Raw genomic sequence first — 113,958 nt, forward strand, 5'->3', positions numbered from 1 at the left:
CACTTGAGTCCTGACATTCCAGTACTTTCTGTGCTGTGCCACATTAAGAGATGAGGGATGATTAATTATTTTGGTTCTCTCCACTGACAAGTATGGCCTCTTAAACTCCTTTTAAACACCTCAGTGCCTGATGCAACTCGCCCTTAATCAGCAAGCTTTGTTTAGCTACTTTAAATCCAACTCATAGGCTGTAATTTCACTTAATCTCCACAGGAGATGAACAGATCCCCCTTATTGTTTCCAGTTAGGTAAACTGGTAAAATAGATTACATTGAATCCTGTGAGGCTTCCCTTGCCTTTCAGTGCAGCATTCAAATTGCCTGTCCATGTGCAGTGTGCGAGAGCTTGTTCTGCAGTGCGTCCTTTGTCACCTGCCTCCTCCCTGCTGCTGTCTCTGCAGTGCTGTCATTTGCTGATGCCAGAGCTGGCCTGCGCATCCTCTGCCATCAGGAAGAGAACTTCTGTATTGCAGAGCTCCATTGCAAGCTGTGCTGTCTGTGCAGAAGTGCTTTAACCATCACATTCCACATTTGCTGCTGCATCAGGAACAGCAGTGAGAGCAAAAACGGGCAGCTATTCTCCCACTATTTGAATCTCTCTTCTTGCTCTATCTGCAGGTGCAACTTCCATGGGCTGCAAGTGGCCCTTGTCCACATGTGATATGTGCTGCTGCAACAGGGTCAGCAGCAGTGTGGCTGAAATGAGGTCTGAAACCTGGCTGACAGAACAGCATCATGTTCCTGCATATGAGCTCGGAGCTGCAGATTATTTTGAATGAGATTTGGTCCATTAATGTGTTCTTTGGTATCTTTGATTTCCATATGTATATATATACATTTTTTATGCTGTTCTTGTGGTGGGATTTGCAATGAACACGAGTCTCATTATGGCTGTGGAAATAAAGGCACAGGGGCACTTGATAAACAAAACAACTTCTTTGGAATGGAAGCAGGTGATGAGATTTGACCTGTTCAGGGCAGCCCATCAGAGATAATATCAGTGCCACCACTTGTGCCACTCAGTGATGTTGAAGAGATGTGTCCTGGACATGCTGAAATCCTCAGTGCAATTTCCTGTGATTTCAAGAAGGTCAACGTTTCACTTCAGTACTGATGGAAGTTCCTACAATTATCAGGCATGTAGTCTGTGAATCATCTTTCAACACTGAAGATCTGATCTTAACATTCTGTCACATTCTCTGCTTTTGCTGTGGTTGCAAAGGGTGACTGGAGCAGAACAAGTTCTGTACGCTCAGATAATTGCTATGTTCCAGTTTATTCACCTTGTTGACAGAGTAAAAAAGTCTCTTTTGTTTAGGCCGAAAGGAAGAATGACATATCTGTCAATGCAGAATTGCTCAGTGGTAGGTATTTAATGGCACATTTTTCTAAGTGATGCTACAGAGTACATCCCTGTAAAAAGTGAATGCATTTTAAATGTTTGGCCTCTGTTGACGTGGGCTTTGGGTTTCTTTCAGCAGTAGCCATCCAGCTTCTGCTAGGGTTGCAGATCTACCTGCTGCTTAAGCCAGGGATATATTTGCAGGATGCATTTGGGAGAGTGATACTAGAAAGAGCCTTGTTCACGTCAGCAGGGGAGGTGCTATGTGCTGTATTGGTTTGTAGGCAGATGCACAGCTTTTGTGAGTGCTTAAAAGTGGTTTAAAAGACCTTCACTGTGGGGGAAGAGCAGGGCAACTTGAGAGCGTCCTCTCAAATGCAAAGAGCTGCTTAGGTTGTAAGATCTTCCTGGGGTGTGTGGTGGAGCAAGGACAGTGGCAGCAGCAAACCCCATGCTTGCCTTACATGATGTTCTTTTAGCCCAACATGTTGAAATCAAGCATACCAAAACTCTTATGTTCCACTGTAAGATCCTAATAGGGAAGGTTTTGCACAGAAAACCAGAAATGTTTGTTCAAAGGTGAGCATACACTATGAGATAAATTAGGAGAAAAGCAAGTGGATCAGACTGTGTCCCTGCTCATGCAAATCTGTTGCACTGTGTCTTCTGGGGGAGCGTGACTGCTGCTGGTTTTGGACGTAAAGCCTTTCATTTGCAGGGGATTCTGGGCAAAATTCAGTTTTTAGAGTCACTCAGATGCTTGAGGGTTTGGATGTTTTTTCTGGAGCTTCAAAATACTTCAATACTGCCAAATCTCTGAATTTTGCTGTGTTTTCAGCGTATTTGTGCTCTGCTTTAAACCTAAGAGAGGGAGACTGTTCTCTTGGCTTCTGCTGTATAGCAGTCATTTTGGTATCAGAGGCTTGGGCGTTGCTGTGCTGTGTGTGTGTACCTGACTTCCTAAGGCTCTGAGTATTTTCATCTCCAGCTGTGGATTTTAGTTTTAGTAAGGACATATGTGGGCTAAGGTGTGTGGCTCTTACTTTCTGAATGTAAAAATCTTATTTCAACTGTTTTTGCTGATTTGCATAAAACAAAATATAAAATTTAATTTCTCCGCAGAGTTTTAATATTCTGTGCAATGGAGTACTTAGTATGTCAATTGTTCTTTCTCCAGCAGCAAAGTGATATATTTGTGGTCTGTACCGTGGTGTATCTTGTTAACTGAAAAATTTTTTTGTTCCTTCCTATTTCTAAATGGATGGGTTAAGAGATTAATCTGTCAAAAGTTCATGTGAATGAGCACGGCAGAACAGCCCCTTTCTTCTTTGTTTTGCCAGAGGGCCACTTTGTTCCTCCCCTGCTGTTGCTGTGTGTTGTAGGTGCCCATTGGTCATGCCCTAATACCTGCCAGCAGGCTGGTTGCTCCGTGTGCCCTGGGAGGTGCCTGGTGCACAGACCCTGAGCTGCACAGCCCTTGTGTTCTTGTCTGCATCCCCAGCCCTGCATTTGTCTGCCTTCTGGGCAGCTTTTGCTTACAACCGTTTCCCTATGTTTTGTAGTAAACATTTGGCTTGTTTCATAAGAACTCCTATCATGCATCCATCAGCCTCCCAGGATGCTCGTGCAGATGCAAGCTAGAAAAAAAGGCTGTGTGAAATGAGTGACATCTAGCTAATCAACACCTCTGTGCAAGCTTTTACACAGAGCACGTTTCCTTGCAAGTGATAAAATTCTTGGAAAGAAATCCCAATGAGGGAGAGCAGCAGCTGCCTACCCAGGTGGGAGCGCCGGAGGCCAGGATGCTTCCTAAGCAAAACGCAGTAGGACCAGCTCCATCCTGCAGCGGGAGGAACAGAGAGAGCCAGCTGAGCGCCCCAGGGCACTGTTCTGTTCTTTTCTGGGTCCTCAGAAGGTTTGGCATGGGGGTGTGCTGATTTGCATAGGAGAGGATAATGTGATCCGAAGCAGAAATCCCTTGAATCCTTATTTTCCATGAGATATGGACTAAAGGCCAGAGGTTCTGGGAAGAAATGTCCAGTGTTTTGACTAGTGGCTGAAATACGATTTATTTGTAGGCTTTAGTTTCATTTCCTGTTTGTGAGATTACGATGCGATTTGCAGTTAGGAGATGGATGTTCCAGCTCACTTCATGACTTTGGACCTGTAGGTAAACTGTGCTTACAGAACTGCAGTTGACCCTTCTGTATAAACTAATGGCACTGGCAGTGTGTTTTGGCTTGCAGAGTTCCATGTGAGCGCCTCTACCTTGCAGTCACTTGAGTAACACAGCAGTGACAGTCCTTCAGTTTGCAGCAGACAGGCTCTTTGGATAAGAGGAGAAAATTGGATCTACGTAACTTATCACCTAAAAACACACCAACCCAACAAACTTGCAAAGTTTATGACTCAAACCTGAGTGGGCAGTTGTGAGTTTTACATCTTCCTCTACCCTCATGCGGGTAGTTTGAACCTGCAGCTCTCTGCCTTGTGTCAGGATGACCAATCTTCTCACGAGGCTGTGGTGACCTTTTCCATGAAAAGACAAAGGGCAGGCAGTCAGCCTGGGTGTGCTATATCTGGCTGCAGTGCAGTGTGAGTGCTGCAACCGTGCTCATTCATTGTCTTTGTGGTGCTGGCCCTGGCTTCTGCAGTGAAAGCCTGCTTCAGATTTGGTAGGAGTTTGCCCTGTTGCAGATGATCAGGAAATGGATGCATAGCTGGCTGAGCAATTTATTCAGTGCCTCTTCCTTTAAGTGCTTCTAGATGAAAAAATAAATTCTTATAAGATTTAAAAAATATATATTAGTAAATCATCTGTCAGGAATCAGTTGTTAGAAGAAACGTGTGGCTTTTATTTTGCTCACAGCAAAGCAAGTGATTCTTCAGAGTTTTGACTGTAATGGGCTTTTTGATGTTGCTGAAGCGTCTTATTCTTATATTAGAACTCACAAGTAAGGGATTTCCATGGTAGTTAGGTACGTGAAGAATTGCTCTCCCCTAAACTTTCAATTAAAAGACTTGAAATATTTTTAACATTTTTATTTTTTTCTGCACTTAAAAGTATTTTTATTATATGCTGATCTATTGAAATGAGCAGAGTGGTGAAGATCTTAGCCAACTTAGAGGCAGCATTTTCTCAATAGGTTTTTAATTGCAAGCTCTTCAAAGTATATATATAGGTGAAAAGGAGCTTCTTATTTCAAAGTGTATGCTAAGACTTTAGACAAGTCAAATGATCTAAAGCCACCTGGAATTCCTTTTTCTAGTGATGTTTTACTTAACTGCATTTTAGAGAAAAATTGTCTGTTGCCTGCAGATGTACAGTCTGCTTCCATTGCCATTAAATTCTGTGTGGAGGTGTGAGTATATATAATTAGAGACTTGGGGACAGGCTGTGAAACAGAATGAGAGGAAGTCTTCTCCATTTCCAAGACTATCTCTGTCACACACTAATTAAAGAAACCTTCCCTACCCTGGGTGCTCTTTGGTCCGTGGGAGCAGTGCAGCAGCTCCAGATAAACACAGAGTGGAGGCAGCTTAGGGGAAAATCTCTGCTTCTGGCTCTCGTAGGAATTGAGTGCTGGAAGAGGAAAGATTCAGGAGTTGTTGTGGCTGGATTCTGGAAGTTTGAAGCATATTGAGGATAACAAGGATAATAATAATAATCATACCGTAGCTTTTTGCAAAAGGGGCAGCTGAAGGTGAAGTACATGGCAGAAGATGACCATGTTAGGCAAAGGTTAGCATTGAACAGCCTGCTGATATTGCGTGAGCCCAAATCAACAGTCACAACTTTACAGTTCACCAGAAGTTACTTTTTGGTTTAAAAAGCAAAAAGATAATCATTGGCAAACTGTGCTTGTCTTAATTTCAAGCTGCAAACCAGAAGCAATGTGCTTAATAGTCTTAAATAACGTGAACTGCCTCTTTACAGCTGAGAAAGGCTTCACTGTTGTCTTTTTAATCGTTCACATGGGCTCCTGCTGTGAGCTGATGCTTTCTGTTATGCATGATCTTGAAATAAGTTTTTATAATCTGACCTCAGGGCTCAGTTGTTGTACTTAGCCATCATAGCATGGAAGATGGTCAGGTTGAAAGACAAAAGTTTCACTACAGGAAGTAGTTGAGAATTATGATCTGCAAAGAATTTAAAATAAATGTAAAAGTGCAAATATATTGAGGTGCTGCACAGGTGTATAGTAGGCAGCAAAGATGCTGTAGATCAGAGATATAAATTTCTTTATTTTGTTCTTGTGATTGCTGGTGCAGGAATGGAAATCTCAGACTGTGCTGAAGGGAGTAGGTGCTTGGGGGGACTCTGCAGCAAATGTTTTCAGTGCATTAGAGATGCTAAGTTATCAGCTATTCAGCTTGGAAAAACAAACAATGTTTCTGAAGAAAATCATTGACATAGGTTGCTCCAAAAGTAGTCTTTCCTATTTATCTGTGTGGTAACTACAAAAGATACTATTTGGTAGAGCAAATTCCCAGCTACAAAACACTGTTTTTCAACATAGTCAGCACTGTTAGCTGTGCATTCTTTTCTAGTGATGAACAAGAGCTTGCATGTTGTAGTCATAAAAATCTGCACCAGTGGAGATGATCCACTGTTTCTTAGCTGCTGTGATGGCAGTGTTGCTGAAACGCACCGCTCACCACCTCACTGTTCTTGCATTCACCGTTAGGTTTCCATAAATGTTCAGCAAGCATCTATGAATGTCAATGGGTGCTATTTTTTCCATGCTGACATGAAAGATGACTATCTGTAGAGCTGGGGTAGGTCATGAGTGTCCTTGGAGGAAAGGATGCACTTGGAGGAAAGATAGCGCAGGAGTGTCATCTTGGCAGTATCTCCTCCTGCTGTTCTCGCATCTCAGCTGACTCTTCTGGCTGCTGTATTGCATTACTGACCAAGTTTAATGAAGCATGCTGCTAATGCTTGTCTCGTGCTCCCTCGCCAATCAAAGGCACATTTGCAAGGAGCAAAGAAAATCCCCCAGTCAGATGGACCTCCACGATCAATGTGGATGGACTCGGAAAACACAACAAAAATGATCGTTCAACTACTTGCCTCCTTTTTTTTTTTAATTATTTGCATCACAGCTCTGGTAATCAGTGCCTGGTAATGCTGGTTGTGGATATAGAGGGAGTGCTCCCATCCTGTCGGCTGCCCTCCTCCACAGGTTGAGCACAAGAAGGGACTGTGGGGTTGCCCGGCTGTGGTGTGTTTTTAGGCGATATGTCTGTTCTGACTGCAGCTCTCCCCTTTTTCATGCCCAGATACCCCAGTGCCTCCTGACTGAGACCATTTTTCAGCTTCTTCCAATAAGTGAAGAAAGGCAGAAATTAATCTGGAGGATAAATAGTTCCACCTGAGCAGTCAAATAGAAGGAAGCTGTCTCACTGATTGCATTGCTTTAATCTCTACTTATGAGCTACCTGGAGTGCAGGGCTCTTTATCTGACCCACCATCAGAGCCGAAAGGGCCCAGCAGGATCTCTGCTAGTTCAAGCTGAAGGGTTTACTGGCTTTTGCCGGCTGCCTTGCCCTTGGCAAATCTCCCTGTGAGCAGACTTGGAGCAAGGTGTCTCGGTGCGAGCAGCTGGATGCAGCCCCAGGAAGCAAGGAGCAGCTGTTACCCGAGTGCTGCACAGTGGCAGGGCTGGGCTCCTGCTTTGCCTGCTAGTCCTAAAAAACCCCGTGTACTCCACAGCAGATGAGTTGGAGCCATGCCCACATCTCCCAAAGGTGCAATCCTGTGGGCTGGCATCAGTGCCTGGTGAAGCTCTGGCTTGCATGCGGGCTGCATTTAATCGTGTGTGAAGGGAAACCAGACGTCCTTGTCTTTGCTCTCCTTGGAGCAGGGAGGCCAGGCTGCCTTGGTCTTGCAGGAGCGCTGCTGCTGGGTGAGAGCTGCTTGTTCTCCCGAGATGCTGGCTGTGGGCACACTGGTTTTGCTGAAGGGACCAGGTTGCTGCTTGATGCAGTCAAAGTGGAGGCATGGAAAATTGTTTATAGGTTAGTCATCATAGCCCAATCCAATGCCAAACCTCTATTTTTGTTTCTTATAAACAATTATAAAAATGTAGCAAATGGTTTAAAAGATCTAGTGCAGATGCTAACTGCAGTACAAATGCCACGCCATGTGTCAGGAAGGCTGCTCTGATGGGTGACATGAGCCATGGGCCTCAGGCTGGGCTGCCCCTGCTGTGATGCAACAGCTGGGGGTGAGGCCAAGCACTCGGCTCCCACAGCTGCAGCACTGCGAGTGGGGAAGGGCTCGTGGGAACAGTGAGGAGACATCGCTCTGTGTGAAGTCCTCCTGGGTTTGTTGCTCTTTGCACAGAAACCTTGAACCTTTTGTTTAGAGTACATCAGTGGGAAGCTGAAAGGCGCTTGAAGCCGCTTCCCACCCGCTTTCCTTTTAGGGTCCCAGTGAGAATTACAGATGAATGAAGCCTGATAAAATTAGTTTATTTAATGCCCATCTTGAGTCTTATTTACAATTAAATATACTTTGATTTTTTTTTCATGAGCTCTTTCCCTCCTTGACTTAAAAGTGATTTTTGCCTAGTGTGGGAAATGGCTTAAACACCCATTCACCAAAAATGCATACAGTGATATGGACAAGAAAATCTCTGCTACTATGAGGTTTTGCTTCAAACTGTGTAATTTACTGTTCTCTATAATTTGTGTTTAGCTGAAAAGTTATTTTATGTGAGTAACCTAACTGATGAGCCAGTATATATATTCAGAGTGTTTGGTTTTATCAGAAATGGGAATAATGCAGTATTAATAGTAAGGCCCTTAGGCCAGCTTTTGCCTCTCCATTCATGCTGTACCAATGTGGTGCTGTGCAACTCCAGCTGTAAAACCTGGATGCTGCCATCAGGCAAGTATTTACTAGCCATTTTCTATGGTGGTAATACCAGTAACAACAAAAGGAAGAGTTTTAAATTGTTTCTTCTTTATTTTTTTTCTTCAGATCCTATAGCTGCAAGTTCCCTAGCTTACATCCCAGTGTATTTTGCCAGATGTGCCTTATTTCTGGTACGCCCCTCTTGTTACTCTGTAGTTAACATCACCTTTCTGGGATGGGGCTATGAATTCATTTTGAGCTGGCAGCTCTGGAGGACAAAAAAGAAAACCTGTGTTTGAATGGGGGGGGGCCCACAGTGGGTTGAAGATTTGATTTTAAACACTGATTGTTCTATGTTTTTGTTGTTTTCATACTTATCTTTAATTAAATAAAATCAAACGAGAATTGAGCATCATGCTTTTCCCAGGGATTCACATTTAGGTGCAGTTGCATGGAGCACTGGAAGCTCATGACCCAAGGGGAGCAAAATATCTCAGCTTTGTGCTGAAACACATCCAGCTGCCAATGTGTCTTGAGTGTTCATCTGTGATAACCTTTTTGTTGTATTTGGTCGTGTTAATGAATTTGACAGTGAATCTTCCTGATGACGCGTGGAACTGCCTGCTCAAGGTAAGGACCTTGATGGTTTTGTTGGCTTTGGCACCAAGACCATGCAGGTAGGTTAGCACGCTTTGGTAGGGATTTGTCCCAGGCATGAGATTCCTGCCCTGCTTCCCTTTTCCCCATACAGTGGCCACACGAGTTGGTATGTTGAAATCAATGTAAGGTTTAGCAGTTAACTTCTGTTGGTGTAGTTTTTTGTAGGAGCCAAAGGCTCATCAAAAGCTCACCCCCTACAGTTTCTTGAGACACATAAAGAAGAAAGTCACATTTGACTGCTCTACATCAGTGACTTACAAAACAGGAAGAGGATGTTCACGTGCTGTCACTGCTGAGTTGTGGGGTTTTTTTTTGGTAGGTGGGTTTTACCTATTGCCATATATAAACAACCAAAGTGACATGTATCAGGCGGCTTATAGGGGAGTAGTGCAGCTGCCCATGCAGGTTCAGGGTTCAGATGTGAGTGCTGCCTTGCAATGCTGATCTACTGCTGGCCACCCTCCCCTCACTGTGATGACACATGCCAGTTGGACAGCAGCAGTCCAGCTGTGGCTCACAGAGGGATCACAGGTCAGTTGTGGTTTCTAGCAATTGCAGCTGCAGTTATATTTCTGGTGGTTTATCCTGTACTGGCAAGGAGCTTGAACAAATCTTCATGTGGAAGCTGAATGATCCCATCCTGCGCCAATGCCCCACACTGCTGTGTCTGTCTCCTCACTGTTTCTAATGTTTTTATAGAAGAAAGGGCTTGCCTACAAGGAAGACTTGTGAGAAACATTATGTGCTTTCAAATAAGGTATAAATTTTACTGCTGATCAATTTTCTGCTCTCATTAAGTCTCTCAGAAGTGAGTTCAGGGGAAAAAATAAAGACAGGGAGAGCTTGGAAATGAAGTCTATTTACAATGGAAAAAAGATAAAGAACAAAAAAATATGGAAAAAGGCTGAAACTCGGTGGCTTGAAGTGCAGGTCAGACTCAATTATCATAATGTTCTGCAGCTGCATCAACATGTATTATTTTCTCCTTACTCTCATATGTTTAATGTATGTGGGTAGCCAGTGTTTTTCTTTTGTTTGCTCTAAATATTTTGCGTGTAATGCGGCATATTTATAAGATGTGATTCCTAGTTGTTGGAACAGAGAAGAGATTAATATAGCAAAACAAAACCAACAACCGTCAATGTTTGCACACACCACAAATGTAATGTCAGATACAGGCTAATAATAGAATACTTATTCCTAGAGCAAAGGAAGGGGAGGAAAAAAGCAACTGAACTCACACTTTGAAGCTAGAATTACAGTTAAAGAAAAAAATAAATGATAGTAACTATTGAGTAATTAGTTCTATGGACTTTTAGACCAAATTTGCGCAAGATGTGCAATGTGAATCATTCTCTCATGTTCCTAAATACATCCATGATATTTTCTTTGCTTTGTGTCCATGGAGTGTATCGGCATGTGCACAAGACCACTGATCTTGATGAGGTGTACGTAGCCAGCAAGCCCCTGGCATCTCCTGCATCATGGAGCTTCAGAAAGGTGTTTTTTTTTTTCATCATATAGAATGCTGTAATGCAGGGCTCCAGAAGGCTGCTTGATTTTGGGTCTTGAGGGGAGATTAAGCTGCATCATCAGTGTTTGGGGTGAGGCTTCTTTTTTAGATTTGAGCTGTCATGGTGAGGCAGGCAGGAATAGGGTTAATGCACAGCAGTATATTGCCTGAATGTGTTTCCATTTACCTGACAGATGAAGCTACGCTGGTGAAGTTTAATGAACAAATGAATGAATCATGCATTATCCTAGGATGTAGTCCTTGTGCAAAAGAGAAGTACATAAATCTTCAAACTGCATAGAAGAAAGACAGTGGGGGAAAGCGCTCAGATAATTCTGTTTCTCAGTGATGCACTGCTTGCTATTGTGGTTTTTCCTAGTAATATTTAATGTAAAGATGCAACCTTTATTAAAGAAATTGTTCCATCAGCAATATTTTTATTTTTGCTGATGTTTCAGAGAACATTAAGATGGCAATAAAGACCAATCCACTATTCCCCCAGTTTACTTTCTGTATTTTGACAAAACAGTGTATCTTCATTTCATTCTTCCTCATTTGAAGATTTTCACAGAGCAGGAGGGGGGGAAAAGGATAAAAATCTGGGCTGAGAGGGGGATAGGAGCCAGTGTGATAAAAGATCCTTTTTAATGCTTAATTTCAGTTAAATTATCATAAACTCAGGTACTTGGTTCCCAGGGAAGCAAGATACAAGGAGTGTGCTTTACTCTCCTTCCATCTGCTGCGCATACGTGGATATTTGTGAGTGTAGGTGGCAGTTGTCCCAGAGATCATCTCGGCCATGGCAAGGAGCAGAACAAACACCATCTACCTCCAGGACACACAAGAGCATTTGAGAAGATGCACAGCCATCTTTCTTTGTATTTTTGCCTTTCACCTCAGGTTTGTCTCCATAATCTAGGCAATGACACTCCCAAATGCAGGTTGCAGATTGGCCTGCTTGGTGGTTGATGTGTTCTTGATGTTGATCAGGGAGGTAAGGGGTAGGCGACCCAAGCCTTGAGCTCTTCCTCTGTAAGAGGTCTGCACTTTTAAGTGAGAGAAGAGAGGGGAGCTCATACTGCCTAAGAGCTGGCTCCCTGCTGCGTGGTGTTCTCTGGGAATTACCAGTTAGGTGTGCAAAGTGCTCGCATGCTGCTTCTCCATCAGAAGGTGTGCACCATGTGTGTGGAGAAGCTGATAGCAGGCTGCACGTATTTAATTTTCGGTGCACTTCATTGTGAGCATGCACAGTAACAGTTAATGATTCATGTAAGCTGCTTTTTAATTAAAATAAGTGTTTCAATATTTACTGGAGCACAGAGCTCAGTGATTTCAAACAGTGGCTGAAATCCCAGGTAGCTGAAGCAATTTAATGTGCGATTGTGATGTGGTTCTCTGTGCTCCGCGTCTCTGCAGTGGGTTTTACCCACTTGGCAGTGAAGCCAAGAGAGAGCTGCTGGTGCATCCCATGGGCTTTGTCTCCACCCTGAAGGAAGATGCTGACTTCCTCCCTGTTATTTCAGGAGGTCATTAGTGATGATGAGATTAGAGGTTTACATCTTTAGGTCCAAGTCATTATTCCTAATCTAATCAATGCATTTGAAAATGCTTCCTCTAATAATGCTGTAATGACTCTTTGTGATTTGTCATGCTTATCAAAAACATGGTTTTAAACATTTTCATATTTAGAAGCTTCGGGGGGGGGGGGGGGGGTGCGTACATTACTATATCATTGCTGCACCAATTTCCTGCCTCTCAGTCTCCCCAGTAAATCAGAACAGCCCAGGCAGTGCCGTCACGATGATGTACAGCCTGCCTTTGGAGCCAGGCCCTCACAAACAGAACCGAATCCTGTGAGAGGGCCCTTCATTGCTTGCGTTGGGTTGGTTTGCCACCACCTCTTTCATAACTCAGCTGCGTGCTTTGCCTTGATATGAGATAGTCTATTAGCAGGCTCATGATAAAGGAGGAAATCACCATCTGTAATGTAGAGTTTGACTGCAGAAAATGGCTTTTATGTTGCACAGGGAATGAGATAAACAGCACCCTGCAGTGGGAATGGAATTACTAAGGCAATGCTGGAGCTCTGGTGTCACGACAGCTTACTCACAGGCTTTTGAATACAACGAATCTGAGTCCCTGATTCTGTTTGTGGGATTGTTCCGGGAAGGTATTTTTTTAATTCAAAATATCTGTGTTTTTCAACAAACTGTGGCACACCTTTGGGTCCAGGCAGGTGACGAAGGTGACGAAGGAGCGAGAGGCATTAGCTGTGCTGGGTCCATCAAGGCTCAATTGGAATGCATAGCTGCTGCTGCTTTGTGTGCTGCTTCCACAGCTCGGCTAATCTGTGAGAAGTTCAGCCCCCACCCTTAGCCATGCTCCTTTAGGGCATGGTTTGTATGGATAAACTTTGGGGGCTTACTTAGTTTGAAGGTCTGCTGAGGGCCCCAGATGAGAATGAACCCATTGTGAAAAGCTCAGCACCTCAGAAAAATGTAGCACTTTGAATATTGTCCTTCACTGTCGATATCCTTGGGGGCCCTGGCTGGTGTCTCAGAAGCAGGGAGGAGATGCAGGGCTGGAGGTGCTGGTGCTGGGCAGCATCTCGCAGCTGGCTCAGGGGGATGCCCCACTTGCACTTTGGGGTGCTGGTGCTCTTTGCCGTTCTTGAGTGCCGTTACTTGGGAGATAAATGGTGAAGTCGTCCTCCCCCTGCCTCACTGCTCATCAGGCAGCAGTCTAAATACAGTGTGTAGAAATTCAAGGGGGTTTTGCCTGCAGTGTGGCAGCGGCATTGTAACTGGGGAGATGGCAGCAGAACTGGCAAGTGGCAGTAGGCAGATGGCAGGTCTCGCACTGAAAAAGAGGATATATAAACGACCCAAGATAGGTTTTAACAGTCTTGTTCAGAGCCAGAAGTATGTTACTGTGCAAGTTTGCAGTCTAAACATCCCTGCAAAATTTCAAGTCTGAAGTCTACTCGCAATTTATTAACTAGTTCTGGCAGCTGAAGTGGATGCTGTGAAGCAGAGCATACAGCCCAGGCACGAGGTGACCTGGCTGTGGCAGCCCTTGGTGCATGGTGAGGCTGCTCCTGCTGTCCCGAAGCACATGGTCTCACCACCATTTCAATGCAGGACTGTCCCTGGTGAGCTCGTGGCTCTGTGCTGTTTCAGCTCCCTCCTGTTTTCCCTTGGCTGATCTGTTTTAACAGCAAAACTTGGTGAAGTGAGAGGAGTGTTTCCTGTAAAGAGCAAATAGCCATGTGCAAATATGTAATGTAGTGCAACTCTGTGGAGCTGCTGTATCCTGCATGAATAGAAGCATGGGGGCTCTCCTTAGTAATACTCAATTTCATTTTTCAACCTTTCTGTTCCCAGCACGTGATGTGCTGGGTGATGTCAGATAGCTCAGGAATGAGGAAAAGGTGATAAATGCAGTCACTGAAAACACAGAAAAGAATTATCAGGAAATTAGTTCCAAACCATTAGCAGCTTGAGCAGCAGACGCTCATCAAAAATCCAAAACTTGTTCCAGTGAATCAACTGCCTTCTTTTTATTGACTTCAATAGTGCGATTTGTGGTAACATTATTCAAGAAGTAAATGTGCTTGCTGAGGAAAGAAAGCTTTCTTTTCAGGTACTGTTTAATGAGGAGGGATTTAGAGTGAGCAAGATATCTAAAGCTGTTTAGCTTGTCCACTTCTGCATGGATCTAATGACATTTCCTTTGTGTTTATAATTTCTTTACCTCCTTCATGTGTCAATCTTTTTAATTTTTTTACTTACTTTGTATAACTCTTGGCCTGATTTATATTTGCCCGCTCTGTTTAAGGGCTCCCCATTTGCGGTAAGGGAACATAGCAATATGCAATGTTTTATTGTCACTCTCATTTAGTTTATAGCCAGAAAATAAAGTTAAGCTATGGAATGGGCATCATTTGGAATGATAGAATCGTGGAATGGAAAGAAGTGTCTCCACAGATGGCCACAGATAAGGCTTGGTTGTTGCTTATGATGGCAGGCTTGGCCAAACCACTGTGAACTTAGAAATTCAGACTGAAGCTGGTGGCTAGCTCAGGGCAAATGAGCTCCTTTAGAGATGGACCTGGAAAATGTTCTCAGTAAGTCACAGAGGGAAATGTCACACGTGCTTAGTAGCGGCCTACTCTTCTGGATTTCCTGGATTAGTAGCAGAAACTTCCCTGGGAGCCTAATGGTGGTGGTGGTGAGAGCAAAAGAGCATGGAAGCAATGGCAAGGAGAGGAAGGCACGTGCAGCTGCTGGCATATGAGCTCTGAGTTCAGGAGCCTGAGGGACTCCCATGTTGCTGCTATTTCAGGATCCTCGCAAGACATGGTGAGAGAAATACTGCAGTCAGAGACATCAGGAGAGCCAGCTGAGCACGTCAAAACAAAGGAGTTGAAGGCTTCAGTTTTGCTGTGTGACAGTCTTTTGCCTCAAGAGCAAAGAAGCTGTTTGGAGCATCCTAAGGCATGCATCAGACGCACAGTGGTAATATTCTCCATCTAGGAACGTTTCTCTTTTACATCTCTCTCCTATTTGAATAATGGAGTTTAGCTGGGCAGTCCCTGATCCTGCAAGCATGTAGGTGGTAGCAAGCAAAATGCTTAGAAAGAAAATAGAACCCTAGGACATGGTTCAGTGGTGATCAGTCCCTGATGCTGGCTGACCAGAGGACTGCTTGAAACTTCTGCTCTTTTATTTATGTTTGTGACAAAATAAATCTGTTCAGCAGCATCTGTGCATCACTACTGACATTTTAATTTACAGTTAAAAGATTTCAATTAAAATCTGACATGATTTGCTGTGAAAAATGAGTGAATTGAAATTACACACGCAGTCTGAACTAATGTCAATTTACATATCAGTTTCAAGAACAGATGTATCGATAGCAGCACGTGCTGGCAGGAACTTGTAGCTGTTCCTTTTGTCTAATTCTGCTGTTAGTCTATAGATTTAATTACGAGAGTTCTGTGCTGCTTTTCCCAGCTTCTCTCTGTTGGAGTTCTCTTGTTCTCTTCTTCTCCCTCCCTCCTTCTGGATGCTTCCTCATCATCTGTGCAAGTCATGACTGCTCTCTGAGTTTCACAGAGATGGTCGTGGGTAAATAAAGCATTTGCTTTTGGAGTGACTCAGGATGTACCTCAGGTGGGATGGTTGTTACAAATAATGCTACAGATTGCAGGGAAGGAGGTAGTGAGTTTTCTCCATCTTAGGTGTGTGCTGCTGTATGGACTGTGCTGGTACAGCTGCATGTGTGTGCTCATGCCCGTCTTCTACTACCTATGTGGTCCCTTTTTGGGTCCTAGGACTGAAAGTGGCTTTGTTCCCTACTCTCTATGTTATTCATAAATGGAGTATAAACATGTCCAGGATGTGTACTTAAAATATATTTATTTAGCCAAACATTGTCTGTCTCTTCAGTTAAGAAACTGCACACAAGCTTACACAAGGAAACAATTGAAAAGATTTTCCAGGCTTTTTCGTTCTATTCTCTTAAACACAGGCATCTCACAAACTGAGATGTTTTCTGTGTTTGGAAATTCTAGTTGGATTATAGCAGTGTGTCATTTTATGAAGCTGTGTTTATGGACTGCATGTGTGAGAGTGAGCTTTGTTTCAGGATTGCACATGCTCTGCACAAAACCAGGGAATAAATCTGTGTCGTTGAAATATATGGCAAGGAAATGATAGGGGTAACATGGCACTCCTGTGCTTTTTACCTGTGATTATGTAAAAAAAAGACATAAATAAAAAAAAAGAAAAAGAAACAAGCAAACAAACAACAACAAAAAAAAGCAAACAGAAAAATCAACTACATTGAAAATTTTAAGTATAAAACCAGTATTTGGTATTACTTAAATGGAACCATTTTTTTAAATTATCTTGTTTGTTATGAAATTTGTGGTCAAATATGTGGTTTATATTAAGAGATTAAGTCCATTTCTCCTACCTTCCCCCAACTCCTCCTTGTAGTCAGGAATGAGCAAGATATTCTTCAGATAGGTGCTGTCTTATTCTGAAGATATCTGAAGCAGTCAAGTTCAGGAATGCTGTGCAGCTTCTCTTCTGTATTTGCAGAAAAAAAGCCTGATCTTACTAAGACAACCATTTGGCTTATTTTTACTGCATGCCAATGCATGAAGATGTAATTCATGGAACGTGGGTTTGATGCTGTAGGGAAAGGCAGTGGTAGATGACCAGTTGTAAATTACTCAAAAAAAGGTAATGGTAACAATCCAGTCAAAGAAAAAAAAGAAAGATGTGCTTACCTTTCCTGAGGATCAGCGATTTTCAAATGCTCTCCAGCTAGAGGTCTTTTCCTTGTGGCAGCCAGCCCTTAAATGAGGCTTAGGGAGGGATGGAACATGGTTCAACATTGCTTTTACCTGTGCTCCCAAGGCTGCCTGTGTTCCTTCACCAGGTGCTCAATCATTGGTTCAGGCTGTGATTTAGCAATTCCCATACAGATACTCTGTGAACAGGGGTGGTTTTGTGGTCACTGTAACAGTGTCTGTAGCACACACTGCTGTTTCGCCCAGGGTTACTGCCGTGTGACATCTGTACTTGTATTTTTTAGAAAGGTGATAAAAGGGGAATGTGCTTCATACCCAGGCTTGTATGTTCTCCTGTTTGGAGTTCAGAGTTTGATTTCAACCCTGTGTTTCCAGGCAGGCAGAGAGCAAGACAGCTCTGTGTTCAGCATTACTCTGAGAACCTTATGCAACCAAAAGAGAGCTATGAAGCCGGGGATGTGACAGCCCAGCTCAGTCAGTCCTTGAGAAGTGCTCTGCCCTTCAGTTCTTCACAGGCCTAGCTTCTTCCCTTTTGCCACTAAAGAGAGATCCATATGGACCTCAATATCAAAAAGTGTTTTTTGGCTACTCTCAAGCGTATCTCTTAAAATTTAATACAGTGATTAATTTCTGGATAGCGTGATTTGTAGTTCCCTTCCCCTTTGTTCATCGTGTTTGAGTTTCTTGTGGATGGTGTGATTATTGATGGATAAAATGAGGTTTTCTCAGGACGTAGGAAGGAACCAGTGACTGAGGTTGTGCTGTGCCAGCCCTTTAACACAGAGGCAACATGACTGAAATCAGTGTGCTGGTTGACCATGCGTGACTCAGGCACTTCACTGTTGTTTGTGTCTTAGGATGCTGACATGTTGAAATATCAAATGGTTGCTGATGAAGCATTCATTTTGCATGAGCGTGGTAATGCCATTTCAATTTGCTGAGATGCAACAGTGTGCTTTGATCAGTAGTAAATATTTAGTGTATGCAGAGTAGCCCACGTACCTCAGTATCCCTGGTAGCTGAAAAACTCCATGACAGATAATTGAGTTGGCTTTAGAAGATGAGCTAGAAATGCATTCTTTTACAAAGTACATAGTTAAAAACTGTTTTCCTCTTCATTGCATGCAGAAAGTTGATTATGTTTCTTCTCTTGATAAATAATGGTTCTGTGGTGTGGACTCGCTTTCACTAATGTCCAGGTAAGGCTGTGTGAAATAAGGCAGCTTATTCTGGTTCACAGACAGTGTTAGGGCATTCATACTTTCTGCTGATCCCCCTAGTAAAACACAGGAATGAAGCATACATGTGCCATTCAATATACACAAAGACATGCTGTGCAAATTCTGATGTCTGTATTTTTGCTATAAGAAGTGTGATGGAATGTGCTAGAAACTGCACCAAAAAGCAGTGTATGCCATATGCAATAAGGAGAGCTGTTGTGCAACTAGGTAAAGTAATTCACATAAAAGAGTTGCTATGTTCTGCATCTGAGAGATGAGACTTAATAAACACAGACAAATTCTCCTGGGTACAACAAAGCAGTTCTCTGGATACAGCCGTGGCTATACTGTAGTTCTTTTAGATGTATTACTGAAGTCTTTGCTATTATAATTAAACAGATATAAAGTATGTCTGTCCTTCATTGCATAAGGCTTTGTTTTAGGATTAAGACTGGAAATTTCACGAAGATCTGACAGGCAAAGCAAGTAATTTCTATAATCTTCATTTTTAAATTATTGTCCTTTTTCTATCTGCCACTAAGAGACAGAAGCATTAACATATTTACAGTAATATCATTTTCCTTTAACTACAAACTGGAAGAAATACAGTATCATCTGTGAAAACTGAGCTTTAAATTCGGCTTCTCCAAGTACGTTGTGTTTGATACACTTTGTCTGTCACAAGCGGTGTGTCAGTGTTCATTCCTCACGCACCCACATGAAGGAATAAACAAAAAATAACAGGAAGAAGCAAATAGGGAGTTGATATTTTAGAACAGCAGCAAAAAATATTTTCTTAAAATATTGCTTTTTCCTGCATTTGTTTATATTTTAAAAAAGTAACCAAGTTGTAAATGGATATTCTAATTGTTTCCCCTAGTTGAGGATGTTGGCTCTGAAAGCCTTGAAAAGCCAGGACATTGCTGTTTTAAAAGGATTTGAGGAGGTACTGTTTGAACAAATGCACAGGCACACTTCTTTCACGCTGAAAGACATGTTAACACACAAACTGGGTAACTGTGGGGACTAAATGTGTGTGTGCATAATTAAAGCTTTACATGAGCAACTGCTAAATGACACAGCTTCTGCAAATTGTAAGCTGTTTTCAAGGACCCATTGAGCCAGCATTGCTTTCTCTGCTCATTTGTGTCCATGGAAAAATGATCTGTGGTGGTGAACGGCAATTTATTGTGAATGTTTTATTTGTGCCCCCTGTAAGCAGCTTCCATCCTTGTCAAAACTGTGTACTAATGTAGAAAATGCAGTGTCTGCTTGGCATGTGTGACTTTTGCTCAGTTCTCTGCAGCATAATCGTAAGTTGCTCATTTTGTCCCAGTTCTCAAGGCACAGTGCATTCGTGCCACGTTCCTGCTACTGTTGGTGAAGTTAAACATTGCTAGTACATAACAGATACCATTTTGGTCCTATTTGGATTGGTTTAGGGAATGTGCTTGCTGGTGCTGATGGCAGCTGAGCAGGAGGATGAGGGAAGCTTGTGGCTTTGCTTGGAGGAGGTGAGCTGTGGTGGCAGGGCTGGGAGAAAAGAGACTGTGTGCTCAGGGAGAATGGTGACTGCTGTGGAAGGGGCCCATCCTCACCCTTACTGTGCCCCACTCCTGCTCTGGATGTCCAGACAAGTGGCATATCACTGGGAAAGAATTTGAGAGCTGTCCTTATAAAGTATGTCAAGGATCATCAATCAAGCTTTGCTTTCAACAGCTTACATGCTTTTGGTTAGAAATAAGCCTTCTCTGCAGCCTGGGTGCCAACCACTGTGTCCGAGGGGGGGAAAAAAATAAAATAGGTTTGCTCTTACCTCAGTTGTGCCATAAAGGACCCTTTGCTTGTCTGCTACAGAAATGTGTAGATATCAAGTTAGACTCTAAGTGAAGGAAAAATTATTCTCATATTTAGAATAATGGAGCAAATGTCTGAAGACAGGTGGGATTTGATTCCTATCCCAGTATCTTTAAAACTCCCAACGCCTCCACTTGTGGTTCCCCATCAAATGCACTCCGCAGTGGATATCCTCCAGTTTAATTAAATACCTAACTTCAGCAGTATTGAGTTCGGAGTGCATTAAGCACAGTAGTGCAGCTGTTCTGTAACTGTGCTGCTTGGCTGAAAGCACTGAAGCATTTCTACATGAAACCAGGGACGAGAGACCTGTGCTTTGTGGTGGCAGTGGTGAGCTGGTGGATCGGGACAGGAGGACAGGCGTGTGCCCTCACAGTGCATCATGGCGTGGTGCTGAGGGGGATGGAGACCTGGCAAGGGTAGCATTAGATCTGGAGGTACCCACCTATGTGCTTCAGAAACATTTTTGAATCCTGTGAGCAGGATGAGTCCAAATCCTGCACAGTGTTTTCCAAGTGGTCTCCCAGGGGTCGCTGGGCACAACTGGAAGGTAATGGTACCCATTTTCTGGTAGATTTTGCAACGTTTTTTTCTTACTGAATATTTTGTAAGTATGTTAGGTGTACATAACTATTGGGGGGTTCATTTAAGCGTTACTTTCACTCATGAAGTACTAAGCACAGTGCTACACAGCAGTTAGATTGTAATTGCACCATGGTTAGATTGTTTTTTTTTTCTAATACCCTTTTGGCCACTAATTTATAATGTTTAAATGTTAGCTGTATGGAAGTAATTATGCCAGGTAGGTGATAAACTTCAAGCATATAATGCATGTGCTGTGTGAAGCCCAAGGGACTGTAATATTCAGGCATGCAGCTAATTTACTTGTGAGAAAAAGGAATGATAATTGCCAAAGTACATGACCAGAGTGAAATTACATTGTTGAATTACTACACCGCTGTATTCATTTAAGCAAAGCAAACAAAAACCTGAGCTCCTGGAAGTAGGGGCGCTCTGCCCTTGAAGGTACATCGTTTTGAAGAAATGTGGTAAAAAAAAAAAAAATGTCTCACTGGAGGAAATCCTTAATTCTTTAAATAAACTGGACATCTATGGTGCTGCAGGTTGCTTAACAGAGCACTTCTAACCTGTATCTTGTACTCCTGATTTTGATGAGTAATGCAAACATTCAGATTCTCTGTTGTTAGGAATTTGCTGTATGCCCACTTATTAAATTCATGTACTTTGATTTAATGAGGCTACCACAGCTGTCCCTTGAGTACTTGTTTCCTTTGCAGTATTGGGTAAATCGTTGCTTTTAAGGCAGACATTTAACTTGTTATGCTGACGCTGTTAATCACTCTAGTCCCTGTTTCATTTCTGTATTGGTTTTAGCCACGCCAACTCCCTGTTTCCCTACTGGAGTGCAGCAGCAGGGCTCACGGCTTGGCACGGGCTGCTCTTTGCACTGGGATTACATCCGTGGGTGTAACTTAAACCTACTGTTTAGCTTTTCAGCCTGGGGATGCTGAAGGTGAGTACAGTGCCTATAGCACGATGTACATAGTTACTAAGGAAAGACACAACGCTACAAGTGGAAGCAAAGTACTGAACGTGCTGCCATTTGTACCCGACTGCACCAACTCCTGCATTTCAAGGACACTTTCCTAAATTAATCACAATTCCCTTGGAGGAACCTAATGCCTTTCTCAGGTGTGCTCAAGTTGCTTTTTCCTCTTACAGAAAGCCAGGACCTTTAGGCTGCACCCTTGAAGCAAAATTTCACCCCAGCTACATTACAGATTGATAAAACAATACTTACCCACGTAGGTCATATTCATTTTTGTCATCTGTCTCAACCTGCTGAATAATTCAGTTATGAGTGGCAATTAAAAAAACAGTCCCATTAAAAGAGTTTATCTACCTTATTCTATTGATATATATTTTTTTAAACTTTGTTATTGAATGTAGGGGTTGCAGTTGTTCTGAATCAGCATAAATGTGATTAATGAACCAATAATTTAAGTTGATTATAAAGGGCTTAAAATAATATGATTAGACTGTGGAGATTTGGGTTGCTTATTGGATTACACAGGTTATTCCTGGAGGATTGTTACAAGATTCAGACTCAAATTAAATTGGCCATCCTATTTTGGGTCCCTGGTGCCAAGTAATCTACAACACCATGATACCAGACCAGAAGGCATAGTAATGTTCAACAGTTCACTCTGGAAAAATACAGGATAGAATTTTTGAACAATACCTTGCTAATGAAATCACATTTGATCTCGTGAGACATTGTTTTGGAAGGAGTGATGATGAAGGTCTTTCTGATGGTGGAGACTTAGCTGTGGTCACTGGGAGGTTATGACCATGGCCAGCTGTCCACTTTTTCTTTCTTTTTTTTACTTTGCATATGTCAACTTCCAGCAGTTGAAGAGATGTATGGTAGGACAGTACTGACCGCTCTGTAATCATCCATGATCTGTAATAATGTCAGTCTACATTCTGAATTTCTACAAGGTCGATAAGGAAACTTAATTTGAAGATCATCTTAAAGTAGATTGATTCACTATTTAATTCAACTACTGATTGAAACTGTTAAATCCTGAAAGTGTCCAAATATGGCTTTATCATGGCTTAACAATTGCCCCTTCATTAAATTTGGCCTTTCTTCCTGAGTTACTATTGGAATTCTAATTATTTTTTTTGTGAACGAATGCTTTCCTGTAATCATATTACTAGCAATACCAGTGTTCCTGCGCTGTGATGGACCACTGTTAGGAGTCTGCCTGCTCCTGGTATTTCCAAGAGCAAAGCAACTGAAGCATTTGTATCTTCTCTGCTTTAGTTGCTACTGAGTACCAAAACCTTCTACTTGTATCAGCTCCTCTGGTTACTGTTGTTCCTTGTCTGTTTTCTTCCTTTACTACTGTCCTGCTTTTTCTCCCTTCATAACCCACAACAACATCTCCTATTTTCAGTTTGTAACGTATTCCTTTCTTGTAGCTGACTTTCCTTCCTGCTCAAAAGACAATGTTTTAAAATAGCATCGCCTTTCTGGCTTGTCTGGCAACAGTAGTGTTTTCTGTGGGTGGACTGAAGATCACAGAGGGCTTAGATGATTGAGTTACATCCTATAGGTCACTATCTTGTGTCAGATTTTAAGGGCTTGATGTAGACAGTGGAGGTCTCTCTCTTTTTATCTTCTTTTCTCTCTCTTTTTTTTTTTTTTTAATTTTAAAAGCCTTAAGAGTTCAACTAGGTCAAATCCTCAGTGAGACCCTCCTTAATTTTAGTTCAGGATTGTTTTTTTTATCTGAAGAAGGGATACAGAGAATCCCTTAGCACGTAGCACAAGCATACAGGGCAGCTGCTGAATATTTTTTTACCTGGTGACAGTGGGAAGGTGCCCTAGTCTTCATGTTTTGGAAGGACAGTGTAGTGATGTCCTTTGTACTTGCTGTGAAGCCAACCGATCTCTGAGTAGCAAAAGAGATGAATGTTAATGCTGTGCTGAGATGTGTAGATATTGCAGCGCTTATTTTCCTACTCCTCAGAGCCATGGCAGCCCTTATGTTAAGGTAAAGCCAGAGCTGTTTTTGTCAGTGGAATTTTCAGGTCTTCCTGGTCAGTGTGCACAGTTCTGTAAGGAACACACTAAGGCGTTGGTGTTTCCTAGCTTTGCAGCCTGGATCTTTGTGGTTGTTTTCTTCTTTTTTTTCTTGCTTATTATGCCAAAAGAATAACACGGTTGCTTGCTTAAATTGTACAGGTACACTAATGAATGGGATTTATGTTCCTTGCAACATGATCCCATGGATCTGTCACCAGAATGGAGCTCACTTATCTTTAAGTATTGCCCCTCGCTCAATTTTACAAATACACCTCAAAGCGGGGCTCTCTCTTCACTGTGTGTCATTGAACAGCATCGCAGCAGCCAGGAAGCAGAGCTTCCCATCCCAACCTTTAGCTGTAGCCCTTTCTGCCATGATCCATGCTTTGATCGATATGAAGCAGTCACCTCTGTAAACCTTTAAACCAATTTTCAAGTCTTATATAAGCATAAATGGGAAAAGCTCATATTGTCTGAACTCCACCAGTTATTCTTGGCACTGGCTTGTCTCCAGATTGCATTTAAGGCATGAATCTGATCAATTACATCTAAGTAACTTGGGACCTTGCAGCCTGAGACAGACTTGTGCTGCGCCGCCTAGTACTTAATGAAGACCCCTGGTTTTTAACTCACTTCTCCATGGCCTGAAGTAACTCAGATTCTCATGCTTCTGCAGACGTTCTACTTGTCTGCAGATGAGAGGCTAATAGGAGCTGTGCTTTGCTTTGCAGGGAGGGAGAAGCTCTGTAAGGCAGCTCTGAGGCTGCTGTAGGGTTAGCTGCTTTAAGAAGACAGCGCTCTTAATTTTTGCTACTAACTGCATTGAAAAGAGACTCTGTAGAAGACTGAGGAAGGCATGGAGATCTCCTGGGAATGCTGCAGCTGAGGACTCATTTTCCCTGGGCTTGCTGTTACTGCTTCTGCTTGAAGACAAAGTGTCTCTCTGTCTTTCTCAGGTTTATATTTCCTTAGTGCATGAAGATAAATCCAATCTACGTCCAAGGTGCTCTTGGAGACTCAGAAGCATTACAGTTTGCAAGCAAGCAAAATGTATGGAAATAAAGGAGCAGTGTTTGGAGACATAAAGTCAAGTGGAGTCTGTGAGTCCCTTCCAAACTAAAGCTATGTGGTTAAATACAGCTAGGAATAGATTGGGCATTGGGGAAGTCAAAAAGGTTTATGTTTCAGAGGGAGAACGAAGATCTATGGAAAATTTACATCAGGTAGGGTCTTCCACAGCATTATTCAAAGGTGTTGTGCGTATGTATTGAACTGGTATGCAGGAATTTATTTCTGGATAGAAGGGAGTTACATAATTCTATGAGGAATGCCTTTGTGGAAACTAGCTGGGTGATGAGGTGTAAAGAGAGAACACGAGAAACGACCATGGCAGAAGGAGCTGGGAAGTGGTAGGATCATTACGGGCATTGAACACTTCCTTGACTTCATGCTGCATGGCCCTAATCATTTGGGGAAAAAAAAGTTGGAATAGTAATTACAGTGTCATACTGTGCCAGAAAATAAACCTTTCTTGTGTTATATGGACTGTATTTCTGGAAAGTGCTTCCAGATGGTGTCTTCACGTTCTGCCACTTTTTTCCTTTGCTCTCTTTTGTCATTTAAGCTGCAAAGGTATATTTTCTCTAACTATTAATTGAATGAATTTGGCAATGCTAGTGATTTAAACAACATAAGTACACGCAACAGAACATTCTTTGAATAGCAAATCATTTTGGTTCCAGTGTTTTTCTCGGATCTCCTCCAGCCATTCTTTTCTCTCCCACTCCAGGTCATTCCTCTGCAGCATTCACTCCAGTATTTGAAAAGATTTTTTAGTACTGGAGAGAAAGAGGAAAGCAGACGAGCTGTTGTAATCCTGCCCTCTGAATTTCTCCAGAGGGGACCATCCAGGATCTCAGCATAGTTGAGCTATTTTCTTTACTGCTTTTTCCTGCCCTCACAGTGCCCATTCTGCAGGGTGACATTTCTTCCCTTTTTGATGAGAAGCTCAAATAATGGTGAAGTTATTATCACCAGTCTTGGTGACAGTCCTTCCGTAACCATTCCCAGCAGCTGGCTGATCCTGGGGTGCTCAAAGGAGCCTGCTAAAAATGTTGATATTATGGTTTTCTGTGATGCTTTTCTTCTCACTGTGTCTGAGATCCCTCAGTCACTGCTATCCCATGAATGAAAGTTGTGCTTAGTATTTTGTGTGGAACTGGAGATCAAGTTAAACTGCTAACTAGTGACACCTAATTCGATTTTCAGATGTGCTGTTGTTGTGACTGTTTCAGTACCTGGAAAATTGTTGGATCCTGCCATCTGAAGCTATTTCTCATATGATCTGTCTGCGTTGTATTCTTGGTCTGCTTTAAATTTTTTGTTTATTCCATTACAGATCTCAGTTTTTAAGAGTGGGTGCGTTAAACCTGGGATACAGTTCTTATTCCACATACGCTCAAATCCCTGACATAGTAGAAATTGTGCTACGAAAAGACTGCTTTTCAGCGTTATCATCTGCTCTACTAATCTGTTGAGCGGTGTGTTTTGAGCTGTTGGAGTCCAGAGGAGGACCATAAAAGTGATCAGAAGACCGGAGCACCTCCCTTATGAGGACAGGCTGAGAGCTGGGGAATCTCCAGCCTGAAGAAGAGGAAGCTTTGGGGGGACCTTGTAGCAGCCTTCTAGTACCTGAAAGGAGCCCATGGGAAAGCTGGGGAGGGACTTACTATAAGGGCAGCAGTAACAGGATGGGGGGAAATGGTTTTAAACTGGAAGAGGGTAGATTTAGACTAGATATTAGGAAGAAATTCTGTACTATGAGGGCGGTGAGACACTGGAACAGGCTGCCCAGTGAGGTTGTGGATGCCCACTCCCTGGAAGCATGCAAGGCTGGGCTGCACGGGGCTGTGAGCAACCTGGTCTAGAAGGAGGTGTCCCTGCTTATAGCAGGGGCTGGGAACCACATGATCTTAAAGGTCCCTTCCAACCCAAATCATTCTGTGATTCCCAAGTGAGAGGCAGAATCCCTGTGACTGCCTCAAGAATTTGTCTGGTTGTTGAGTGCCTGTGCAGTGTTGGCTGTGTTGTGCTGCGAATGCCAGCATGGATGAAATATTTAACCTTTTCTTTACTGTCCCATGAATGTTGCAGTGAATGTCTGGCACTTGCATCATACAGGCCTTGCCAGGGAAGATTACAGGGAGTTCAGCTCATTGATTCATTCTGATAGCAGAGGCTGTAATGAGAACAGGTAAAATCTGTGAAGTGGACTTTTCTTGGGTACTCTATGCTGATGGCCAGAATATGGCTGAGATCCACAGAAATCTTTGAGTGTGAATAATAAATGTGTTTTTGAAAAAGAGCAGCTACCTGTAATAGTAGCCTGCCAGTGCAGTGGGTTCATGCTTTGAGTTGCCTCGTGTGTGAGGTCTGATTGCAGACCTAACACCAACACTGACTGGATGTTTTTTCTGCTCTTGATGTACTTGATTATAGAAAAATTACACTATCATATGTCAACCAGCTGCAAGGTGTTTGGAGTGGCATTAGTGACACACTGATTTCTTTAACATAAAGATACATTTTTCCTACTGCACTTTTGGTATGCCTTTAAAACTTGGGGGATTGGGATTCTCTCTGTGTATGACAAATGCTAGAAGCATCTTAAAAGATCAAAATGACTATCCTTACTCTGAGAGATTTTGATTAAAAAATAAAAATAAAAAAACAATCCGCCCCTGTGTAGAGCTAATTCATTTCTCCTGGGGAAAAAAAAAATAAATCAGGTAATCAGCTGGCCAATTAAGTGGATCGTCTGGTGTTTCCAGATAGTTTTTAGGATGCACCATTTATCACAATCTATTTGTGAGGACAGGCTAAGCTGTCTGTTATTGATTTCTTAGCGCTAAGTTCACAGTAAATGGCAAAGATCAGAATTAAGCTTTTCTTTTAGGTGTGATGATACCGCTGAAAATGTGAATTGTTTTTTGGGGAAATGGCTCTTAACTGCACTTAACAAGTCTAGCTCTCAACATCAATACTGAATTTAACAGCCTTTCACAGAAGCCCTGCAGCTCTTGGTGTTTTCAGTTAGAGACGCTTTTCGCCTTCCTTGTGCTTCTTAGAATCTTGGAATGCTGTTGATGTGTAAGAGGTCCTTCAGGTAATGTGATTTCGGATAAATTATGCATGAGCTTGAAGTCCGTGTGCGGGGTTGGTGTTTTACAGCCGTTATTACCGCCCTGTTTCTTAACTTCAGACTCAACAATTTACGTCCTGTCCTTTTGCTAAAAGCAGTGGAATGAGATGGAAAGTGTTTATTCATATGTTTTTTTAAATCTCACATTTATTTCTGTTAGTTCTTTGATTTAAACAGCAGAAGATTGAGTGGTCAAAGGTTAGGGTGGATAGGGTGGAGTTTTCCCACAACTGCTGATGGCTTCCTGATCCCACTGTTTACATAGCCAGTGCCTCTGACGAGGATGATGTGTGCAGCAGAAGAGCTTCTACTATTTTGGGCCTGGAGCTCTGCATCTCTCCTTCAGCAATCTTTAGAAAACAGTCATTTGCAGTTTTCGGATGTAAGGCAGGCCAGCACTCGGATATGTCAGACTGGGGACAAGAGGCTGGAGAGCTGCTCTATGGAAAAGGATATGGGGGTGCTGGCTGATGGCAGGTGAATCTGAGCCAGCTGTGTGCCCTGGGGCCAAATGGGCCAATTGAACCCTGGGGGCACCAGGCCCTGCACTGCCATCCAACAGGAGGAAGGTGCCACAGGGGAAGTAAAACTATTTGAGTGTGGAGAGGGGCAAAAAGGTGTTGAAGGGTGAAGCTGAAAGCCGGTTTGTTCAACTGAATGTGTTTGTGAAGGTTTTATTTGTTTGTTTTAAACCACAGGATGCCAGCTATTCTTAAACAAAACGTAGCTTGTGCTTGCTATTTTATTAAGCTTATATGTGTTAAGTGAAAGGAGTCTTTGAAGGGTATTTCTTATTCAAAATGCACCGGGGGGAAAAAAAAAAGGATGCATAGGACTGTGAACCTAATGTCTGGACCTGTTTTTCTGGATGCTGTGCAAGCTAATAAATATTGAATTTAATTGCTTCTGGGGTTCCTGGCAACTGTTGTCAGCATATTTCTGGAGAAAGTGCTCTGTGGATTGAAGTCAAGCTTGGAGGTGCTATGGAGACAAACAAGAAGAAATAAGCATCAAATTGAAAAGGAAACAACGCATTCCAACATGATCCAATGTTTCACCGAGTTTTATTCAGGGTACCCTGTTGTGTATGGCTTTCTAAGAGCTGGTCTTTCTCTTAGTGGGAGGACAAGGAGGAATGGTTTTAAAGGAGGAAAGGTTTAGATTAGATGTCGGGGGAAGTTCTTCACAGAAAGGGTAGTGAAGTGCTGGCACAGGCTGCCTGGAGAGGCTGTGGATGCCTCATCACTGACGATGTTCGAGGCCAGATTGGATGGGCCCTGGGCAACATGGTCTAGTATTTGAAACACTGTCTGTGACAGAGGGTTGGAACTTGATGATCCTTGAGGTCCCTTCGAACCCAAGCCATTCCATGTACCATCAAATCCTCTGTTGCTAACCAATACTGGATGCCTCAGAGGCAGAGATGCATGCTTTTGTCCTTTCTAAAATTCTCAATTGAGTAATAGTCTAACTGTTGGTGTGTACATCAACTGTTACCTAAATGTGAATAAATAAGAGGGGGGGAAAAAAAACCAAACCCTTGAATGTGAGCAGTTTATGTTCATCAACATATATTGCTCCAGTATTTTCATGGCCACAGATGTGTGCTAATGCAGCCACACAATGTTTTAGCGGAAAACTAATTTGAAAAGTAGCTGGCCCAAGGCACTCACTTCATTGACTTTCATCTTTTTATTTTCCCTTAAAAGACCTATTCTTATTATAAGTACTGCAATAAATGGCTAAAGTAATTCTTCCTGTCAAGAGAAGTCCCTTTAGCAGTTCAATGAGAAATCTTTAATCTAAGAAGTTTAGTGGTTTTGAGTTTGTTCCCAATATATCCCATGCCTTTAAGTCCACTTGTGTGTCCAAAGTTTTGGTAATATGTCAGATGTTTTTGAATGGAGTGAGTGGATGACAACAGCAGTTTTGTAGTAATGTTTCTGCTGACTAATTTGCTGGAACTATCTATACAAAAATGCCAATTACAAGTGAAGACATTCTTTACCAAGACTTTTGGTCTGGCTGGCAAAACTATGTGAGATCCTGTTTGAGTGCAGACAGGGAGGAGCAGCAAGAAGGTAGCAATGGGAGAGGATGGTTGGCATGACTAGTACTAGGGTTTAATTTAGGATTTGCAGGGCAGCTTGACTTGAGGAAGGCTGAATAATACAGCAGGTACATGGGAGCCGCAGGAAACTAGCTTATGGTGCAGTCCAAGATGCAAAGGTTTGGGGAGCTTAGTGATTCTGGTGTCTCAGACTGGGTCCCCAGGGCTGTTGGGAAGCTGGTTTGTGGCGTGCCTCTCAGGACTGAGCCTGAGGGCAGTGGGGTAGAAGGCTGTGTGCCAGCACCCAGCAAGATTTCCTCACCTGGGAACTGCCCTTGCACCTGAGATCCAGGCAGGCTGCAAAAGTCCCTTCAGAGGCAGAAGGCAGGGAACTGGAGAAGTATCTCTGGGAAACTGGCAGGAAAGCAGTTGTCAGAAGTGTATAACTATATGAATTATAGCCTTGAACAATGTTTTAAAAATGGTGTTTTGTAGCTGGTGGATTGTTTGAATACTAACGGATTAGATGTAAATTATGCAGAGAAAAAGAATGGTTTGCAATTTGTAATTACTGTGAAATGTTTTGAACTGATAATATGTTGAGAAAGACTTAAATTTAGTTGCTGAGCTAAAATTACAAAAAGCTTTGCAGGCAGCTCGGTTTACATCCAGCAGTAAGTAGGCACTTGATACTGAAATGATGGTCACATGTGTCTCCTCAAAAGGAGCTAGAAAATATACCATAAAGAAAAGGCTTTGGATTTTTTGCTTGGTTGTCCTTCATTTTCTCATGGTGTTTTGTGGTCTGGGCATTCAGAAAGTTCCCGAAGAGTTGCTTTCTAAAGCACATAGAGAGATGAGCAAGTGTGAGGAAGGTTGGGGCTGAGCAGGGGAGTAAATGGGGCTGTCACACAAGCATGCATGAGAGCCACACTGCTGGATGGTCTTCTCTGCATGGTGAGAGCATCCCTTGGCAAAAGATAGTAAAACATACAAATAAGAAAGCCCAGATTCCTCCTGAGTGTATATCTCAAGGGGCTGACTCACATCTGTTTGGTTTTGTTTTCATTTCATATGAGGTATCTAAGATGACAGAAAAGAGGCAGAGGCATGTCAGGAACTCATCTGCTGAGTACCAAGTGTTCAAGGGCACAGGCTTGGTGGTCTGCCCCAGACTTGCCTCCCAGCCTTGCTTTGTTGACTTCTTTCCCTTCTCCTCCTATGCACTCTGAGACTTTTTCTAATGCCTTTTTATCCCAAAGTTTCCCTTTTACATCTTTTAAATCCTGTTTGTAAATGCAGTCCCACTCAACTTTTAAGCAAATCATAGATCAGGTTCTGGAGCTTTGCACAAAGCCCTCTTCCCGTATCTTTTCTGAAGACATGACACGACTGAATGCTATCTCATCACACCTCTAGCAAGTTGCTGAGATCTGGAGAAGAGTTAAATAGCTGCAAATGTCACTCGTGGAAAGTTGGTGTCTGAAATGCTGTGATCAGTCAAGTCACTGTATGATTGTTTTATAGCTCAGCAGGGAACTGAATGGTGGGAAGGGATAACGTGTGGTGTTTTGAGGTTCAGAAGATCGTGAATTATCTTTACATAAACATATCTTCTCTATTATTTATATACTTGTGGAATGGCCAAAGAAAAATTAATCATTCTTTTTTTTCTTTTTTTTTTTTTTTTCTTTAAACACAATCATTCACAGGATCCTTCAAACCAGAAATGTGGAAGAAAGAAAACAGTGTCTTTCAGCAGCATGCCATCAGAGAAGAAAATAAGCAGCGCTAGTGACTGTATCAGCTTTATGCAGGCTGGGTGTGAACTGAAGAAAGTTCGTCCAAATTCCCGGATCTATAACCGTTTTTTTACTTTGGATCCTGATCTGCAGGCTCTTCGCTGGGAGCCTTCCAAAAAGGACCTTGAGAAAGCTAAGCTCGATATTTCTGCTATAAAAGAAATCAGGCTAGGGAAGAACACAGAAACGTTCAGGAATAACGGACTTGCAGATCAGATTTCTGAGGACTGCGCACTGTCGGTAATTCACGGTGAGAACTATGAGTCCCTCGACCTGGTTGCCAATTCAGCTGACGTGGCCAATATTTGGGTATCGGGATTAAGGTACTTGGTTTCTCGTAGCAAACAACCCCTGGATTTGATGGAAAGCAGCCATAATACTCCACGGTTTGCCTGGCTGAAAACTGTCTTTGAAGCAGCAGACGTTGATGGTAATGGCATAATGTTAGAAGATACATCTGTGGAACTAATAAAGAAGCTTAACCCCACCTTAAAGGAATCAAAAATTAGATTAAAATTCAAGGAAATCCAGAAGAGCAAAGAGAAACTGACAACACGAGTAACAGAAGAGGAATTCTACGAAGCGTTCTGCGAACTTTGCACCAGACCTGAAGTTTATTTCTTACTTGTGCAGATATCTAAAAACAAAGAGTATCTAGATGCCAATGACCTCATGCTGTTTTTAGAGGCTGAGCAAGGAGTGACCCACATAACAGAAGAAATGTGTCTAGATATTATACGCAGATATGAGCTTTCTCAAGAAGGACGTTTGAAAGGTTTTCTTGCAATTGATGGATTTACTCAATACTTGCTGTCCCCAGAATGTGATATTTTTGATCCCGAGCACAAAAAGATTGTCCAAGACATGACACAGCCCTTGTCGCATTACTACATCAATGCATCCCACAACACATATCTCATTGAAGACCAGCTCAGAGGGCCAGCTGACATCAATGGTTACGTCAGAGCTTTAAAAATGAGTTGTCGGAGTATTGAACTAGATGTCTGTGATGGCCCAGATAACGAGCCCATTATTTGTAACCGTAACAACATGACATCGCCACTTTCATTTCAAAATGTTATCGAAGTGATAAACAAATTGGCATTCTTTGCATCAGAATACCCCCTTATTCTATGCTTGGGGAACCACTGCTCCGTACAACAGCAGAAGGTTGTGGTACAACACATGAAAAGGATCTTTGGAAACAAACTCTACACAGAGACACCTTTATCTTCAGAAGCCTACCTCCCGTCACCTGAGAAACTGAAAATGAAGATCATTGTAAAGGGGAAGAAGCTGCCCTGCGACCAGGATATACTAGAAGGGGAAGTCACAGATGAAGATGAAGAGGCTGAAATATCCCGGAGACTGTCAGAAGACTTCTCAAGGGAACCAAAGCTGATCTGGCTGTGCAGGGAGTTATCTGACTTGGTGTCGCTATGCAAATCTGTCCAATACAAAGACTTTGAGACGTCCATGAAAGCTCAAAATTATTGGGAAATCTGCTCCTTTAGTGAAGCAGAAGCCAGTCGAATTGCAAATGAATACCCTGAGGATTTTGTCAACTACAACAAAAAGTTTCTTTCCAGGGTGTACCCGAGTGCTATGAGGATAGACTCCAGTAATTTAAATCCTCAAGATTTTTGGAATTGTGGTTGTCAGATAGTGGCAATGAACTATCAGACTCCAGGGCCCATGATGGACCTGCACACTGGCTGGTTTCTACAGAATGGTGGATGCGGGTATGTTCTCAGGCCTTCAGTGATGCGTGAAGAAGTGTCTTATTTCAGTGCAAATACAAAGGGCATTGTTCCGGGAGTCTCTCCCCAAGTTCTCCATGTCAAAATAATCAGTGGACAGAACTTTCCAAAACCCAAAGGTGCGTGTGCAAAAGGGGATGTCATTGATCCCTACGTTTGTATAGAAATACATGGGATTCCTGCAGATTGCACTGAACAAAGAACTAAAACCGTTCAGCAAAACAGTGATAACCCAATTTTTGATGAGAGCTTTGAGTTCCAGATCAATCTACCAGAGTTGGCCATGATCCGTTTTGTTGTTTTGGACGATGACTACATCGGGGATGAGTTCATAGGCCAGTACACCATCCCACTGGAGTGCCTGCAGCCTGGATACAGGCACATACCGCTGCGGTCTTTTGTTGGCGATATCATGGAGCACGTTACGCTGTTTGTTCATATTGCAATAACCAATCGAAGTGGAGGTGGAAAGGCCCAAAAGCGCAGCCTCTCAGTGAGGATAGGAAAGAAAGCAAGGGAGTACACCATGCTGAGGAACACTGGGCTCAAGACTATCGATGACATTTTTAAGTTGGCTGTGCATCCACTACGAGAGGCCACCGACATGAGAGAGAACATGCAGGTATGGCTGTTGTCTGCATTGGTGTATACTGAACGCAGAAGCAGAGGTCCTGGTGAGCCTTGCCAGTAGGGAAAGCTTGGTGGAAAACTGGAGAAGCGTGAGGCCCGCAGCCATCTCACCTTGTAACTGGGTGTCAAAAGGCTGACAGTTATAGGTGTTACCTAATAAGCAGATATGGGGCTAGGCAAAATTGTTTAAAAATCAGTATGTTCTCTCTGAACATACACGTTACGGGGTGTCCTTGTCCAGGAAAGCAGATGGGCGGATACATTTACATCCTCAGGTCTTCAAAGCTTCATTTCTTTGCATTTCTTGCAGGAAAATGTCAGCAAGCTTTTGCTTTGCTGTCTCAATGAGGGTTATGCTATATATCTTTTTTCTTTTCATTAGAGTATTGTCTGCACCACAGAAACCCATCATGCTAAGAACAGCACATTGCCCTGAGTGCCTGTTGCCACTGTTCAGCCAAGGGCTGTGAATGTTTAATGTACACAGCTGAAGGCTGCTTGGGTTGTAATTTCTGCCTTGCTAAATAGCTGTGTTGCCTTGCCTGGCTGAGTGCCTGCCCAGACAGTGGTGATGCACTGTGGCTCAGATGTTCTCCTGGCACCTTGTCTGCTTGCCTGCTCTGCTCTGAGAGCAGCCAGAGCTCACTGTGTGTAAGTGCCTGGGTTATACTGTTGTGGGCAGCAGGAGGTGCTGCCACAGCGAGGGTGTTGTCTTCTGTGTGCTGGGCAGCTGTGCAGGTTTGGTAAGTGTGAGCTCAGCTCAGAGGTCCGTGCACTGCCTAGAAACAAAACTGAGGAGCAATTAAACAATGAGTTTTCTTTAATGAGAAACTGAAATCAGCCACAACTGTCTATCTCCTTGGTAAAGATAAATAAACAATTCATTTTTCTGTCTTGAAAACAGTAAAAAAATGCGTATCACTTCAATAACCCCACTTTTCTGGATGGAGTCTAAAGCAAATGAAATGTTGGCAGCTAGAAAAGTTTACAAAATGACATAAGTTTTAAATCACTCCCAAAGGATTAGTCTAAGCATATTTTTAAGAATGGGAAACTCTTCACAGCCTTTCCTGCAAGCCTTGAAAGTAACTAGTTTGAGCTGCTGACTCCACCTTCTGTCTAGGTCAGGATTATATACATGAACTATAATGAAAGAAAATGTTCTTCGACTTGAACTCAGAAATAGCATTAATCTGCCTGCCAAACAAAATTTCAGTACAAGATCTTGCTTTTGGGAAGGCTCCGTAAAGGCGCTGTCATTAGATTGAACAGCATGCTAATGTATTTGATTAATGAGAGACTTCTCTGTTAATAAGTTGGGCATTTGACTTTTTTCAGGAAGACATTGTGGGGTGAGTTATGAGCTGTTACATTATTCTCTCACTTAGGTTTTTTTTCCTGTCGTGGTCACAGATTGTATGACTTGAGAAGCTAAATTATTGAGGGTGAGTCAGCCATACATCCACTGACTTGATAAATAAATAAATTGTCATATGTTAGTTGGATTTGACCTGTATATCCAGTATTGATTTTTCTTACGTGTGACCTATTAAGAAGAAAGAGTGTTTGTATTTCTTTATGGTGTGGTAATGCAGGGCTGAAAACAAAGTATGTTTTTTCTGTCTGCCTTTCCCATGGGAAATATGTCTGTCGAACTTGTTCTTGCTGGAGGATGATAATGACAGGAGAGTGAGGCGATTACAGCATCAAAAGCAATTGGACTCCAAACACTTGAGAAGAGAAATAGCATTTTAGGCTGGTGGCTTGATATACTTGGGACCAAAGCTTGTCCCCACAGGGGCTGGATTTGCAATGCAGAGTAGCTGTAAAACTAGCCATGGGAATAGTCCTGGCAATGTTGTCTTGTCAACGTCTTGAAAGCAAAACTCTTAAAATCCTGCAAATGCTAACATGACCCTTCTGAGCTTGAAGGTGTGCTTGCGCCTATATTTGGACACGTGGTGGAAAGGGAAGCCCCAAGGCAATGAATGTACGCTGGCAGGTGGGGAACTAATGGCAGGTGAGGATTTGTGCAAAACTGTTTCTTTTTCTTCCCCCAGAATGCTATAGTGTCAGTCAAAGAGCTGTGTGGGCTGCCACCCATCGCAAGCCTGAAGCAGTGCATCCTGACCCTGTCCTCGCGGCTCGTAAGCAGTGAGAATGCTCCCTCTGTTACCCTCTGTATGAAGGATGCGTTTCCTTACCTAGAGCCTCTGGGGACTGTGCCTGATGTGCAGAAAAAGGTTCTGGCTGCATATGACCTGGTAGGTGCTTCCCACTGCTACCTGTGTCTTTTCCCATGGTTGCAAAAATGGCAGGCTTCTTGCTGGCTTTCTTCTGCCTGGAAGTTTCTGTTAAACGAATGGAGCTCTTCAAGCAATTTAAACTATGCAAAATTGTCCTATCATTCAAATCACAACAGTGGGCATTTCCTTGTTGTTCCTTTTTTTCCTTTAAACATGGCTGTGACTAGCACATGTTGGCACTTAAGGAGTGACTTTGTTTATGAAAACAGCAGCAGTTCAGCATGTACCAGAGGCTGTTTGTCATTGTCCTTGAGAAGGGGCAAGATTTGTGTTTCCCTTTGCTTGTCTCCTCTCAGCAGAGAGCAAGGCCATCAGATAGGGAGGCAAAGCTGAGCTGTCCTCTCTCAATGCCTTTCTGCAGCACTGTACGTAATGTCTGTGTCCCTGCTAAAACCAATTAAGTGTCTTTGTTTGAGAGGACACAGAAGGAACGTTTTTAAATGCCCCCTCTTACATGGGGGGAGGGAGAAAGTGGTATGGTACAGAAGTACTTGCAAAATGTGAAGAGGCAATCTAAAATAATTTGATGTAAATGCTGCTGCTCAGCTTCATGTGCTGAGCACGTGTGACTTGTAGCAGGAATAGTTGTTCTTACATCATACCTCTCATGTTATTAGACTGCCTTGTATCTTCCCATCTTTGGTAGCTGATCCTCATCAACTGGTAGAAAACTGCATAGTTTTGTGAAATGTAACTTAAATATCACAGTGCATTTACAGTGCACAGCAATTATTTCCACAGCTTATGTACACAAGGAATAAAATTAAGTATTGCAAGTAAGTTGAGGGGTATCAAATTGCTTCCAGAGACCCTGAAGCGTTATAAAATTGACTGCGTCTTTGACCAGCTATTACTGTGCCAAATGCCCTCCTCCTTTCCGTCTCCAATTTTGCTGTTTTAACACACTTTTCAGGAGAAATGCTACAAATACTTTGAAAAAAAAAAACTTTGGGTTCCTTCCAGAGTGGTTTGTATAATTTGAAGGTAATGCATTTGTGGTAATAAAATACCAGCTGTATCAATATTAGAATGAGGATTTGATGTCCAGTCACCTGCCATGTTTAGGAGTTGTTATGTAGTGTGATGCTTGGCTGAATGAGCAAATGCCACAAAACAAGGATTTCTTCTGTATTCGGAGGTTTGCTTATGGAGTTTACCAAAATGAATGTGTCACCTCTGATCTTTGTAATTATGTACTGGAGAGTATGCATGAGACATATCAAGGTCTCCACACACTTTAGACATAGTTGTACTGTTTTAAATAGGTGAAAGGCCTCTTTGAGTTGCAGATCAAAGCTCTTTAATAACTGTTTTTAAATAATGTTTACTTTCACATTTGTCTCTGATGGAGAAAAGATTTACTATCGAGATACAGCACAAGGGATATATCATAGTGAAGAGAAATGATTCTTCCATTTTAGCTGATTTGAGCTGCAGTTCTGGTTAAGAAGAACATAGCTTATGATGCTTTCGTTCATGTTGTCTGGCTGGTTGGATGTCTTATGTTGCTAATACTATTTGCTTTTGAAAAAGCAAAAGCTAGATTTTATGAATATATTTGCTTTATTTTGGTTATTCCCTTCTTGAAGCAGTGTCAGCAGAAGATTGAAATCTATTTTGTCCTTTCTATATTTAGAACATAAAGTCTCTGATATTTGAAAATACAGTGAGTATGTGGTGGAGGGTTTTGTGCTTTTAACACTGAGAAAGTATTCTTGCTATGGTATTTGTAGTGACTTGTTATAACCAAGAGTGTACTTCTCTTTAGAAAGGAACTTGTTATTATGAAGCTTTTCCTGGTCAGTTTGCGTGAGGGGTTGAATCAGGCCGCCAGCATGTGATTCAGCAAGCGTAAGCTAGAGCGTGTCAGGGGGTGTTGAAGGAGGTACAGAGAGAGAGAAAGGAGGAAGTTAACATACAGGGGCGATTTTTCTGTGCTTTTGCTCTCCAGAGAGAAATACTTGGAAGCAGTGTGAATGTGCACAAGGAGATGTTGATGGAAAGCAAACTAAAACGTTTTAGATATGAGTAAGAAAACTCACAAACCAAAAAGATATTGTACAGTTTCAAGTTGTTGGTGAGCGTAGCTCCATGGATCTTGATGGACTAGAACAATTACTTGCTGCATTCCCCATAAATGGCTCAAAGTGGGTTTTGACCACATCATCTTTTTTTTTCCCAAAGAAAATATAAACTCTGCTTGTGTGTTTAATGGGGCATGGGCAGTGCTGACAGCCTGGGCAAATGGAGGGTGCAAATACTCTGAGACCAGCCACAGCCCTCCTGAAAACAAATAAGTGTTTATTCCGTTGTGTTCAGCCTTTGTCAGAGCAGGCAGATAGACAAAGACCAGTTTGTCTGTGTTTTCCTGGGTAATTAGTTCTACTATTGTGTTCAGCCTTAAACATTTTCTTTTGAGAGAGGCTCTATTAGAATAAAATCTGATGTGCTTTGTCTCAGGATCCCAAATGATTTTTTTAAGGCTCTATTTTTCTTACAGTCACATTGGAGCAATTTTATGGAACTCAACTACTGTTGTGTCTTGTGGAGGAGGGGTCTTCAGTGGTGGTACCTTCAATGATAGGGGAGTTTTGGAGAGTGCAGAGAACAGGACCACTTGAAAATCAGGTAGAACACAGGCAATGCAGAGAAAGCATTCTTGAAGAATATGTGTGCTACTAGAAACACAGTTGAGAACAGTTGATTTCAGCTTATGTGCAGTTTTGGTTACTACTATACATAGCATAGTGTGTGATGTCATGGAGGGTCAGCTGGGAGTGAGGGAAAGGTGGTGCCCCTGAGGGCGGTGAGCATGGAACAGTCTGCCCAGGGCAGTGGGCACATCCCTGTGCTGCTGGAGATCAAGGAGTGCTTGGACAGTGCTGTCAGAAGGAGGTTTTGAAATCTGGATGGTGCTGTGTGGTGCCAGGGGTTGGACTCAGTGGTCCTTGCAGGCTTCTTCCAACTTAAGCGATGGCATGAACAGAGATAGCAGGGCATGCCATTTGCAGAGCTGTTCCTCAGACCTTGCCTGTTGCTTTTTACCTCTAGGCTCCCCATCATGGGTGGTTGGGCACTGCACGGAGCTCGCTCAGGTGAGGCAGCATGTGCTGCACCTTACAGTCTGCCAAACTGGTGCTGGTGTTCAGTGGTCACACTTAAAGGGGGGTGAGGAGGGAGGGAGAAAAGAAAAGAAAAGAAAGCAAAGGAGATATTCCGTGTGAGGAATATGAATGGGACCCAGCTGGACGTGACAGATGGCTGAATTATTCATTGCAAACAGTTATCCTGTGAAGTGAGATTTTTTTTTTTTATGAAATTTTTTTTGGTAAACAGATTGTGGTTTCTCTGCACAGTATATTCATTTGCTGATGCAAGCATGTATGAACCAAGAATTGCTTGTGCAGTTTGCTTTACAGTTATTGGTTCAGCTTTATTTTTCCTCTGAGATGAAATGATTAAATCATTTGGAAATTAGAAATAACACACACTTGGTAATACATTTTCTTGTCTTTTCCCAGTCATCTGGCTCTTGTGCAAGTATTTTTTCAGGAAAAAGTGAAAGAAGCTCCCCAAGAATTTTTCTCACTCTGTTTTTGAATGACAGTTGCACAAAGGATGGGTGATGTTTTTGGTATATGTACTCATGTTCAGATGTTCGTTTTGCTCTGTATTCACGCCTCTTTCTGGGAACTGATTGTGATTGTTTTGTAACAGATAGGTAAGGAAGGAAGGATGGTGTGTCTGTTGATATGGTTGAGAGAAGGCAAGTTAGAGTTAACTTCACAGCTAACGTGGAGATGGATTGGGGATTTTCGATAAGAAATGCACTGCTGGGAAATAAGACGATGTATTTAATGGCAATGGGTTTTCTGATACAAGTATTGGTCCGTTCACGCTGGCAGAAATCTGCAGAGGTGTATATGTCTGTACATTCTTGTTTCAGATTCGGTCTTTAGAGTTTCCTTGTCTTGGTGTGGGCATGACAGCTATTTATTCCCAGCGAGGAAATCCATTTTTTCCGGATTATGTAAATGCAAAATGACCGAATGGGTTTTGATGAGCTTTTCCACTGAAGTTTGTATTTCAGCTGGGACAGCATCATCCCCAAAGGGACATTTTTCACAATTCTCTGAACAGCTGAAAATAAGGGATATTGCAGAGCATATTTGCTGCCAAGAAAGTGTCATAAGGCACTGACGTCAAACACAGTCCAGTACATGGACATTGAATTCATAGCTGTCTTAAAGAACTTTCTATCCAAAATTGGTCTTAGGCTGGGAAAGCAATTATACTTTTTCTTTCTCCTTTTCTTGTAATTCTCTCTTTTCTCACTAGTCTCTCACTTTCTCTCTCTGATAACCACGTCCATTCTTGTAAATTAGGACCTGAAAGTGGTCCCATCGGAACTTTTCTTATAGACTGAAATTCTGGTTTTTGCTTTAGTTGGTCATTTAGCATAAGCATGTTGAAAGCTGATTCCTTCCCGTTTCTTGCTTGTTTCTATTGTTTTATAGAGTGCTGGTCTTTGTGCACCAGGTCTGTCGCAGTTTGACCTGGTTTGCATGACAAGTGAAGAGATCCATGGATCCGTGCCCCAGGAAGGGGGGGGATGTAGGAGAAAAAGGGAGAGGGTAGAGAGGAGAGATGTGTCTGGATGAGAAAGAACAGTGGTGATGAGATTAAGGACAAAAAGCTAGATAATACAATATGATTGAAATTGAAACAAATAAAATGCAAAAGAGACAGAGTTCCCAAAACCAAAGTCCTTACTCTCATTCTGTAGGTGAGATGGCCAGGGAGCATGGAGGGCAGTCTCATGACTCCCAGTCTGTTGTATTTTTCCCCCTCCAAAACAGAAAATGGAAAAATGAAGTCTTCTGGGAGTTGTAGCTCATTCTTCTCTTCTGAGACCAAGAGACTGGAACTCAAAAAGTACAGCAACAATGCACAGAACTGCAACATTAACTCTCTAACTCCCAGTGCATTGCATGATGTCATGATATGGAATACCAGTGAAAAACTATGAACCATGAGAGAGCATTGCAGGATGTGATCTTGACACCATACTTGTTCAGAAATACTTGGAAGCAAAACCATGAAATTGGAACTTATGGTGAATTTCCTTCATTTCCTTCTGCAGTCCGTGTAGCTAAGGTATTTCAGAGGCTTCCAGGTAATGTGACCATCCCTGATAATTACTGGGCTGAACTCTTACAGGCTCAAATACAGAAACCTGGTCTGGAGTGCACTGGTACACAGGCAAGGCACAGTAGGCGGCCAGTATTTCTTCTATTTCTTCCCACATTTTGGTACCATGTGGACATCCTCTCTACGATACTTGCTGGCACATGATTGTCTGGCAGTTTCAAGTCTCAAATGTCTGCAAGAAATGTTCGATGCTAGAGGAAATCCTCTTTAAATTTTCATGAGCTCACTGTGTGCTTTGGATGTTTTTCCAATTGGCTGTGTTTCTGTGGCGTTTTTTGCAGCAATAGAGGCATGATATGGCAATCCTTACCCAGGCAGAATTCCTCCTTGTCTGAGGCAGGCACAGGAGAATGGCAGAGAGGGGGAAGCTTTCTCTTTTTTAATTTGATGTTCTGTCGGTTTCTGTTCAAACCTCAGAATATTTCAGAGTAGATTCTTTGAACTGTCCCTTCTCTCTCATTTATCTTCCCAGCAGAAGCAGTGTTTTAATTTGACGCTGGGAGTTTTTCCTGTCTTTTTTTTTTTTTTTGGTGAGACTCTGCTGTGTTAATTTCCTCTCCCCTTTTCAATTTCAAGAGTAGTTTGTAATAAAAGGATGAAATAGGTTTTTAGCACAGGAGTTTGTTAAAATAAAAAGAAAACATTTTTTTGTTCATTTTTTGCTTATCTTGTGATTAAACCTTAGCACAAACATGCAATTCTTCAGTTAAAAAAAAAAAATGTAGTGTAAACATACTTTCTATATTATTTACCTTTGTAATAACACTTAACAGATATGACAAAGTTAAACTCTTTCTGCGAATGTGATTTAGAAGTTGGTATTGCAGGCAGTGTTTAGACACTTCAGTAAGCCAGGCCACGTATATTTTCAGCCCACGTTCTGTTCCACCTCCTGGTTCTCATGCACTGTGTATTAGAGAGCTCCTGGGTTTGTGCCAGCTCCCGCCTGTGCTTTTGTGAGAAACCTGCCTGGTTTCAGCAGGGTGCTTCAGGTAGGTTGAGGTGAATCAAGTTTAAGCTACTTGTTTTCAGCATTCTGTAAGAATATTTAAATGAAATGAGCAACTTTGCAGGAAAATAAGTAACACATGCAGATGAGGTTTTGTGTTCCTCATCCCCATTAGTTTATTAAATGTGACATGTTCTTCTGGGGTTTATGCCATGTGCATCTTCTGTCACTCTGAACAACAACTTCTTCCCTTCTCATTATGAGAGTATTTCTTGCACTGCAGCCTCTACAGCAGGGTCAGCACCTCCAGGACAAGCAGTGTTGTGTCAGCAAACTACCTCTCAAAGCACCTGTAACAGAATCAAGCTTTTGTGTGGCTTCACTGCCTTTTTTTTGTCCATGTTTTTTTCCCTGTAGTTACTTGAAACACATCACTCTCAAGATTAACCTTTCTAACATGGGAAACAAGAGCTATCTTGGGTCTGAGTGGACCCAGATATCAGCATCCATCCTTTGAAAGTTGCTTATTAGTACATACTTATTTGTGGTCAGTCCCTTAAGGCTCAGTGTCAGAGAGGTGAACTATGAGTTTACAGAGGAATGAGAAATCTCTTGCTTTTGGAAGGCAATGGCCAAACTGAGCGCCATTTGGGAGCTGCCATTAAAAAGCAGCCTGGTGGACTCCAGGCAGGTGACTGGGTCTTAAAAGTGCCTCAAAAGCATTGCTCAACAGTGATCTTAGCAGTGCAGATGTGTATGGAAATTCAGACTGCAAAAAAGTGCTCACTTTTCACATCTGAGACATATTGCTGGATGTCATAACATTGCTGGCAAAACTGGGCGTTGGAAATCTTAGACTGTTGTATGATTTATGGGGTTACCTTCCCAGCAGAAAATCCCACAGCTCCATGTTGTGTTTTGTGCTTCTGGTTCTTGTCTTGGCACTGCTAGTAGAGGTAGCTGACATCCGTGAGCAGGGCTCTGGGTTTGGTGCCAGCTGGAAAAGCAGGGGAGTGTTCAGACTAAGAGCTTCTGGAGTCATTTAAGAACCAACACGAAAGAAAGAGGGGAAAAAAATATAGAAGTGTTTCTAGATGCCACAGCACAGGGCTGTGTGCAGGAGCAGCTGACAGGAGCAGAGCCATGGGCCTGGCCAACATGCTGTGTCCCTAGTCAGCATCCTCTGCTGTGGCCAGGAAACCTGCTGCTGCTCTCATGGGTCAAGCATAGAGATGTGCGTGGAGCCCTGGCTCCCTAGCTGCAGCTTTCACCTGCTTATACCTGCAGTAGACTGTGTACTGAGGCATTATTAGCAGTAATTCCTGTAAACAGTTACCAGGGACAGCATTTCAGGTGATCCTTACAGCAATAACTTTGTAAATATTACATAAATAAACATGCAAGAGGAAAAAAAGAAATGGTTTTCCACATTGCTGTTGGATTATTTTTTGAAGATTGTATAAGATTGTGCTCCTAAACCTTTGAAGAGCATCTATTGTAACAGACACAAAGGAAAAAAAAAAAACCAAACACCCACAAAACCAAAGCACATTGCTATCATTTTACTCCTGGATAGCAGTTACTTGCTTGTCCTACTGTTAACTACATGAATCCATCTCTGATTCTTTGAAGCAAACGTTCTCACTTCCTCTTCACGCTAACCTGTCTCTGTGATCTTTTACTGCAGAGCTGGGAAGCATATTTTTGGCCTGAACTGCTGAAACTCCAGACGCAGTTCTGCTGGGAACAGTTTTTGGCCTGAAGCGCAGAGGTACTGATCCCACCTGGTGTTAGCATGCCAGGTAGACACTGTAGAGCCTCCAAAATCACGTATTGTCATTGGGCCGGGTTGTATTATTTCTTCCTAACGGTGTTTCCTAGACAAATATCTGAGGGCAAATGCCAGGTGGTGAACTAAAGGCGTTATCTAAGCCTGGTCCCTGAGCCATGGGCTCTGACTTATTTCTCAGGATATGTCATGGGACAAAAGCAGCTTGTTTTGTCAAAAGTGCCACTGTGCAAGAGGACAGGAGCAGGTTAAATTATGCTGCATGATCTGTTTCTAATTGTTGTTCCTGAGATGAGAGCAGTGAGACTTTGATGTCAGCATCAAAGGAGAGGAGTGCTGCTCTACCTGCTCTGCAGTAAAGGGAAATTGACATCCTCTCGCTACTTCTCTTTCGAAAACAATCCAAAGACAACTGCACCACAAGATCCCGGGAATGGGTCCAGTAGTTGGAGGAAGATACGGTCAAACCTGCGTTACCAAATTGCTGTAAAAACTCATGATTTTCAAGCTTGCCTTCTGTTTATTGCAGCTCTGACTCTCATAAATCGGGTTTTACACTTCAGAGATCTGTGCGTGCGAGTCAGACACATTGGCTGAGGTGCACTGACCTCAGTGTGCAGCTCCCTGATGCTGCTGCAGAGGAAGTGCAAGTGCAGACCCACACTGGGGCTGTGGGCAAGCCCTGGGGCAATGGGGAGTGGCCAGCAGTGCCTGGCTGCGGGTCTGCGTGGCCATGAGATGCACGCTGGTCCTCTGGCTGGCCCCTTAGTGACTCTCTTTGCTGTTCAGACCGACTGCAGCTTTGTAGTTGGCGACTGAATATCTCCTTCTGCACAAGCTGACTACGTGCTGCAGCGCAGAGAAGCCAGAGGGTGGGTAGAAATTGTTATTGCTTTCCAGATACCAAAATACCAAAGAGAAAACGTGAACATGATGCACGAACAACAAAGTAATACACAGTGTAAGGCAGAGGATACTATCTAAAGTAATTTAATGCGCAGGCATATCTACTGGGCATCTTCTTTTGAAAAATAATTTTGCACTCTTACAAATGTCAGGCCTCTTTCTTTCTGCTTGTGAATCTGATAATGGATTTAGTTTTTCTTGTGTTCTTGTTTATGTTGAAGTAAGGGTGTAGGCATTTTTATTAAAGTAAGCCTTTCTTAATAGCTTTATTTAGCAATGGAGATGGCGTAAGCAGCAAAATTTGGGTCTGAATTTCTCCAGGATTTGGAATTTTGTGTGTGATGTGTAGAAACGTCTCCTCCCTTGTATCTAATTAGAACAGTAGGACATCTTCATCTGTGGGGGTTGGCTTAGTGCTTCCATAATGTCTTCCACCAAAATCTTTGCAACTGACTGGTTGTGTTTTCATACTTAGTGCATTTGACAGTAGGGCTGTTTTTTACAGTTGTGGCACTTTGGCAGAGCTTTCAGATGATGGTTTCTGTATTTTCAGAAATTAAGCAGTACTCTGCTTCATTTCTAATTGGCACCGCTTTCGTTCTGCCTGGTTTTCGTGATGGAAGTCCCAGGAGAGCGAGATTATTCTCAGGCATAATTTGCTATACAGCATGTTCTTTCCTACAGCAACAGATGTATGTGCTACCTTCTGCACTTTCACGGAATAAGCATTGAAACAATTTGTTTGCTTGCCTGAGCTTCTGAAGAGCTTTGGAAGGATTGTTAATGTCAAAGGAGAAAAGTAGTTTCAAGAGAAGAGGCTCAGGAAATGTGTCACATAATGGATGTTTCATCTGTGTTTGTCTTAATGGCCTGCTCTAGGAAGCTGCATAGATGATGATGTCTCTTGAAACTTGTGAGTAGTCCTGTTGAAACTATCTGGCTGACTTCTTGCTCTCCCTTGTAAACTTCAACTGCAACACCAAGATGCTGAAAGCTGTATGATTTCAATCTGAATTTCTTGAAAGAGAACCTCAAGCAACTGAACTGCTTGAATGGCTGTAACGCATAAAGTTACGCACAGGTTTAAGTACCTCTTGAAATCAGCACTGCTCATGACTTGGTAATGGTTTTGATAACAGCTTATACTGGGTACTATATTTACTACTTCATCCATTTCAAGGGAATTACTAATCAGAAAGGGCCTGGTTTCACATAGGATGAGTTTTGTTTGCCTGCTAACTCTTTCTCCTGAAATCACTTCATATTATTTACAGTATGTCTCACTGATGTAAAACAGCTGTTCTTTAATTTCTGGAACAAAACATCTCCTGAGCAACTGTCACTTAGCTTAATATAGATCTAGGGGACCTGATGTGAAGCAGTGATCCAATCTTTATGGTTTTGCTTGCAGAACAGAGCTGTTCCTGGGTTTTACCTTTGTTATTTTTTGTGGATGATATGTTGCAGGAGACCCCAGTAATGCTGTTGTTTTTCATTTATTTCTGACAGATGATTCAAGAGAGCAGGGTTCTTATTGAGACGGCAGACATCACTCACGACAAGATCGTTCAGTGTCAGAAAGCAGGTAATCCTTCTCTAATGTGCAGTTCTGGATGGGAGATGGGAAACAACATGACAGAATTTTCTTACAGTTTGTGACTGTGCATCATCTTTCACTTGATAGTTAAATGAGCATCCTGGTCTGCCTTAGCAGGCTCTGTCCTCCGGAAGGCTCATCCTCCAACAGCAGTGGAGGTGTAGGATGAGGGAAGAATGCTCAGCTTTCATCCCAAAAGCTATTTCTTCATTTGGTCTGCAGACCTGAAATGTCTGACAGCATTTAAATTAGTCAAGTGAACCAGAAAGAAATTCAATTAAAAAGAGAGTGAGAAGATGTGTTAACTTTATTTTCTGAGCTCTGTTCTCTGTCAAGTTGTTCCCTTGAACATGCAATAGGCAAGAGGTTTGAAACTCACAGGACTAAGTTCTCTTGCCTGTCTTTACTTAATTGTGCCATTTAGGTTTGTTTTAGATCTTGGAAACGTGCACCAATATAATTCTGTTGTGTTCAACAAATCCATGTGGCCATGCATAATGCACATCATGCATTAGGTGAGCACAAACCAGTGTAAGTGGGCTTAAAGCAGATCTTCTCTTGTTGTTGTTATATTATACTAGGTGTCTCTACCTGAGCTGGGACTCTGTTTTGCATATATCAGTATAAGAGGAGGAGATGGGTTCCAAAGTCGCCACCCATATATGCTGTTTGCTCTGCCACAACAAGATCATGCTCCATTTCCAGGATGGTAGGAATTACCAAATGTCTGTGATTCACAGCTCAGCTTATTCATGCAACCCCTTCATCTCTTATTCAGGACAGTAACCCAGACTCCTAACTGGGACATGTTTCTTGTAGTTTACAATGATAACAAAAAGTAAGCTCTGCTACAGAGATAAGAGTCCACATTAGGCAGTGTTAAGATCTTAATCCTCTACAACTAAATCCATCAGCTTTCATGTATCAGAAGCCACGCTGAATAAATTCATGCATTGAATTTATGGGTTTACACTGAGGAAATAAAATCTGCTTTCAGTCAATTTAGTTGCATAGCTGCACCTTTTATAACCTGCAATGAGCCTCTAAGCGCAGTAATGCAAAAACACTAGCTACTGCATCTGATTCGTGGTCTCAGGCATAGTCTTCTAGGGCCACAACAATTCCAAGTACTGTTTTTTCCAGTAGTTATTTTTTGAGTTGGCAAATGAAACAATCTACACCCATTTGCTTCTACTGAATGTAAATAATGAATGAAACTGGTGCTTTGTAGTAAATGCTTTAATTCATCTTTTTAAACCCATCTTTTTAATTGAAGGAAACTTGAAAACTGTTTCAGTAATCGTATTTAACTTATTTTTAAGTGTTACAAGAGCAAGGTGGAACCCAGTCTTTGTTCTTTGAAATTCAGAACTCTGAAGCAGTGGCCAGAGCTGTGATAGCAAATGGAGGAGAGGTGGTACATCTTCCTGAATTTGAAGGGCTTCATCTTGGTTGTGCCTTGGCTCCTGCTGTTACAAGATGTTAGAAGTAAAATTGCCTTCAGCATTATCTTTCACCAACCTCAGCTCAATCCTACTCCCTTAGCAAGTGCATTCCCAGCCTGGTTTGACCCAGGCTCCCTGTGCCACAGGACCCCAAATGACTTCTCAAGCTGCTGATTTGTTGTTCTATTTATTTATTTTTCATGTGTGGGTTTGATGCTTCTTCACTGATGCTCCTTCCTGCAGCCCAACAGATATTAGCAGCTGCCTCTATATGGGGCAGCACTATCTCTAGTCAACAGCTGAGGAAGTAAGTTTTGGGTGAAAAATAACGTGCACTACATAAAGGCAGTGCTGTCTAAGTGAAACTGAGCACTGTAGACCTTTCTTAGTTCTTCAGGGGACAAAGCAAGTCACCTGTCTATTTTCTTTCTCTTATTCAAGTGATTTGTAACTCTGTTGGTGTGAGGCAGCTTACAGGGGAATCTTGCTTAAGGTACAATTATCTAAACTGTTTTCCAAAGGAAGCATTGCAGGAGCTTTGTTATCTTTTTGTAACACAACGAAAACTTGTGAGTGAGTGACATTCTGGACAATAAACTGTAGATAAACCTTGCATTGTGTGAGGTTGAACTCCCTCAGTATTTCTCAAGCTGTGGCTCAGCCACCTCCAGATTCAGTGCAGGGCAAGGGGAAGTCTGTTGCCAGTTTTCCAGAAGAGCTTTGGGCAGGTTGATGCTGATTCCAAGCCTGCCTCAGGTCATCAGGGTCTCTCTCCTTCAGCAACCTTGCTAAAACAACTGCTCTGTTCAGGTGCTCTTTGTCAGGTGTCTGTGAGGGTTTCTTTGATGTAATTTCAACAAAGCTTAAACTTGTGAGTGATGTTTGCCTTAAAACACTAGGGGAGGGAGAGCTATGAAACTGGAGATTGAACTGGAGATCCACCTTGCTTTCTTCAGCCAGAATGGGCTTCAGATGTTTTGGAGTGATTTAGTGCCAATTAGGCCTTCGTAAAGTAAAAATTAATGGAACACAAGGAGCTCTTTCTCCTTTTTCTCTTCATTCTCAGTAACCTCAGAGGAATGTTTGCAAACACTGTGCAAATCTCATAGAATTGGTGAGCTAGTTGGACTCATAAAGGTTTGTAATCTGCTCCTGGATTTCTGCAGTTCTAGTATCCAGCAATGAAATGTCACAGTGGCCAGGGCTATGGTTGGAAGTCTCCATTCAACAGGCTGCAGGAACAGCAATCCTACCATTGGTGGTGTATATTCATGAAATTGTCATTGTGGAGTACAATGGTTTTTCTTTATGACTGTGATTAAGATGAATAAGAAGCTGTGCACGTGAGCCTGTCTTTCTGTGCTGCACAGGTATCTTCCACATCTGCCAGATTGCCTCCCAGGGCACTATCATCCATTGAAGGAGAGTGACAAACAGTCACCTTTTATCACAGTATTTCAGCAATGCAGACTGCAAGCAGAAGCACTGGAGGAGTGTTTAAATGGGAACAAGGGGTGTGCGAAGTTGTACGTAACACTGCTGTTCTGGAAGGTTCTCTCCAGGCATGGTGTTCCGATGGGGAAGAAAGGGGGAACATGGAAACAGGATGTAGGAAGTGCCAACTGTGAGGAGAAAAATGCTGTCATACAGAGGATGATGCAGTGATCTGGTGTTTGTTTTAGGGATGGAATTCCATGAAGAGCTTCATAACCTCGGGACAAAGGAAGGTTTGAAAGGAAGAAAATTAAGCAAAGCCATTGAAAGCTTTGCATGGAATATCACAGTGCTGAAGGTAAGCACAGAAAACACTGCCTTGTGCCTCCTATTAACAGATCTTTGGTCTTTTTAGCTTGTCACTCCCAATTACTGAGCATTTTGTATATATTTAATCACAACTGTGGTTTGGAAGTTGTGAAGGGGGATTTATGTAAGCCTGCACAAAGGAGGAAAGATAGCTCATGAGTTTGTGTGCTCACAGACCCGGTTTCATTTCCCTGTTCTGCCTTCACACACCCTGTATGTGACCTGACGCTGGGTTTTACACACTTCATTTGTAATATGAGGACAAGAGTGTCTCTTGGGAAAGGTGGGGAATGGGGTAGGCTGTGATGGAAGAAAACACACAACAAGTACTGTAGATCCTGCAGATGTCAGAGATGTGTTTCAAAAGTGGGGCACCATCTGAGTGGCAAAAAACAGCCTCCATTCTGGCTGCACATTGCCATGCTGTGCAGTGAACACTTTGCTCTCCAGGCTTTAGCGACAGGTCCAGCTGCCATGGCAATTTACAGCTGCCAGTGTTGAACATCTGGGCCTGGGTGAAGTTGCCCCGGGACAGATGGAAAGAGGAGAGGATCTGGTGTAGCTCCATCAAAGGCAATGAGAGGAACCCAGCCAAGCATTCAGATTGTTAGCATTCAGCTCACACCTTTGCTTCACAGCCTCATTTCCCACCTTGCTCTGATAGATCACACTTTGTTCACTCATGTCCCCTCACTCCCTCCGGCTCCCAGTAGGTGGGTTGCCCTGTCTCTAGCCCCCTAGCACCTTCCTGTTTGCAGGACAGAGGGAATCGCTATGACTTTACCAATCAAACAGACATTGAAACACGATGTGCAACAGCAGCAGCAAGAGCAGCAGGAGGTGGCAGGCCTCTGCTTCTTTGAGATAGAAAGAGCACTAACAAAAAGGAATTGGGAATGGAAATGCTGAGGGACAAAAATGGGTGGGAGAGGGTCGTGGTATGAAGGAAGAGTTAGAAGATTTGAGGGACACCTGTGGTTAATGTGTATGTTGATTTACTGTGAGAGAGGGAGGAAAAAGGGCAATGGAGTCAGCATAGGTACAGATAATAGAACCTCTGATGAAGAGAAAAGGCAGTCAGTTCAAACATGATGGAAGGGACTGACCTTTTCCACACAGTATAATTAAGGTGAGTAGCTACAGAGAACAAAAAAATGCACTAGGCAATTGTGTACATCATTCTGAATGCCTTTAGCTGTGTTAGGTAAAATAAATCCCTTGCATTGAGTCACTGTTCCCACAGCCAGGGCTGCTCTAAACTTATGCATTTTTAGATGCTTGTCAATTTAGAAGTTCAGATCTCTCAGATGATCTGTGATTAATGAAGATATGAGTCGGGTATCAGGGAAGCATATCCCATGAAAAATATTTGCTGCCTAATACATACTGTCATGTGTCAAAGAACATTATGAACATTTAGTCAAGGTAAAAGAATAAATTGTGCATGGTTTTTAAGCCTCTTGGGTTTGTTTACTTACACATTAAGGTGCCAACCATGTTGGTTGCAGCTACTGTCGATAGAAGAGTACATGAAACACCTTTTCATTCTGACTGAATTTAGATTCAGCAGTGCCACGAGGCAAAGATGAACATGTTTGTACCTCAGATGTTTGATAAAAAGCAGTTGGTGATTGTTCCTTTTTTTTTTTTTTTTTTTAACTTCTTTTGTTAAAGTACTGTATTTCAGTAACCCTGCCCCTAACAAACCTAACTGCTGGTTACAGCTGCATCTTGTGTTTGGCACTTACTCTCCGCGGTGTGCTGGTGAGAGCTCTCAGGGGAGGTGTTGATGAGGAGAGACCAGCAAACCTTTCCCCAATAAAACAGGGTGTTGTCTGCATGCCCATTCTCAGAATGGTCACTAAGAATGCATTTCACTAGCTGTTGGCATAGAGGTAAGAAAAGAAAAACAGCCTGCAGTATCTAGCAAACGCATCAGATGAATCATCACTGGGCGAGGTGAGAGAAAGGCAAAACGTCTCTGGGAGGAAGCTTCTTCATGTGCTCAGGGTTGTTGGAGGCAGTTACGTTACGCAGCAGTAGTGTGCTTTTCCTGCAAGTTTGTGCCCATGAGCAGTAATAGCTGTTGTGCTTGCATGCTCGCCGAATGATTAATAGTCTTCCTAGGCTAGTGAAGGAAACGCACATTTAATTAATGTGCTATTTATAAATATTCATTGCAGTAGGTGAGCTTTGAATTCAAAGAGGGGATGCAGTAAAAGAAAATGCTCCAGGCCAAATCATGAAATAGTAACGGAGCGTAAAATAAAATTACTTTTTACAAAAATCACAACTGCAAGCATTCTTCATGTTTCAAAATACCCGGGTTATTTTTTGGGAAGTATGTAATGAGGGCGAATCAAAACAATGTTATTTTCTTCTTTAGTTTATATAAACATGATTATGGATTAGAAACACCCATCATCAGAAGGACAAGCTATTTACCAGAACATAGAGATATGGGAGATATTGCTAAGAACAGGGACATTACAACTCTATGCCTATCTAACAAGTCAGTTCCTGATGTTTATTATTAAAATGTTATGTCTTTCTGTTTGGACCCATGGTGTGTAAAGTAGCATTACACACGCAGTTGGTAATATTGAGAAGCACAGTGTAATTACAGTAGGTGGAATAATCATTTTCTCACAGCATAATTAGTCATTATAATCTCAAATGTAGCCTCGCTTTCATTTTTATTTCTGTGCACCTCTATTTCTGTTTTTCTTTTGTACTTAAGTTCCACTAAAGTGCAAAGGTAGCAAGAAAGTTCTGTTTATCACCTCATGTGAGCTGTGGTATTACCCAATGACCCTGCCAAACTGCTCAGCTTGGAGGAGGGAAAGGGGGGAAATGTACTTGGGGAGGAAATGTAGCCTTCAAAACTACTCCCTTGCTGAGGTGAATGTGCCATGGAGGTATTTGCTCAGGCATGGAAACTGGGATCCACCAGAGTGCCCAAGTCCACGAGATTTGCGTGTGTTGTGTGTGCTCAGATTTAGTGCTCTCACATGGATGTGTTATGTGTGCAAATGTGTTTTCCTGGGCGTTCATGATCAGCACGTACACAGTCTAGCAATAATGTCCCCAAATACCTGCCTTTGTGTTGATGGTAACTGTCTGGTTAGTTAACTTATCTACATGCAGACTGATTTATAGACAAGCCATGAGAAGACAAAGTGGCATTTACTGTTTTGATCAAAAAACAAAGGAGAAAAACAACTGTTTGAGTTTGATCTCTGCTCTGGAACGTGTTCATGTTTTATAAATATTTTGCTGTCTGTGATAGGGTTTTGCTCCTAGTGCTGTAATTGTATTCTTATTAGCGTGTATTATTAGGACTCCCAACTGTTTTTGTGTGCTATTTTTTATAGCACCTGACTACAAGACATCAAGTGGTTAAATTTTCAGGGATCATTTAACCACCTGTCCATCAGTTCATCTGCTAATTATCTTGCACTTAAATTACTGCTGATTTATAAAGAGAAGGGTTGCTTTGTGCAGAAGGCATGCAGTTATTAAATTGCTAATGCAAGTCATTCTTTGAGGGAGAAATCCTCAAATTTATGATGTAGTCATCACCAATACATTGGCTCAGATATAGCAGTGTTACGCAGTGAAACTGCACAAGTTCCAGTTCCAGACCACCATTTCCACTAATGCTTCTTTATCACAGTTATTTGTTACAATGGAGTAATCAGCCCTTGGTAACTGGAGACCTGCAGCATCCAGACATCTCATTTGGGTGGCAGAACCCCAAGTGGGCACCTCAAGGCTTCTTGGACAAGTAAAAGACAGATTTCTGAAATATGTACATGCAAACAGATGAATTCTCACCAGGCTTCACCTCAACTGAACTTCACATCTGTAACGAGGTATCAATTTTCTTTAGGAAGACAAGCAATGTATCTGATAGTGGTTATAAATTGAGGATCCTTACAATGGTACCACGCGAAGAGCTGCTGCTGAATCCTTTGGAAGAACAAGGTCCTTTCACATGGTTATTATATCACAGTATGGCACTGTTTTTAGTGTGAGTTGTACGGTACTCTGGAACCATCTAGTAAGTAAGATGTGCTTATTTTCACACAGGTCTTTTTTCCTATGGTTAGGTAGGAACTATGGCTTTGCTGCTCGGCATGCTGCAGAAGACCCCAGAGCAGCGCAGCATTTTCAAGAAAACATGACTGTAGCAATGTATTCTACCTCTTGTCATGCAACTGTTGCCAGGAGATTTGTGTGAGAGTTTATGCTCTGTTGGTCTTAAGCTAGAACATAGTGAACTCACAAGTACCTGCAAAGCTACTGCATTCCATGCACGTGTATTTTTTTCTTTCCCCCTGTAAGTCAGTCATGCCTTTGCCTCTTCCCAAAGTATCCCCATATCTGCTGTCCTTGCTCTTCCCAGCACTTCTCTGGGAACCTGAGAACCTTGGTACTCAGTCTGCAAAACTGCAAAAATAGATGCAATGCGTACCGTAGTGGCTCAGCAACAAATTCTTCTGATTTGCTGTCGCCTTGTGACAGTGATAGTCCTGCTGGAGCAGTGTGGCAGGAGTGGTCTGTGTGGTATGGAGCGTTCACGCCTCCCTTCAGATGCAGGGCTGGGTATATTGTGCCATGTTTACTCATCTACAGATCTCCCTAGATAAATATGTTTTGAAAGTGGTTACTCAGAAGACTCATTTTCCAGAGAGGGAAAAAAATAACATGAAAAGGTTGACCGAGAAGGTGCTAAAGAGAAGATGAAGGTCCAGCCAAGTGAACATCCACTTATTCTTGTAAGTACCAGTCTGCTTAACTAGATTCATTTTATTTAAAAGTGAAGAGAAAGGTCAGGAAGGACAAAGTTGCTTAAGTCGCTGCTTGCTGACCATGTGAGGAGCTTAGAAGAACAGAATGGGAGAACATTTCATTTCTGGGCCCTTCGTGTGGCCTGAAGATGGTGGCAAGTATGGTGGAAGCTCCAGGTTTCAGGAGGCAAAGCCTCCCTTGACTCTTGGGGCACACCTCTGCCTTCTGGGTGGTGTTTTATAATTTTTCTGGGATAGGGATTTAGAGACCTTTCAATGATACTGAGTTACAAGATAGAGATGTAACAGTGTGTGAATTCCACACAAAGCTGTTTTAATCAGCATATTTTGTAGACCAACAGACCTAAACCACGTAATTACTAGGTAGGTGGATCCTTCTTGTATTCAGCAGGATGCTGTTCTCTGCTGATTAGGTTGGTAAATGCTGCTCTGAGCTCTCCCTTGTTCTGCTCACAGTACCACCTTCTGCATTTCTTGTCCAAACTTGAAAGTAGGAATGCACCTGCTGAGCACCACAACAGTGGGATCTTGGTGGAATTTGTCAGTTGCATCTGCAAACTTTTCAGGTTACTTGAACAGTGTGCATCGGTATAAAAGGATTGTAATCCCAGTTTCTAAGCAGTACTGGTTAATCAGCTTGAATATCCTGTTCTTCTTGGCTGTCAGCCATGGTGCAGGAGCATTGCTCTGGGGAGGATGTAGTTAGCAGTCTCAGACAAGTAATGTGTGGTCTCTCAGGGTACCCAACTGCTCTGTGTGAGCTTTGGAAGCTCTAATGGTGTTTCTGACCAGGCCTATTTTCTTGATCAAATTAAATTTCAAGACACAAATATTCACATGTTTAAAATATATGTGAAGGCCATCCAGGGGATCTTAAATCTGCAGGTACCAAATGGTGGCAAGGGAGGAGACTGAGAGGGGAATGGATAGCAAAAACTGCCAGGGTTCACAGCTCTGGCTTCTTCATGACACCTTGAATTTCTAAAGATATGTGTCAGGATACCAAGATGAACATGGCTTTCAAATAGGCATGGTTTGTCAAAAAAGAGAGACTTCATCCGATGTTAGTCAGTTATTTCCTGGGTCTTATCCACTACTGACATGGTAGCAGTGCTTTGTTAGCTGGCCAGAAGCAATGACCCAGGCATTCAGATCAGGCAGTGTAAGAAGCTGTCAAACATTCATGCAGAACAGCAGTAACACTGAGACAAGCACAGACTGGGGAAGTAAAAGATGATACAAAATGCCTCCAGTGATGTCTTGACTTTGCCTGGTTTTCTTGTGTTTGCTTAAGATAAGCCAGAGAGAAGTGGCAAGCAGTCTTACAAGGCACCTTTTGTTTACAGTGACATGACAAATTGCCAGAAGCTGTGGATGCTAAGTGGAACAAGGTGCATCATGCTGCCATGATGGTGGTGGCAGGAGGCAGGGCTGGGACCTGCAGGGTCGCTGTGCCTGGTGCCCCTTGTGCCACGGGCACCTCGGTGGTACAGGCAGGACCCCCCGCCCCCAAGCAGGGAGTTGGCATGCTGAGAACTCCATTTATATTTTTATGTTTATAAACATATGTGTATTAAATAGCATGTGGTGTTGCTCACCACCGTGCTGTCTGTTATACCCATGTGTTAGACTCCCCCCATCCTTGACCTGGACTAGACATGTCCTGGCTCAGAAGCTGTCTCGTTGCACTCTGTTTCATGTGAGCTTGTTGCTGCAGACTCACACTGACACCCCATGGGGTGGCTGCATGTGGGAGCTGGCACTGCTCTGCCCTGTGCTGCAGCTGCTGCAGGCTTTGTTCTCTGCAAACTTGTCATTGTTCTTAGTACCCAGGTGTGAAGGCCAACTTCTGTCACATTTGTAGGTCATCCTGTCCAAAGATTGTGTAACTGGCATTGGTAATCAATAGTGGTCAAGTGGCAGCGTGTGAAATAGAAAGAGAGCTTGTGCTGTGAGTACTGGTTGCCAATGGTTATCAACAAGGTTATCGCTTATGAGGAGGGAATTTGAAAAATCAACAGATACAGTTTCAAGAGCTGCTGCAGCACATAGGCGTGCCTGAACAGAATTGAGCATGAAAACAGGTTGTCATAAGGAAAAAGCAAACAACAAAAAACAGGTAGTGACTGACTGGAATAGCATTTGCAGAGGTTTCCTTGCTGAAGGAAGCTTGTGTCAGTCTAGGTCAATATCATCTGCCATCCTTTAAAGGAGGTAGTGAAGGCAGGAACTCAAATGGAGCAGGAAACTTCAGCAACTTCTTCCTCCGTCGCCTCCCCTGCTCTGTTGCCGTTTCCATTTGAGACATCAAATATCAAATATACCGGATATCAAAGGCTGCCTCGCCCAGAGGTGGAGTTAATTAACACAGCCTGGAAGACATGGAAGTGTCTGACGTGGAATGTGTGCTGATCTGACAACATGACCTCATTCAGAATTAAAAGGGCTGTAGTGAAAGTAAAAGTTCTAGCAGAAATTTGCATGTTTCATCCTTTGATCTGTTGCTAACAGATGACTGAACTGACAAATAATTAAAAGAAATGAGTGGCTGCCTCCAATGTGTTGAAGACTGCAGTGTCCTATAGTACCTTGCCTGAATGATGATTCATAACAGTGAAGAAGTTGGTGGCCTCCTTCTTTGCTCTCCTACATACTGTTGATTTTGTTTCAGGGTGGTCAGTTAAGCAATGGATATTTTTCCTGTGCTGAGATGCATCAAATGGAGCATTTCTTCTTGGACATAATTGGTTAGATTCATTTGTAACAGTGTGAGCACTGAGCACTGCTTAGGAATCTTCAGTTCTCTCTTTATGCAACTGAGAGGATTCCTGATACCTCTTAAATAATATATGGCAAGAGAGATTCAGTTGCATGGTTATTTGTTATTCAAAGAATGTGTTACATTTTTAAATGACTTTGTTTCTATTTTAATCTTTTAATTCTATTTTAATGTGAATTTAGGAAGTTCACATTACAACTGAGGATTTGCTTTTGCTGGGCTGATCTTGTCCCTCCCAGCTGACACACGTTGCTGTTTCTGCTCTGTGCAGAGATGAGACTGATGGTGCCTGGCAGGGTGTTTTGCCTTCGTTGTGTTTTAAATTGTTGAATGCCATTGCAAATCAGCATCATGCATCCTGATAAAGGTCTAGCAGAGCTGGGATAGCTTCAGAGCTAAGAAAGGCAGGTAGAAAAGCTCTCTTTGTTTTTCTGTAAACATGGAGCTAACCTGCATTAGCTCAGTTCCTTGCCTGAGGTAGAATAAACCACAGGGCTCTGGGAAGATTTTTACCTCAAGTGGTTGTATTCCTAAGCTGTTAAATTCACTGCTTCATTTAGACATGGGGCTGTGAGCTGTGGGGGAGCTTCTTTAGGCAGCCAGGGTGTGAGCAGAAGGCTGTCTCGTGGTTGGCCATCCAGGAAAGGGCAGGTGGGAGCTGCTGCTAGAAGCCTCCAGCCACAGTTAATTTGCCTGATTTTGTGCAATGTTGTTGAGTATCAGAGGGAGGTGGAGTACTGATTAGTACATGGGGAAGGGCCATACAAGACTTACACGTTGCTCTTTCTCCAGTGTTTGCTTACTGTTAAGACTCAAGAATATAGTTCTTTGGGAACAGCTGTGGTTTATTGTAATCTTTGGTGTGTGCCAGAAAGTTAACGCATTTTTAAAACTGCCTTTGTTGTGTGTATCTTGAGTTCCTTGCTGCAGGTCACATATCTTTGTATGAGTGATGCAAAGTTGACTGCCCCTTTTGTTAGGTGAATTGCATGACACTGTCTACAAAACCGTGCTCCCAGGGGGAATGAGTGTCTAAATGAAGCTGATTCTAGAGGGGTCTCAGGAAGTGATGAAAGCTGCCGTTTGCTCCATTGAAACTTCCTCTTCTTCTGATGCTGAGGTGCTTGGTTTTCTCTGGCTGTCAGTGACCTCAGTCACATCTGGTAACGTACTTAATAACTGTTTTACTGAAGATAGGGGATAGCATACCTCTTTATGAAAAACAAGCCCTTCCTTCCTCCCTCCTGGGCATACACAGAAATTCTCTCTGCATTTGTTGGAACATGCATGATCCCACTGCTAGCGAGGACCTTTGTGACTTGTTCTGCATTTACATGAGTGCAGGAGCCAAGAGAGCTGAATTCGTTATCCAGTAGGCAGTGACTTGCTTGTGTGACCTTCTCCACATCATTGTACCAGCCCGTCTTCAATTTTCTGCCTCCTTACATTGAAATTAGAAAATATTCATCCACATTGCTAATATATTCTGAGATCTGTGGTTAATGAAGTGGTGACACTTAGCTCAGTGGTGATATTGATTTATTTTTTAAGTCTAATCACTGGTTGTTGAGTAAAGACTTCCATGTTGACATACGCATTTATTGGCAATGTGGATCTGCAGGGTGGACTTGGGTGATTAGTTAAAAGCCACAAACTGTGTCAAGGGTATTCTGCAAGATCAGACATTGCTTTGTGGTTGTTCATCACAGTGACCTTGTTAGATCCTGTAAGCCCTAACTGTGGCAGGTAATCCCAAAAATCTGTGCAGATGCTGTGCAGCAGTTGCTTGAAGAGTCAGAGACTGAAGTGCTTGCAGGTGGAAGTAAGCTTTACTCTAGGAACAACAGATTGGAAAACCATGATATTTTGTATCCTTGTAGTTGTCATATCCTTGACAACTGCAGTTTTCTTTTTTTTCCCTTTTTTCTAGATCACAACATGGCTTAGGTTGGAGGGGACCTTACAGATCGTTTACTTCCAGCCCCCTGCTATGGGCAGGTTGCCACCCACCAGATATGGCTGTCCATGGCCTTGTCCAACCTGGCCTTGAATACCTTCAGCAAATGGCACATCCACAGCTTCTCTAGGTAACCTGTGCCACTGCTGCACCACCCTCTAAGTTAAATAATAATAATAATATTTTTTTAAAAAAGCATAACATCTAACCTAATACAGTCATTGGAAATAAAGTGCAAGATAATTAGCCCTACTGGATCCAAAGGTGATTCCATCTCCTGTGGATCGATTCCCAGGTCCGGGTAATTTCCCACTTCAGAGGATCCTATGGGATGCATTTGGTGAGAAAAGCTGAGACAAAAGCAGAGACTCTGTTGCTGTGGCAGCTTCTGTTTATTTTTAGATCACAAAAAGATGGCATTACTTATGTCTAGCTGTGTACATATGAGAGCAGACTAGAGAGACTCATCAGTCAGCGTTAAAGGAGTAAATTAAAAAGCTCAGTGCCTAGGCTCCTCCATTTTACAGATCAGAAACAGGTTCCATGTTGGCAAGACGCATTACAGATGCATTGTGACTTACTCTGAGTTGACAGAATTAGCAGTGACAATAATGACAGTTAAGTGCTCTGCATGTTCTCTCCTGGTATCACCTGAACTCTTGTGCCTTAGTGCATGGGGACTGGTCATGCTGGTGTACCAAGCAGCAGAGAGGAGGAGGGCCAGAAGGTGATGAAAAAGCACCTGGAACAGACATGTATTTGTGTAGTTTCCTTTGGGATGGATCTCTGCGCCGGGCATCTGGATTTAATTTTGACTCTTAACTTCTTCAGGCCATCTCTATGAGTAACATGAGGAGGTCTCCCAAAGATCATTCACAAAGGTGGTTGCCCTCAGCGCACTCTGGATGTCCCTACTGTCTTCATTTCTTAGACAGTGATCTTACAGTCTTGTCTGGCAACTAGTGATAAATGTAGGACCCAACTGAGGTCCATAATCTAATCACTTTTTGCTTTGCTGAACAAAACTCAGATGAGCTGTTAAAACAATGTGTACCTGTGATCATGAGTTTGTGTCCTCCAGCTCTGGTTTACATTTTCTAGCAGTGATGAAGGTGGTGGAAGTTGCACAGCTCAGTTAAAGGGGCCCAGTTTAGCAGTGAGAGATGAATGAACTGAGTCTGGAAGCACCTGGCAGCATCCGTGTACAGACAACTTCATGGTGACTTGATGATCTGAGATTGGAGAACATAAATTTCCCCCGTGCAAGTTCTTCAGCTCTCACCCAAGTAAACTTGGGAAGTGTTAACGTTCTCTGTAATGGTCTTAAAAGTTGAGTTAAATTTTGCTGAAAGCATCTCATTTTCAGTGGCATGGCATTGTAGCGGATTGGAAATTGTTTGATTTCCTCACTGACATTTTGGGGGAATGAGTGTGTAAATTAATACTATAATCTTGTCTTGTACCATTGTTTTTTGTGCTTGGCTCACTTGATTTGCTTTTTGCCTACATTTTCATCTTTTACAGAAAGTTCTCACATCTTGTGTCTGACCTCTCCTGATTTTCTTCTTCCTTCACAGTCACTTTATTTCAGTAGCTCTTTTCCCCCTGGGTCAGTGTGCTTTTTACAAAAATAACCTTATGCACTCTTGTTTGTACTTGGTTTCACATCTGCGCTGGAAGGGATTCTCCCAAGGCAAACAAGCTGTGTTGCGCACAGGTCCCACAGATGCTGGCAGATAGCAGCTTTCTGACCTCTGCCTGGTGGAAAGTGAGTGGAGGAAATAGCTTGGTTCTGCTTTTACTGAGGTCACTGGCAAACTGGCCTTTGACTTCAGAGGACTAACATCTGAGCTGGCAAGGATCAGGTGGATCAGAGCATTTACCCTGGTGTCTTTACAAAACCTGTTTCCTCCTAGCCATTAGATTCTCCTCCACTCCCCTTACCTTTCGTGTGATCTGGAATTTGTCGTTTCAGCTTAAGGCTTTCTGCTTCAGTGTAAAATCCTTTGTCATCTGTGCTGCTTCAGAGCAGGTTACAGACAGGCTTCCTGGAGCACCTCAGGTGAAGTACAGAGAGGGTTTCATGTCCCCTGTACAGAAACTCTGGCAGTTTCTGTAATTCCCACAGCCCAGTCAGTGGGTGATGTTTGCCAGACACCGGAACAGTGGGTCTGCAAACCATACAGTTCCTAAGAAATCAATGCTTGTGGTAATCAGATGAGAATGTAAGGAACTGTTTGTAGGAGCAGGCCCCATAAGAATGCTCCATTACCTGTCTGGGAACTGCATTCTGAATCTCATTTCACCTTAATGAGATTGTTTCAGCTAGCTGGAAGCACAGCTGCAGGTATTTTTCTAGCTATTTGCCCGAAGCAGCAATCTAGGGTGAGCAGGCACTATTTCTGCTGCATCTGCTCCTAAAAACCTTCTTTCCAAAACCCGAAAGAGCAAACACAAAACAGCCCAAATGCCAAACCAGCACAGGTACCCATTGTTCAGTCCACATGTGAGAAGGCCAGTAAAGCCTTTGCAGTTCCTGATGTATTTAATGGATGTTTGGTGTCAACGTTTGTGACAAAGGACGTGATTTCAGCATTAAATGTGATTTGCTGCCAGTGTGACAATGCAGAGAGCATGGGGGAGCAGGGAGGTGGGGGAGGGCCAGCTATTTCCAGCCTAGTGTTTTGTTCAGGGCTTGTCTTGCACAGGAGTTCTGTGAGCTGCAAAATGTGTATTTTCCTGCATTTGATCCTTTTATTTAGAAAAATGAAATGCAAGAGAAGTCAGCCCTTGTGGCCTCATTTTCTCCCCTTCTTTTGTTTTTGCTGACTCTCTCCAGACTTTACTAGAGTTATTAGCTGGTGCTAGTACGTGTGAGGAGCTTGTTTTTGTGACAGGAGGAGGACCAACACAAGTCTAGACATATGCTTAGACTTCCATCTCAAGACCACGTATCTAAAATAATATCCCAATTTCTTTAATAATATGAAGTTTTCTTGGTACTGATTGTGCACTCTGAGACTTCCAGCCAGCCCTTCAGTTTCAAAGTTATCACCAGAAAAAAGGCAGGCTCCGAGCAAGGAGGGATTGACAGCCACAGTCCATACATTTGTGCCTGTGCATGGAAGCTATCTGCAAGAGGCAGTGCCTGGAAGATGCTCAAACAGTTGAACTGCTCAGCATATTGCTAACTTCAAATTAATGCCATCATTTCTGAAAGCAAATTCCTGCTGCAGCACTGGTACAAACAGTCGGTGCTCACATTCATTGGCTTTGACAACCTCGTATAAGGTAATTTAATTGAAATGCCCAGATGAGAGAGAACCAAGAGGCTTTTTTTTTTTTTTTTTTAAATGAAAATAAATGCTCACCTCTTTTTTTCATAAAATGTTTGTATGAAGGAATAGGCTAGTAGCTGTACAGTGCCACTGATTTGCAAGAGGCCATAGATTTCAGTGGAGAGCTCTGTTTAAAGATCAATAGGGAACATAACAGCTTTGAATGCTTTTCCTGCTTTGTTGTTCAGGAAAATGCTTGATGTTGATGTCTCAGGCTTTGGTCTAGGACCAGCAGTCTTTGGGAGGGCACTTGACTGTGTGGCAATTTGGCCACATAGGACCTTCTCCTTTATTGCATTAAGCAAATCATGTAAGAGAATTACAAACACATGGGTTTACAAATGGTAGATCCTGTCTGACAAACTTGATTTTATCCTATGACAAAATGACCTGCTTAGTGGATGAAGGCTGTCAATGTGGTCTGCCTGGACTTCAGTAAAGCCTTTGACGCTGTCCCCCACAGCATCCTCACGGAGAAGCTGGCTGCACGTGGTTTGGATGGGCTTACATTCTGCTGGGTGAAACACTGGCTGGATGGCTGGGCCAAAAAGTTGTGGTGAGTGGAGTTAAATGCAGTTGGTGGCCAGTCACGAGCGGTGTCCCTCAGGGCTTGGTACTGGGGCCACTCCTGTTTAACATCTTGATCAATGATCTTGATCAGGAGATTGAGTGCACTCACAGTAAGCAGACCACACCTTGATCTGCTGGAGGGAAGCAAGGCACTACAGAGGGGGACCTGGATAGACTGGATCAATGGGCCAAGGCAAACTATGAGTTTCAATAGGGCCAAGTGTCAATAGGGCAAAGTGTCCTGCGTTTTGGTCATAGCGACCCCAGACAACCCTACAGGCTTAGGGAGGAGTGGCTGTAAAGCTGCCTGATGGAAAGGGACCTTGGTGTACCGATGGACAGTCGGCTGAATATGAGCCAGCAGTGTGCCTGGGTGGCCAAGAAGGCCGTTGGCTTCCTGGTTTGTATCAGGAATGGTGTGATGAGCAGGACCAGGGAAGTCATCCTGCCCCTGTACTCAGCACTGGTGAGGCCTCACCTTGAGTACTGTGTTCAGTTTTGGGTGCCTTGGTACAGAAAGGACGTGGAGGTGCTGGAGCAGGTCCAGAGAATGGAAACAAGGCTTGTGAAGGCCTTGGAGAATGTGGCCTACGAGGAGAGACTGAGGGAACTGAGGCTGTTTAGTCTGGGGAAGAGGAGGCTGAGGGGAGACCTTATTGCTCTCTTCCAGTATCTGAAAGGTGCCTACAGCGAGAGCGGTGTTGGTCTCTTCTCCTTGGTGACAGGACGAGGGGAAATGGACTCAAGTTGTGCCAGGGTAGGTTTAGGTTGCATATCAGGGAAAACTTCTTTACAGAAAGGTTGTTAAGCACTGGAATAGGCCCCCCAGGGACATGGTTGAGTCATCGTCCCTGGATGTGTTTAAGAACTACTTGGATGTGGTGCTCAGGGACATGATTTAGCAGAGGGTTGTTAGAGTTAGGGCAGTATGGTTAGATCATGGTTGGACTTGATGATCTTTAGGTCTTTTCCAACCTGAGCGATTCTATGATTCTTATGTCACAGTGGAGTTTTGGTAATTTTCGCCGCCCAGGCTGTCCTCAAAGTCTGCATTTGGGCTGTGTTGCACAATTTGGAAATATACAAGTTGTGGATTGGCAGTTTTGTAGTGAATTACAGAGCCTTGCCCAGTGCGCTGCCAAAGGAACTGCTTCTTGATATCAAGCACTGTCATTTAGATTTTAATTGCACCTTTACAACAGCTGGAGAACACCCCAGATAATTTTTGAGGCAGTGCCTTATCTGGCATTCCCTCTGCCCAGCTGCTCACATCGCTACCTTGTACTGCATTGGCTACTATGGTCTGTCACCAGCCTGCTAGGAAACTAGTCAGGCTAATGCTTAACACCTTCACAGACAATTTTGCAGATCATTTGTTTAATCTTGACTTCCAACTCAGACCTTTGGAATGAGACCAAAATGACAAAATCAGTTAAAACGTTTCGGGGCTTGTATGTGACAGCCCAAAAATCAGCTGATGGTAGATCATTCTAGTTTGGGAGCTCAAATGTAAGTAGATAAATCAGACAAAACTGTATTTCAGGCAACTTGAATCTCTTGTACACTTCCACCACATGCATGACTTTAGCATCAGGCTCCACCCCTGGGTCAGAGTACCAGTTTGCAGTTGCACAGCCATTGGATGCTTAGATACATGACTTGAAGAGGACTGAGCTGATAGATGAGCATGCTGAGTGTTCAGGTCAGGCTGGGGTCATAAGGACTCTGTGGAGGGGACATAGTCCTGATTCCTGCCTACTTTCCCACTTAAACTGCTGGGAGCCCTTTCTGGGTGTACAGGGAACTGCTTGTTTTGGACAAGTCCCTGTTGCTCATGAGAATTTTACCAACCACCCGGAGTAATGCTAGGGTTGTTCTTATACAATTGCAAAAGGAGAGGCTGCTTTGTGAAACAGTATTTTCAGTCACCTGTGAGGTCTTCACACAGGAATTATCCTACAGTTGGTGCTGTTGGCAGGAGGTTGGTGGCTGGGACGTATCGGCCTTACGGCTGTGTATCTTGGCAAGGGAGTGAGTGCTTTTGAGGCTGCTGGTGTGGTTTCCCTTCTAAGACTCATGCAAATATCAAGTGAAGAAGAAGGAAGAGATGTGTCACCGCTGTGGCTGTTCTGTCTCATCCCCAATGTCTGTATCTGCCTTCTGCCTCGGGCAGTTTCCTCCTGCTGGTCTGCCAGCAGGCAGTGTGATTGTGTGGTCACTGGTTGGGGGGATCAGCTGTTGTCTGTGTCCACAAGAATATGAATGACCCTCACTGCAGGAGACTGTTCTGTCATTTCTTCTTCCTCCTTCTGTCTTTTGGATTAGAAACCTGATCCAAAAATATATGGTTGTATCATAGTCGAATTCGTATCTGCTGTCCCCACAATTTGACTTTGAAGAAGGCTTGCAAAGATACCTGCTCTTTATAAGTTAGACATAGCAGACTAATCATTTCATTCTTGATTTCCTCCTCAGGATTACATTTTCAAAGCCATGTATGGTTGTTTAATTATGTGCCTCCTTATTAATATTAAAGACAATGAAGTTCCCACTATGACACTTCAGGAATGCACCCCTCGCAGTAAATGCAGCCTTCACACAGAGTACATGAATATCCCAACTGCACTCCGGCATTTGTGCTTTCCAAGTCCTTCAGTTGATTATCAGTGCCGTTGTTTTGCAGTTGTTCTATTTTGCTGTGTCTGGCTTTTTCAGCCCAGTACTCCAGAGTGGGGATGTTGCTTTGTGATTAAATAATAAAGGGCTTGTTTCTTTAAGAAAAAGCTAAAAAATAACAGTAATATCACAAGTGTGATGTGACATGGACAGCAGGGGAGGAATAGAGACCTCTGTTATTTATTGTTTGTGTACTCAGCTCCTGTGGAATGAAAAGGAACACTCCCATAATATGCCGTCAGGGAGTGTGTCTGCCTGGAGATAAGCGCTGTCTGCTTTTACAGGGAGCAGATTACAAAATGGCCTTCACAGACAGTATTCCACCCCCCTGGAAACACAACCAAGGGTTTTCTGCTTAGTTTGTGGCAAAGCAAGGTGCTTGTGTCTCACTGGGTTGCACCATGACCCCCAGGGTCCTCCGTTAGCCCCAGGGCTGGTGTGAGCAGCTGCAGCCTGGGAAGGTTCGTGTCCTGCCCTTCTGACCATCTGAGCCCCAGTAATGGTAAGAGCCCAAAGCTAGCAGTGCATCATGACATAAAGGCCAAAATTTCTTGGAAAGCATGAGAATAGAAATAATAATTATTTATGTATGTACAGGTACCTACCTGTTTATTTATATTCATAAGGAAATAACATGCATTGTGTATTTAAAAAAAAAAAAAAAAAAAAAAGGAAAGCATTGTGAAATCAAACACAAAATGGTGCTCTTTTCCTAACCCACCTTCTCCTTTCATTTGTCTGACATCAGGCTCTGGCTTTTCAATGGATATAAGAACCTGTGATCTTGACTGATAACTATGCAGGAGTTTGATTTTGTAAGAATTTTAAATAATAATATCTACAAAATTCAGCTGTGCCCATTGTGCCAATGTCTACCTGAAGCTACTCATGCACATCCGAAGTCTTCTCATAGGTTGTCACCGGAACTGAGCAGTACTTAAAGCTGTGCTAGATGATCCCTGTTTCCTCAGTACTATTAGCCTGTCAAGGTAAAAGCTCATAATCTCACACTTGCTTGACAAGCTGCATTATTTTTACAGTAATGTTAATTTATGCTGAGATTCCATGGCTTGTTGTAGTTAGGTGTATGAAACCTTACACTTAATGTCCCCTAACTCTAAATTAAAATGGGCCTCTTGATTGTTTCTTGAAGTGTAACCCCTGATTAATCTCTTTTGGCGTAGCTTAATGTCCTGCCAAATGTTGAGTTTAACCTTTCTCACAAGTATTCGTGTTCAGGAAGGCTGATGATATCTGCAGCAGAAGGAAGATAGATGGATAGATGCTGACATGCACTGCTGTGATCTCTGGAAGAGAGATGCTTTGTTTGTAAGAGCAAAGAGGATTGTTTTGTGCACAGAGATTATCGCAAAGACTGGCTTATAAGAATGTTTCAGTGCAGTCATACTTTTGAAGTTTACTCTAGCTTCAATCCAGTGTTTAGTTTGTTAAGGTGTTGACACAATTTTGCTCTTTCCTTAAGTAGATTATGTTCACAGCCAGTTTTACAAAGCAAACAGATGGCTTTTCAAACCGAGAATGCCCACAGATTATTTTTTTTTTCAGTATCTCTAGAATTACCACGGTTCTGTCAGAGGGGGTTGGTTTGTGATGGATAGTTCAAAATAATTTTTCCTTCAGCTTGCTCAAGTGCAACAGCTGTTTAAAAATAAAAAGCACAAGGAAACCAAGACGTAAATCGCTTGGTCTGCACATTAATGGAATTGCATTGTTTTGGTAAGTCCATTTCTGTTTTTAGATCACTGCAAAATATATCTTCAAAACCTTGAAGGAGAAGTTTTTCTCTTCTTGGAACCAGAAGACATGTCATGTATTTCCCCAAATGAAACCTGTAATCTGAATTGCCTTGTTACTTAAATGTGAAATCAGAATATGCATAAAGGAGAGCTGATGGCTGCTGTCACACTGGCTGTGAAGAGTCCCCTGGCTTCTGGGGACTTCAGATATGAGTCTTTCCAGGGTGGACTGAGAGTGTCATCCTCCAAACAGGGGTGTACCAAATCCCAAGTAGTTGCCCTAGAAATTTTTTCCCAGACACCCCAACAAAGGGGATGCCAGATGCTTCTGGGTGCTGGGCCTCCATTGTCATCATCATCAGTGTTATTTTACCTCTGTTGCACTGTTTCTTCCCATTTTGGGGTGTAATTGTGCTTTGTGCTCTAGGGATGGGTATATTGAATTGCTTTTTGTGCTAAAGAGATTATTCTGTGAATACGTAGTGCCAGGGTTTTTTTGCTCAGAGAAGTTAAGGCTGCAAAGCATCATCACACTGATTTGTCATCTCATTGGCGCAACCTTCAGTGTCTGCAGTCCTGTATGCATGACGAAACAAAGAACCAGTAACAAGTCCCACTGCAAGTGGGTTTGTTTTGTGCTAAAACCAAGCTATTCAGAAATGCATTTGTATAGTGGGGAGTCTACTACCATCTTTCATAACGTTACTGTGTCATAAGTAACACTGCTGTTGGAGCTCTCTGGCTGTGCTGCAATGTGCGACATAGGACTGGTTTGCTTCCCCTTCCATTTGCAGACAGGGAGAGCGAGGCACGCTGAGCACAAGAGGCAGATATATGGGGCTGTTGAATCCTTGCCTTCCACCTTTAAAAATAACCTCAACCTTTATCCTAAGAGCAAGAATGCATTTATATGAAGTGTGTGCTGCATAAATTTTGTTCTTTTTTTTTTTTTTTTTTTTTTTTTTAAGCAGTATCTCCTTACTGGATTCCAAGCTGTTTGTCTGCTTACCCATAACTGTCATGCTGCCGAGTTAGAAATCTCTTCAAAAGTGCTCCATACCAAATAGCACAGAGCTGCTTTCTCCATCCCAGTGCTTTTTGTTATTCTAGTGTTAAGTTGGATTCCTAGCATCTGGGGAAGGATCTGCATTGTTCAGCAGGGACAAATTCATGTCAGCAGGAGATGAGGCAATCACCTCCTCGGATGCAGGATGCCATCTCTGGCTGATGTTGTTTCCCACGTGGTGTTTACCAGTGCTGGGAGACTTGCAAGCAACCATTGTGTCATCCTTGTGAACGCTGTTAACAGAGGCTCAGGTGGTGCAAGCCCAGTGCCAGGCACTGGTAAAAAGGGAAATGTGGTCATCAGTGTGGGATAAACTCTTCCTCTCATTATTGAGGAAGGGAGAGCTGAAATGCTCCCATTGCTGGAAGCTGTTATGCTATTCTTCCTCCAACACATGTGGTTTGTTTTGAAAACTGAAGGAGATTCAGTGGTTAGTTGCCCTTCTAGTTTTTCCCAACTCTTGCATCTGTTGCCTCCTGTGAGACCTCACTGAGCAACTCTGGTTGCAGGAGGTCAGGTTAGGTGGCAGAGAGGTGAATGTGACATTTAAGTCAGTGTGGGTGTTCCTTTTGAATATGCTCACAAACAGCTGCACAGAGTTGGTGTACTTTTAGCTGTACTTGGGAGCAATGAACTCCATAAGTCAGTCAGCCCAACTTACTTCCCAAGGGGTGCCCTAAAAGGCAGAAAGTTTGGCTCCCATTGCATTCATGCTCACTGTGCCAGCTGCTGCCTTCCTTGGTGAGCTGAGCTGCAGAAGAGACTTCAGTTCCTTCCCCTGGGGCTGGTGTTCAGGGAGTTTTGAGACAGCACCTGGCTCACATTCCACAGTACTGAACCAGTGACAGAGTATTGCTCCTGTTTTTGGTTCTGAGCAATGTGTGTGATCCCTGATTCTCTCTATCTGTGCATCCTTAGGGCCAAGGAGACCTCCTGAAGAATGCCAAGAATGAAGCCCTGGAAAACATGAAACAGATCCAGCTGGCATGCCTATCCTGCGGACTGAGCAAAACTGGAAGTGGGCATGCAGATGCAAAGTCAAAACGGTGCCTAGAAGCGATACAGGAGAAGGATACAGGAGATGAAAACGGGAGGCTGTGCTAGGAGGCAGAGCTGTCACGTTTGTCACAGATTTCAATAGCTCTAAACTATTTTTTTAAAGCTTTTAAAAATTCACACAGGAATGCCCTGTACAGGGTGTTAATAGTATTAAAATCCTCACAATGTCAGTATTTTAATGCAGTTAATTTATCTAAGTTGAACTCCGGTAGTAAGATTTGTAATGAAACCCAGCTGTCTGTACGCAAGTGCGCGTGTGCGCATATGCAGATCCTGTAGACCCGTTTTATGCATCACATTAGTCATTTACTAATTTATTCCTTTGTTGTCTTTGAATAGGCCTGTTCCTTCTGAAGATCAAAACAAATAGGGAGTACTTGTATCAGCTTTTGTGCTTTATTTTACTCTCCAACTTCTATCATTCAACTTAAAGTTATATTATTGTTACACCTTTGTTAAACAGACAAAATATGTCAACAAATGTCATTAACTACTGTTTTTGTGAGGGCAAAAACAATGGTTTGCTGCAGATCCTGAACATGATTTTTAATGAACAATTTAAATAGGGAATATATTAAATGGTCAGAATTGCTGAGTAGATTGTGATTAGATTTCAGATGTACATTTCACTGAATTTTAGCAAACTGCTCTTTGGGATACATCCAGATAACACATGCTAACATGAGAACTAGCTGATTTATTTCATTCTAGTACATCATTGCTACCTTGTAGATCTGCAGGACATCTACAGTCTTTTCTGATAGGCATTTATATTTAACTTGTATAGTGATGAACGTAGCTACTCAGCGCTGTAGTTGTAAGGAGAGCTGTGAATATTCTTTGGTAATACTCTGAAGGTGAGCTTCAGGTCCTTCTGAAACACACCGTGGTGCCAGTATTGGAAGGAAGGTTTTAAAAATCCCACATAGTGTGAGCTTTATTGAAGAAGTACGAGAGGTCAATGTATGGGCAGGATCTGGCCTTACGTTGCCGTGGTTAAGAATCATACCATGCTAGACATTTGAAACAAGGCTGCAGAACTACTGTGGATGTAGTATAGATAAATAGCTTGGCAAAAAAAGGGGGTACCAGCATTTATATGCAGCAGTTACAAGTGTCCTAGCATGTATCAAGTGTTTAGGATAGTGCTGAGAATTGGGCATCTTTTTGTGTTGCTGTAGAAAGAAAACAAAATGTCACAAAGCAATGCATTCTTGTCCTTCCCAGTGTCCAGTTCATATATGCTCACAACGTTCATTTCAATTGTTTAAGTACTGTGCTTGAGTGTAGTATTTGTGTTACCTAAACAGGAGTAAGTGTTTTATGGTTATAAAAAAGACTATATTTATTTAAAGCATTGCTTTTATTTTGAAAAGCTACTTTTTAAATTAATTTGATTAACAAATATGCTAATTTTCTGAACTTAACAAAAAGTAATTGTTTAAAGTTTGACCATTGGAGAATCTTATATAGCTACTGTGTTAAGTTATTTTTGACTTCTTAATAACACTATTATGTTCATGTTGCACATTTCTGAGAGAGTAAAGCTATGAAACAACTTTGAGCCATGTTTTTAAAGTGATTTAAGACAGAAGGTAACCAGTGAGACTTGAAGTGGATGTGTTGCTGGTGAGAGGAGATCCTGCTCCAGCAGGAGCCATACTATTGCAAAGGTTGTAACTGAGATGCTATAAATACCATTTCAGTAAAACTTGCTGTACTTACTCAGATGCAGTCCTAAATTCTCTGTTTATCTCTCTATTAGACTGTGAGTGTATTTAGCTTTCAGTTAGATTTGTAGAGGAGTGTCTTGAGTTTCACGTGAGACCTACATCCCAGATCATGGTGTGACCAGTGCATGGTCACATGTTACCCTCCTGGATCACCTTCTTTATTTCATCATGGGTTGTGTTTTTATGAAAAACAGTACTTGACCTTCAGCATTAGTTAGGGAGGATGGAAATAACTGGCCTAATGTCATCAGTTGTGAAGGAAGCGGTCTTTGTAATTTCTCTCAGAAGGTCAAGGTTGCTACAGAATAGGAGAAATGGGCATACTTTCTGTGATGAAGTTGCAGAGAGGTGTGCCACCTGTTCTATGCCTATTTGCTGAAGCAGAAGATGGTGGCTAGCGAGAAATCCCACAGCATGCAGGACACGTACCTGTCACGCCATGTTTAACATTCATATCAGGTCCTGCACTAAGCTCATAACTGTGTGACATTCTGTGCTTAAACACAAGGATAAAACTCTGGACAGTCCTATGCTGCTGAGGCCAGGTTGATCCTGGCATTGGCAGCTGCAGCCGTGCTCCCTCCAACAAGAAGAGAGAGGCCAGCAGCACCTTCCCTTCATCTGTGCACCTTTCGAAGTCACTGGGAGAGGATGCAAAAGTGAAGCCAGCGTAATAAAAATTCAGTCTTGAAGGTATACATGTGGAAAGATCATATTCAGCATTCGTGCAACAACACGTGAAGGACTGTCTGGCCCATCGGGAGGGATTTCATGACATGCTTACTGGAGTGGTACAGCGTTTCCTTTGTTCCATGTCAGTATGATTTCCCTGATTTCCTTCCTTAATGGACAGATATTATGATAGCAATTTCTTTTGTATAAGTTACGGTAGGGAAGGATACAGGTATGTGCAATTGTTTACAGTGTGATGGCAAGGAGAAATCAGGGAGCTCTCAGTGGACTGACATGCAAGGTGTCTGCTGGAGAGAGTACAGGTGTGAATTTACCTTGGTTCTTGTTGTCTCTCTGCCATCAAGTTTGTGCTCTTTACGATATATTTTTTTTTTTTTGCATGTGTCATTCTCTCATCTGTAAGATAGGAATAATTATTCTTCCCTTCCTAAGTATGGGTTAGGTTATAGATTTCTAAAACTCCCTTGACTGTGCTGGTGCTCTCAGGAAGAGATCCACACTGTGTTTGGGCTGTCCTGTACCACCAGTGTCTTCCAAGTCTTCTCCAACTGGTGAAGACAGGGAATCCAGCACGTGCCACAAGGGCTGAGCCCCAACTTGTTCTTCACTCCCAAGGGCATTGCATCCTGCAGCACTCAGGAGCGTGCTGTCTGCTCACTGGCGTGTCAGGCACTTACTAAACCACACTTTTGGTCGAGTGTGGCAGAGATTGCCACCTCACAGGTGTTCCTGCAGATTTCCCAAGAAAACACAGGGTGAGTGGTTCAGAGAGGGCCCATGAGGGAAAGAGTAGATGCAGAGGGTTTCACTTGCATTTTGCTTTTTGTATACGTGAAGGAGTCTGACCGTGAGACACTGAAGAGGAGGCTGAATTAGTCCAGCTGTTCGTGGACCTAGATATCATCCGGGGTAATTCTTTACCAAAGTTCACATGCTTGCTTGACCAGCAGGACTGACCCCTTCCCCTCCCTTTCCTGAGCTCAGCATGAGTTAAAGCAACATGCTGCTTGCTTTCTTTCTGTATCATTTTCATGGATTTTATTCTGGTTTTAAAGGGATAACACAACTTCCCAGCATGAACAAGGTGAGAGCTTTGCACATTCCTCCACTTGAGATTAACCTTCCATAATAGATTGTTATCAGGTAATTGCACGCATGGAGAGAGCTTTCCTTTATAACGATCTCTCTCTTCTGCCTGTCTGTCCAGACTAAAACATTAGGTCATAGCCTCCTTGGCCTTCATCCCAGTCCAGCAGTGGCAGACAGCAGCCTTACTCGGGGACTAACTCAAGGAACTCCATGACACAAGAAGGTGATGGGGTTGCAGGAGCAATCTCTTCCTACCTCCTCTCCTTGCTGCAGGACTGGGAGTAGTGGTCCCAGCTCATGCTGCTGCTGCAGCAGGTGATGTACACATTCAATAAATCTGAGACTTACCTCTTGTAAAGTGCAGAGTATAACAGGGGCAAGGTGACTGTAAGATACGAAAACACCTGGGCACAGTGAATGGGCATTTGGGAACAGAGGGTGATTTAATGGTTTCAGGCCACAGGATTCACTCCAGAAATACTTGAAATCTCCTGGAGTACGTGAGAAGTGGATGTGATGGGTAGGACCAGTGCTGCAAGAATAGTTATTTAAGAGATGATTTTGTTTCACATTTATCTGCAGCTGGCTGTGGCTCAGCTGGGGCTAGTAAACCTATGTGCTGGGTGTATTACCCAGTGCTGCAGAAATGGGGGAATGAAATATGGCTTAGAGAGGCCGGGGCTATATTATTGCTGTTTTCGGGGTCACTGATAAAAATCATTCTCCACTTTCCAAATGCAAGAGAAAATCCTGCATGTGGCTGTACCTGTAATGCTTGGTGGCATTACAGCCATCTTGTGGAAGAAAAGGAAGGTGGTAGAAGCTCTCTGGGTAGAGGAAACTGCGGGCACTGCAATGTTCCCACTGACTTCCCAGGGCAGGTAAGAAAATCCCAGGGTATCCTTCTGTATCAGAATGGTCTAGCACCATCCTTTGGGTTCCCATTCACAGGCTATGGCTGAGTAGTCTTCTGTTTGCTTTCAACAACAGATCTCTGGGAAAAAGAAAAAAAAAAAAAAAAAAAAAAAAACAAGTTTTCTTTTTAAATTAATGTTGAGGAGTATAGGAGTTCAGTAACCGATATGTGAGTAGCTGGGCCAGAGAAGTGATGCAAGAGCTATCCCAGCAGCTGTTCCTGTGCAACAGAGAACACTGTGTGAGCATGCCCTGACCAAACAGGTCATGCTTTGAATGCATTTTTTCTGCTCTCTTTGATTGTTTGAAGTAGTTTATGAAAAATAAATTGTTTTTGCATCTAATCTTCATGGAGTAATTTCAAGAGAATGTGCAGACATCAAAATCTCAGCAGACAGCACATGAGCACAAAGCAGTGTTATATTTGGCAGTTGTTTGTTGTAGCCGGTGCACACTGCCATCCACTGGAAACTGGAAGAAAAATAAAACATTGTAAAGGCAAGTATGAATTATCTGTAATGTTGGAAGTGTTTTCTCTGTTAAATTGTGCAGTGGGAACCCATTCATTTATTCAGACATGAATACATTGTGCTTGGGAAGCAAACATCATGCTTGAGATGAAGAGTATGCAAGCAGGGAGAGGAGGAGGTGAGCTGGCGTGTTGGGAGCACTGGCTGAAGCCCCCAGGAGGAGCCATCCATCACTGCAGCATGGGGGGGTTGCTCTGGAAGTGAGCAAGAGGCAGCTGGTGGGGATGCCTTCTGCCAGCAGAAGGTAGCACAGGTCTGTGTCCCAGACCAATGTGTGGGACAAACTCGGGACAGGACCGAGGCCTCCAGGAGCAGGAGCCCTCTGGAGCTGGGAAGGGTCCTGTTGGCCAGGACAGTGGCACTGCTGCCACTGGATGTGAGTGGTTTGTTGCTCCAGCCTGCTGCTCGGTGCAGTTCTTGACTAGGTGTCAATCACTGTCAAAGTCACACCTCATTAAATCACCTCATTTGACTCACAGAATTGCTATGCTTCAATTATGTAATGCACAATTAAGAGCATCTTAGAAATTTTTGCTTGCAGTAATGTATGAGGTGCTACTTTTTTTGTAAGGAAAAGAAAACAATAATTTTTGACCCAAAAGTATTAGTCCTCAAAATCAATCTGACTGAATGTCTGTAGTTCATCCTTGGCCTCTGAATTGAATGTAATCAAGAATTCAGAATATGGGAAGAGATTGAACATGCCATGTGAAGCGTTAATTGCAGATGGCAGCTGAAATAAGATACTAGACGTACAAGATGGAGATGAGATTAGAAGTAGGCAAAGACCAGTATCAATCTGGCTTGTCAGGAAGTGCATATGAGGAGAGTGGAGGAATATAGATGAATTATTTGTATGCTTCCTCAGATAGGGTCTGGTGGGCCAGCTACATGTAATACAATTAGAAAAGAGATACAAATTATGATTCAGCAGGAGCTGCTGTGATTATTTATGATGCTGGTTATTTATGATGCTTTTTTATCTCACCATCCGGAGAAGGATGCTGGCAACAGAGAGCAGCAGGAGTTTTGTGGCCTTGCAGTTGCAGCATTAGTGTGCCATGCTCAAGGGAGAGGATGCACAGCTACCTCCAACCTCCACCAGCAAGTGGGCCAAAGCTTTGGTCACTGCTATGTTCTGTAGCTGGGCTCTGCCCAAGTGGAAAACAAGTTAGAGAGTGCTGGTGATGCTGGAGTAAAGTTCTGAAGGATGTATTGGTACTGGCAAATCCATTTCTTTCTGGTGTTGCTGTACTTTCAAAGCCAGTGCAGAACAGCTACACTCCTGCAAAGGAGAATGAAATAACCTCACCTTGTTCTGCAGAGACCAAGAGGCAACGAGCTGCAGTGGAAAGGCTGGATAGAGGTGAGAGGGGCCCCTGCACTGCTGGCACAGCACAGAGGCAGCAAAAAACCTTGGGGTGTGAATTTTTTTCTGTAGTGGGGTCAATATTGTTTGGTTCAGGTTTGGCACATATTCCTTATGGCAAGGACAAATTGATTCTGTGATCCTGGAAACCCTGCTGCAGAATTTAGGGTCTGAGAAGCAACAGCAGGCTTGGAGGGATCAGCAGACAGTCCCAGGTACCCGTGTGACAGGAGATGTGCAAACTAAAACCATGCTGCATGCCAGGCTGTTTTGCTCCCTGCCAGGCTGTTTTGCTCTCTCCCATGCTGTATCAGACCTATGCCATATAGGACTGTTAGCAAAGGAAGACTTTTCCCTGTACTGAGAGGCAGCACAGCAAAGCTGACCAGGAAAAGTGCTCCAGCAGCAGCTCTGACTCTCATCTTCACATGCCCCCTGGCAGCTGTGTGCTGGGACAGAAGTTTTATCTTCAGCTGTTAGCAGAGTTCACTTGCTTACTGGAATATGAATAACCCCCCCATAGGTTTTCATATTTGCATTTCATACTTGCTTTTCTTCTTGTGGCTTCCTTAGCCTCTCACATCGGGCACCTTGAAAATATTGTCAATTTTATTTCAGGTGTTCACCGATCTGTTGTACAAGAAGAGCCAGAGAAATAATGCCATGGTTCCACTGACTTCAGTGCTTCTGCTTGTGTTGGGGTGTGCCAGTTCCACAGGAAAAGAGATTTTTCTGTTTGTTACTGATTCTAGCACTTCTAGCAAGGTGATTGCAATAAACCCACATCCGTAGTTCAGTTGGAATTGTGTGTCCTAGATCTCGAGGGGAAATGTTATTTGAAAACTGACACCAGGGTCTGTCATGTCTTTTTTTGTGCATGGAGGCTGTTACCAGGGGATTTAATGCTTAAAGGTCATAATTAACATTGAATGAACCCAAATGTTCATAGGAGAAATGTTTTTACCAGGCAGCAAATCAAGGGCACATGAAAGCCTCTAACATGGAGTCAGACAACAGCATTAATTGAAGACAGAATGGCACCAGTTTTGATTCTTCCCATTACTTATGTCAATTAGATGTGAAAATTATCTAAATAGTGTTTAATAATGATGTGCATGGGAAAAAGCCTTAGGCCTGGTGTGAGAGATTTTTATGGGGTAGCTTTACATGCTGAGGTCTCTGGATCCTCTTATCCAGCAAAAACCCAGCAGTTTGTCCTTGTATCTGAGCTGCAGGTACCCGTAAGGCCTGCCTTTTCCTAGATAGTGAGGGGTTGGAGACGGTGCTTTGCCACTGTAGAGGATCAGTGCTGCCCAGAACTTGAGCTGTGGTGGGATGCTCTGACCTGGAGCTCCCCACAGGGGTGTGCAGAAGCTCCCACTTGGAGCAGCAGCAAAGGTCACAGCAGCTCAGCCCAGCAGGGAGGCCAGGGTGGGTTCCTGCAAGCAGTGGTGCTGGTCAATGCCTGAGCAGCTCCTCTGTGTGTGTGGGGCTGCCAGCAATAAGGGTTTCACTGTGCAGCTAAACCATTCTTATAGCCAGTGCTGAGGCTGGTAGTTTTTAGGCAGCAATTCATCCCACCTGTTTTAGCTGCAGACTGTGGGAGAGAATTCGTTTTTTCTTAACAATGCTTGTTTTCTGCCATTTACAAGAAGTATCTGTAGTAGAAATCCATTAAGAGAAACCAAGCCATTGTATGTACAAAGGGCAGCTAGCTGTGACAGCTCTTCCTGTACAAAGCCAAATGATGCATTCTTTAGTAACCTTTTGACCAAGAAAATCCAAGAAAGGATGAATCTGCCTAACTGCACATCCTATGAAACCAGTGACTGTTTAGAAAATTGCCTCCAGCAGCATGCAGAATGGCTGAGGCATTGGACAGGGATTCAGTGCCACTGTCCACACTGTTCTGCTGTGAAGAGCCTTGCCTCTGCATCCCAGTGTGGCAGAGGGTCAGCTCTCATGCAGGGACAGAGTGGGACAAGTGTCTGCTTGGTACTATAGGACTGCATGTGGACATGGGTGGGCTGTAAGGATGCAGGGCAGCAGGGGTGATGGTGTGCAGCCTCTGCTCTTCTGGCATATTTTAGTAACACAGAGCTCAGCTTTATGTCTTCACCTTTGAGAAGGCAACTCACATGTGTGAGGTCCACACAGTGGTTAGTTTGTGCCATTTTGCATATTTTCTTTGAAAATAGGCTGTGAAGTCACCTTTTTTTTGAGGTGTGTGCTCAACGAGTGGGGAGATTGTCCGGTTTTCCTGGAAGAACTCCCATGCAACTTTTGGACTCTCAGGGCTTGGATGTGTTATTCTAACATGGTAGCACTAAGTAGTATTTCTGCTGCCTGTACCCTTTGGGCAGCACTGTGTGTTCTCACTGGGTATGCGGGAAATGTGGAGACAGAAAGCACGGCGGATTGGCTAACAAAGCTCTGTGGTGGAGCAGGAAAAAAAAACAACTCTGGGAGAACACAGTGACCCTCACATTGCCCATGCAGGCCAGAATTCCCTGTCCTCCATGAACCACAAAGTTTCATGGATTAAGCATTTATTCAAGTCAGATGAGAGAGGTATGATGAAGGTTAGAGGCTGTTTATGACATCGGTCATTCTTGTGAGTGCAGGCTGTTTTGTAACTGATTGAGCAGAAGTTTTTAAAGACAGAGTTTAAGCAGGCATGAGATTAGCTGAGATGAGTAAGAATAGCTGCCTGGTAGCTTGAATCTAATGACTTCTAGTTAGTAATCCCTCTTTCAGGCCAGCAAATCTTGTAGAAGGGGAAAAAAAAAATGTTTGCAGGTTATACAAGAGAGTTTGGGGAACAACTGTGACTCAGCTGGTACAACTTGGTTGTCTGTGCTGCAGGAAGAATGAACTTGGAATCATTTTGCTAGCAGTTGAATGGTCTTAAGCATACACAGACAGCACAGCTGTTCCTAGGGTAAGCTTTGTTACTCTGTGGTAAATATTCAAGAAAGTGAAGGAATGCAATTCAACAGTTTTGCCATAAAATATCAACTGTTTTTTTGTTTTTTTTTTTTTTTATTTTAAATCTCATCAGCTCTTCTAAAACTTTTATAGTTTTCTCAGGGAATGAAAAAAAAAAACTTGCTGCTAACAGCTCAGCATTATATTGTTATATCGTAAACACAATTAGGGGCAAGTCTTTCATATTATTATTATTTTTAATTTCCTGTGGTAACAGTAATGCTGCAGACCCTGGTAGATGCTGCAGAAACAATAGAAGGGTGCACCGTGCACCACTGCAGAGTCCCACCAGGGGCCACTGCTCAGTGAGAGTTTAAAGATGTAATTCATGTGGAAAGTGCTGCTTGTTTGGGGTTGGGTCCATGTAGCATAAAGCTGATTAAGCAAGACAAGAATATTTGAATGCAACTACAACATTTTGTTGTACAGAAGATAATCATGATACTCTTTCCTTGAAGATTTTAAGCATCCAAAAGAAGTAAAACAGGAGAATAACCAATGATGAATTGACCCTACAGTAAATCCTGGTGCTGTATGTGGGGACTGAGCAGCCGTGATTAAGTTTGTGAAATGTTTCACCTTTTTTTGTTGGCCGCAAGTTGTACCACAAGAGGTTTAGGTTAAACATAAGGAAGAACTTTTTCTCTCAGAGAGTGGTCAGGCAAACTGGAATGGCTGCCCAGGGAGGTGGTGGAATCGTCATCCCTGGCAGTGTTGAAGAGGCGCCTGGATGAGGAGTTACGAGATCTGGTTTGGTTTGTGGTAGCAATGGTGGTGGTAGGATGGTTGGTCTAGATGATCTTGCAGGTCGTTTCCAACCTTGCCATTCTATGATTATTCTATGTATGTTTAATCACTTTAAAAAGCAGCATGTTCATGGGGAGGAAGGGGGGGGTCAGGGTCTCTCCCAGCACACATTTGTTGTCATTTTAGCTCTTGCCATCGTCAAAATAAGCGTTTTTGCCTGGCAATTCTAGTGGTTATGAACCAGACACCTGAATCACTTTTTTTCCTAAACCTGTTCAGCAGCCCACCAATTTTCATTTGCAAACAACGTGAGAAGATGTAACTGCAAACAGGCTGTTTGCAGTTTGCTGCTCTTTGGAGGACCACCAGAAACATTGCTATTAAGTGTTTCCTGCTCCTCCAAGGGTCGAAAAGAGCTGCGCTAGGCTATGAGACGTGCGGCATTGTGTTTGCCAGGCCTCTGCTAGGGGGCCCTAAATCGCCTCGGTGGGGCCGTGCGGGCCCGGTGCTGCATGGCAGCATTCAGGGCAGTGTGCCTGATTGAGTTTCGTTCAGAATTTCAGCGGTGTCCGAGCTGTGCTCAGTACTTCTCCACACCAGCAATGAAAAGAGCTGATCTGTTTCTGCCGCCATCACGTAAGGCCGAGTGAGTGACCCGCGCGGAGCCCCACACGGTGGGCTGTCGGTTTTGGGGCGCTTCCTTGCTTTCTTCCGTTGGGCCGGCAAACAGGTGAGGCGCGCGGCCGCTTCTCGCCCCCTGACGCAAGGAGAGCGGCGAGGGAAGGCCGACCCCGGGCTCCGCGCACCTCGCCCGCCGCCAGCCTCTCGTCGGAGCCAGGTGTGCGTGTGCCCTGAAACCCGAGCCGCGGGGGGAGCCGCAGCCCGAGGAGAGGCGTTGAGCGACAGGCACAGGTGCGGGGCCCGGCGGGGCCGGGAGGAGCTGCGGGGATCGCCGCGGGAGAGCAGGCCTCGGCGGGACGGGCGTTACGAGGGGGCACTTTGCGTGCGGAAAGGAGGGCGGAGGGGCACGGCAGCGGTGGGAGCGGCCGCTCGGTCGGTGGGCGGGGCCGGGCCGGGCGCCGGGGCGGGGCCGCAGCGGTTCGACCCTCGCGCCTCGAGCTGTGGCTGGCGTTCCGCCGCGCGGCGCCGAAGCCCCCGGGCCGCGCGCTTTTCTCAGCGCCGCGGCGAGGCTTCCCTCTCTCCTCTTCCTCTGGAGGTCGTCCGCCGGGCCGAGGCGGAGCCGAGGACGCGACACGTGCCGGGAACGTGCCGTGCTGAGCGGCGAGGGACCGATGGAGCCCGACGGCGCGGTGAGACGAGGCCCGAGAGCTCCGAGGCCGCTCTGGGGAGAGGGCGGGCGGCGGGGCCGGGAGCTGAGAGCCCCATCGTCGGCCGCGAGATGGGGCGGCCCTGAGCTGAGAGGCGCCTCCCCGCCGCAGCGGCCCTCGCTGGCGGTTATGGTGGGCCGCCATTTTGTGTGCGGCGCTGCGCGGCGGGCCGAGGCCGACGGTGCCGGGAAACCCGGCTTGCGTGCGGCTCCGTTACGGCGTGGGGGACAGCCGCTATCAGCGGGTTCAGCCCCTCGGCCCTTCTCCTCAGCGGAGGGGCTGGGGCTCTGTACCAGCTGCCCGCTTCCTCTGTGGTACGGTGCCGAGTGTTGCGCTAAAATACGGCCCCCGTGGGTCTTCAAACGCAGCTGAGGGTGTCTGCTTTGGAGACGTGTGCAGCCACGAATAGCCGGAGGGACAGATGTCTGCCTCTCGATGTTGCAGGATAGAGGGGATGTTTGTTGGAAGGTGGGCTTCATTGGAGGTCTGATGTTACTGGCCGTAGGTTCGTTCAACACCAACACGAGCGTTTGCTGATTTTGCTAAAAGAGCCGTAGTCACACACTGCGGACACTGGTACAGAGAGTGCTGTGCAAACCCAAAGGAGAAAAAATGTTTGGAAACTAGGCCTAGAATGTTTAATTCAAAAAGATGTTGGAATGTAGGTGAAACATCAGATTGTATCTTGTTCAAGGTGTTACAGAATTGCTTAAAATTGAGCTCGTTTATAATAAAAATACACGTGCTCATTTTTCAGCATTTACCCACCAAAAGTTTGTATACGTTTTCTGTTCAGAGTTATTTCACTTTACAGCCTATACTGTGTGAGATACAGGCAATCTTTGAAAAGTTTGGTTTTTGGTTTTGTTTTGTTTTTTTTTTCTAATCAACAGACTGCAAATGAGACACAAACAGAATCTTTATCTTCGTCTCCCAACGCTATGTCACCAGTGCCATTGAATAACCCAACCGGTGCACCAAGGTTTGGAACAGTTACTCCAAATCGCATCTTTGTTGGAGGAATTGATTTTAAGGTATTTTCTTTCCTCATTTTACTACTAAGTGGTATTTGTGTTTGCTCAGGTGGTGCCTTTCATTGCAGTCTTCAAATGAACAGCAGAAAATAATGTTTAAGCCTTGATTTACATCACTGGGCTACAAAGTTGCATAAACTTCTTCACTTAGCAAGAAGCTAGGAACTTTTGGCATGCTGGTTTTTGCCTTTTTTTTATTGTTCAAAGGAGGTAGCTTTTTTAATAAGCAGATTTCTTAGTAAGAATGTATGGATTTTTAATTAAGCGTAACATTTAGTAACATTTTAATTAAGTGTAACATTTAATTGTAAGTTCGGTGATATATGTTGCAAACATAGCAGCCATGGGTAGCTTCAGCTCCTTCAGTGCTTTTCTTTCCATTCCCACAAAGATGGAGCTACAGTATGTGTGTTCTTCACCTATCGCAGTAATTTTTTCTTAAAAGCAAAAAGGAATATAAAAGGTCTTTTCTGGGCAATTTGCAGTACAGATTTTAGTTCTTAGCTTTTGCACTTCCAAGAATTCAATAAGAGAAGTTATGGTTGGGTACCTTTTTGATTCAGTCTGAAGAGGTCTTTCTTTAGTGGTGGATGCTATTACTATTTGACATTGTGTAGGCTTAACATTAGGCTTTCTTGAAAGTCTCACAAGTGCCTTGTCCTGTCAGGAGCAGAAAAACAAGTACTAGGGGTGTTTCTGGTAAAATTACAGATACCAATGTTCGTCCAGATATTTGTAAACTGCACTGTGAACCTTAGGCTTTTTATTTTACCATCTTTTAACACTCTATTTCTGTATCTTTGGCTTTTGAAGCCTACTGTCCTGTGTGTATACATCCTTGCCATCCGTTAAGAGTCCAGTATAACTTTCTGCACTGATGGCAGTCTTAAGAACTCTTCAAGTGTTGCTTAATGTATTTTTATCTTCAGCTATTCTATTGTGTATCACATTCTTTTTCTCGTGAAGCATCATAGCTGCTGATAAGATGCAGAGCTTACAAGCAACATTCTCCCAGAAAGCGAATGCTCTCCCAGAAATTGTAAGTTTTAAGGAAAAGACAAATCTTACCATCGATCTTTATTACCCATTATTTGCTGTTCATTGTGTAAGAATGTGAGAATGCTTCAGCTTATATAAAAGAGTTCCATAGGCATATGCTATCATTTGTTTGGCTGGAATTGTTTTCCTACATAAACAGAACTTCACATTTCTCTTCAGGTGTAAGGCATGGTGATCTGTTCAGGAGGATGGTTTGGGGTGCCGTTTAGTAATACTTTAACCTTTCAGTGGTGTGTAGTTGCTCAGGATCTGGTGCAGGGGATTTCCAAGGGGAAGACATGATTACCCAGTTGTATGGGAACAGCTGAGTCACACCTGAGCCACTGATTGAGCACCTGGGGAAAGAGACCTGGTCAGCCCTGGAAGCATAGGTGCAGGCAGTTCAGCTGTGTGACTGGAAGGGGTAAAGCACCTCTCTGACTGCCACTGGAGAAGGATCTCTTTCTGGAGATCCCTCCTTAGTGAAACTTTATCCTGTGAACCTAGAATCTTCTGATATGGGTGAGCAAGCTTCTTCCTTTCCTTTAGAACACCTTCCTATTGTGTTGGTCCTTCTGTCATCACATCTTTGTTGCAATGCCAGTCCTATCATACAGACCTATCCAGTTGCTGCACCCAGTGAAGTCTATTTCCTGCTTGTTGAGAGCACTCCTGTCTGTTACTGCTCCCCACACTTCTACAGCATGGCTGTATTTTATAGTGTTGTAATGCCAGAACACTTGGAGACATGAGGAGCTAAGTCTTGTACCATGAGTGCTCCCTGGACTTGAAGATTGCAACAAGTAAATTGCATTCTTTTCATAAAATATGTATTGAGGGCAGAGTTATTCATAAAGTGTTAGCTTTGTATTCTTTCTATTTATGAATGTTACTTGAATTAGAGTTTTAGTTTTTCTTTTAAAATTTTTTTTGCTTTTCAAACTCAGGTAAGTTCTTAATCTGCAAAAGGGATTTTCTGCTAAATTGTATATATACTTTTTAAATCAGCAGAAGTTTTTCACTTAAAGGTGAAACAGTACTTCTTGTGTACCTAAAATAATGAAAGAATGTGGACAAGTACAGAAATAGCCTGAATGTACAGATCAGTGCAGGACAAGAAATTCTGAAATATGGTGTTGAGGACATCGTATTTGATTTATGTTCAGAGGATTAAAGAAAGCTAATTCAGAGAAGGGAGACAAGTGCTCACATTCCTTGAGTGTGCACTTGTTAGGAACTTGTCCTCCTATATGTGCACTCTGGTTAGAGAGAAGAGTTTCCTGCAAGTGGATTTAGAGCATTCTCCATTAGAAGCACCTTTTCGTACTTAATTTATGGCAGGGTTTTCCCATGATGTGCCTGTGTGTGTATGATATGCATGCCTTCGTGTGTATGTATATGTAAGTATACATGTACACAAGTGCAGAGATGCACGTATACATTTGAAGGCCTACATATTTTTCTGCTCTGAAGTCTGAGAACACTGCAGTGATTTGTCAACAGCGCTCTGATAAGTTTGAAAAAAAATCAGATTGTTATCTGGCTTCAGTGCATATACTTGTGAGGGGACTGTTACTGTGTAAAAACATCTGAATGTTTTAGTGGTTTTCCAGGTTACCACTGAATGTGGAAAGGCAACAATTAAACAGTAATGCTGTTCTCTTGCTTTGAGGCACACGTCTATGCTCATTAATTTGTTTTTTAGTATGGGGTTATAGTTTGTGGTAACCTGTATCCAAAGTGTATCCATTAGAAGTCTTATGGAATGTACTCATTGGCAATAACTATACAAATCAGCTTTTCTTCTTTCTTTTTTTTCCCTCTTGATTTAATTTACTAGACCAATGAACATGACCTGAGGAAGTTTTTTGCTCAGTATGGCTGTGTCAGAGAGGTGAAGATAGTAAATGACAGAGCTGGAATATCAAAAGGGTTGGTATAGTAGATTAAGCATATTGTGGAAACTGAAAATGTAGCAGAAAATTGCCAGACTGTAGTGAATTTTATTAATTTTTTCTTTGCTCAGAACGTTATTAATACTGCGTTATTGGCCTTAGATATTTCACGTATGCAAAAATCTTCTTGTGTTCTCTAACATTTACCTATGTAAATGCCTTTGCAACGTGCTTAATTGTTGTCATGTGAATTAAAACATGAATTAAAATGCCCTTTTGGGGATTATATATTAAGAATACATAATTTTTCATTGTTGTGAGTCAGCGTGGGAAAGAATCCTGAGGAATAGGTGAGATGAGGCTGATTGTGCTGGAGTGCAGGGCGAGATCAGAGATTAGTTTGTGGAGATTTTCAAAATGGGAACACAGGCAAATCTGAGAAAGAATCATGAGTGCAGTAAAGGGAGGCTGGGACAAGATGTCAGTAATGAGAGGAGAGAAAAATCTGGAGGAAGATTAAAACTGGAAGGTAAAGTTACTGTTTAAACCCAAGGGGTGATGCATGGGCGGGGGAGTCAGTGAAGTGGGGAAGTGTGCTGCAGCACAAGAGTAGAAAGAAAGCTGGGGCGAAAAGGAGTATCTGTGGGAATCTGTATTACCTGTAAAGTTCTTCACTGAGTTTTCTTCTTAGCAGGAAGCTCAGTAGAGATGAGATTTGGTGTCCAAATCTCCTGATCTTAGTTCAGTCCCTAGCTTACATAGATATACAAATGGCAGACTGAGCCAAAGGTATATGTGGTATATATACCAGAACTTTTTAATCAATTCTGAGAGTGAATTTGACACTTAAATTGCTACACCTCCATATAGAAAGTAAACGTGTTGGATAAGAATGTTTCAGTGATATTTGGGATTTCTACTCAAATCCAAGCACAAGCTTTATTGCTTGTGGCTGACAAGTGGTTGAAGAGACTCATTTTAAGATTATTTGTCTAATTAAGATTCACTATGTCTGATTAATTATTGTCCAAATTGCATGTAGAATGTGATGTCTGTATAGGTAAGATCCCAAATGAAGGAATTACCTTCTTGTTCTTGTGCCCTTGGTTTTGGAAATGTTTCCAAATTTGATTAGAGAAGGCAATCTAGCAAGAGCCCGTAGGTTTAGCAGTATCTCTGTACTCACGCGAACATGGAGATGCTCAGAAAACATATTTTGTACTGCAAATTTTGATAGGCTGTCTGGAATGATGGAAGCTTTCAGGCTTTCTTAGTATTTTTCTGAAGTCTGGCCTTGAGAATGAGCCCTGAACCTAAGAAATGATGCATTCAAAACTATTACAAGATGAAGAAAAACTGTTACAATTCAGAAAGTTGCAGTTCTTTCTGTAAAACAAGACAAAACAATTATCTTCCATGTACATATTGTGTTACGTACTTTAATTGTGTGATGAGGCACTTGGTTTGCACAGACAGCACTTGGTTCAGTGACAGATTTATGTGGGAATATTGATGTGTTGTGGTGTAGTAGGAGTTCTTTATCAAAAGCCTGTTTGATTTGTTGCAACAGTTGAGAGATATACAGTGAAGGAGATGTATTATGTCATGAAATGTGAGAGTACTTTATCCTTGAGTCTGCCACAAAACTGTTGTTTATTGTTAGTTGTGTCAAGAGCGGCAAGAATAATTGCCAGGTAAACCATAGCTGTGTTTTGCTGCTTTGTCTGAGAACTCAATTAAATGTACTGCGTAGTGCTTAGGGAGATGTGGAGTGTTCACAGTTTTCACTGGCATAATGGGAGCTATGCTGAAAAGGCTGTATAATAATAATTTTTAAAAAGTTAGGAGTGCATCTCATCTTGGGCACTCCTAACAATTGAGAGATCCAGAACAGAATTTCTTTCTTTTATTGATAAGAAGTATCTACATACATTCACCATGCAACACCAGTAGTCCTGCAGGTTTTGCTTACCTGTGCAGGTGAACTACTCATTTATTGCATGGAAACAATAATGTATGACCATGTATCTAAATTAGATTAAACTAGATTAGAAAGTAGACTACTACAAGGATTATTAACAAATTAAAATTACAGTTGTTACTACAGTCTCTATTTCTACAGCTGATTTTTTTTCCCCAATAATTTCCCTTCTGATATCATTACTGTATGTAAAGTATGAACGTGCAATATGTGATTGTGATAATGATCTTCAGAGACTTAGCTCTCTTTTTATTTAGGTATGGTTTCATTACTTTTGAAACTCAGGAAGATGCACAGAAGATACTACAAGAGGTGAGTAATACTCCCTGTTACGATTCCCTTTTAAATAATTTATTTCACAGCGGCCATAAGGTATCTCTGGTTTTCTGACCTTGTTCTGCTGGCCTGCATGGATTGGTAGGTCTGTTAAGATTGGTCATTCTGTCTTCATACAATGTAGCTGAGAAAATATTTAGACAGAGATTCAAGATACCTCCGTATGAGGACAAGCTGAGGGAGCTGGGCTTACGTAGGTTGGAGGAGGGATGGCTCTGGGGAGACCTCAGTGTGACCTTCTAGTACTTTAAGGGAGCTTAAGTGGGAGGGGGACTGACTTTTTACAGTCTGAAAGTGATAGGACAAGGAGGAGTGGCTTTAACTAGAAAAAGACAAATTTAGGTTAGATATTAGGAGTTCTTTTACTAAGAGGGTGGTGAGGCGCTGGAGCAGGTCGCCCAGAAGAGTTGTGGGTGCCCCGTCTCTGGAGGCAGTCAAGGCCAGGTTGGCTGGGGCCCTGGGCAGCCTGATCTAGTGGCTGGCAACCCAGCCCATAGCAGGGGATTGGAACTAAATGATCTTTAAGGCCCCTTCCAACCTGGGCCATTCTATGAACACAAGATGTATATATAAGTATTCTGAATCTAGGGAAGTGAGCTGTCACTTGATATTAGAATACTTTGACATATAATATTTACTTTCTTACTCTACATGTGCTCCATACAGTCTGTTCTTCTGATGCATGCTGATTACTCTTTATCCTTCACAGTTGCTTTCATTTGCTTTACCAGAAAATCCATTGTTAAGATCTTGTGGGGAATTGGAAAAGATAACTGCTTTATTTTATTCTGACACGTTTGCTCATCAGAGCTGTTGTAACAATTCTCAGGAATAGATTTGTTAGAGGTCTTAAACAGTGAAGTTCATTTAATGTTGCGCAGTGGTTGCTTTTCCACTTAGCTAAGTTACCATCTTGATGTTCCCTCTAGAGCCTTCCTTGAGACAGGATTAGCTGTTAGGTGGTTATTAGCCTTTCAGCTCTTACTTGCAAACAAATAGGTGCTCCATATTCTGGTTGACATATATTGGATAAATCAGTTGGTGTGGATCTGTTCATATATGCAGAAATATTAGAAGACACGGGTGGGGGGAAAACAGAAGGCAGTATCTAAGGGTTGCAAAATGTCTTCTGCCAAATATAAAGCAAGTGTAAAATACCAGAATACTGAGTCTCTGTTGAATGTTTGTGTGTTAAAATTCAAAATACAAACTGGGACATTTAAAAAGAAATCTTGGGTATTTTCTTGGGTATTTCCAAACAAATATCACTACTGTAACCAGAGGAGTAAGCAGACAGAAATGCTGGGTTGGTTGTTTGTTTTTTTTCCTTCTCCTCATGGATTTTGTTTTATTTCTATGAAATAGAATACCAAGGTAACCCTTGTGAACTTGGTCCAGGATGTTTGCCTGCGTTGTAACTGAAAGGCTGTTCCATGTCAAGTCTTAGTGGTTTCTGACTGTGTGAGACCAAAACCTCTTTGTCTGCAGCAAATGTTTCATCTCAGACATTCTGCAGTGAGGTTGTATTTTTCTTAGCCTCTTTCATCCTTAGATCGGTTACAATCTAAGCCTTTTTTAGGCTATTTGAGTGGATGGTTTCCCAGTTTTAATAGTTTATTGTAATGTAAATTATTTCGTATTTTATGCTATTGAATTTCTTCTCATTTATAAACATCCTACTTCTTGGTCATCAATAATATCTTAAGATTTTTTTCTTAGTATTTTTCATTCCTCAAAAGTATTGAATTGCATCTGAAGAACAGACTGCGTGGAATTTCTGTAGGGGCCTCTTCTCAGTCCTGTACTACTACATCTAATGCTACATCTTCCCATCTTTTTTTATTTTACTTTAAAGTAATCACAGCTTCTCCTATTAATACGCATTTTTTGTAGCATCATATGTAATTTTTCGTGCAGTGCCATATAGAATGCTTTGAGGAAATCCACCCAGATGAGAAATTTCCTTTAACTGAGAAAGTCATATTTGAAAAAGCAGCCTGAATTCTTATGGATCACAGAAATGAAATAAATGTGTTGGGAAGAGTCATCTCCTATTGTCTGTGGTGGAATGAAGTTGGACTGAAACTGACAACAGTTTTTTTGGGAGTTGGTTAGTTCTAAATTGGTTTAGATGGTATATTTGCAGTAGTTAGTGTTTGTTTATGAAGACCCAAATCTAAAAGAGAAGTTTAGCTTCTACTTATGTTCAGATATCTAAGTTATTATGAAGTGCTCACATGTTTCACTAAGAAGGGTTGAAATAAAGAGAATGCTTTGGTTTTTATTTGTAACTGTTGTCCATCTTTTCAATGTGATTTCAAACTATTTCTATATTCTTCTTTAATAAATAATTTTTTATTTCCTTACTGGAAAAATTACACCTGACACTGAAAACGTCGTGGTGTAGTAAGGTAGCGTTTAGAACTGAGTAGGAATCAGAAGACTGTATAACTTGTTGGTACTTAGCACTCTTTTTTTTAGCTATTCTGCTGTGATTTAATCTTACTAGAATATCTATTTTTGGATTCTTATTATTTAGTTTGTATTTTGTTAGCCTGGATTTAAGGAAGGTAAAGTTTAAGGCAGTACCAGGTCTCATGTAAAATTTAAGCTTTTTGTCACCTTCAGTCCTTATGCTCTGGTTCATTTTATTGACTTATTCTCATCTTTAGTAAAACGATGTTGTAATTGTGGAAAAAATAAGTTTAATCTTTACACTTGAAATTGTCCATTTCTAAGTATGTTTTACTTTTTATTCAAATAGTAGAAATGGGACTGAGAAGAGTTGAACAAACAAAAATCTGACAATTATAGGTATCTGTTACTGGCTCTGTGATAAATAAGGAGTACTTGAAATAAGTGATGATTGCTTTTAAGTATGTAAAGTCTAAGATCAGGTTAAAAAAGGAGTTAGTGTGTTTCTTGTTTTACTAAGATGCATTCTAAATAAGAAGTAGTGGCTCTGTTTGTTGTTCTTTGTTTTAAATGCCTTGGTCTGTGTTAAAAAAATTATAAATACTGAATATACTATTTTTAAAAATTCTAGGCTAAAAAACTTAATTACAAGGATAAGAAGTTGAATATTGGACCAGCAATAAGAAAACAGCAAACACGGATTCCTCGTATGTATATTCACTCACACTTGTCTGTTACAGATGTAATTGCACATCTCGTTTTTAACCACAATATGCCTGATCATGCGTTGCATTCATGCTATAGACAGAACACAGAGTAAATACGTACCAGTGGAGAAGTCCAGATTTGGCATGCCCAGGATTGATCTTCAGAACTTCTTTCTCCCCCTTAATATATATGTTTACCCTCTTGGAATGATTATTTATCTAGGGACAAGGGGAATGGAATCTTCTCTTAGTTACGATGCAGAACCTCAAATCTAAATGCCGCCCTCACAAATTGTTTAGCAGGTTTCCCTGGTTCTCTGGGTTATTACTAGTTAGTAGCAAAATCCATCAGAACCACTACGCCTTGCTTTGTTCAGTAGAAACCATAACGAGTGGGTGTTTCCAGTCTCCGCTGAATTCTTGGTGTTTCTTTGCTTTAAAATAAAGGCAGGGTTGCTGAGGGTTCCTTCTTGGGCAGAGAACTATTTAAGCTGAAAACATACAAGATAGAATCATTGGTCAGATGCCTTTGTCAGGTGCCTATTTGTTACTTTGGGCAAGTATGCTGTTAAAAGTTCTGTGGGTGATCTTTCCATGTTATGGGCTTCCTTCTAGATAACATATCTTTGCCTTCCGCTAGGCACTGTTTTGTTTCCACAATAAATTGCAAAAGGTGTAAACCACTAACTTTGAAGATAAGAGCTGCCAGCTTTTTTATATAGCAAGGCATGCTATTTTGTTATTCCTTAGTAATGTCAATAAAATCAGAGAAGTAAAATGTTACTTGAGAAATGCAGAAGCAAATGAAGCATAACTTTGTGCTTCAGTGTTTGTCTTATGGTACCTTTTGCTGGGGAGGGGGGGAACACAAGCATTTGAACCTTTTCTGTTTGAGGGCAATTCTGTGGAACTTTAGTTTTAATTCTGAAGTTTGCTTATTTTTTGTTGTCCTCTATTGAGATCATTCGTATGTACATATTCTCATATGCACACTACTGCTGTTGCTGCAGACATACTTCCACTTGAAAGGAAATTTCTACTCCTGTATGCATAGGTACACTATCCCTCTTAAGTGTGCAGAGTAGGATTTGCCCAGGAGAGTGGAAATTCTTCATTCCTGCTATGTTGTTTCTTTGCTTAGGAAATAGTTGTGTGATCTTTGCTCAGCCATCATCAAGGGGTTTTGTGTTCAGTTGTGACTTTTTGTTTTTTTGGTTGGTTGGTTTTGGTGTTTTTTTTCTTTTTCTTCTTCTTCTTTTTTTTTTTTGTTGTTGTTGTTGTTGTTGTTGTTGTTGTTTGGTCTGTTAGTTTGCAGTGCTTTGTTTCCCATTCCCAAATGCATTCTCAAGTGCATTGCTGGACTCGTATCACTCAGTTCTCCTGATGGTTTTCCCCGGGGTGCCTATGATCAGACTGTGTTAGAAGATCCAGTTGGCATCTAGATACACATCCTGGGATCTAATTTGAGTTCGTCTCCTGTCATGCTCAACCCACTAACCTTAGTCATGAAGGTAGTTTGATCATTTGGAGGCTTGTGAAGCCATGAAATCTAGACTCACAGTGTCACTGTAGCTCTGTGTTAGTTAGCAGAATTTAAAAGATCATTCCTTCGATACTCTCATTTATTGGTCTTTTCCAGCCCAACTGAGTTGCTGTCTTCCCCTACTGTTCAGCAGAGCAATTTCCATCTCTGCTGTTATCGCAGGACCTTTTCTTTGAAGAGCTTTGACCATATTGGGACGATCAGTATTCTTACAGTTAAGGCCATGCAAATCTGGTGTAGGATTAGATCATGTTCTAGTCAAGGCACTGAGGTTCTCTTGGTTCAGTCAAGAGCAGTTACATCCATCGCTTGTTGTAAGTAGGTGAATTTTGTTTTTGTGTATACTCCAGGGTGGTCTCAAATACAGGTGTCTGATTTAAAGTAGTCACAGCTTATCGTTGAAAATGCTTACGTATCTCAAGAAGTTCAAGTACCTGCAGTGAAGTTGTGATTGGATCTCCTAAGCTTCAGGTTAGCTCTGTCTCCTCCAAGTTCTTGCATTTTTCCGTTGCAATGAATTTGGGTTTGATAGCTAAACTTTTCTTTCATTTAGTAAGTTTTTTTTTTTTTCCCCACTCTGTACTTGGCAAAGTGGATAGAATAGTTGATGAGTGAATTCTCTTGATTTCTTCATTTGAGATAACAAGATTTGAGATAATGCTTTTCTAGGTTGCTTAATGGAATTCATGTAGTCTCTGATTCTTCTCACATCTGTTTAACTCTCTTAAGAATCACTTAGCATGTGACATTTCAATGGATAATATTTCAGCTTTGTTGTAAAAAAGCATCCTCGGGTTTTTCAAGGGGTCAGCCAAACTCCTAGCATCTACAAAGGCAGTTTGAATCACAGCTGGGTCCTTTTTGGTCTCCACTTACCATTCTGGCAATCCCTCGGCGTTGTATCTGTCCATAAAAGGGTGTTTCCAGATGCAGTTACCTTTGCAAGGAAGATGCAAGGGATGATGCCCTCCATCTTGTGTTTTTCCTGATTTATTTATTTTGCATGTTAAATATGATTTCAGCATTTCCATTTTGGTTATGGAATAATTTTTCCTTTACTTTTTTTTTTTGTTCTTTTTTTTCCTTGGCATCGTGTGTAATTCATACCAAAACTTGTCTTTTACACAATGTTCTTTCTGCCTACCCACAAAATGCAGACAGGAACAGACTCCAGGTGATCCCAAAAGCAGTGATTGAGGAAGATAAGCAACCTCTGCTTGGGAATGGAAGTCTCCTTAATTGAACAAAGCTTATTGTCAGTTCCAGTTAGAGAGCTGGACAGCTGGAACTGTGCTTTGGGATTAGAACACTGTAGCCTGTGCAGTATGGTAACATTGCTGAGAAGTGTCCTTGTTGCTGAAATCTGGATATCTGTTCTTTCTTTTGTCAGGAAATGTGCCATCACACAATTTTTGTGCTTTGAGAAATCAGGTTGCATCTTATAATGAAATCCTTCTGTTGTTTTTAGTGCTTGGATCCTGTTTCAGCTAAATATGAGTATGTGGAGGTTACCAATGAAAATCTCCCACAGTGTGAAGTTACCTTTGGACATTTGAAGATTATAAAAAAAATTATTTGCTGGTAATTGGAGTTGTCTGTGTTCAGTAATCAATATGCATGTTATCTTCTGTACCCCTTCCCATCTACCCCAGCACCAGCCTGTGATTCTTTGTTTGAGAGTTGAGGTGGCACAAGACACGCTCTTTCCCATGTTCTTTCCTTTGAATGTTTTGAGTTTCTGAAGATCAGAAATGATCTTTCCTTCTTCTTTATGGCTTTTGCATTGGTCAACAAATACTGTTAAGTAAATCATCTTAAAAAAATAATTTCAGGTTCTAATGTGATACCAGAAGGTGGTACAATGTACTTAACGACTTCAAGTGGATATCCTTATATTTACCATAATGGAGTGGCTTATTTTCATACTCCTGAAGTTGCTTCTGTTCAGCAGCCATGGCCAGTAAGTAATTGATTTTTTTGTATGTATGTTTTACTGAGGTGATGAATGCAGAGTTTCCAAGTCTCTTACTTCCAGTTTCTCCAGCTACAGCGTATCTTTGGTATTTAAATGGTTTCCTTCTTGTATTCAGATTAAAAATACGTTACTTAAGGTTATTGTTCTTATAGTTTATTGTTCTTGTGTGGGAGGGCTTTGCTTTGATGTGACTGAGCGGGACAGAATTCATTCAGAATCAGTGTGGTCATTGCTCCAGAAGTTTTGTTACTGGGGATTTGTTGGTGCTTGGGATCCATGCTTGGCTTCATTTATTATTGCCCCATGAGTGAGGTGTTCCTGGCTGCAGTGGCCAATATATTGAATATAAAAGGAGAACTTAATGCTAAAACTTAAGCAATTTTATGCACTGTTCCATCCATACTCCTCTTTTTTTTTTCCTTCTGTCTGTCCGAGATTATGCTGCTGCTTATTTTAGGAGGAAGAATGCAGTATGTTAATTACTTGGCTTTAATGGGTATGAGGAGATTGACCCCTTTCTTTCACTGATGTTTTTCTGACCCTACAAAAAAACAAAAGCAAATTTCCAGCTAGTTTAGTTATTTAAACTGAATCACCGCCCGACCAGATGAGTGCTGGGGCTGGTGTAAGGAAAGGACTTGGAAAATGGAAGATGGGATGGGACTATGAGAGGATAGGAATAGATCACTGATAATTTGTATTGGCTAAAATTGTTACAGGAATGTACGTGTAGTGAGGACATAATGGTTGAGCTTAAGCAATTCCAGAAAGCACTTGTTACTGTGATAACAAGATAGGTTTTTGCTTCATCTGTAGTGTAGGCCCCCTTGCAAAAATGTTAAAATATGTTGTTAAAATATGGTCAGTCCATTTTTTAAAGGGTAGTAGATACAATCCAGCAGGTAGTATTGAAGATTGGGTCTTAACAGAAGCGACAAATGAGGAAATTGCTGCATTGACTTGTAACTGTTCTGTCTTTTCAAGTCACGCACTGTTTCCAGCTCACCTGTGGTTTTAACGCAACCAGTTTATCAGCCTCCTACTTGCCATTATCAGGTATGTTTGCCAATGAGTTTCAGAGCAGCAGTATTCTTTTCAGTCAGCTGTGCAATTTTGTTTGCAGCACAGTCTGTTCTGTTTATTCTTGAAAAATAAGAAACAATTCGGTGAAACAGATTTCAATTTCATTGAAGACTTTTTTCTCCCCCTGCCCATAGAGTACAGTTTCTACCTTCCTATTTAATTACATGGAAATTGAATAAATTGGAATCTTCTTGGTTGCTAGAAAACTGGCTTAGTATCATTCTTAAGGATCTTTTAATTGTTCTAAGCCAAATTCCTGCTCAAAGCAATAATGGTTAGGTGGAGATCATTCAGGGGCTTTTTTTATTGCATATTTTTATTCTTGTATAGGAGAATTTTTAGAGTTCTAATACGTGTTTGTCAGCTCTTGTGCTCTGAACACCTTTGAGTCTGACTTACTCATATTTCTACCCTCCCAATATGTAGTTGTAGCCAGTAGTAATTACATCATGACTCCTTTATCCTTTTTAAGGTTTTGCGAAGCCATTTCAGTTGTTATCCTGATTTGTCTATTCTACAGTCCCTTAACCAGCTTGGCAGCCCACTGCTGAGCTTAGGCAATTTGTCTTGTATGCTGGAAAGTTGGCTGTATTGGGTGTCTTTTTTTAAGTAATCACATTTCTTAGATGCTTCATTATTCATTATTATGAGATGCCCAGCTGAGTGGTAGTAGACAAAATTCTTGAATTGAGGGTTTACGTAAATCATATTTGTTCCTTTTAATAAGATTGTAATGAAGATTTGGGATATTTTTGGTTCTAATACATGAGAAAGGTGTATGTCTTTACATATGTTTTTAATTATGTAAGTAATATCTTTCTTGTGTCCTTGAATTTAGGCACCAACACAGTGTCTTCCAGGTCAGTGGCAGTGGTCTGTTTCACAGGTAAACACCATTTGTAGTTCTAGTATTTTACCCTTAGTTTCCAGTTAGTTTAAAAGCAGGGTGTGCTTATCGAGTGCTCTTAAGTTTGTTTGCAAATCAAATGCAAAAATTACTAATTGTAGCACTGTTGAAATAAATAGCTATATTTTATCAATTAATCTGCAGCACTAGTAGGATAGAAGACAAAATGTAGCATTTATTGAAATGTAAAATGTAAACTTCTTTTAAGGAAGGCATTTTCCCTTCTTCCTTTGGCAAGGGGTTTTTATTACTTTATCAGAGACTTTCAAAAGTGTGTCTAAACTACTACATTGTGCCTGATAGGAGAAATGAATGTTAACTAGCTCATTACCTGGTAATAACTGACATTTTACTAGTTTAGTAGTAGTAGAAGCTGGTAAGCATGCAAGTATGGCAAAATTAGACCCAGGCCTTTGAAGCAGGAGAAAAAATGTGATATTTTGTGGGGGATATACTTCACAATTTTCTGATCTGTGTAGTAGAGGCTCTTAATATGGAAACCTTGTCGCTGAGGGAATTTAGAATTTAAAGCTAAAAGAATAACCAGGATTGTTGAACTATTAAAATGTGTCTTTATAACTTCAGTACTGGCTAGTCATATTCTTATTATGTTCTTCATGTTCTTATTAGTCCACTGTGAGTATCAGTTGGCTGCTTGGAAATTTAAGTGCCAAATTGTTAGGTTTGATGTGCATCAATTATGAGTTATATAGTTCTAAATTTTGGAACCCTTTTTGGTATCACCTGCTGCCAACAAAGGGTAGGGTACTTCTCTTGAGCAATGGGATCAGGCAGTCCTGCACTTAGACTGCAGGCTTAGCTCTTCCAAGATAACAGACTGACTGACTCGTCTAGGGATCTTCTCTCTTGGTGTAAAGAGAGAAAATGCAAGGTCTGTTCAGATAGCTAACTGACTAAACCGAAGATGTGTCAGGAGTTTAGTGCTTTCAGTGCATAGACATGGGTAAACTTAAGCATTCAAATTATTGTGGTTCGTATTTTAAGAGAAAATGTATTTTTTATTTAACTCTCTGCAAGAGAATTACAACTGGTCTAGTTTTACGTATGGAGGCTGGTGGCCCTGCCTGTGGCAGGGATGCTGGAGCTCAATGATCCTTGAGGTCCCTTCCAACCTAGGCCATTTTATGGTTCTGTGAACTGTACTATGTGATTTTGACAGTGTCTGTTCTATAGAGCTTAGGATTTTTCCAGCAGTGTTTTGGAAAATCTAAATGAAATATGAAAAACTTTTTAAGAAGAGCTTAAAGGACATTTTTCTTTTTTCCTGCTGTCCAGCTTTGCTAAGTACTCCCCATCAGCTGGTTTCCTTAAATTAGCAAAGCTGAATTTGACACTTTCATTAAAAGTTTTAACTTTAACTTGTTTATATGTAGCAAAAATGACAGTAAAGCAAGATTTGCTAGATATAGTGCAAGAATTAAATGATTCATGGAAGCATTGTGTTTTATTTCAGTCTCCAACCTCTTCGCCTTCGTTGTTTTATCTGCACCCATCTGAAGTTATTTATCAGCCAGTAGGGATTGCCCAGGAAGGTGGTTGCGTACCTTCTCCTTTCCTTCTAGTGGAAGCTGCAGTTCCTGAGGTATTTCTATGAACAATTTTATTCTTAGTCATAGCATTTATCTGCAGTTGAAAAACACACTTCAGTTTTAGCACAGGTAGTTCAGAGCATTTGGGTCAACTGTCTAGTGTTCCCCAAACCTGCGCTGCTGCTCTGCTGATTGGTTTGAGTTGTCTTATGGTTAGAGTATCTCTTCCATTTTCTAGGAGGATGCCTTAATTCTGGAGTACCTTAGAAGGTCACAGGGTATCTGACAAACAGCAGTATAAAGGATAGTCATTTTATTTGAAAATAAAAAACAAAACAGGAGTCCCTCACAATGCTGAAGTAATCTACTCAAACAGTGTCAATTTTGTTACATACTTTTTCCATGTAAGTACAGGCTAGTTCCTGAATAATGTGGAGGCTGGGGTGGATTAAGAGTAGTTGAGTGACCTCAGTTTCTTCTGCTCTTCCTTGCTATGCTTTTCTTGCTTCTGTATCAATAGCTGTTCCAATTCCAAGAGGTTGCTTACATACAATAAGGCTATTTATGATTGGGTATGAAAAATGACAGTAATTGGCTACAGAAAGTCTTATTTTAAAGAATTGAACATGTGTTACAAATAATGGCTATTCTTCTGCTTTGTTAATTCAGTTCTCCTTAACAGGGATATCAGAGTAAATGGTAAATTAGGGCAGTAATCAAGTATTTTTTTAAAAGTTGAGGAGAATTTTATTACTACAAGAGAAAAGTTCCACAAATGATATTCCATACATCTTTGGTGAGAAATCGTGGCACACGTGATTTCCCTTCAAAAATTCTTTGTGAATAAAACAAGGGTTTGGTTGTTGGGCTTTTTCTCCCTTTATAAAATGCATAAATGTCAGTATTAAGTGTATAGTCATGAATCTCACTGTCGTTGTTTTAGCTCTTGTATTTCATAAATCAGATATAATCAGATCTTATAGAGAGAAATTTAGAGTATAGGAACAATAAGCAGAAAAAACATGAAATTAGTTGAGGAATATTTGGCTGTATCATGCTCTTAGTTCACAGTTGTATCGTTTGCTAGTTTTAAAAGAAGCATTATGTGGAAATGCAGAAGACAGTGTAAAATTCGAAGAGAGGCCTTTGTGTTATTTAAGTGTAAATAGTCTGAAACAGAATTCCCAACACTGTTACACTTTGCTAATCTGCACACTTAAACTCGGTTCCAGTTAGAGCTGAGTGAACTGGATTAGTACTGCAAAAGTGCTTTCTGGCACTTATCTAAGTAAAGTAGCTTAGAGATGAAGACCAGACAGTGATCTAAATAAATTGTATTTACTTAACTTTGATACAGCGAGGAAGACTTAAGTTTAAATATTGAGTTTTCAGTTTCTGAACAGTTGTTCATGGTTTGCGTGGTTATGTTAGACCACAGTTTGAAGTGTTAAGGGGTCTAAATTAGTGTGGAAGTTTTCCAGGAGTAAAAAAATATATACTTTTCTGCTCACTTCTGTTTGGTTTTTTTTCCTTTCTTCTTTATTCCAGCCATTTTCTGATCATGGAGTTCAAGCAACCCCTCACCAGCCTTTTGCCCAGAATGCTGTAGCCATGCCTGCACCTGTGAGTCAAACTAAGCAAGTTAAAGTAAGCATGGTAGTCTTTGGAAGGGGGTCAGGAAGAGGGGAAAGGATCAGTCTTTTATTAATAGATTAATAATTAAGGAAAATGGTAATGCTTCAGAGAAAGTGATTTTTTTTCTTCACATGAGACTTTCTTAGATAGAGATTATAGATAGATAGAGATATCTATCTAGATATCTATTACAGATTTAGATAGAGATGGAGATTGGGCATAGAGATTACTCTTTTTTTAAAATTTTTTTTGAAACAGCTTATGGAAATTAAAAAAGAAAAAGACTAGTTATTGTGATACTTGAATTAGAGAACTGCAAATGAAGGTATATTTTGAGAGAAAATTGTTACGAATTCTTTGTCTCTGTCTTGAGAAACTGAAGTCATTTCTTACAGTGTTAGGCAAGCACCTCTTGTTATGGCAAGGTGGAGTTTTAGAACAGGATGCAAAACTGTTTAGATTGATCACCTACACGTGTCTACTCTGCAGTTCTGGTTCTGAATGGGCATTCTAAAAAGTGATTTTTCTATGTCACCTAATACAAGGTTTTGCTTGAGTGTCGATTTGAGAACCTTTTGCCTAAATTACATAGGTTGCTCTGAAAGGAATGTCTGCTAATTATTTCCATGGAAACTGCAACAGATACAAGGACCACAATGTTATTATTTGATGGAGCAAATTTTCAGCTACTAAGCACTATTTTTCAACTTAGTCACTATCTTGCTACAGCACGTATAGAAAAGGTATTCACTGAGTTCTTTGTCTCAGTCTTCACTGGCAGCCACACTTGTCATTTATCTCACATTCCTGAACCTTGTATCCTTGAACCAGTAAGTTGAGGCTGGGGTAGCAATTGTCAAGAGAAAAGCAAGTCTGAGACCATCTCATGAGACTGAATGTGTATTAGTCTATGGGGCCAAATGACATGCATCCCTGAGTCCCGAAGGAGCTGGCTGGTGTGATTGCCTAGCAGCTCTCCATCATATCTGAAAAGTCATGACTGTCAGGTGAAGTCTCTGGTGACTGGAAAAAGGGAAACGCTACTCCCACTTCTAAGAAAGGGAGAAAGGAAGATGTGGAGCTACAGAAGTGAGCCTCACCTTTGTGCCTGAAAAGATCATGGAACACATCCTCCTGGAAGACGTGTTAAGGCACAGAGGTGATCTGAGACAGCCAGTACGGTTTCACCAGGGGCAGATTGTGGCTGACCAAAGCCGCCTATGATGGAGTGACTGCACTAGTGAGCAAAGAAATGGTAACTGGTGATGTATACCTGGATTTCTGCAAGGCCTTTGACATGGTCCTATGCAACATCTTTATCGCTAAAATGGAAGAGAGATGTGTTAGAAGAGTGGACTATTTTTTGGATAAGAATTGGTTGGAAGGTCACAGCAGGAGTGTTGTGCTCAATGGCTCTATGTCCACGTGGAGGCCAACGTTGGGTGGTTTCCCCCAGGGTTTCATCTTGACTAGATGATGGAATCAAGGGCACCCTTAGCGAGTCTGCAGAAAACACCAAGCTGAGGGAGTGGTTTAGTTCAACAGAAGGAAGAGATGCTATCCGGAGGGACCTGAGCGAGCCTGAAAACAGTCCATGTAAACCTAATGAGGTTAAGCAAGGCCAGGTGTATTGTGTTGCACTTGGGTCAGGGCAATCCCAAGTATGAGTACACTCAGGGAGAACTCTTTTAAGGGTAGCATCATCAGAAAGGGTTGGGGGTCCTGGTAAATTAAACACATAACATGAGCCAGCAGTGTGTGCTTGTGATTCAGAGGACCAACTGCATCCTGGCTTGCATCAAATGAGAGGAGGCCACCAGGGCAAGGGATTGTCCCCCTCTGCTCTGTGCTTATGAGGCTCCATCTGGAGTACTGCATCCAGGTCTGGCACCTCAAACATGACAAGGATGTGGAGCTTTTGTGGTGGGACCAGAGAAGGGCCATGAAGATGATCAGAGGGCTGGAGCACCTCTCCTGTGAAGACAGGTTGGGGGAGCTGGACTTGTTCAGCTTCATTAAGAGAAGGCTCAGGGGAAATGTCATGGCAATGTTCCAGAGCTTGAAGAGAGCTTATGTGCAGAAGGGAATAGGTAGTGAAGGGACATAAGAGAATGGCTTTAAGCTAAAAGAAGGGGAATTTAGATTTGATGTGAGAGTGAAATTTTCCACTGAAAGAAGGATGAGATGCTGGAACAGGCTGCTGAGGGAAGTTATGAATGCCTTTTCCCTGGAGATGTTCATGACCAGGTTGGATAAGACTGGACAATTGTACCTGATTTAGAGGTTGACAGCCCTGCCTGTGGCAGGAAATTAGCTGGGACTAGATAATCTTTATGGTCCCTTCCAACCCAATCCATCCTACAGTTCTATGACAGTTAGGGATCCTTTTTTTTCTAGTGATGGACGAGAGCGCGTGTGTCACATGTAAAAATTCTGCACCAGCAGAGGTGATCAGCTGTTGCCACTACTGAAATGCACTGCCTACCTCTCACTGTGCTCACATCCATTATTTGGTCTCCTTAAATGTTCAGCAAGCATTGATGAGTGTTGGTGCCATTTTTTTCCAAGAGGAGGAATTCAGTAATTTACCTTTGCTTCATACGCTCTTCTTGTCAGGCACCACTTTGTCAGACTGCCCGTTTGCTGTCATCTGTCACACAGCAATAAAATGTAATGGAAATATTGGTGGGAAGGTCCAGTCCCTACTGCCAGACCACATCTACCTCTGATGTTGTGGGCCAGCGTAATAAAACAGGAGGCATAACTTCTGGAGCAGCACTAAGGATGATATCAAAAGTTGTGAAATTGAATCTAGCCTAGATCTCGCATCATAAGAGGGGATTAAGTGTCTTAGTGGGTTTACTTGATACGGCAATGTTTCTTCAGTGAATATACTTGCTCCAGCTACAAATAACAATGAATAGGGACTACTCCAAAGCTTGCACCTGTATTGTTTTAGGTTTCTCTTGAGAAGAATCTTTTCCCAGACCACTGTGTAACAGTATCTACTAAAATAGCCAGTAGAGGGGGCTGTAACATTAAGAGTTGTTTGGAAATGAAATGTAATTACTCCAACTGAAAAAAGAAAATACAAGCTGGATATGAACTCAGGAATAGTAATGCTGAGTAGTTCATATACTTAGACACTTAATGGAAGTGGGCATAACACAGTGACTATAATATTCAGTTTACATTCCATTTTCTCATCATATTAAGGCACTAAAACAAAGAAAAAAATTGATATCAGTACTCTCAGAGTAACAAACAAATCATTCTTACTGTATCAAACACAGAAGGAGGTTTTTTCCTTGGTACCTGACTTACTGTTTCTCCTAGCCCTAAGGAGCAAAGTAGTGTGAAGTAAATTGCAAGATGCATCTGTAGCACGGGGTAGCTCTTTCTCTTGCACAGTAACTAGCATGGTACCAAGGCTTTTCTTTATGGTGAAGTAGTTTACTTAGCAGTAAGTGATGACATGTTAATTGACCATAGGGTATGTCTGTGCATGGTAAAGTGTGTTTGAACAGTTACTGTGGCATAGGAAATGAGCTCATACTCATTTATCTTGTGAAGCAGTGTTACATATGTCTCTTTTCACAGCTTTAGCAGTAATTTCGCGCACAGCTGAAGCTGGTGTAACCCAGGAACTCAATCTTTTTTCCATATCACCCATTTCCTGTGCTGGTACAAGTTTTTGTGTGGCAGTGTGTTAAAACAAGTCAGGGAACTGATGTTATTAAATATGATTCTTCATTCCCACTACACAGAATGCACTAGCTTAAACTTGTGTTAATTTCTCAGACCAGTTTCTCAGGCAATTGCACAAGCTCTTCTACTTACACTGGAAGTTTGGGTCAGGGTGGAGCAAGTAGTTGTGTTAGCAGTGCAGACTGAAGCTTGATTAAGCTTGGAGCGACTAATGCTGTCCATTCCTTCATTGTATTTGTTGCTCAATCTCACCTGTTTTCTCAGAATTTTTCCATTAGAGACTGTAACTGAAACTAAGTTCTATTCAGGTTTCAAACAGCTTCACAAATATCTTCAGAACCTTCTAATGACTGGTAGAATTCTGATGATTTTATTTATTACGGGATCAGGTCAAATCATTTCAGGCAGTTCTTAGTTTCTTGTTTGGTTTTTAACTATACTTAGTAACTAACAGTTCTGGAACACAATTCTCCATTCACTTTAACTTTTCACATAGTTTTGAATATGCTATGCATGTATCAGCTGGTGTTGTCTATCTCGATGGCTGGACACTCAACAGAGATTGGAAATAGAAGAGCAAATGTTGAGAGCAGGCTGGTGTGTATTAAGCGAGTGGTTGTATCGTTACCACCTGCTTCACAGCTGCAGAAAAATATTGCCTGCTGACTGCATTCTTGGTAAAATATACCAACAAATGTATCTTTGCTGCTTGAAAAATAACAAGTAGTGGCCTTGTAAGAGGTAGCACGTTCTAAAATACAGGCATTGTATTGAAAGTAATTGTCTCCAGTGCAATAGGAATTCTGTTAGGATTAAACATATGCTTTAATATTAGTCCTGCTAGGAGCTTTAAGTCACATGGTGAGAGTGGCTAACAGACCCTGTCTGGATAGTTTTGGCACTGCTAACATAGTACTTTCAAATGTAGCTTGAGAGAGTGTGCACTGCAGTCATATTTTAATGAAGCCACAGAGGTGAACAACCAAAACCTATGAAATATTTACCAAGGAAGAAAGTCGTGCACTTCTGAGCCAGTGTTTCCATTGCTGTTGTGAATGTATAAGAACTCTGTTCATTCGTCTTGTAAAGCATTTGTTTAACAGCTAACAGAGCTTCAGCTCTGACAGTGCTTCAATTTGTTCTTCATTTTCTCTATTGTGACAAATAATATTTACATAGTATTTTCCCAATGTCACTTTTTTTGGTACAGAATTTGTAATGCCCTTAAAACTAGAATAAAACTGCCCAATTTCTGGAAGTAAATGATAATTGGATCCAAATTTGTTGTTTAATACCAATATTCAGTTTGAGTATAGTATACTAGTAGCCTCCCCTTGATCATCTTTTCTCTCTGTAGATCTTGTATTACCTCTTGTAATAAGGGGATCAGTGCTTGATTGCATCTAGAGGGCAGATAGGGAATTGTCTTTGGGAGAGAGATCTGTGTAGTCTATGGTAACAGTAAGGGAAAACTGAAATTCTTCTGGTTCCAGACCAGGGAAAATTACTTTGAAGGAAACTCATGAGGCACAGGGAGCTGGTTGTTATGTCTACAAAAACCAAGGGTAGATACAAAAAAAGTTGTGCCATGTGGGGATGGGAAGGTGAATGGGTTTAGTAAATTTATTTCATGCTTTTATTTCTTCTCAGTCATTTTTTCCAACTGTTGTGAACTTTGTAGGGGTGTATCTTTGCTGTCCCTATGGTTTTTATCCAGTGGAATATTTTGGCCAACATTGAAAGTACGTAATGATACGGTGTCTTCCTGTGGGAGATGTTTTAGGGCCTTAAGATGCTTTCTCTTTTATTGAACTTGGAAGTGTCCAGAAGGGGACATAAATTGATCTACTTCACCACTATGTCTATCCTCACAGTTTTAGCTGATGGCCAGCTGGTCTTCTCTGATCTCGTTGTTGGAAACTGAAAGTGCTGGGCACTGGAATGGAGCACTGAGCTTTGGTATTAATTAATTTCAAGCTCAGCCTTCAGAAAATCTTGTAGAAATTCATAGAAGGGTACAAAAGTAGGAACATAGGGGTTTTTGTTTGTTTTGTTGGTTTGGTTTTTTTCCTGAACGTGCTATTTGGCTATTTGCTGGCTTTTGAATCAAGAACCCGCCAACAGCAGAAAAACAATTTGGTTTTCAGATTTGTGTGTTTGGTTTTTGTTACCACTTTGTTCTTTGTTCTCCACAATCATTTCAGTAGCTTTTCAATGAGATTTTATATTTGCTGTAACAAAATGTTTTTAGAAACATCAAAGATTGTTCACTTGGATGTTGCAGATAATTGCATTGCCTCTAACTCAAAAACCAAAGAAAGATCTTCCAATGTGAGAACAGAATTTAGGGCATTCATTTGGTGTGTAATCAAACTTTTGTGCACATACACCTTCTGGTTTTCTTGGTGCAGGATGCTAACGCCTCAGCCTCAGATACTGATGATTCTGTAAATTTAATTGAACTTAGAGCACTTCATTTTTCTTCGCAGTAATAAGCTTGAATGTATTTTAAGCGTGCATATAATGCACGTAAATATCCGTATGTTTATATAAGCATATAGTTGTATATATGTATGCATATTTATACCTAAGTTACCTTTTAAAGTGGAAGTCTTAGTGTAATCATTTTGGGAAAAGTATAGTAATTTTGTATTATGTGGACCTGTGCACTTAGGGCATTCCATCTGAAACAGCAACAACAAAAAATAACCTTAAAGCATGTTTTCAGTCCATTAAGCTTTTTTCATTAGTACATGTAGTGTAATTAAGGTAGACTAAAGCTTTTGTTTTAAGTTCCCTAAGTCTCAGAAGCATGAATAACACAGAAGTTGTCCTCATGCACAATTAATGAGAGGTTTGTCACCAACTGTGGCATGATCTATTGCTCCTCACAGGGATAGGTTAAACGCCACCAAAACCATATTCATTAATTTTATATTAACATAGCAAGTTGCAGATGGCATGCTTTGTCTCACATTATTTCCTGCTGTGCTCTTTCAATGAGCTTGTATTTTTCCAATAGGTTGTTCTTACTCTAGTTTAGTGGCTTATTTTGCTTTTTCTGATCTTATTTTCTCTCTCTCTGTCTCTCTTTACAGGCAGTGTGGAGCATTCACTATTAAGCACTTTGGGCAGCTTTAGTGTACCTGTTCTGATTTTCTTGTCCAGTCCTTCCAGTGTGGCTGAGATCATCAACATACCAGCTAGCAGCTGCCTGTTGTGAAGCTTAGGGTCAGTTGTTCCATTGCAATACTTGATATTTACAAATAGCTAAACAACAAAACCTGATAAGGGAGAATGTAACATAATCTGCGGTACTACTTAACTGCTTTTTGCCTATTTGTAAATGTTCTGATATTTATGTAAAACAGACGTAACGTAATTCGTGTAATTAATTCCTGAGATAGTTCTGTGTATATTCACTCCACAGTTATTTTCTTTGTTGTTCAACTTTCCAGGTTCAGTGCATGTGTGGGTTGCTTTTCCTTTACCAACAAGGACAGTTCTTAGTTCTTTGGTACATGATTTTTGTTCATGAAACTGTTTAAGTTTCCATTATTAGCACTGTAGTTTCTTCCCTCCCTCTTTTTATTTTGTGATACGTGGTGATTTGTATTCATGGAGTTATACTCTGTGGCAAGTGCTCAACCATATTTCTTCGGTGAAAAAGGTGCTGCTTTGAGTTGTTTACTTCTCTTCAAAAATGGAGTATTTTAATAAGATGAAGTTAGGGAAAAATATATGTTTTACACATGTTAAAGTAATTTATTTTGGTTTGTTATGTGATAGCCTTTTAACAGCCCCACAGTACGTAGCAGGGGCTTGGTATGTGCTTAGAATGTGACTTTTTGTCTGCTTATGTGTCTGTAAAATTTGTCCCCGGATATGACTTGTAAAAGTCCCACCAGTGTGAAATTAAGTCTTCACCATCACACTGGGACATGGCAGTATAGAGGAGAAAACATTTTGTGCCATCCATATTTTTATAGGAGTCAAAGCTAAAGAAAGAGTGAAAAATATTTGGAACTGAAGTTCTGCTGACATAAGGAAGATTCTCTAGATGAAAGCTGGTTCTAGACAGCCTGTGAGCCTAGAAATTCGGGATGGAAATCCACAAGATGGTTTGAATTGAGTAGATGGTAATAAACTGAAATTTTGAGGTTCAGGTTGATCGGATATCCTAATAGGAATATAAGAAGTACAGTATTAGCTGATAGTGTTAGGAAACTGACAGAGCTTGAAGGGAGAGGACAGTGTTAATAGTTGAATAACAAAAGAAAGATACAAAGATTGGCTGCAGAGAGCTATGTTGAAGCGTTCAGGTATCAGATTATGTATTTATATAACATCTAAAATTAAAACAGTTCTTAGGAATACCTAATGCTAGGCTGAGTTTTGAGCTTTTATAGAGAATACATATATAGAATCTGCTGCATGGTTTTGCATGATAACATTATAAAAATACTTCACTAAGGCTAAATGATCAGTGAACAGAACTTTTAGGTAAATTAAATCTGAACTCATTTAATGTTCTTATACACAAGTGAAGGTTCTTTTTGCCACTGTCAGCTTCACCTGTGTACTTAATAGAAGTCTGTCTTTCCTTCTTGAACCACATCTGTCTTGCTGATGCAGTATCAAAATGCACAGTTATTTTTCGTTAGAGCATTATTAATGTAATAATTCAGACACAGCTCAAACTAGAGGAAACAACACAGCATTTTTCCTCTCTCTTTAGGAACCAAGGTTGCATTCTGTGAGAAGAAATTTTTCACATCTGTTGTCTCCGTGAGTCTGAAACCTTGGTATACAAGAAGTCCCCATTTTCATCCTAGAAAAGATTACAGACTGGAAGATAGAATTCTTACACCACCTTTACCTACAGACTCTGTAAAATAGATTTTTAGCCATCCCATTTGCTGGCGTTCCTATCACGTGGAGGAAGTGTCGTTCCTGACTTGTAACATTTGCCTGGATGTGCCTAAATGAAAATGCCGTTAGCTTTTGTAAAGGAAGAACATTTGGTTTTGCAGTTTGGACAGGGAAACACCCAAAACTGTGTTTTTATTCTATATAGCCTTTCTTAATAAAAATACTTTCACTGGACAAAATTGTAATTTCTAGTATGCAGCCTACTATTTAGATACGGATTACTTACATAGATTTAATAAAATATGCCATTTTTCAAGGGAAAAGTTACTTTTCATTTCTGGACTATATAGATCTAAAAGATTTGTTAGTAAAGGTGGAAACGCCATCTTCCCCACATACTAACAGCATTTACCTGCTATGGATTAAAATGTGGTTATTTAAATCTGTATTGCAATAGTTTTTGTTTATTTTTGATTTTTTTTTTTTCAATTGGAATTCTCTGCTTTTATAAGATATCTTCACTTGTTGTGTCGTTTTAGTGCTGGAGGGTAATAACTTGAAAGTTTGAACCACTAGTTTAATGATTGGTTACTTTCATAGGAGGGTGATGTTTTTCTGGTACACAGAAAGCAATATATTTGGGTTTCTGCTATGTTTTAATTTACAGAAGAAGACAAGAATCGACTTAATTCTCTGACAAGGCCATTTAGAAACTTCCCCTTACTGCCTTCAATTTTTCTGTTGTCTGAGCAAGGCTTTAGGAACTCGATGGCAGTGCCATGAATGGAGATGGAACGCTCTGTAACCTCAGCTGCAGAAAGTGACTTATTCTCCTTGCTTCTCCCCTCACCCCCCTTGAATACCTTTCATATTTTGTAAAACTTGCATTCTTCAAAGACACAGCCTCAGTGTACTTAATAGCAAAAAGAATCTATAATGACTTTATTGTCATGTATGTATAATATCCTGGAGCTTTCAATTTATCTTCTCTATAGAAATTTGCTTTTTCGTTGTTGGGGTGGTTTTTTGTTTATTTCTTCTGCTTTTGAAGCACTCAGGGATCCTACACAGTGGGCATTACTTTCAGCCACTAAACTGTGTGTAATAGGTAAATACCTTAACGGTGATTCTGATAGCCAGTAGCATCTCTTTGTGTTATACAGGAAAAAAGATGGAGTCAGATGCTGTTCCTACACTGGTTTGGAATTATATGAAAGGAGATGCCACACACAGTCATTTTATTTATTGTGTTGGTTGTATGTTTGCTGAAGGTGTTTTCCATGTTTTGCTAGGTAGAAAGAAATCTAGGCAATATGATTTCAACTTTTTGTTCATTTGTTTTTAAAGTAGTAGAAACTACTGTAGAAACTGGGAGATTGTTGGGCCCAATAAGTATCAGATACTTGCAACTTGTTTGCATGTTTTTGAGGGGGAAAATAGTTGCTGTAGCTTGTCCTGTCTCTGAGCCGTCCAGCTGGCTTCTATTTGATGCAGATTTTAGAATTAGATTTTAGAATTCATCAGTATAAAAGTTACAGAAATATTGATGCATCCTAACAATAAGTCATTTCTGTGGAAGAATTTCTGTGTAGTTGTGGTATTGTTGTAAATGCTGGAATGGCTCGGAAGGAGTCAAAGGAAAGTGCTGTGTTCTGTTAGAGCCTTATTTGCTCTGTCATGAAACAAAAGCTCATTTGACTCAAGGCTGAGAATATTTAGTCCTAAATCCTTATTTTTGACATTTGCAGTTTCAGTTTACAAATAGGATTTACCTGTTTCTGTAGTGGCTTACAGATGGAAGAGGTCAAGTTCACAGCAAGTACTGTATTGGGGAAGTCTTCTAAACGGATTGCTTGAAAATGTACGACTCTAGTGCAGTCATTTGTCCATCTATCAGATGGAGTGGCATCTAATGCAAATAAAAAAATGTCATTCATTTCCATTTGTTGGGACAGGTGGTAAATTATTGCTAAATGAGTTGATTTCCTGGCCTTTGTTTCAAAGAACATTTACTTCATTTTACCTTGCATGTGAACTTGATCATTTGGAAGCATGTTCAGCATTGGGCACAGAAGTATTCCCGGGTGTTCTTTTACAGGCTCTCTAACTTAGTCTGGAGACGTTGTTTGTGAAGGTTATGCCACCATTTTTTAACAGTGTTTAGATTTGATCTGAGATCTCTAGAGGGGAAAAAAAAAATAAAAAATGAACCACCAATTTTTGGCCTTCCTCCAGGAATTACCAGTAACTGTTGAAATACTGAGGGCTTTCCAATGACATTGTAACTTCTCTTTCTTTAAAATGTCTGCCAACGATGATGGCATAATACCAGTTACTAGGAAGTGAACTTCTAAGCTTCCTGTAGTTGAATCCTTTCTTAGACACAGTGGAGGCACAGTAACCAGCTTTTGTAGTTTGTGCAGGAATACATTGGTGAGATGCACTAAGAATGAACTGTACAATTTTTTCTCACAAGTGCCTAAAATTGCATTATTTTGACATCACAGCTTTCAGCACTTTTTTTATTTCTTAAACTTTACACTGTTACTTTCCTACTGTTTAAAGTCATCATAATACGGCGATTCTTTACTGAAGTCATCCAGTTAAGTGTAGAAAAGTGGGGTCTTCATTTGGGTTTTGGAGAACAGCAGTGCTTCGTTTGGGCTTCTGCAGGCCTTATATATGTTAAGAGAGATTGGAGCAGATGGAGCAGACTGTGCTCCCTGGATGCCCACTAGCTAGCGGTATGTCTTTGTGCACTGCTTGTCACATATTAGCAAACGGAATTAACACCCTGATTCTCACTTGCTGAGAATTTAGTGACCCTGCCAGTATTGTTTTCTGAGCTAACTTTCACAGTATTTCTAGTGATTGTTGTTTGTTTAATGCTACATATCCATGGCAAAATGCTAGTTCTGACGTTGTGCTAAGTGACACTAACAACCCCTAGACGTACAGGAGAGCTACAGAAGTTATCACCTGTATTTTTATGTATTTGATCAGGGATTCACTTATGCATTAAGTAGAATTTTCTAGTTCCTTAATGTTTTGGGTTCCTGCTGCTTCTGATCCTGTGTACTGGAAGTCTGTTCATCATCCCTGTAAGCTATTTAGTTTTTTGCTTACTTATGTTTGATTATTTCTGTTCTGATATTCGTTTCTCAAAATAGTCAATGAGCAACTGCATTCCAGTAGTAACTGAACAAAACCTGACAGAACACATGGCTTTCTAAAAATGTTTTCCTGTTTTTAGCAGTTTTTAAATGTAAGTAGTTGTATGGTTGTGAAATAGTTGAAAGTTTTTGAGTGTAAATATAACAGTAAAATGGGTTTGTGGCTTTGTAATGTTGAACAGATACAGTAGTTTAAATGCACCTGGTATACAATTTTCTTCACTTCTGTTTCCTTTTTAAAAGATGCACATTGTGTATCGTTATATTAAAGATCAAAAATGTCAGTGTCTTGATACACTTGTACAATCCCATACAGCTTTAGTGTAGAAAGTCTGAGTGGAAATACAGAAAGCAGAACAGTAATATGTGGCTCTTATTTGAGCAATGTTTAACATTGCTCCTGAGATGTAGTGGGAAAGTGCACGTCTTACCAGGCCACCTTGGACTTCTTGAGCCACAAATAATTAGAAAATACTGAAGCGAATTTTGAGGGCCTCACATGGTCATTCTATATCTCTGTTCACCAATGGAGTTGTTGTCTACATAAGTGTGTACATTTTAAAAATATATATTTAATTGTTTTTAAATCAGATAATTAAAAACACATTCTAAAATGTGTGGTTTCATATAATCACAGTTGTTACATTTGATACTGTATTGCAGGTACAGAAGATCTATTTAATACAGCCTTGTTAAGTGAGATGTGCATAGATAAAAATGTGTAATACATGTGTAGGTCTCAGAGAATTGTTAGCAGCTTTACAGATCCAAAGCTCTTTCTGTGTGCGATATAGCAGTTAAAAATAGAATAAATAGTGGTTTTTAGCATTTCACAAAGTTCTGGTTTGGTAACTGGGAGTTTAATGTATATACATTGGTCCCTATCTACTGTTTTAATTGTCATTTTTTGTTTATTGTAGCACAGATGAGTAATTTAAACAGTTATAGAAAAATGTTAAGAATGGAACTGATGAGCTGTTGTCATTAAACTGTGCTTCTGCAGTCATTAAAATAAACCATTGTTGTCATCTATCTGATCAAACTTCTTAGATTATGAAGGTAAATATTAATCCAGAAGAGCTGGCTGTTCTGCTCTGACAAGGCTGTAGTTCCTGTTTTATTTTCAAAATTATTCCTGCAAAGGAAGAAGAAAAGAGGTGCATTAAAAGGGGGGAGGAGGGTGGCCGAGAAGACTTCAAAATGATTTCTTCACAAAATTTCTATGTAAGTTATAGACAAAAGACTATCAAATCATTTTGCAGAAAAAGAACTGCTAAGTGCCAGTGCTTTGTTTTAGTTACAGTTCTTGAAGTTGGGAATGCAATTTTTTTTTTTAACTTTTTTTCCTTTCTTCTCTATTCTCCTTCTGCCCTTTCCCAAGCAAAACCTTTACTTTTTATCTGGAGTCATAAAACAAGGGAAGTAAGCCTGAAGAGAAATACACAGAAGAGCTGTGAAGTGCATTATTTTTTCATTTCTGTAAGTGTTCGGCTAACCTCAAGTGTTGAATGATTTAGTTCTAGTTTGCAGTCCATCCTCCTGAATCTTACTAATATTTCTGTCATCTGCTAAGAGCTGCGTCAGAGATGGCTGCTGTGTCGCAGGTGATGATGCTAATATGCCTTAGTGTTGCTGTTAAATACAAAGATGTAGAATCATAGAATCATAGAATCATAGAATCACTAAGGTTGGAAAAGACCTAAAAGATCACCCAGTCCAACCGTTCACCTATTCCCAATAGCTCCTACTAAACCATGTCCCTCAACACAACATCCAGTCTTTCCTTGAACACCCCCAGGCTCGGTGATTCCACCACCTCCCTGGGCAGTCCATTCCAGGAAGCTCACCTTTGTAAGCTGCAGACACAGGGAATTATAGCTACAGCTGGTGCAAACGTTATTTTACATCTTTACTTTGTCAAATTAAGAATTAACTTTCTTTTCTTGCTAGTTGTCCTAGTGAAATCTTAATAAATGGCAGTGATTTATTCTGTAGGGAGTTGGTACAGTTTTAAGGTATTTTTATTTCTGAAGAATGCAACTCTAACCTCCAGAATGGAAGCAGATCTCCAAAGACTGTGCAGCTGAATTTACTCCAGGTAAGCTAACCAGCTCAAATGTTTGAGTGAATGATGTTCTCACAAGGTGCAGTTAGATGGTGATGGTTTTGTCCCAGTGGTGACCAGGCAGGCTAAAAAGTTTTCTCGGTGTCAGCCAGTTATAAATCATATGGTTGGGGAGGAATAATTTCCCGTGATTGGCAATACAACTAGCAAATTCTATAAGCCTTCTTATGAGTCCATCTTTGTAGCATTTTCCCATTTCATCAGAATGAAAGCACTTACAGGACCCTGAGAGCCTTCCACAGAAGCGTAGTTGCTTAGAATTAACGTGTCCATCATTTGCTTGTGCTGCCTGTCTTTTCCCTTTGAAAGGTCTCAAAATGATACTGAGGTTGGATGACTGAGTCTCGCACTCTTTTTTTGTGGGACTTGCTGTGAATCAGTGTGATGAGCAATCTCTTCTTTTCTAGTGCCACTTGCCAGAGACTTTGCATTTTGATCACTGGAAATGGGCAGGTTTGTTGCAGTACCTTGTTGCAAGGTGAACATTTTCAACAGCAAAACAGTTCCAGCAGCACCTCTCATAGCCAGGAATCAAAGGAACTTGTTTCTCTCCCATCAACATCATTTCATTGGTTCAGTCTAACAACTCTTGAGTCAAGTCTTCAATGATAGCTATTGACTGACTTTCAATTTGGAAGCTTGTAGCTACTTGACTAAGCCAGTGTTACCTAAAGTAAAGAGCGTCATTTTCATCCATCACAGTGTTTCTGCATTGGTGTCCAGAGAGTTTGTT

General features: G+C 41.7%; 2 protein-coding genes across 6 annotated transcripts; both read left to right on the plus strand.

The window, feature by feature from the left end:
* The first annotated feature begins 31,358 nt into the window (after positions 1-31,358).
* On the plus strand, positions 31,359-71,584 carry PLCL1 (phospholipase C like 1 (inactive)). 2 transcript variants are annotated; one of them, XM_042874877.1, is made up of 5 exons: positions 31,359-33,826; positions 35,895-36,098; positions 46,505-46,580; positions 49,720-49,829; positions 69,716-71,584. In XM_042874877.1, exons 1-5 carry the CDS (start codon positions 31,406-31,408, stop codon positions 69,899-69,901), a joined length of 2,997 nt encoding a protein of 998 aa, XP_042730811.1. In that variant the 5' UTR covers positions 31,359-31,405; the 3' UTR covers positions 69,902-71,584. The 2 variants fall into 2 exon arrangements, with proteins under 2 accessions (XP_042730811.1, XP_042730812.1); XM_042874878.1 differs by lacking the exon at positions 35,895-36,098.
* A 9,583-nt stretch (positions 71,585-81,167) lies between these two features.
* Positions 81,168-112,070, plus strand: BOLL (boule homolog, RNA binding protein). 4 transcript variants are annotated; one of them, XM_042874988.1, is made up of 13 exons: positions 81,168-81,230; positions 82,142-82,282; positions 85,161-85,252; positions 87,454-87,508; positions 90,579-90,654; positions 94,030-94,157; positions 95,157-95,228; positions 96,094-96,141; positions 97,637-97,765; positions 99,261-99,359; positions 104,737-104,797; positions 106,154-106,286; positions 107,794-112,070. In XM_042874988.1, exons 1-12 carry the CDS (start codon positions 81,213-81,215, stop codon positions 106,276-106,278), a joined length of 1,044 nt encoding a protein of 347 aa, XP_042730922.1. In that variant the 5' UTR covers positions 81,168-81,212; the 3' UTR covers positions 106,279-106,286; positions 107,794-112,070. The 4 variants fall into 4 exon arrangements, with proteins under 4 accessions (XP_042730922.1, XP_042730924.1, XP_042730925.1 ...); XM_042874989.1 differs by lacking the exon at positions 81,168-81,230 and adding an exon at positions 83,249-83,321 and having other exon boundaries at positions 82,194-82,282; XM_042874990.1 differs by lacking the exons at positions 104,737-104,797; positions 107,794-112,070 and having other exon boundaries at positions 106,154-106,279.
* The last annotated feature ends 1,888 nt before the right edge of the window (positions 112,071-113,958 follow it).

The sequence above is a fragment of the Lagopus leucura genome, unplaced genomic scaffold (genome assembly GCF_019238085.1).
Source record: "Lagopus leucura isolate 7727_CA_CO unplaced genomic scaffold, USGS_WTPT01 Super-Scaffold_100012, whole genome shotgun sequence".
NCBI classification, from domain to species: domain Eukaryota; kingdom Metazoa; phylum Chordata; class Aves; order Galliformes; family Phasianidae; genus Lagopus; species Lagopus leucura.

Coding starts and splice junctions, on each gene's coding strand:
- PLCL1 (XM_042874877.1), top strand. CDS start 31,406: ATGCCATCAGAGAAGAAAATAAGCAGCGCTAGTGACTGTATCAGCTTT. Junction 46,581..49,719: donor CGTTCAGTGTCAGAAAGCAG/GTAATCCTTCTC, acceptor TGTTTGTTTTAG/GGATGGAATTCCATGAAGAG. Junction 49,830..69,715: donor GGAATATCACAGTGCTGAAG/GTAAGCACAGAA, acceptor GTGCATCCTTAG/GGCCAAGGAGACCTCCTGAA.
- BOLL (XM_042874988.1), top strand. Junction 90,655..94,029: donor ACAGCAAACACGGATTCCTC/GTATGTATATTC, acceptor AAATAATTTCAG/GTTCTAATGTGATACCAGAA. Junction 104,798..106,153: donor TATTTTGGCCAACATTGAAA/GTACGTAATGAT, acceptor CTCTCTTTACAG/GCAGTGTGGAGCATTCACTA.